General features: G+C 36.0%; 2 long non-coding RNA genes and 1 pseudogene across 2 annotated transcripts; all 3 read left to right on the forward strand.

Moving 5' to 3' along the window:
• The first annotated feature begins 67,839 nt into the window (after window positions 1-67,839).
• Window positions 67,840-70,293, forward strand: LOC145508963 (serine/threonine-protein kinase Nek4-like; annotated as a pseudogene).
• A 6,004-nt stretch (window positions 70,294-76,297) lies between these two features.
• Window positions 76,298-113,450, forward strand: LOC145538369 (uncharacterized). The gene is made up of 5 exons (XR_014076815.1): window positions 76,298-76,415; window positions 107,732-107,799; window positions 109,462-109,629; window positions 110,379-110,566; window positions 113,253-113,450. It is a non-coding gene; the product is annotated as an uncharacterized LOC145538369 (long non-coding RNA).
• Window positions 113,451-120,016: 6,566 nt separating this feature from the next.
• Window positions 120,017-122,611, forward strand: LOC145538377 (uncharacterized). Its single transcript, XR_014076816.1, has 2 exons — window positions 120,017-120,090; window positions 121,382-122,611. It is a non-coding gene; the product is annotated as an uncharacterized LOC145538377 (long non-coding RNA).
• The last annotated feature ends 21,568 nt before the right edge of the window (window positions 122,612-144,179 follow it).

The raw sequence follows: 144,179 nt of genomic DNA on the forward strand, positions 1-144,179 counted from the left end.
TGAACCGGGGAAGGAGCTGCTGCTTCTTCTTTCCCCGGTTCAATATGAGGAACTTATGTCAGCAGAGCAGGCTCTGGGGGTCTTGGGCTGGCTAGGCTGGGTTCCCTGGCCTCCCCTGGCCACACCGTGCAGGACAGTCCAGTTGACCGAGCCCCTCTTGCCTCGACTTCTGTGGAAAACCTTTCAAACCCTCCCCTTCAGCTGTCTCTGCCTGAGGGAGCAAGGGAGCACAGGCTCTTCCAGGGAAGACTGGGTGCCCCTCATCCATGGGTGCCCCCCACCCACCAAGTCGCACTAAGTGAGCACAGGTGTGCAGAGCAGGAAGGCTGCAGGCTGGGGAGCTGTGTGGCTACCACCCCTGCAGGGCGCCCTGGGACATGTTGGCCTGGCTTTAAGCACCCTCGCTGCTCTTCATATAGTTAGCATGACCATTTTTTTTCCATTTCAATAAGATTATTGACAATATTTAGCTCTTTAGTCAATGAATTTTTTATTTCTTTCCAAGAAATCCAATATTTGCTTATTATCTTTAGGCTCACATTTTAAGCTTCACCAGTGATTTTGTTGGTCATGGCATGCTCTCAGTTTTATCTGTTCTAATGATGATTCTCATTCACTTGAAAGATGAGGTAAAAATGTATAGTATGTCCTAAATTTATTCTGATGTATAGATAGATATAAGGACCTCAGATTTGTAACAGACCACTCAAAGAAATCAATATTTACCAGTAAAATATTTTAACATTTTAGGAATATTTGCATATTAAATTTATTTTCTGTAATTTTACTCAACTGGTCAGTAATTATAATTGATAGATCTTCCGAGTTTTGATAAAAACAAAATCTTTGCTTACATTTTACTCATGGATAAAATCAAACAACATGTTATTTTTATAGCTTATTTAAGCATAAACCTCATTAATTAAAAAAAGAGTCTCTTAAAAGGAAACAAAAAGAAATGGAAAGGTTTCTCAAAGCATAAAAGCAAAATAAGAAACTATAAGATGTAGATGTAATTAATTAAAAAAATTAATTCAAAACTAGTTCAAAAAAGCAAAACTTATATAGACTCCTATAAGATTAACAATGGAAAAATTGGAAAAATAATTTTCAACATGTACTTTTTCAGACAAAATATTAAATGTGTCATATATAAAGAGCTTTACAACTTGAGGTCAAACTCAAGCTACATTAGGTTTAATGTTCCATTTATAGAACTTAACAGGAGTACCTTTCCCCCTCTTAGGGACTTCTCATCTCCAAATATACCTAAGGAAATCTAGTATTTACTTGCACTGGCCCAATGATCAGTTTACTACTAGCTCATTTCTTGCCACCTATCAGGAGAGCAAAGACTCTGATATTCACTGGAATCAGATATAGGACCTCCTAATGTACTAATGATCCCTCTTTTAAACTCAATTGCCAGCAGACCTCCTTCTACCAGTCTAGTGAGAACAGAGATGAACCAAAGTAGCTGGAGGCCAGAGGCTTTACAATCACTTTATCACTGGAAAAGGAAGTTTTGGGAGTCTCATCCTTTCCTGGGTGAGCCAGGTAACCTGGCCACCTACCTTGAATATCATTTGTGCGTGAGTGCGTACTAAGTCATTTTAGTCATGTCTGACTCTTTGTGACCCTATGGACCATAACTCACCAGACTCCTCTGTCCATGGGATTCTCCAAGCAAGAATACTGGAGTGTATTGCCATGCCCTCCTCTGGGGGGGTCTTCTGAATCCAGGGATCAAATACCACCCTCCTCCAAATCCTACCTCTGCCAGAAGACTAGATTTGAGGAGAGGCTCAGGAATCTCTCCTCCTAGGAGTTAATATCACAGTATTCTTGTCTCAGTGTCAACTATTTCTCTGCAAATTTGGCAGTGAATGAACCTAGCCACCAGAATTCTAAGAGAAAATAGCAAAAATAAATGTGACTGAAATATGTCCCAGGCATGGGTTGTTCAGTTTTTATCAGTGAGCATCTTACAACATATGTGCTTTTCTGTGTGTGTGTGTGTGTGTGTGTGTGTGTGTGTGTGTGTGTGTGTGTGAAAAATAGTGTGAACAGTTTAATAAATACCATCAACTATTGTTGGGATGGTTACATACGGGATTCTCTTAATTTTATTCCTTGCAGTTTCTCTATCTGCTAAAGTTTGAACATAAGGTCATACTTAATTCAAGAAAAAAAGTATTAGTTTTTAAAGTAAATTTAGTATTGATACCAGTCCTATTTCATTTCCCTGTTAACATTAATGAACAGAAAACTCTTAAAATTCTCTTGATTGTATTCCATTAAAAATCTAATCCACCTTTCTCCTTAACACATGAATAAGTTTATTTGAAATTTTCAAAGACTATAGTAGCACTAATAGTCAATCAACCAAGTAATTAGCTTGGTGTAATTGGCTTATTGATATCCAGGAAGGTACTCTATAAGCAATCTTTGAAATTCACTCATTCAACAAACAGTTATTAGGCTTATTAAAGGCTAGACACTGGGATTCTAAAATAATTAAAACATAGATTTTGCCATGCATGAAAATCAAAATGTATGGCAGAAACAAATAGATAAAATGCTGAATGGAATACTACTCCAGAAGTGCTCTAATTATGAGTATCACAGCACAACAAAAGTACAATGCATGATACTCATAATTAGAGCATGGTTGGAGTAGTATTCTGTTCAGGGTTTTATCTACTTGTTTCTGCTATTTATTTTGATTTTCCTACATAGAAAAATCTATATTTTATTTTATAAGCCCAGTGTCTAGCCTTTAATAGGTCTACAACTGCTTGTTGAATGAATTCTTGTCTTCTTTTCAGTGATCAGATTTTATTTAGTACCTAGCAGAGTTTTAAGAAACTTAGGAATACAAACTGTTACTCTATAATTTATTAAATCAAACCATTTTTGACTTTTCAATATACTCAGTTTATATTCAGTTTTTTTAAAAACAAATATTCTGAAAATATACCCTATAGCAATTTGATCTCTGGTTCCTCTGCCTTTTCTTTCTTTTTTTTTTTTAAATAAATTTATTTATTTTAGTTGGGGGTTAATTACTTTACAATATTGTAGTGGTTTTTGCCATACATTGACATGAATCAGCCATGGGTTTACATGTGTTCCCCATCCTGAACCCCCCTCCCACCTCCCTCCCCATCCCATCCCTCTGGGTCATCCCATTGCCCCAGCCCTGAGCATTTGTCTCATGCATTGAACCTGGAATGATGTTCTGTTTCACATATGATAATACACGTTTCAATGCTATTCTCCCAGAATGTCCCACCCTCACCTTCTCCCTCAGAGTTCATAAGACTGTTCTATGCATCTGTGTCTCTTATTCTGTCTCACATATAGGGTTATCGTTACCATCTTTCAAATTCCATATATATGCATTAGTATACTGTATTGGTGTTTTTCTTTCTGGCTTACTTCACTCTGTGTAATGGGCTCCAGTTTCATCCATCTCAATAGAACTGATTCAAATGTATTTTTTTTAATGGCTGAGTAATATTCCATTGTGTATATGTACCACAGCTTCCTTATCCATTCGTCTGCTGATGGACATCTAGGTTGCTTCCATGTCCTGGCTATTGTAAACAGTGCTGCGATGAATATTTGGGTACACGTGTCTCTTTCAATTCTGGTTTCCTCGGTGTGTATGCCCAGCAGTCGGATTGCGGGGTAATATGGCAGTTCAATGAATATAGTAAAGTTGCAGGATATAAAATTAACACACAGAAATCCCTTGCATTCCTATACACCAATATTGAGAAAACAGAAAGAGAAATTAAGGAAACAATACCATTCACCATTGCAACAAAAAGAACAAAATAGTTAGGAATATATCTACCTAAAGAAACAAAAGACTTATATATAGAAAACTATAAAACAGTGATGAAAGAAATCAAAGAGGACACAAACATATGGAGAAATATACCGTGTTCATGGATTGGAAGAATTAATATAGTGAAAATGAGTATACTACCCAAAGCAATCTATAGATTCAATGCAATCCCTATCAAGCTACCAATGGTATTTTTCACAGAACTAGAACAAATCATTTCACAATTTGTATGGAAATATAAGAAACCTCGAATAGCCAAAGCAATCTTGAGAAAGAAGAATGGAACTGGAGGAATCAACCTGCCTGACTTCAGGCTCTACTACAAAGCCACAGTCATCAAGACAGTATGGTACTGGCACAAAGATAGAAATATAGATCAATGGAACAAAATAGAAAGCCCAGAGATAAATCGTCTGCCTTTTCTAAAACCAGCTTGAACATCTGGAAGTTCACGGTTCACGTATTGCTTGGAGAAAAAGCAAGAGAGTTCCAGAAAAACATCTATTTCTGCTTTATTGACTATGCCAAAGCCTTTGACTCTGTGGATCACAATAAACTGTGGAAAATTCTGAAAGAGATGGGAATACCAGACTATCTGACCTGTCTCTTGAGAAACCTGTATGCAGGTCAGGAAGCAACAGTTAGAACTGGACATGGAACAGACTGTTTCCAAATAGGAGAAGGAGTACATCAAGGCTGTATATCGTCACCCTGCTTATTTAACTTATATGCAGAGTACATCATGAGAAACACTGGGCTGGAAGAAACACAAGCTGGAATCAAGATTGCTGGGAGAAATATCAATAACCTCAGATATGCAGATGACACCACACTTATGGCAGAAAGTGAAGAAGAACTAAAGAGCCTCTTGATGAAAGTGAAAGAGGAGAGTGAAAAAGTTGGCTTAAAGCTCAACGTTCAGAAAACTAAGATCATAGCATCTGGTCCCATCACTTCATGGGAAATAGATGGGGAAACAGTGGAAACAATGTCAGACTTTATTTTTTTGGGCTCCAAAATCACTGCTGATGGTGATTGCAGCCATGAAATTAAAAGACGCTTACTCCTTGGAAGGAAGGTTATGGCCAACCTAGATAGCATATTTAAAAGTAGAGACATTACTTTGCCAACAAAAGTCCGTCTAGTCAAGGCTATGATTTTTCCAGTGGTCATGTATGGATGTGAGAGTTGGACGGTGAAGAAAGCTGAACGCCGCAGAATTGATGCTTTTGAACTGTGGTGTTGGAGAAGACTCTTGAAAGTCTCTTGGACTGCAAGGAGATCCAATCAATCCATCCTAAAGGAGATCAGTCCTGGGTGTTCATTGGAAGGACTGATGTTGAAGCTGATACTCCAATACTTTGGCCACCTCATGCGAAGAATTGACTCATTGGAAAAGACCCTAATGCTGGGTAGGATTGGGGGCAGGAGGAGAAGGGGATGACAGAGGATGAGATGGTTGGATGGCATCACCGACTCGATGGACATGGGTTTGGGTAGACTCCGGGAGTTGGTGATGGACAGGGAGGCCTGGCGTGCTGCAATTCATGGGGTTGCAGAGAGTCGGACACGACTGAGCGACTGAACTGAACTGAACCCTATAGCAACAAAACTTAGCCTTATCTAAGTTTTGACAAATGAGTAGAAATAGTCTCAGTAATTCAAAGATTTGTGCTATTAACTGCAGATTAAAAAGATAATTTCCTGGACTTTGTGCATTTTTATTTTCTCACAGTTTAAAAATTTGTCACAATTAAAAATTTTGTCACGATTGAAAGCTCCTAGAGCCAAAAGATCCCTTGCTTGTTAAGTATTGCACATTTCCAAGGGACAGTACTTTGTTATACTTCTTCAAGCAATCTGACTCTTCATAATATTGAACTAGGGCAATACTTGGGCTTCCCAAGTAGCAATAGTGGGAAAGAATCCACGTGTCAGTCCAGGAGACATAAGAGACATGATTTTGATCCCTGGGTCGGGAAGGTTCCCTGGAGTTGGGCATGACAACCCACTCCAGTATTCTTGCCTGGAGAGCCCCATGGACAGAGGAGCCTGGTGGGCTACAGTCCATAGTGTCACAAAGAGTCATATACAACTGAAGCAACTTAGCACAACTGGTGCTCCATAAGCAATCGATAAGTCACTGACTACTACTCCAGCAACACTCAACTTTCTTGAGTATCACTCAAGCAAGAAAGAAGTCCTACCTTAACTCCAGTATAGGATGGAAATTTGAGACTACATAAAACTTGATATTATATGTATGCTAGATGTTTACTTTGGAAGAAAAGCACATTCTACAAATCTAAGGATTTATATTTTAATTTCTGAAGAATGCACAAGTGCATACGTATATTGCTACAGATATTTCTGAGGAGCTTTGAATGTACAACTTGTCACTTTTATCTCTCCGGGAACCTTATGGATTACCTGGGTGTACGTGTTATCTATTTCATGAAAGCAAGAGAGAGAGAAACAGATTTCCTAGTTTATAAATAACTAGTGTATAAGAAAATTATGGGCAAACTGAGGTCTTCTTATCTCCCATCTGTTGCTTTTTCTCTATGTGATACAGAGCATTTGCCAAATATTATAATTTGAAAGATGAAATTCAAAATTAATAAATTTCCTTTGCTATAAAAATTAATTAAAATTAAATCAATGCTGTCTTTTTGCTTATAGAAAACATAAATTTAAATATAATGATCTTAGCATCTGAATTTTCTCTTTTACTTGAAAAAATAAGACATAATTTAGATAAAGAGGGCACTCAACTATATCTCTGTAGCATTTGAGGGGCTTTATATCAGTTAGGAGGCTAGGGTTTTGGTTGAAAAGTACAGAGTATATAACATACGATAGTTTGAACCTGAGACTCAGCTGAAGCCACTGTAATACTTTTTTTTTTTTCTTTCTTGTTAGGTGACACTTCTTTAGACTTGACTTGATTTAGTATAAACTGACTCTTCTTCAGAGCAAGAGTGTGCAAGTTGTTCTGAACTATGAACTTCCAGGTTCAAATTTCAAAGGAAAAGTGAAGTTCTCCCAGAAATTCCAGGAAAGTTGCCCTTCATTCCATTGACTCTCAGTGTACCATGTATCCATCTGTAAACCAGTCATATTCGCTGAAAATGGGGTGCCCTGGTTAATTTAGATCAAAAGCTAAGCCCTGGATCTAAAAGTGGAAGCCGTTTTATCTGACCCCACAGACTGTGGGTGAAATAAGTTCATTTCCTCAGAGAATATTGAATAACCTTATTCCCAAAGGGAAGGGGATGACAAGTGCCATACATCAGTTGGAGTATTTGGTTCGCAAGTAACAAAAACCAGTTTGGTGTAATTTAATTGAAATGGGCTAATTTTCACAAGAAAATAAAAATGCCCCACTGAATTCAAGAGTCAGAATGGAACAAGGACATTTGAACTGTGTGTGTTTCTCCATCTCTTGTTTCTTATTCTCAATTAAAACATTCATGTTTTGTTTCTGCAGGCCTGATTTCTCTCATACTCAATCCCTGGGCATTTGAATGCAGAGTCACAACTTCTGAGATTTTTTTTTTTTTTAATTACATAAAATTTTATTATTTTTCTTTTAAAAATTAGTTTATTTCATATTTTTTAACTTTACAATATTGTATTTGTTTTGCCATACATTGAGATTTTATATCACTATTCAATCTCAGTTAGAAACTCTTATTCTCAAGTGAAGCTTCTTTGTCGGAATAACTTTCTTGGACCAACCAGCATCAAATGGTCATCCAATTGGCTGTAGCTGGGGCAAAGTTGGATAGAAGGAATAAGGCTACCATAGCTCTACTAGCAACTACCAGAAAGATATTATGAACATGGTGGATGTTCCAAAAGTTGGCTACCTGACATGAAGCATCTCCAACCTAAGATAATCTTAAGGCTTCCCTTAAAGTAGCTGATACTTGTCAATGTTTAAACCTTAGGGTGGAAATAACATTTAAAAACTTGCAGTAGTTGCATGCAATTTATAGCAGCGTAAATTGATATTAAATTTTTTAAATCAAAGCAGCAGGTGCCTGAGGGAATGAAGTCATAGAAGGTGAAAGAAAGAACTCAAAGACATTGGGTTTTCTAAAAATATATATTTCACAAATTAGCCCAGGGCTAACCTTTCTTACGTTGTAATATCTATGAGCCAAATATCTTAAATTATAAATCAAGGAAGGTTAAAACTATATAATTATCTTCATACTATCCTGAAGAAAAATGTGTAAGAAAAAAGTACATAAAAGATTAATGAAAATATCTGCTTACAGTTCCCTAACATTTAAATCAAAGAATCGGGTTTATGAGTGGTACAACCAATCTCAGCTGTGGGATGATTTACAGGTACAGAGGTAATCTGTGAGGCAATGCAGGAGGCCACCAGAAGAGGATTTATAAAGTAAAATCAATATATGAATTTCACTCTGAAGCCTATAGTAGTTAGTGCTGATTGCTGAGCTCTGGTGAATGGCCTTTAAACCTGTTTCTACTCATAGATCACTGCATTTGCCACCAGCTGCAGTTTGAGATACTGTGTGCCTGGGGATTTCAGAGGGAAAAGTTATTTTGTGAAAGACTATATAACCCTGGAATATTTTGTAAAATGCACAAATACTCACACATTGACGTAGAGATGAGCATCTGAACGATGAGAATTATTCTTTGTTGTTTCATGTTTTTGTTTGTTTTGTTTTAAAGTGACTCTTCAATAAAATATAAGGTCCAGATGAATAAAATGCATTAGTTATCAAGTTGGCTTTTTAATATATGATATATGTCATATATTATCAGGCTTGTTTTTATTCTCATTAAAAGCAACATTATGAAATGATTAAATGCACCTACTCTGGAACTGGAATCCTTGACTCTGAATACAGAATTCAAACAGGAGAACTTTCATTAGTTCTGTAGTTTCTTTGAGCTGCAGGTTCTTCTGTATAATGGGCTTGGTTTGGCATACTGCCCCTTCTCACCTTTACTCTCATTTTCCTGACATAAGTAATTACATTTTTCTTGTATAAACTTTCAGAAATATTTATGGACTTAAATATTAAAAAATTACCAATTCACTTACAGACAGTTTTTCAGTTCTTCCATATTAGTATTACAGAACACAATCATTTTTCTTTTCAAATACTGCTACTGCTACTGCTAAGTCGCTTCAGTCGTGTCTGACTCTGTGCGACCCCATAGACGGCAGCCCACCAGGCTCCGCCGTCCCTGGGATTCTCCGGGAAAGAATACTGGAGTGGGTTGCCATTTCCTTCTCCAGTGCATGAAAGGGGAAAGTGAAAGTGAAGTCGCTCAGTGGTGTCCGACTCTTATCGACCCCATGGACTGTAGCCTACCAGGCTCCTCTGTCCATGGGATTTTCCAAGCAAGAGTACTGGAGTGGGGTGCCATTGCCTTCTCTGTCTTTTCAAATAGGCACACGCTATACTCCATGTGTTAATGAACCATCCTTTTTTAAACCTCAGAATGGGAATTGCTTTGTTTACAATTTTTTTTTTTTTTTACTACTTAAAAAAAGTACCGGAGTGGTGGATAAGTGGTAAACATCTTTATACTTACACAGTTGCAAAACAATATATCTGCATAATGAGTTTCTAGATACGGTATTGCTGGATCAAGGTCTAGGAACTTCCCAATGGGAATCCTACCTTCTAATTTAAATTTTGTTACCTCCTATTTTCTATAAATTGAGGAACTAGCCAAAATGTGTATTTGAATTGTATATAATGTAAAAGTGTTCAATATTCTGAAAAGCTCTCTTTAGAATGAAATACTTAGAAGGTGTTTGATCTGCTTTGGTTGCCTGTACAGTCCTTTTTCTCTTTATCTTGGTTTTTAGCTATGTTCTTATAATCAGTGCATTACAGACAAGTTAGGAGTTGTTGCCTACCACAGAATTAGATTACTATTTCATACTTTTCAAATATTTTTTAATTCATAGACTAATTCAGTTTGGCAATCTTTGAAGTGAAACATAGTAAGTGATTACAGGAAATATGGGAGAAATTTGACAACATAGCTAATATTTGTTTATATTTGAATTTTACATTTCTCATGTAAAATGTTTCCAATGACACATTACAAAAGAACCAATTTGTTAAGTGAGAAAGTTTACAATAGTGGCTGTGAAAACTTTCCTCTGAAAAGGAGATCTTATAGCTTTGTGTAAGTAAATCATCTGTAAGCCTCTTTTTTTATATCTTATTTTTTTCACTAAATTCATTGACACTCTTTACAAGACCATTCTGTCAAGGTGTCCTTTTGCCATTCCACACAGTTTTGACCATCTCTAAATCTTTATTTAAGTTTTTCTCCAGTGACATCCTTTATCTACTAAGATAACCAATTCCTTTTATCTCCAGGTTTCTCAGATGAAAGGCTTAAGAAAAACTGGAGTGTGGGGGCAGGAGGGACAGGACAGCCCCATTCTTTAGAAGATTTTAGTTTTTATTTTACTCAGCTTTTTATGCATGGGAGGAAAAAAATATCCTGAACCATCCTGCTGTGTTCCTCTTTTTCTTCCCTTCCCCCACTTATTAAGTAGTTCTCTATATATCCTGGAGTAAAGAAAGAAAAAATACACAAGAGAACAGTTTTTTTGTTTGTTTGTTTTATAACTAATTTCCAGTTAAAATGTTTCAGACTACCATGAAATAATTATCTGAATCATTTTGGAAATTATTTCCTGAGTGCACGTTTAGGCTTTAATGACACAACTGAATGATGAATTTGGTTTTGTCTTTAAAGTCTCAGCATTCCTTTTAGGCTTTCAAAACTGCATTATCTTGCCTAAGACTAATAATTGGAGAATTACCAACTTTTCGTTCATGAAGCTTAATGTATCATCTGCTTTATGATAGAGAAATTTGGGTTTTCTCTATTTAAATTTCATCTGCATATTATACTCTAGGGAAAGGATGGCTTTGCCAGTTGGTGCTAGTGGTAAAGAACCTGCCTGCAAATGCAAAACACATGAGAGGCTTCCCTGGGTGGGGAAGATCCCCTGGAGGAGGGCAGGGCAACCACTCCAGTATTCTTGCCTGGAGAATCCCATGGACAGAGGAACTTGGAAGGCTATGGTTCATAGGGTTGCAAGAGTCAGACACAACTGAAGATACTAAGCACCAGAAATTTAAAAATCTGAATTTAAGCCAGTCATTTTTTAACAACTTCCTGGAAGTCTGACATCTTGATAATTAATCTTTGAGTTTCACTGATTCCATCTACATTTACAAAGACATTTTCTATCTCCTCTAAATCTGCATTCCTATATAACCTAAGTGTTGTTCATTGTTAAGAAAAAAGTTTTAGGATTAAATTATTAGTTATGGAATTGGAAGAGCAAACATTTATCTAGAAAAATTAATGTGAGTAGTTCCTTTGTTTCTCCTCCAAATGCAGCACCATTCATTTTTTTCAACCAATTTAGTGAAAACATCAGCATAACAAAGTGATGGGCAAACCCAGTTTTTAATTCTTAGCATTTCATATTCTTTCTCTGTGTTTGATATGAAGTGCAGACTATACTGAGAGCAATGAGAAACTTTTTTTTTTTTTTTTACTAACCCCATCTGGAGACTTCCAGCTGAGATTATATTTTTCTAAAGCTGGAGGTATATATTATCAATTACCAGCAGTTTCTTAGCTAGATACTTTGAGTAGCTTTTAATGCCTTTAAATGCCAAATGATTGAAGATTAGTACAAATTATATGTAATATATTGAGCTACTGTAGATTGCTAATGCTAATGGTGACTAGCATCATTTTTTGAATTAGACCAGTATTTAGCACCTCATTAAATAAGCATTTCACATCTTACTAGGAAGTTAAAAGTTTGACTTTAGTGTCATGAAATGGTTTTATAGCCTCAGGGTGGAGGGAAACATACACAAAATCCTTTAAATCTCATTAAGAAATTGGCAAATGTATAAAACAAATATTTATTATTCTGATGAAAATATTTGATTTTCTGTGGTAAAATAAAACTAAAAATTAGAATAGTTGTTATTAACTAAATGTTGGTGTTTAAAATTTATAGGTTTCAGACTTCAAACATGGCTTTCCAATTTATTAGAAAGATAAAGATAAAGGATAGTTTGCAGATTTTTGATACTGCTGAGATTAATAACAAAACTTACTGGTAACACAACATGCTTTAGCGGGGTGGATGGGTCAAGGGAATGAGCTGGGCTAGGTTGGATCCTATAATCCTGGCTGAGTACTAACATGGATTGACATTATCTTATGTAGACAATCTCTTTTAATTTCAGAATATACATTCCTGTTATCTTTGTTTCAGAAGAGTGAGGATTGAAGCTCTGAAAGGATATAAAACAACTTGTTTGGGTAACTTAGTAAATAACCCATAAATTTCTGATTGTGATACTTATTTTCATCAGTATTATTTCCAGGACCTCAAAAAAATGAAGAGGAACTAATTTTTTTGAAAGTTAAGCCCAGTGTACCTAAAATCTAATCTAAGATATAATATTGATCTGTGGACTCAAAGTACTTTTATTTAGTGCTTACTATGCGTCAGGCACTGTGCTATGAACTGTTGGGAGTACAAGGGGATGCTAATAGTAAATCCTAGAACCAATTCATGAATTGAGGAAGTTATTCCCCAGAGTCCTCATTTTTAGCCCTTGTACTGTGTACTGCCTTGAAGCAGGCATTAATGACAGCAAAAGGACCCTCAGTTCAGTTCAGTCGCTCAGTCGTGTCCGACTCTTTACAACCCCATGAATCGCAGCACGCCAGGCCTCCCTGTCCATCACCAACTCCCGGAGTTTACCAAACCCATGTCCATTGAGTCGGTGATGCCATCCAACCATCTCAACCTCTGTCGTCCCCTTCTCCTCCTGCCCCCAATCCTTCCCAGCATTAGGGTCTTTTCCAATGAGTCAGCTCTTCACATCAGGTGGCCAAAGTATTGGAGTTTCAGCTTCAACATCAGTCCTTCCAATGAATACCCAGGACTGATCTCCTTTAGGATGGACTGGTTGGATCTCCTTGCAGTTCAAGGGACTCTCAAGAGTCTTCTCCAACACCACAGTTCAAAAGCATCAATTCTTCGGCACTCAGCTTTCTTTACATCCAACTCTCACATCCATACATGACCACTGAAAAAACCATAGCTTTGACTAGAAAGGACCCTAGCTGACTTTAAATCCCTTCCAGTTTGCCTCAAGAAAATTGATAAGACAAGCAAGAGCCAGATATTGGTGTCTAGACCACTACATTCAAGTTTTAAAGAGTATTCTATGCTTTCTTGAATGTAATGTACTAGCATATTTGCTTCTGTGAAGATTGGCTCAAAAATTTGCAAGAGCCAATACTAGTGTGTTCCACTAATGCCTCCTAGAAGAAAAACCAGAAGTGTACTAAGAATAGCCAAAAAAAAAAAATGATATTTAAAAATCCATTAGAATATTTCTTGATTAGTTTTCTGAGTCATTAGAAAACTAAATGTCTATCTATGTAAAAGTAAATTGGACCTTTAGAGGCCATCTCAATGAGAGTTATTTTTTTTCTTAGAATTGTATCAAGTAGTTTTGTTATTTAAATATAAATATATGCTGTCAACAAGAGATATTCCATTTTAAAATTTATATTTTGTATCACTTTGCAATTATGATTTTTAATGCTTATATTAAGCAATGAATATGAGTGAACTAAATTTTACCTCTTACTTTAATCATATAAAAATGTTTCATATAGAAATACTTATAGAGATCTTCCCTGTAGCTCAGATGGTAAAGAATCTGCCTGCAATGCAGGAGACCTGGGTTCGATCCCTGGGTCAGGAAGATCCTCTGGAGAAGGGAATAGCAATCCACTCCAGTATTCTTGCCTGGAGAATCCCATGGATGGAGGAGCCTGACAGGCTACAGTTCGTGGGGTGGCAAAGAGTCGGACATGACTGAGCGACTAACACACACACACATATAGAAATACTTCGGTTCAACAAATATACGTAATACTTAAAGCAGTTAATATTTAAAAGTCACAGATTTACACTAGATGGACAGTAGAGAAACTTCAGATCTAAAATTGTGTTTCCCTAAGAATTACAAAACATAAAGTTTAAATATTTACATAAAATTAATTTTTTCTTGGACTTACATAGAGATTATAGATAAGCAGGAAATCACATTGCAATTTAGAGGAATTATATTACTTATTCACATGAATATATTACTAAACCAAAGAGAAAAGCAACACCAATTTAGACTGGCTTCTGGAACACAAACCCTATCCTTTTCTGTAAACATTTTTATATATCAAATTCTTACTATTGGAAACATGGGTTCCACTTTTACCTATTTATTCATTTTATAGACCATCCAAAAAATAAGATCCAAATCATCACCTTACCTGTGACAAGTGAGCTGGAGCCAAAGACTCAGCCCCCTCCCTCCTCCATAGAGACTGCTCACAGACTGCTCATCTCTCCACAAGAAGTGCAATTCCCAAGGTTTCTAAGTTTGGGGAAGTTGGAGTTTTCTTCCCCAAGGTCTTCCTGAATTATCTGACATATGATTTCAGACAGCTTGGTGCCTGAGCCCAAAATACATGGTCCCTGCCATGAAAGACCTCTCTCATTTTACAGCGTACACAGAGAGAGCTGGGAGATGGGGGTCCCTCTGATCATGCACAGCCCACATTTTTTTTTTTTTTCCGTGGAACGACAAAGAAATAGACACTTGGACCCAGCAATCCTTCTGCCTGTGAACTGCAGTCTATATATCAAGTGATGCTCCTTATGGTTGCCAAAAACCTTTGCTCAACAGTGACAACAGTTAATAATCAGAGTTCAGGCTCTTTCAAGTCATTCATGAAAAATTCAGAAGTGTATATACACAATAAAAAACAAACCGCTCTCTCAAATACTAAACATGAAAGTACGACTGCTTTATGCTCTAGAAGAAGTTTGCTGAAGAAGATCATTATATTTTGATGATATATGTTCAAATATATCTATATTTGAAATGAAGATCATTTCAGTGTTTCATTTGCACACCAGGTGTCCAAGTGTGCAGTTGCTTCACTTTCAGTTCAGTTGCTCAGTCCTGTCTGACTCTTTGTGATCCCATGGACTGCGGCACGTCAGGCTTCCCTGTCCAGCACCAACTCCCTGTCTATCAACCAACTGTTTGGCTTGGGGCACGACTAAAAATATCGTATGTGTAAATATTTTAAATCTGGCTAAACATTTTAAATACGTTTTGTATTTCTATTTTGATAGGTTAGCTCATATAATGACGTGGAAGGCCAGGTTTGAATTTAGAATTTTCTCAAATTCCTTAGAGTCAAAGAAGCTAAATGGCAATGTAATGAGATTAGATTCCTAGTCCTACCCTGAGCTTTTCTCCCTTGCCTTGGCTTAGTCTCACATTGCAGGAGGCAAGTAGGGTGCAACCTAATTTGAGAAGGCTCTCTTCAGCTGAGGCAGACCCTAAAGGATCTGACAGCTAGAAGCTGTTTCTGGACCACATCCCCTATACCCGGGCTGTAAGTTCTTCCTTAAAGACAATCTGGGCTGTATATCTTCACATCTATTATACTACAGTGGCCAAGCCCTAAATATCCATCCCCCAGTAACAAGACCACACTAATTCTGGTTTTCATTGTTAAGGAAAACAACAAGGAGGGAATCTTTTCTGGAATCCTGCCATGTCACCTGTACAGCTCTACTTTGGCCCAAGTGCCTTCTGTGAAGCAAGCTAAGGGAAGAGAAGACTCATATAATCCTTCTTTATGTTAGTTCTGACTTGAAGCAAATAATACTGCTGGTGTTGATTTCAAGATTTTGCTTAATAGATAGACCCAACATGAAGCACACAGTGTTTCAGGGCATGGAGGGGGTTTGGTTGTAATATCCAGAGGTGGGACACATTTACCCACGGGATAAGAGTAGTTCTCTGCATATCCTATAAATAGGTGGGTGCACTGACTGCAAGCAAATCAAGGAAAAGAGGGGAAATGATCATAGAAAGGAAAACCAAGAATATAGAGTCTGGATGCCCTGGTACAATACAGCTTTAGGTACTGGCAGGCTGTCACAGAGGCTGGGCAGAATCTTCAGAAAGTTATATGATAAATTTTTAGTAGGAGGCACAGCCTCCTCTAGGTGACACTCATTAGTCTGCATGACACTCCTCAAGATGGTGTCTATGGGAAGTTAAATTAAAAAAATTATTTTTAAAATCTGAGTGAAAATAATAGGTAAAAAGCTAGAAATCATTATTAGAAAAGGAAAGAACTATCTAGAAGACTGTGCAAGGAGGACAAAAATCATCTAGATGGTTGGTTGAATAGGGAAAAAATGGGGAGCATCTAGAACAGGGGTTGCCAGCCCTGGGACCATGACCAGTACTGGTTTGTGACCTGTTCAGAACTGGGTTGCACAACAGAAGGTAAGTGGCAGGTGAGTGAGCAGAACTTCTTCTGAAGTTCCCCATCACTCACATTACCACCTGAACTGTCCCCCACTACCCTGTGTGTGTTTGCGCTCAGTCGTGTCCGACTCTTTGAAGCCCCATGGACTGTAGCCCACCAGGCTCCTCTGTATATAGAATTTTCCAGGCGTGAATATGGAGTGGGTTGCCATTTCCTACTCCAGGGGATCTTCCCAACCCAGGGATCGAACTCTCTTGCACTGACAAGTAGATACTTTACCACTGTGCCACCTGGGAAGCCCTCCCACCTCCCTAGTCTGTGGAAAAATCCTTTCACAAAATCAGTGCCATAAAGGCTGGGGGACTACTGATCTAGAGTAGTTAATGTGGAAGAACTCTTAGGTTGAATTTCCTTCCAGAAATGCTTTTCAGTTGCTTTCCATCCAAGAAGCCCAACAGTCTCTATAGGGCTTAGAGATTTAGGGGAAGAGAAAAAGGGACATAGTCACTTATAATATCTTGTCGTTACCTTCACCACTGAATAAAAAATGACATAGGAGACTGATTCCCAAATGTGAGACTTTTTCAAGCAAAAGAATACTTAAGGTTGAGACTGATTCTCCTGCCCTTCCTCTCCAGGATTCCCAATACCAAGATCAGGTCCTTTGTTCTCCAGCTCAGGAGATCTGTTACAGTGACAAGTGTACCCAAAGGAAGAGGAATGAGAGGCAGAGCCCAAGATACAGGAGCTGCAAACAGACATTATCATTTTGAGGTGGAGTGACCTGGGGGTGGATACGTTTGTTAACTATTCTCATGTCTTTCAGACTGCACCAAGTGCTGTTGCTATTGTTTGGCCCACACTATTTACTTAACAATTTTGTAATATAATTTTGAAGAATTTTAAATTCAAACACTTATACAAGAAAATTTATATCAGGCACACTGCATGCTAAGACATGAATTGTTTTTGTTGTTTAGTCACTGAGATGGGTCCGACTCTTTTGCAACTCCATGGACTGTAGACTTCCAGACTCTTTTGTCCATGGGATTTTTCAGGCATGAATCCTGGAGTGGGTAGCCATTCCTGTCTCCAGGGCATCTTCCTGACTCAGGGATCAAACCCAAGTCTTCTGCATTGCAGGCGGATTCTTTACCACTGAACCCCAGGGAAGTCCAAAACATGAATCCAGTTTACAGAAAGTATCCTAGTTCTGTCAAATCTCTGTAACCCTAAACAATGAATGCCTGTTCATATAACAATGACTTCCTACCAATAAATTTTGGAAGTCTATTGGTTTTATGCTTCCATTTTTGAGTCCAAGTGTGAAAGAGTGGCATAACTGCAATACTTGCCAGAATAAATCTGTTCAGCTGACAATCTTTATTTTGAATCAAAAGCATACAAGCAGAGCATAGACAAAGGCAGTGATTGAAAGTCCCATCATTTATCTTCTACTTCTCAGGGAGAAGTAAATAAAGTAACATCAACAAGAAGCATTAAGCTGTATCTTAGGCATCCCAAACTAGACTTCCTTAGTTTTTTATCTTTTCCTGCTCAGAGGGTCTTACAATGCCCAGAAATAACTTTGTTACTGTGTTAAACAATAAATCAAGATCTGGTGTCTGAACTCAGGGTCCTGAATTCTTGCTGCTCCATATTTAAGAAGCTTTTCTTATGTGTTCTTAGGGCTTCCCAGGTGGCACTAGTGGTAAAGTACCTGCCTCCAATTCAGGAGACATAAAAGACATGGGTTCAATCCCTGGTTTGGGATCACATGGAGGAGGGCATGGCAACTGACACCAGTATCCTTGCCTGGAGACTCCCATGGACAGAGGAGCCTGGTAGGCTACAGTCTATAGGATCACACAGAGTTGGACATGACTGAAATGACTTAGCACTTGGGTGAGAGACCCAAGAAGTTTCTAATTGTGTGCATTTACAAGCTTCCCGTGAATAAGTCCAATCTTGACCCATTGCATATCCTAGCATCAACTGGTCTTTCCTCTGTTGTGTGTTTTATACTTTTGACTAACGTATCAACTAAATGGAGAAACTCATGACTGATATAAAATGTTGAAGATTCTTCTTATAGTTCATAATTTTTTTCAATTCACAAATTCAATGGCCAAATTAGAGTTCCAAATATCCACATATTGTGAATGGCTAAATTGACCTTTGGGCCTTTTCTCCCATCTGTCCTAGTTCTGTTACTGCTTTGCAGGTGTGTCTCATTTTTTGTGCTGGCAAGAGAGTTGACTCACCAGTTGGAAAAATCTTCAGGCTTCTTAAATAGTGTGTCTATGAAATATTGGGGATTGCAAGTGTCCTTCTCTTGCATCATTTCCTCAAAGTTTTGCATTGTAACACTCTCTTATTATTATAACATGACAATAATACATTCATAGTTTGTTAATGAGGAACTAGTTAATATATTATTCTTGTAAAATGAAAAGAATTCTTTTAAAATTTTATCAAAGCGCAGTTGATTTACAATACTGTGTTAATTTCTGCTATACAGCAAAGTGATTCAGTTACACATATATATATTCTTTTTCACATCCTTTTCTATTATTGTTCATCACAAGATATTGAATATTGTTCCTTGTGCCATACAATAAGACCTTGTTGTCTATTTTATATATATACTAGTTTACGTATGGTAACTGCAAACTCCCAATCCTTCTTTCCCTCACCTTCTTCACCCTTGGCAACCACAAATCTGTGTTCCATATCCATGAATCTGTTTCTGTTTTGCATTTTTGTCATACTTTAGATTCCATATATAAGTGATATCATGTGGTATTTATCTTTCTCTTTCTGACTTATTTCACTTAGTATAATAATCTCTAGGTCCATCCATGTTGCTGAAAATAGCATTATTTCACTTTTATGACTGAGTAGTACTCCATTGTCTATATATACACCATCTTCTATACCTGTTCCTCTGGTGGTGGACATTTAGGTTATTTCCATATCTTCGCTATTGTGAATAGTGCTGCTTTGAACATAGCGGTGCATGTATCTTTTTGAATTATAGATTTGTCCAGATATATGCCCAGGAATGGTATTGCTGGATCATATGCCAACTCTATTTTTACTTTTTTGAAAAATTCTCATATTTTTTTTCATAGGGGCAGCACCAATTTACTTTCCCACAATAGTGTAGAAGGGTTCCCTTTTCTTTACACCTGGAATTTATTATTTGTAGACTTTTTTTTTTTTAATGACAGCCATTTTGACTGGTATGAGTTGGTACCTCATTTTACTTTTGATCTTAATTTCTCTAATAATTAATGATGTTGAACATCTTTTCATGAGCCTGTTGCCCATCTGTATGTCTTTGGAGAAATGTCTATTTAGAACTTCTGCACATTTTTCAATTGAGTTGTTTGTTCTTTTGTTATTGAGTTGTATGAGCTGTTTGTGGAAATTAATCACTTGTTAGTCATATTTACAATATTTTTTCTCAGAGTGTAGGTTGTCTTTTCATTATATTTATGATGTCCTTTGTTATACAAAAGCTTGTAAATTTGGTTAGGTCTCCTTTTTTTTATTTTTGCTTTTATTTCTATTGCCTTGGGAGACTGTCCAAAGAAAACATTGGTACAATATATGTCAGAGAATGTTTTGTCTATGTTCCTTTTTAGGACTTTGATGGTCTCATATATTGTATTTAAGTCTTTAAGTTATTTTGAGTTTATTTATATATTTGGTGTGAGAGAATGTTCTAAATTCAATGGTTTACATGTAGCTGTCAGCCTTCCCAACTACCACTTGCTGAAGAGACTGTCTTTTCTTTGTGTATGCTTGCCCCCTATGCCAAAAATTAATTGACTGTAAGTGTGTAAGCTTATTTCTGTGCTCTCTATTCTGCTCCATATGCCTGCTTTTGTGTCAGTGCCATGCTATTTTGATCACTGTAGCTTTGTGATATTGTTTAAAGTCTAGGAGGCTTTTGCCTCCTTTTTCTTCAGGTTTGCTTTGACAGTTCTGGGTCTTATAACATTTCATATAAATTTTAGGACTATTTGTTCTAGTTCTGTGAAAAATTTTAAAAAGGACTAACTCTTAAGGACTGGGGATGAAGACTGAGTCAGTCAATGAGGCCAGTGTGAAAAGCATTAAGAAGGGAAGAGTGAGGTTTTTTCTTAGTTGAAAATATATTCCCAAGACAGACATTTACATAGACTTATACTAGCACCAATATTGCATAAGTATGTATTTTAAAACACAGATTTCAAATCTTAAACAACATTGCACACACATTTTTAATTGACCTTTAGTCTTCTCTTTCTACCTGTTCTCTGTTGTACAATACATGTTCCCCTGAATATTGATAGGACACTCTTGAAATAAAAGAAACTGAGTTATTCTAGTCCATTAGAGCCTATTAAAATACATTAAATTTTTACAGAATTGTTTGCTTTGTAAGTTTCAAAAGCTCCAAGAGTTTATACCAAAATGACAAATGATGTGCCAGGGTTGTACTGAAGAAGACAAAGGCTGCCATTACTGTACCTACCACAGCAGTTGTGATCAGGTGCTGTCCAACAAAGAGTGGCAAATACATTCAGATAATTTTTGGAGTGAAAAGCAGAGCTCTTGAAAGGAAGATTGTTGTGCACTGAAAATATTCCTTCTACAGAAAGTTTCTCTCTTTTGCCTCTAGGAAGACAGGGAGAATCAACTAAACAAGAAGTGCAGTGTCTGTAGACAGCAGGTTATTTATGAATGCCAATTATGGCCCCAGAGCAGTTAATTTGATTCCTCTCGTGCTTCAAAAGATGAGTAGGTGAAGGAAGTGTTTTTTACTTCAAATTATTGAAAAGAAATCTTAGCTGATCATAGCTTATATAGTTTTTAACACTTCCAGGATTAAACCTAGGCATCGCTTTGATGTTGCTAAAGAAAATCGAGATTTACATATCACTTCATTAGATCAATGTTAATTAAATTATGATGGAATTTTTCAGGCTTTCTTCTAATTTTTTGACTTCACTGAAAAGAAAAAAAAAAAAAGAACATCATGAGTCAATTCATGCTTCTCCACTTAAACCCCAAAGAAGAAAAAAAATAAGGATTAGAAACTTCAATGTTTAGGCAAGATTCACTTTAGAAGCAGCTTTTGTCATTATTTGTTGCAACTTCAAATCTTAGAACCTTACTCTAAGATCGTATTTTAGAGATTCAAAGAACATTTCACTCACACTTCTAATTTTTATGATTTTTAATAATTTGGAAATCCTAATCCAAAGAAAGTAAGATGTATGAAAAGGAATGCATTTTGTGATGACATTGATTATTTTATCCACCTTTGTCCTTGAAAGTACATCTGGGCCGTTATTTGGTGATATTAATCAATATCCTGTTAGTCCCCAAACCGGTTAAAACATGCTTTTATGCTTTGTTATGGGAAGAGCAGAGAATGGTTCCATTTTTAATATGTGACCCTACAGCACTATACTTTATAAGAAAGAGTCTTTCACATTTTCAGCCTAAATAGCAATCTCTGCTTGCAGCTGTTCTGAGTAACCTGATTAAAACTGAATGATAACTTTTTTTCCAAGTCTTTACTGTATTTATGATTGCTACTATAAATGGCCACAGTCTTCTTTCTCTAGATAGGATATTTTTCCTAAAGAAGCTCAGCATCTTTTAACTCTTGATACTGAAGACTTTTCTTTTATAGGCTGTTAGTGAAGATTGTTTGATCAAAAAGCATCTTTTATAATCAGTGGCCCACCTCATCATTAAACTATCCAAATAAAAACTATCCAAAAATAAATATTGATATTTATTCATATCAATAGAAAAGGGAAATTGTTTCATGAATGGATTTAAGAGGAAAGACATAAATAAGTGAAACACTAGGACCAACATTGTTCCAGAAATATTTTTTAAAAACTTACTCTCAAACAACTATTTAAAAGATAATGCCCCTGAAAAGAAATGTCATCCATGGATGATGTTTTGTTGCTAATAGTAAGGTAAAGCCAAGATATTTATTTTCTAAGGTTAAAAACAAACAAACAAACAAAAACCTCTGCTACATCCTAAACTATTGGTGAAAGAGGATTTCATGTTCTGAAGTATAAAGGCGATTAAAGGCAAAAGCTACATTTAAACACACATCTCAGAGTTCACAGAAAGTTAAGGTCATCTAATCTATCCAGATATAGTAGAGTTTTTTGTAAGTACCTGACAGGAAAGCATCCAGATTTTCCTTGAAAATGTGCACAAATAGAAGTCTGTACAGTTCATAAAATATTATTATTTAATGTTAGTGGCTAGAACAATTCTTCATATGTTGAGCAAGAATACACTTCATCACTCTCTTCCTATTTAGTTCCATTTCTGGCCAATCACATGATACAAGGAAATAAACTCCTTAGGTAACTCATGCAACCTATATGTTAATCATCCCAAATTCATCTTTCCAAAGCCAAAAATTTCTTTTTAACTGATATACACCTTAATATTGGCACAACACAATGTCCCTGATGAAGTTCAGGGAAATTCTTGCTTTCCTTGTCTTGATTAAGAGAGATTATGGGTGCATTTATGGTTTTAGCTATCTTGATAAACTACTATTAGCTGTTCAGCTAAAAGCGTAACACTAAAGTGTTAGTAATTGTTTTAGCTCTTTGTATGTATAAGTATATATAATTATACACACACGCACACACACATATATATATACTTTCCTAACCTTTTTCAAATTAACTGCTATTGAACTATGCCATTTATCCAGTGCTTAATGTAATTAAAATGGAAGAAAAAATAAACATTGTGCTTTAACTTTTATTGTTAAGTTTAATAGGAAATAGAGAAGGAAACGGCAACCCACTCCAGTATTCTTGCCTGGAAAATGCTATGGACTGAGGAGCCTGGTGGGCTATAGTCCATGGGGTTGCAAAGAGTTGGACACAACTAAGCGACTTCACTTTCTTTACAGCAGGAAATATTAGTAGCATTTTCTATCATTCTATCATTTCACATGTGGCCAGTGTTTATCTATGCGTGTATACATACACATAAATAAACAAAGACTATATATACATGTATATATATATATATATATATATATATATATATAGTCTTTCAACTAAACTATTCTCTTCCAAGATCCAAATTCTTACTTTAATATACAAAAAACTTTACCATGATTAACTTACCTATGCTTTCTTCCTGTCTATGAGAAGATTTCTTCCTTAGTGACTGACACTGTACTTGTTGACAGTCTTCTGATTTCTTATATTACAGAACACCCATCACTGAGATGTTTGCAATATGTCCTCAAGTCTTTTCTTTGAACAAATTGTAAGTGCTCTTGAAAATCAAGGTATTACATTATGCAAGAAAAATAACTGAATGATGCTTCAGAAGAAAAGATTGTTACATAAGGAAATATAAACTCTTGATTACATTTTTATAGAAGGTATTAACAAGACTCCTTAGTCCAAAGGGTCAGATTTAATGGCGTGATTTTGGCATAAGACAATTGAAAGCAAACAGAAATGGGTTGTTTCCTGGCTTGCTCCTTATAAGTAAAGCAAATTTGAACAAGTAACAATGTTTTGAAGTTCATCTTCCTCATCTGTCAAATGTGGGACAGTTTTTTTTTCTTTCAACCTGCTTGTAAAGAGTAAAGTAATATTTTAATTTATTATTCACTTACTGTATTCCAAATACTTAAGTAGGTAATTTGTGCATTTTTCAATATTAATTTAGTGTTCCCAACATCTGTGTGACTTAAATAGCAAATGTCAGTGTTTTAGCACTGTCTGACACACAGCAGATATTTAATATATGTTTATGACTTCTCTCTTTTTTATACTAAAATTATAGACATATATATTCTCAGTATTCAGGCATTTTGTAAATCTGCATGCTGTATTGCCCACTGAATTTAAATCATCATCATCATCATCATAATGCACTTTCTGATTTCCATTACAATAGTAATCAGATACATGGCTTAACACTAATTCTGATACGAAAAGTTTGAACAATTCAAAATTCTCCTTCTATCTATTTATTTAGTATTTTAGCTAGGCATAGAATACCTCCAAATATAAAGACTTGGTAAATTTTATACTTAAAATCCCTTACAAAGAAATGTACATACTGTCTTTTATCAAATCCAATTTACAACATCCTGAAAAATTGCCTTAAAGTAAAATGTAACAAAAGGTATAAGGAATGCTTTGCAATAATTGCTGAAAACACAACTTGTTCTGAATGTAAATTTATGAGTGTCACAAACACATGTGCCTAGAACAGTTTTGGCTTTCCTTCATTGCTTATATTGACATTAGCATCTACAATGACAAAAATTAGTAAAATAATTAGGGCTGTATTTTTTTTTGGTGAAATAAAATCTTTAGGCACATATTAAACATATGTGTGAAACGTTTCTAACCAAGTTCAACAGTGTCTTTAATACATTAGAAAAAACTTTGGCTTAAATTAAAATGGTTTTTATTTTTTAAAAGAGTGAAAACATGACTCTAGTTAGTAAAGAGCTCACAGTCCTCTATTTTCTGAATTTTGGGCATTTTCTCCTTTAATGTTAGCATGTGCAAGATGTAGTGTAATGCAGAATACTGAAGACACTGGCCCTTGTTACTTCAGAGCTAGAAAGACACTGTGAAACATATTGTGTGACAGAGACCATGCTGCTGTGCTGCAGCAAAATGCACCTAGCTGCAGTCTTAAAAGTATTATTGCAAAGCTTTTAGTGCCTCTGCTCTTTCAGGAAACCCCTTCACATTATCTAGAAGCTTGATTGTCTTACCATTTCCTATTAGCCTTTAACTCCTTCCCCTCTTTACCATACTTGTCACTTTTAAATGATAAGTTTAGAGCTAGGAACTATTCCTCTGACACTGTAGAATTCACTAAGGTCATTATATACATGCTTTCATTCTCCCTAAAAATAATTTTGTGTGGAGGTACTATGTGCCAAGCACTGTGTTAGGTACTGAAATCTGATAACTAAAGAAATATGTATTACGTATTCTCAAGGGACTGTTCATGATCTGTTGAAGAGAGTAGCAAATGTAGCAACTACAATACAGTATGATGCTTGTTATAAATGTTATAGATAGACTTCTGAAAAAGTATAACTGGAGAATCTAGGAAAAGAAAAAACATCTAAGAAGAAAATATGTCTAACATGAGGCCTGAAATGCACAGATAGTTTAACCAGGTGAAGGATAGAGTAAGGTGGATAAGTAAGAGAGAACTTATTTCCTTAATGGAATTTTCAATTTCTGTATGGCTAGAGTGTAGCAAGTAAATAGGAATGACTCAAAATAAAATAGGAGAAATAAGCAATGTTCATGTCATGAAAGACTCAGCTGGTTGACATTTTTCCTGAGTATAATAGGAAGCCATTGCTAATTTAAAGTACCAGAGAGAGATAAAATTCACCAGCTTTGGATCTTAGTCAAATCAGCCTGGATGCACTGCAGAGAACAGATTGAAAAGGGGGTAAAATTGGAGTTAAGGAAAATAATTAGAAAATCCTTATAGAAATCCTGGTAGGAAATAATGGTGGTCTGACTTTAGACAGAAACAAGTGGATTTGATAGCTAATTTAATAAATTAGCCAGTAGAAGGGTATGCTTATTTACTAGGATAACCAAATAACCATTGTATATTTTCCTACAAAAGGAAAAGGGAAGATAATTACAGATTTTATGAAGCATTTACAGATGCTCTACTGTTGGTTAGATGCATATACAAAGATTTAATTTACCCTTCATAACTACCCTTCAGTGTAGTTGTTATTAGTTTTGTTGTTTGAAAAATTACTTCCTGAGGTTGCACAACTAGTAAGTGACAGAGTTGGAATTTCAATCCAGGCGTATCTGATTCCAAAGTTCACACACTTCTTCACATCCTGTTGTATCCCCTCAGTCTTAATTTCAGATTCAGCAGTTGAATAACATTAAGAATATTAAGTAATTTTAACTACTGATATCTGGCCAAGCGATATCTCAAGCTGTTTTTAATCCAAGTGTGGTCCATGCAACACTGACAACTGAGTCGTATGGGCTTTTTTAAAATAATGTAGCTTTCTAGGCCTCATGCTGCACTTAGGGCATAATTTAGAATATTTGGAAACAGAGAGGACAATCTCCATTCTAATAAGACTTCCAAATGATTTTATGCTCCACAAATTTTGAGAAACCCTGCCATAAGATCTAGAACTACATATTTAGCCAAATTTATCTTTTTGTAAAGAAAAAAGAGACTAAGCATAAAATTAACATGCTATTAAACAATAAAATTATGAAACCAAACTTATAGTCACATAATACAAGTCTGAGGAATCTTACTTTTCTGTGCAGAGATTAATAGGAAAAAAAATCGTTAAAATAAACTTTGAAATTAAATTTTGAAAGTTAAAACATTTTTCCACAGACCTTCTTCCAACGTTAACTTATGTTGTTTTTAGAATGTGTTTCTACATTGAGAAGAACCATAATGCTTTATATGTTGAAGCCAAGGAATATTTTTACTTCTTATTCCAGATAATCTATTTGATTTATTTTATTTTTTTCTAAAGACAACTATTCTGAAAATCACTAATAAATACTGAGCTTTAGTGCATGAATATTCATGGACTAAATGGATGAGAAAAATTGCAAAAACATAAAATAATATAATAAAGTGTAAATGTTGAGATATTCAAAATATTTCCTAATCGATTTACTTCTAATATCCCATGTAGATATGTAGGCGAGACCATTATGATACCTTCCTAAATAAAAACATTTTTAAAAATATTGATACTTATATCAGTGTTCATATGTTAGCCTCATACTAGTTTTATGTTTTCATGATACAAGCTTCTGAGAAGGAAGGGAAAGTCAACTTACAGAGGAAGTGTGCAGGCCTGTGTGATTCTTTTAGTTGTATCTGTATTTAACCTGCCCAAATATTGCCCTGTCTGAGCCAAAAGGAAAGAAATGTACAAGTTCCTATTGCAAATGGTGAATATCTGTTGTTTCTTTTTCATCATAGATTTTTTTTTTTTCTGATGTAGAGAACAGAGAAAGTAGGGGGGGAAACAACCTTTTTACTTTTTTTTTTTATAAATAAATTTATTTATTTTAGTTGGGGGCTAATTACTTTACAATATTGTAGTAGTTTTTGCCATACATTGACATGAATCAGCCATGGGTTTATATGTGGTCCCCTTCCTGGACCCCCCACCCACATCCCTCCCCATCCCATCCCTCTGGGTCATCCCATTGCCCCAGCCCTGAGCATTTGTCTCATGCATCGAACATGGTATGGTGTTCTGTTTCACATATGATAATATACATGTTTCAATGCTATTCTCCCAGAACGTCCCACCCTCACCTTCTCCCTCAGAGTCCATAAGACTGTTTTATGCATCTGTGTCTCTTATTCTGTCTCGCATATAGGGTCATCATAGATTTTTTTTAACTCATTATTTTATCTGTAAGGTTTTTTTTGGGGGGGTGAGAAACTACATTCAGAATCTTCTAAAACAGTTAATGAGTTTGCCAGAAATTCTAATAAGTTGTTCTTAAATATGTAGAAGTACATTTTTTGTCCCTCGATATGCTCCTCATAAAATGAGAAGGAAGCAGAACAGCAAAATGAATAAATTCAGAGTTTATTCATTCATTGGAGTTTCAGGAATTCTTTTTGAGCTAAGAGTATTTGAGGAGGTAAAACAGACACCGTATGTTCTATGAAACAATAACATTTCAATTCATAAAAAAGGGAAAGTTTGGAAGAACTCTAGCTATTAAGCTCAAGCTGAATCTTCCACTTTGTACCATTGATGTTCTAAGGGCACTGCAGTTTTGCAGTCAGAGCTACTACTTCTTTAAGAATGTACTTGACAGAAATTGTAGGAGGATGAGTTGAACACATGAAACTCAGTCAGTTATTTATTTTACATTTAGAAATCAACCTTCCAGGCAGACCAGCTTTGGAAAATATTTGTATCATAAATTATCTCAAGTGTTCTATAGTTCCTTCTTGTAGTGATGCTTTGCGAGGTCATTTGTTATTCAGAATTTCACTGGTGCATTCTATTAGCAATAATTTATGTTTTCCAATGAAACCTGAAGGGACAACTTGACACTTTGACATTTAATGCTGTGGTGAGGTAAAGTAAATTGGTGGTTTCATACTGCCTGTGCACTACAATAATTTATGCGGCTCTTGCCTATATTGAACAATAACATTTGAATCCATAAACAAAACTAAGAAACAACAGTTTAGAGGAACTCAGTCAACAACATATATCTCACTGAGTTATTACCTTGCAACTAAAAATACATATACACTGCCTTTTCTATTTCCATAGCTAACTTCGTTTTTTCAAGTCTCATTTAAACTGGGAGTAACTTCAAGGTAAATGTGGAAGAGCCAGCTTAGCTCTATTAACAAGTATTTCCAATGTATTTAAATGCAGAATTCTGTTTTACAAAGACTTTGTGTCTAATTTGCATACAGAATTTAATCTGAGAGTTTTTCTGAATGACTGGTTAAAATATCTTGATTGTTTCCATCACTGAAAGTTAATAATGAGAAAATAATTATATCTTCCATGTTCAAAAGATACTTCTCTTGTATAAGTATCACATGTCATAAAAATAATATGAGTTTAATAAGAATATATATGAATTTTATCTTTAACTTCATTAAAGAACATATTCTGAGGTAGGAATTATAATGAATTTATGTTAGAATTATGGATTCTCAACTTCTAGTAGCAAGTTTGTTTATTTTGACACACTGTTTTCATCTTAACAACTCATTTTACTTGAAGCTTAAAAAGGAGAAAAAAAATCTCCTTCAACTCACATTAATCTCTAAAGGATGCAAATAGATTTTTCTGCTTTGTTCCCTTGAAAAAGCTAGAACAACATCTAGTAAATCAAGGATAAGTGTAGGTTCAAACCATTTCTTTTTTTTTTTCAACCAGCATATTGGGAGTTGTCAGTCTTTTTAATGATCTCTTACTTTACCCAATCTCATCAATAGAAGGCTGCATCCAAAAAAGGTTAAGGGGTTTTCCAAGTCTATTTGAATATCTGAAAGCACACAGGCTTATTTAGTTGCTATCTAATTGATATAAAATAATTCATTGTTTCATAAAAGGGCAGAACATTACCAAAAATCATTTAAATACTTTAGCTTTGTTTTGTAGAAATTGAAGACAGCAATATTGTTTATTTTAAACTGGGCTCCAGTGGCTGCTAGGGCTCTAACTGTCACACTATCTTTTTGATAGAGACTCAAGGACAAGCTGAGGTCACTGAATATATATCACTTACAGTTCAGACAGTTTGAGATGCTGCGAAACAATGTGATACTGCCACATTCTCCCAGTATATTATTTTATGATTCCTGATGTTGGAACTTTGGGAAGCATATTAGTTGGAAGATTTCATTCTTCATGTTTTCTTTCAGTTCATGGTACATCTAAATACCTAACACCCATGAGGGAAGTTTCACCCAAAATTCAGAGGCTTCAAAACAAATTTCGAAGCTGACATCAGATAGTAGAGTAGAAGGCAGAAAACGGCTGCCATTACTTAATCATCACAACTGATTACTTAATCATCATAGTTTTTGGAATTAAGCATCATATTTTTAACCTAACTGTTTTGGGAGTTTTGTGTCAGGAGAGAAAGGAACACAGCAAAACAAAACAAAACAAAACACTTGGATTCCATAAATAGACTGACAATTCTTCCTTAATTCAAAAATAGAATGTGCATAGTTCAGAAGTACCACTCCTTAACATTAAGAAGGGACAGAATAAAGAGAGAAAAGTGAAAGCAGATCCTTTCATATGAGTAAGAGGACCTTCAGAAAAAATATCTGAACAGACCCTAAGGATTTAAACATATATACATTGATTTAAACTCGTCACACCACTATAGTAGCTTAGAAACTGGTTCCTAAGGAATATGTGTAATAAGTTACCCTCAGAATTTATCAGGAATTGACTGAAGACATTCTTCAACATATTTTATGTTAAAATTTTATACTTTTGATTATCTGAGACTATTATATGAGATTTTATATACACAAATTTCTAATAAGCCTAAAGTACTTGTTTTTCAAAAATTTTAGTCAGAGACATTGATATTCTTTCTGCTGAGCACAAAAAATTCCTAAAGAACTTTCAGAATATCTATAAATGCAAAACAGAAAATAAGAAAACAGATTTGGAGTAAATGGTGAGAATATATGTGTGTATAGATGGAAGTAAAAGTGAGAGGCAAAAAAAGTAAAAATGAGAAAGAGGAAGAAAAGGAGGGAAGGAGGAGAAAGAGAGAGAATAAGTTTTTACTAAAAGTGTCCAATCAAGTATTTCTATAGGAAGTATTTTATTCTAGTTTTCTTCTATTGCATTCAATTGCCTTAAAAAATGTAATAACTGCTTCTATCTTAAAATGCAGATAGGATCTCTAAAGGAGTCTGTGAAGTCACTCAGTCGTGTCCGACTCTTTGCGACCCCATGTACTGTAGCCCACCAGGCTCCTCCATCCGTGGGATTCTCCAGGCAAGAATACTGGAGTGGGGTGCCATTTCCTTCTCCAGTCTAAAGGGGTAGGTGTAAAAATAAGGTTTTTTCCAGTCTATTTCTTGGAAAATCTGAGGATCGTGATTAATAACAACTATTATAATTATAGCTACTCTTCCTTGAGTAGCTATTGGTTACTAGGAATTAGTATAGATAGTATATGCAGCAGTTGTAATCTTCTCAACAGCTTTGCAAGAAAAGTCTTGTTTTTCCCATATTAGGAATGAGGGAACTAACACACAAAAAGAAAAAGAAGCTTTTCCAGGGCACATGACAAATAAATGAGAGTCAGTCTCTAAATTAAGGTCTTACTACCTCTGCCTGTGGCTTCAATCTATATAGCAGAGATAGGAGGAAACTTTGAATATCCTGTGCTGTATTAGCATGGATTGTTTTTTTCCTACTACAACACACTGATCAATGACCCCACCATTCAGAAGACATGAGGATATTAGCCACCATTATGTAAATAAAATTATCATGTTCTCTTCAGACCCACTATAAAATGTCATCTCCTTATAGATGTTTTTCTGTTATCTTCCCAGCACATGTGGCACTTAGTTCTTTGCTTTTTTTTTTTCTAAAGACACTAAGATTTAGTCAGCAAGTCTAATATCTTAACAACTAATAGTAATTGATGAAGAAGGGGCCATGGCAAAAAATAAGACTTATGTTGGAACAAAGGAAATAATCAGAATAATGGTAATGGTGCAGAAAACCTACTTATTGCCAAGGAGGATAGGACAAAGTAGAGACAGATGATGAAATTTCTTTAGCAACAGTTTGTATTTACATGCCTTAAATACCAATTATTGGTGTGTATGTACACACACACACACACACACACACACACACACACACACTTGTGTAGGCTTCCCTGGTGGCTTAGTGGTAAAGGAACTACCTGCCAAGGCAGGAGACACAGGTTCAGTCCCTAAGTTGGAAGGATCCCCTGGAGTAGGAAACGGTAACCCACTCCAGTATTCTTGTCTGGCAAACCCCATGGACAGAGGAGCCTGGTGGACTACAGTCCATGGGGTTGCAAAGTTCAGTTTAGTTCAGTTCAGTCACTCAGCCATGTCCAACTCTTTACAACCCCATGGACTGCAGCACGCCAGGCCTCCCTGTCCATCACCAACTCCCACAGCTTACTCAAACCCATGTCCATTGAGTCAGTGATGCCATCCAATCATCTCATCCTCTGCCATCCCCTTCTCCTCTCACCTTCAGTCCTTCCCAGCATCAAAGTCTTTTTCAATGAGTCAGTTCTTCACATTAGGTGGCCAAAGTATTGGAGTTTCAGCCTCAACATCAGTCCTTCCAATGAATATTCAGGACTGATTTCCTTTAGGATGGACTGGTTAGATCTTCTTGCAGTCCAAGGGACTCTCAAGAGTCTTCTCCAACACCACAGTTCAAAAGCATCAATTCTTCGGTGCTCAGCTTTCTTTATAGTCCAACTCTCACATCTAAACACGACTACTGAAAAAACCATAGGTTTGACTAGATGGACCTTTGTTGACAAAGTAATGTCTCTGCTTTTTAATATGCTGTCTAGGTTGGTCATAACTTTTCTTCCAAGTAGCAAGTGTCTTTTGCAAAGAGTTGGATACAAATTAACAACTAAACAACCAATCACCCAACCATTGGCTTTTATATATTGATCCTCCTAGAGTTAAATTCTCAGACTGTGTTTATGATCGAAATACTAAAAAAAAACTATTAGAAGGTAATTTTTTATATTACTAAGATATAATAAACTATTTGCCATGCATCCTATGTATATAAAGACACTGTTAATTAAGCTTGGGTGACTGAATGCTAAAGTGTGGAGAATTTCATTGTTCCTCTTAACTTATTTATAAAGAAAATGCATGCTTCTAATATTATTGCTTACTGATTGTCTTCACATACCTAAATCAATGGACGGGGTCTTTATGAAAAATTATTATAAATTCAGAGCTGGTATAAAGGCCTGCTCAAGTCAACAGGTAATATTTAATTTTGTATAAGCCTGCCAATTGTAATGCACTGTTGGTCTGTGTTTTCTCATTACTAAAGCAAGATTATATATAGCTATATTGATGAAAATGGGAAGAAAAAAATTTGAGGGCAGTGGTTCATGGTCGTAAAAGTTAAGGAATTAATAGCAAGAGCTGCAGCCAAAAATATAACAACTTCACCTAGTGCATCAGGAAAAGAAAACAATGCCTTTTCCAGTTAAGGGTTTCTACTGTGTGAAGATAAATGGTTATAATAATATTTAGCACTTTCAATGAAAGATCACAAGGTTTTTTATAAACTAGGTTGTCATAGTCTCAAAATGGAATACAAATATGGGTTTAGGATAAGGTGAAAAGCTTAAATAGAACAAGATGTTCTATTCTATAAAATTCAGTTATAACCCAGCTTCCAGAAGCCTTTGGTCTCCAGAGCAGCTTCTTTATAACTGTATTTTAGAACAGCTACAATTTTGTTCAGTCACCATATTGAACAGAATACTGTAGAATATTTTATTTGAAAAGTTATTAAGAATATTAAGAAAATGGACATGTAGTTGAATAATAATGATAGAAAAGAATATTTTAGCATTATTATATGATTCTATTTTTTAAAAGAAATTATATCTGTATGTGTACTCATATATATAAATACATGTACATATGGTGTAGAAATTTGTTCACAATATGTTAGCAGTAATCTTTTTTTCTTTTAGCAGTAGTTATCTTTGAGAAGTAGAATAACAGGTGAGTTATGAAAATATACTTTTACTCATCACATTTTTTGTAATTATATATGTTGCTTGTATAATAGAGAAATAACAAAGAACAGATAATATTTATAAAAAAAGCTATGTTAAACTACGATTTTAAAAAATTGTTTTACTTAGTGATTCATAATATTTAGAGAGCCGTGGTCCTTTAGACCTGGTAGTGTAATTTGTGTTAAAATTTATAGCAGTGTTAATAGACTATATTTAAAGATTTTTTTTCTATTTTTTATGTGTCCCTCATATCTTTATATATAAAATTACATTTTCTATTAATTTGGCTTATAATTTTAGTTCTATGATTCTGTAATTCCCATCCCATTGTTCATTTGTAAATGTCATCTACCTTTTCTGGAAGTCATAAAAATTCATTTATAGAGCATCTCTTATGTGATAAGCACACATTAGATGCATTACGTGAATCACCTCACTAATTTTTATAGCAACTCTGTGACCATGGCATTAGTGCTTCTGCTTTGTAGATGAAGTAAATTCAGGAGGGACGAGGTTAGAATAACAAACCAAGATCAAACACCTAGAAAATATCAGTACAAGAATTTAAAGTCAGATCTGTCTAAAGCCAAAGTCAACACTTTCCACTGCAACACTAAGAATTACTCTAAGTTATCAGAGGGATAGTCAGTCCATAAGAATTTTGAATACATATTTACAAACATTGATATGTGAAAATATACCACACAGTTAATTTTGAGTCTTCTGGGATTTCTCTCTGACTCCATAGAACTTGAATCTTTAAACACTTCACTGGCCACATCATTAACAATGCAAACATTTGGCAGAGCTTCCTGACTGAAAGTGTTTCATGTTAATGCTTTTTAATATAGTTCAGATAGTAAAGTAATTCATGATATACACATAAAAGAAAAATATTTTGTGTGTAATTCCGTGAATATCTATTCATCCATTTATCATCTATTTAATCTACCTATCATCTGTCTTTGCTAGAGAAAGTGCACGCGTGATCAAACATTTTATAATCACATTTTTAAAGAAGGCTTGCAGATAGAGAAGTGCCTAACCAAGGTTTACCTAACTATGTGCTAGGCAGTCCAAGATATCTTTTCCCTTCAGAGTACTCAGAATCCTTCCCAGGATTCTAGCCATGGCTTTCCAGTGCATTTATCCATTGACCACCTGCCTTAACTCTGCAGTTTAGACTACATACTTGGGGCCTTATTTGGATTGATGTCCTCATTAGAACTGCCCCCTCCCTAGCACTTCTCCTTTCTCCACCCTAGCCGACTTCCTCTGTTGTTACCATTCTGTGTTTTTGAGCATTCTTACCTGATGCCCTGAAATAAAAGGACCAGCATAACTTACTTTGTACCAGTGTAGGGTTCCAGGATCACCATATGCTTCAGGCCCCAGCTTTCCTGAATTTGAGTTTGATACTGGGTAGGATAGGCTCTGTGGCAGGTTGAGGGATGGTAACGGTCCCTCACTACTAAGTATGACTAAGTAATATTAAGTATGACTCCCAACGATGTTTGGGAAACTGGTCCTTTCACTAATGATGTAGTTTTGATCTCAGAAAACTGTCCTGACCAGACTGTTCCAGTTTGTGAACGTTGAAAGTGTTAACAGAGGCCCATGCTCAGGCGTAACTGTACTGACTCTCACTTTAGTTGTGTTTTAAGTTATATAACCCTGAGATTGACAAAGTGCTTGTGTGATAGTTTCCAGCAAGTATTTATCAAACCTACTTGAATTGCACCTGTATGGTGACACTTGGAGGGGACAGTTGAGCTTCCTAAACATCTGAGATAATCCATAGTCATTCAGTTATTAGCATTTCCAACAGTAAATCTCAGGATGTGGCTTTTGGGCATCCATAAGTGTACATCTATGCTACTTTGAAAAATGCTGCTAGTCTCTCTCCCAGGTGTTGTGACTGGACTGAACACTTTTTTGTCCTTTTATTATGCAAATAATTTTGCCCTTTACCTGAGTGATACCTATGCTGTTCTCTCCACTAAGTTGAACTAGTTCTTAGTATTTATTCAAACAGTTCTACCAGTGGGTGGCATTTACATAAAGAATCAGACCCATGATAGAAAAATTCTGTGGGGAAAGTACTAAGAAAGTGAAGGGAAAGATAATAATTCTGTAATGCCAAAATTGTTCCCCTGGCCCCGGGGTTGTAGATGACCAAGACGTAGGATGTCTTAAAGAAAACAGTTTTTCACAGGAATATACAGCACATACCATGCATTCCTTGGAATCTAGCCCATTGATAGATTAAATATTTTTTGCAATGGCTAGCTTTTAGTAATGCTATGGTGAAAAAGATTTAAACCAAGACAGGGAGCTCATATGGTATAGTGAGATTACAGGGTGCTGCAGTTCATTAACAGTAATCCCTGAGTATCATGGAAAAATAGTTAAAAGGTTGAGAACGTAGAGACAAACCAAGACTCTAAAAAGGAAAATAATTGGCCCAGGGTCAACGACTGTGTAGTAGCATAGCCAGATTTAAAATCCTTGTCTACTGACTTCCAAAATAGCATTCTTTCGAAACTTGACTTGGGGTTGCTGACCAAGGCAAAGCATTCCTCAGGGCAGCACACTCCAATGTTATGATTCCTACCTCTCAATTTTTTTCTTCCATCTGCACTCAGTTTCTTCTGGTCCCCTTTTATTCCACTATATACAATTCAGCTTGTCTGGGTGCAGAGGTTTAAATCTTAGAACTTAACTATTTATCACCCTTCCCTGACATCTGTCCTCATGGTTTTCTAGGTCTTAGTCCGCCTTCCCTATCATTTGGCCTAAAATACTTGCAGAGCAGTTGTATTATTTATGACCAACTTGCTAGATTCATCAGTCAAATATAGTGTATGTGTATGCATGTACCTGTGTGTTTGTATGTATTGACTACACTGTCACAATTTTTTGTATTTGGAAATATACAGTCAATCATACTAGAAACAGGACTTCTGAAACAGCTGTGGGTCTTCTAATTTCAAGTATCAATTGATCGTGTTCAAACACAAAGGGTGTGTTTTTGTACAGTGTGCAATTGCATACATTACTGATAATTGAGGTATTAAAGTAAATTTTTGCTGTTGGCTTAGAAGGTTGCAACTTTGAATAATATAAATAAATATGAGTATCACAAGCCAGTCACTAGCAAATTCAAAGATGGTAACTTGGACTCCTTCTGAAGCTGGAAGCTGCTCCTCTTGCACATATTGCCAGCTTTCTACAGGCTTTTTTTTTCTTTTTTGGTTTGTTGGTTGACATACCCTAGAAAGTAAACTGCTGGCAGGTTGACAATAATAATAATCTAACAAAACTCACAGAAACAAGAGGTTTAGATTAATTATGACAATTTCCCTGGTATAGGGAAACCATGGTTAGGGCCTGGCAGATATTATAGTAAAATTATTGTAACGTGAGTTACTCATTAATATAAACTCCAAATTTATATACCCTTAGATTAGAGGATACATTTAATAAGACATAAAATGTAAGATCAAGCCAAAAGATACTACATGAATTTATCTTTCTGGTCTTATAAAACCCCCAAAGTAGTGTGACTAAAAATGAAATTTGTGCTCCATGCAGAAGCTACTGGCTAGAGGTTATCAATGAGGGCTGAAATCCAGTTAGTAAAACCATTTGTATGCTGTGTTGTATTCATATGAACCAGAAGAAGGAATGCTATTTTATCCTACATCCATAAGAATGATTTATCATTTTGCTATTCATTCCTATAGAGGGGGGCAGGGCTTCAATAATTCAGACAAAGGAGCCATTATCTTCTTGCATTGTCCTTGCTAGGTCAAGCATTTAAACATATTTAACATATTCATTCAACTATCACTTTAGTACTTCTTTCTAATGCATTTGCCAAAAGGTTTAAATGCTAGTTTCCTGTCACTCTAATAACATGATCACAGATTACTAATTATTTTACACTGTCTACTATATCAGATTTGAACTTGTCTTAATATATTTTCTCTTGAACCTATCTCATTTTCCAGATAAACCCAATCCAACCATATTCTCAAAATGATATTTTTATAAAACAGAAATTTGCAAGAAGTAAGGTAACATCCATCTACTCACCTCTTCAAATAAACAAATGAAAATGGCTATCTTTTTAATGTACTTTTAATTTATTTTTATAGAAATGAAAGTTGAAATCCCTGTGTTCATCTGCCACATTCCTTTTCTCTCCATCCCCAAACACTGTTGCCATAGCTTTGTTCTGTAGCTCGTCCTTGTTGATACTTTTACTACTTATATATAAGTTGCTTACATTTATAAAAATCATGTGCTTGGACATTACACACGTGCATCTGTAAATTGCTTCTTTATTCAGCATCTTTTAAGATTGGTAAATTCTAATCCATCCATTTTAAGTGGTGTATAGTAGTTCATGTATAATACATGAATATAAAATAGAACTTTTATTTGACTTCCCTGATGTCATCCACCTCCACTTCCAATGTATTAAAAGAATGATTCAAATAATGTCTCTTATGTATCTCTGATGGAGAAGGCAATGGCACCCCACTACAGTACTCTTGCCTGGAAACTCCCATGGACGGAGGAGCCTGGTAGGCTGCAGTCCATGGGGTCGCAAAGAGTTGGACACGACTGAGCGACTTCACTTTCACTTTTCCCTTTCATGCATTGGAGAAGGAAATGGCAACCCACTCCAGTATTCTTGCCTGGAGAATCCCAGGGACGGCAAAGCCTGGTGGGCTGCCGTCTATGGGATCGCACAGAGTTGGACACGACTGAAGCGACTTAGCAGCAGCAGCAGCAGCATGTATCTCTGATATTAGTTGTGCAAGAGATTTTCTTAGAAGTGAGATTTCTGAGTGGCATGTTTTGTATATAGTGGATTGTTGGCATATATTCAGTTGCTCTAATTTATACTTCCAACAAATTGATATGAAGAATCTATTCCCCTAATCCTTTGTCAGTTGATATGGTTAGACTTTGGAGCATTTTCTAATTGATGGATGTGCAAGGAAATCTGATTATAATTTTTAATTATGTTACGCTGATTATTGGGAGACTGAGGAGATTTATTTCTTGGTTATTTGTGTTCTTCTTTGTACTGTTCGTTTTCATTTATATATATTTTTTGGCCCTACCTTCTTTTCATATGAATGATTTATGCATGTGTTCTACTAACTAAAATTTTTATTGGCTGTATTTATCTTCTCCCTGCCAGATTTTTATGCCTTCTATAATAAAGTTTTTAATTGTGACATTGTTGTTGTTCATTCAGTAAATGGTGTCTGACTCTTTGTGACCCCATAAACTGTAGCATGCCAGGCTTCCTTGTTGTCCACTGTATCTGAGAGTTTGCTCAATTTCTTGTCCATTGAGTCAGTGATGTTACCCAATCTCCTTATCCTCTGTCACCCCTTTCTCTTGCCCTCAGTCTTTCCCAGTGTCAGGGTCTTTTCTTATGAGTCGGCTCTTCACATCAGGTGGCCAAACTACTGGAACTTCAGCTTCAGCATCAGTCCTTCCAATAAATATTCAGGGTTGATTTCCTGTGGGATTGACTAGTTTGATCTCCTTGCAGTCCAAGAGACTCTCAAGAGTCTTCTCCAGCACCACAGTTTGAAAGCATCAATTCTTTAATGCTCAGTCTTCTTTCTGGCCCAGTTCTCATATCTGTACTTGACTAGTGGAAAAACCATAGCTTTGACTATACGGACCTTTGTTGGCAAAGTGATGTCTCTGCTTTTTAATATACTGTCTAGGTTTGTGATTGCTTTTCTTCCAACGAGAAAGAGCCTTTTAATTTTGTGGCTGCAGTCACTGTCCACAGTGATTTTGGATCCCAAGAAAATAAAATCTGTCACTGTTTCCACTTTTTTCCCATGTATTTGCCATGAAGTGATGAGATGAGATGCCATGATTTTCATTTTATAAATGTTGAGTTTTAAGCCAGCATTTTTGCCCTCCTCTTTTATCTTCATCAGAGGTTCTTTAGTTCCTCTTTGCTTTCTGCCATTAAGGGGAGTGTCATCTGTATATCTGAGGTTGTTGATATTTCTCAGGCAATCTTGATTCCAGCTTCTGAGTCATCTAGCCTGGCATTTTGCATGATGTACTCTGCATAGAAGTTAGATAATCAAGGTGACAATATACAGCCTTGACATACTCTTCCCAATTTGGAACCAGTCCATTGTTTCATGTCCATGGGGATAGTTTTGGTTATCACCTCCTGCACAACGTCATGAACCTCTGTCCATAGTTATTCAGGCATTCTGTCTACCAGATCTAATCTCTTGAATCTGTTTGTCACCTCCTCTGTATAATCATGAGGGAATTGATTTCAGTCATACCTGTTTTGCAATAAGGAGTTGATGATCTGAGACACAGTCAGCTCCAGGTTCTTGTCTTGCTGACTGTATAGAGCTTCTTGATCTTTAGCTACAAATAATATAATCAGTCTGATTTTGGTATTGACCATCTGATCATGTCCATGTGTGGAGTCATCTCTTTTGTTGTTGGAAGAGGGTGTTTGATATAATCAGTGTGTTCCCTTGGCAAACTCTGTTCCCTTGCCCCTGCTTCATTTTGTACTCCAAGGTCAAGCTCGCCTGTTACTCCAGCTATCCCTTGACTTCCTAATTGTGATAGTCTATTTTTTAATTATTTCTATTTTATGTCTTTCATACTTTTCCCTACTTATGTAAGAAATACATTTGTCTATGTTTTATTCTATCATTTTTGTAAAGTTTTGATTTTTACATTTATATCTTTAGTATATTTATATTTTCCACTTCCATGTGGAAAGGTGATTGTCCTAGCTTTCCTCTTTCATCTATAAGGTCTCTCCATCATGTATCAAGAACCCATACATGAGTAAATTCCTATTATCCAACTTATGTGTATCTTATGTTAGCACTGCCTATTCTTCACAGTGAAGTAAAATATATAACTCCTTTAAAATCTTGTCTTCAAAGTTTTTTCACCCAGTAAATCTACACTTGAATTGTGTTTATGCTATACCATCACTGTGCATTTAAGACTATCAGTTTGACTATGTTTGATACTTACTAATGTATTTTTAATTTTGTCTTTGTGTGTATAAAACATACTTTAAGGCTAATGCATATGTAGTGAAAGATGACCAACATGTATCAGATAATTATTTTGAGAAAATCTTTTTTATATCTGTCTCTCTGAAAAAAAAATTATTATAGTATATGCATATGCTATATGTTAAATACTATACATCACTTAAAGTGGATGCATTAGATCTTATCAGTCTCAAAACTTTAGTATACCATAGGCCAGAGTATATTACCAAAGTTTCCAAAGAACTATCACATCTTACATGAATTGTGCCTCAAAATGATTTCTAATGTCATGGGCCATTTCCTCTTTTCCAATTTAATGTACATCAAAGGTTTTCATTATTTTAAAGATAAAATTTTAATTTGTTAACGCAACATCAAAGGCTTTTTCAGATCTAGACCTCTTTACTACCCACATGTAACCCTTAGAAATCCTAACTCCAATTTGCATCCAATAAATCAACTTTTCAAAAGAAAAAAATTTAAGCCGATTTTTCTTGTCTCTCGGCCTCTTTACATCCTGTTTTGTCTCAGTAACAGGCCTGTTTCTGAAAGCTTCTTCACCTGACTAAGTTCAAATTCTTCTTGACAATGGAGTTCTGATACTTGTTTCTCCAGAATACTTTGCATGACTTTCTGCCATAGTCCAGTTTACTCATGCCATATTAATTGATCCTACATCTATTATTTTATATTTGATGTGATTTTAAATGTAGGGACTATGAGTTCATGTTTTTAAGCTCCATATTTTCCACACTGAGAGAACACTTTTTAAATGATTGCAGTATAGTCAAAGTTTATTAATCGTTTAGGAAAATTACAGGCATATAGGGGAATATAAAGATGTATAAGACATTAAGACTCTTTACAATCTGATTAAGGTCACAGATATCTTTATAAAATTATCAGTCAAAGCAAGTAGAATTAACAAAAATGATATATGCAAAATAGTTAAATCATAGTTAGAATTATATTTGTATATGTTTATATAAAGTTTAAGAATAGCTCTTTTATGAAAAATCCATAGAGAAAAGAAAAGTAAGAAAATTCAAGTATAACAAAAAAGTAACAAATTTTAATAGATATTATTGCTAACAATTATTTATTTTTTGGTATATATTTTTTCAATTTGTGTGTTTGTGTATATGTTTGTCTGTATATGTGTGCTCAGTTGCTTCAGTCGTGTCTAACTCTTTGTGATCCCATGGACTGTAGCCAACCAGACTTCTCTGTCCATAGGATTTCCCCAGCAAGAACACTGTTGGTGCCATGCTCTTCTCCAGGGTATCTTCCTGACCCAAGGATCGAACCCACATTTCTTGTGTCTCATGCATTGGCAGGTGGATTCTTTACCACTGAGCCACTGGGGAAGCCAACATATGTAGTACATAAATATATATATATATATATACACACACACACACACACATATACTTTTTGAATATTCTCTGTACATAAATAAAATATCTTGTTTTAATGACCCCAGACCAATTACCTATTTAAATATTTCCCTAGCTTAATTTAACCAATCTCATATTAATGGATACATTCATTGTTTGCAAGTTTTGCTATTATCATATAATAATGAAGAACTTTCTAAATGATATCAAATACTTAAGAACATCTATTTTAGCCATGAAATTACTAAGTCACTTATTATGGATATTTTTGAGATATTTGACACATATTGCCAAGTCACTTTCCAAAAATTTTATAATAATTCACACTCAATTTGCAGTACATGAAAGTGCCCTCATTCACTAGCACTGGATATTAGAAAAATAAATTACTGAAGATTAAAGTTTAAGTGTAATGAAAATAACCATAAGTCTTTAATCCATCAGTAATTTATTTTGGTATAAAATATGGTATAGGCTATGTGTGTGTGTGTGTGTGTGTGTGTTGTTAACCAGTTATTCTGCCACCTTTTATTGATTAATCCATTTGGTTGTCTTACTGATTTAAAGTGCCTATTTAAGATTTTTTCACTAAGTTTTATGTATAATTATCTTTACTTCTGACGTTTCATCATTATTCCATTGATCTATCTATACATTCAGTTGCAGTTGCTAGTCTGTTTTATTAATATGTTTATAAACTTTTTAGTAATTGTGAAAAATTCTTTCCATGCTTTACTGTTTTTATTCTAAGTATGTGTATATCCAGATGATGTTAAGAATTAGTCAAATTTATGGTGTTTTCTCTGAGTTCAACTTGGTCGTATATGTGATTAATTTAAGAAATGTTGCTATCACTCTTCTTCTGGTCTTTCTATTGAAGAACAAAGTATGTTTCTTCATTTTCATCTTTCCTTTATAGTCTACAGAACATTTATGTAGTTTATTGTATAAAGTTCTGAGAAATTTATTTTAATTCATTGCTTAGATTTCATACTTTATCTGGCTATTATATATGGCTCCTTATTTTGTATTTTAGCTGCTTATCATTTGTATATTAGAAATTTTGATTTGTCTATACTTTTTCAATTCAGCTATGCTATTGTGTAGATTAGTTCTAATAGGTTTTTTAGTTATTTCTTTTGGATTTTCCAAGTTGAAAATCATGTCATCAACAATTAATATATACTTTTCCTCTTTTGAGTATAAACATATATTTTAAAACTTTGTTTTCCTGAATAATAATTTTAGAACATCTGAGAAGGATGTTAAAAAAAACTACAGGTTATTTTTCCCAACTTTATTTTCTCTTGAGATTAAAGGAAAGGTTTCTATTACCCAGCCATTTGATAGAAAGCTTACTTCTGTCTAAACAGCAACATATTATGTTAAAGAGTACACATGTAGTTCATCATCCCACTGCTTTTTCTTGTTTCCCTTGCATTATTTCATTCTTGTATCTGACTTTATTTGCTTGTAGTGATTGATTGTTAAGTGTAACAGCAACTTTTACTTTATAATATTGACATGTTTTTACCATTTGGTTTTCCAATTAAGATACTTTTTTAATTAGGAATACATGTGAATATTGTTTTGTGGGCATTTATCATTTGGACCATAACAGTTTTTCTCCCTTGATTCACTGATATGATTCATTATATTAGTAGATTTTCTAATATTAAACTATCTTTTAAATTTTAATTTATTAATAGATTTTGCTTCTTCTTTAAGTTTTTAATATAGTTTTATAAGTGAAACTAGTTTGTAAATTTCTTGTACTGTATAATTTCAGTTTCTAATATCAATTTCTATAGCTGATGTCAGAGAAATGAAATCGCAAAATAAGACCAGTCACTAAAATTAATTGTTTTAATATGTTGCTAGAAATTTACCAGCAGAAAAGAGACCACTGCTTTATGGGAAATATTTTTTGTGATATAAAAGTTTTATGAAATAGTCTCACCTGAAATGTGAGATGCCACAGTTCATTTGAAAACATATTTTCTGTGTTTACTTATGTTTATAAAAATGAAAAGGTAAAATCATTTTTTCAGCTATCATTTAAAAAAAGAAAAATGAGTCTATGAATAAAAAAATGGAACTTTGCCTGTAAAAACAAACAAAGGAAATTAAGCATATGTCTTTTTTATTCTTAATACCACTTTTAGGATAGAATTATGTGGCGATCTTAATTGGACACCTAGAGGGGCATTTTTTTCCAAGTATATGGGATTATAAAAGTATATTCATTTTTGTTCAAGACATTTATGCAAGACATTTTAGTTAAACATTTTCACAACCACATTTTTGTTAATTTCTTTCATGAAATCTATAAAATCTTTTTTTCAGGAAGATATAAATTAAGCATATGTTTTAGTACTCAATTATGTAAATAATTATTGGAGATAGTGGATTTCTTTGTTAAGTTTTACATTTTTCCTTAGAATATGCATTATCTTTCACTTTTCTGTCCACTGAAGAAAATCACACCATATGAAAGTTGCAAGCTAATTTTTATTTGGAGACCTTATTGAAGACTATAGCCCAGGAGACAGCCTCCCAGACAGTTCTGAGGAACTGATCCAAAGAGGTAAGGGAGGAGCCAACATATATAGGAGTTGTGTTGTTTTTTGTTTTTTTTTTTTGGGCTGGGGAAAAAATTAAAAGGCATGCAGTTGAACATCAAAAGATTACTGCTAATCACAAAAACAGACATATCAAGTTAATGATTTTTGCACTTTTCTACATATGGAAAAATGCAGGAATCTGAACTCGCTGAAATTATTCTTTAGATACTCATCGTTACTATGTAGGGCTAGTTGTAGGGCTAGTAACCAGAGTGCACTGTGACAGGTGGGGAGGGATGCAGAGGCTGATGGCTTGATGACAGGCAATCCCTTTCCACACCCCACTGCCAGCAAGACTGTACCTTAGGAGGTACAGTATGTACTATACTGTACCTCATACAGTATGTATGAGGAGAACACAGTACAATAAAAATACTGAAGAACTCCCAGGCCATGGCAAACATAGATATTTAAGTTTATAGTTCATGGAAATGCTAAGTCAGATAGAAAAGACCATTACTAAAATCTAAAAAAAAAAGAGTTTGTAACTGCAAAGACAATTATGCATCTGTAGAGATTTGACAGAAATTAGACAGTGGGAATTAATGTTCGGAATGATAAAAAGATTCAACAAAATTGCAAATAGATCAAAGAAGGGAAAGCAGGAACTATATCCATGACTATTGAATGTATATCCTCAAATTCATTCCATTAAAGGATTGTCAGGGCAGGTTTTCAAAGGGATCACCCAAACACTTACAATTATCAGCATTTCCCTGAAGACTCAGTGGGTAAAGAACCTGCCTGTGATGCAGGAGACACAGGAGACGTGGATTTGATCCCTGGGTCAAGAAGATTCCCTGGAGTAGGAAATGGCAACCCACTCCAGTATTCTTACCTGGAGAATCCCATTGACAGAGGAGCCTAACAGACTACAGTCCAAAAAGTCACAAAGATTGGACACGACTAAGCACACATTAGGCTTTACAGGTGGCGCTAATAGTAAAGAACCCACCTGCCAATGCAGGAGATGAAGGTTCAATCCCTGAGTTGGGAACATCCCCTGAAGGAGGGCAAAACAATCCATTCCAGTATTCCTGCCTGGAGAATCCCATGGACAGAGGAGTATGGTGGGCTACAGTTCATAGAGTTGGAAAGAGCTGAACATAACTGAAGCAACTTAGCATACACACACACAAGCACACATTAATAATTCATTTCATATATTTCAGCTCAGTTTAGTCGCTCAGTCGTGTCCAACTCTTTGCGACCTCATGAATCGCAGCACGCCAGGCCTCCCTGTCCATCACCAACTCCCGGAGTTTACCCAAACCCATGTCCATCGAGTCGGTGATACCATCCAACCATCTCATCCTCTGTAGTCCCCTTTTCTTCCTACCCCCAATCCTTCCCAGAATTAGGGTCTATTCCAATGAGTCAACTCTTCACATCAGGTGGCCAAAGTATTGGAGTTTCAGCTTCAACATCCGTCCTTCCAATACACAACCAGGACTGATCTCCTTTAGGATGGACTGGTTGGATCTCCTTGCAGTCCAAGGGACTCTCAAGAGTCTTCTCCAACACCACAGTTCAAAAGCATCAATTCTTCGGCGTTCAGCTTTCTTCACCATCCAACTCCAACATCCATGCATGACTACTGGAAAAACCATACCCTTGACTAGACAGACCTTTGGTGGCAAAGTAATGTCTCTGCTTTTAAATATGCTATCTAGGTTGGTCATAACTTTCCTTCAAAGGAGTAAGCGTCTTTTAATTTCATGGCTGCAATCACCATCAGCAGTGATTTTGGAGCCCAAAAAAATAAAGTCTGACACTGTTTCCACTGTTTCCCCATCTATTTCCCATGAAGTGATGGGACTGGATGCCATGATCTTAGTTTTCTGAATGTTGAGCTTTAAGCCAACTTTTTCGCTCTCCTCTTTCACTTTCATCAAGAGGCTCTTTGGTTCTTCTTCACTTTCTGCCATAAGAGTGGTGTCATCTGCATATCTGAGGTTATTGATATTTCTCCCGGCAATCTTGATTCCAGCTTGTGTTTCTTCCAGCCCAGCATTTCTCGTGATGTACTCTGCATATAAGTTAAGTAAGCAGGGTGACAATATATAGCCTTGACGTACTGCTTTTCCTATTTGGAACCAGTGTGTTGTTCCATGTCCAGTTCTAACTGTTGCTTCTTACCTACATACAGGTTTCTCAAGAGACAGGTCAGATGGTCTGGTATTCCCATCTCTTTCAGAATTTTCCACAGTTTATTGTGGTCCACACAGTCATTGGCTTTGGCATAGTCAATAAAGCAGAAATAGATGTTTTTCTGGAACTCTCATGCTTTTTCGATGATCCAGCGGATGTTGGCAATTTGATCTCTGGTTCCTCTGACTTTTCTAAAACCAGCTTGAACATCTGGAAATTCTCAGTTCATGTATTGCTGAAGCCTGGCTTGGAGAATTTTAAGCATTACTTTACTATCGTGTGAGATGAGTGCAACTGTGTGGTAGGTTGAGCATTCTTTGGCATTGCCTTTCTTCAGGATTGGAATGAAAACTGACTTTTCCAATCGTGTGGCCACTGCTGAGTTTTCCAGAAATGCTGGCATATCGAGTGCAGCACTTTCACAGCATCACCTTTGAGGATTTGAAATAGCTCAACTGGAATTCCATCACCTCCACTAGCTTTGTTCATAGTGATGCTTTCTAAGGCCCACTTGACTTCACATTCCAGGATGTCTAGCTCTAGGTGAGTGATCACACCATCGTGATTATCTGGGTCGTGAAGATCTTTTCTGTACAGTTCTTCTGTGTATTCTTGCCACCTCTTCTTAATACCTTCTGCTTCTGTTAGATCCATACCATTTTTGTCCTTTATCGAGCCCATCTTTGCATGAAATGTTCCCTTGGTATCTCTAATTTTCTTGAAGAGATCTCTAGTCTTTCCCATTCTGTTGTTTTCCTCTATTTCTTTGCACTGATCGCTGAGGAAGGCTTTCTTATCTCTCCTTGCTATTCTTTGGAACTCTGCATTCAGATGGGAATATCTTTCCTTTTCTCCTTTGCTTTTTGCTTCTCTTCTTTTCCCAGCTGTTTGTAAGGCCTCCTCAGACAGCCATTTTGCTTTTTTGCATTTATTTTCCATGGGAATGGTCTTGATCCCTGTCTCCTGTACAATGTCACGAACCTCTTTCCATAGTTCATCAGGCACACTGTCAGATCTAGTCCCTTAAATCTATTTAGCTCTTTTCTTTAAATCCAAGTTAAGAAGATCCATTTTTAAGCAAGCTGTTACAGATCACATGTAGCTGCTGGTCAGTTCAGAAGCTCAACTAATATTTTTTCCATTAATTCTCAACATAGAATGAAAATTTCAGCAAAGCCAAAGGACAAAATTACATTAGTTTTTTAAAAGTGGCGATATGTTTAGTGACAATCCATCATAAAATAGTAATGATAACTAAAGATGGAAAAATTTGAGGAAGAAAAGGGAGTTGAGGATTCATGGAGCAGAGAAGCAAGTAACGCGTGTTTAGTCAAAATAAAGTGTGACAAGAAGAAGAAAAAGCATAAAGGGGAATTAATTATAATTTATAATAGTTACTTCTTTCTATGAGTCTGAAAACATGCTGGGAATTTTCATCTGCTTTCCATCTTTTAATACTCAAAACAACCAGTGATATAGTATTATCTTGTTTTAAAAGTGAGAAAATTAGAGATTCAGATAACAAAAGTAACTTTTCATGGTCATTCCGTTAGCAAACTTCAGAAATTAAATCAGCCAATCTCATTATACTCTGTAGTCACAAAAGATAGGATGTGCACATATTTTGTTTGGCACAGATTTCTAATTTCAAATTAGTGACCAACATTTTAATCTAAACATTTCTTTTAAGAATCAGATATCTGTTAATACTGGACAGACCTGCAGAATCTAGGTAGCATTAAGGAGAATATCACTGGAGAAGGGAATGGCAAACCACTTCAGTATTCTTGCCTTGAGAACCCCATGGACAATACGAAAAGGCAAAATGATAGGATACCATCTAATTAAGGCTATGGTTTTTCCAGTGGTCATGTATGGATGTGAGAGTTGGATGGTGAAGAAAGCTAAGTGCCGAAGAATTGATGCTTTTGAACTGTGGTGTTGGAGAAGACTCTTGAGAGTCCCTTGGACTGCAAGGAGATCCAACCAGTCCATCCTAAGGGAGATCAGTCCTGGGTGTTCATTGGAAGGACTGATGTTGAAGCTGAAACTCCAATACTTTGGCCACCTCATGCGAAGAGTTGACTTATTGGAAAAGACCCTGATGCTGGGAAGGATTGGGGGCAGGAGGAGAAGGGGACAACAGACGATGAGATGGCTGGATGGCATCACCAATTTGAAGAACAAGAGTTTGGGTAAACTCCGGGAATTGGTGATGGACAGGGAGGCCTGGCATGCTGCAATTCATGGGGTCGCAAAGAGTCAGACTGAGCGACTCAACTGAATTGAACTGAACTAAGGAGAATGTTCTTCCTGTCAGTCAGCGCCCCCTTGCTAAAACATGCAAGAAAAAGAGGAAGGGTGAGATAATTCACATATCACACAAACACAAGCCTGATATATTGAGACATTAGAAATGAAATAAAGGAAAAATTGAAGTATAGACCTCAAGAGGTTAAAAATGATTTAAGAGTCCTGAATCTACTGGATTACTATTCAAAGTGAAAAATAACGTGTTTATATTTTATTTTCTGATTACTCTTTTTAATTGGAATGTCCCCCAACAGTTAAACATGAAAGTGAAAGTGAAAATCACTCAGTTGTGTCCGACTCTTTGCGACCCCGTGGACTATATGTCCATGGAATTCTCCAGGCTAGAATACTGGAGTGGGTTTGCCTATACTTTCACCGGTAGATCTTCCCGACCCAGGAATCAAACTGGGGTCTCCCACGTTGCAGGCAGATCTTTACCAACTGAGCTATCAGGGAAACCCTCTCAAAGTAAACATATGTGTGTGGGTGTGTTTATACATTTTTTTCTTTTTTTTAAGATCCCGGAGTAATTAGCACATAATTATCTAAGGGGGGCAGTGCATACATAACAATCTGAAGGCTGAAAATCTCCTTGTCCACAACAGCAAGTTCATTGTAAACATCCTTTTCGTTAAGGGTTCCCAAAAATCATGCATACAGAAAACATAGATGGTGATCTCTAAAGTTAGCTATCATTTTTAATGATATTTGGAAAATTATTATTTTATGTCTCTACAATACATAGAAAAACTCAGATGAAGGATTGATTAAGGTTCCCTGATTTCATAAAGGGAATTCTTTGAAAAAATGGAATTAAATTTTTTGTACTATGCTCTCTATTTATAAAATGATATTTACATCACCTATTTATATTCAATGTCTGTACATCATTCAGAATTACATAATCTATTATTTAATACTCTGAGTCTCTTGATTCTACATATTAAATAGATCTTCTGTTGTTAAAACACAGCATGGGTTGATGTGGTGTCTTTGTAATTATCTGTCTAGTTTGATTATTGGAGATTGAAAACACATAATTCAGATTTCCAAATAAGTATATTTGCTTCTTTGGTATCATTTGTTTTGTTTTGACAGAATAATGGTTAAGTATAAATTCAGAAATTAAGCCTCCTGCATTGAAATCCTATTTCTGCCTTTTACTAATTGTGTGACCAGAGGCAAATTGCTTTCATATTCTTGACCTCTGTTTAGTAATATTATAAATAGGGATAATCATAATACAATTCTCCCAGAAATACTTATCAAAATATCTGGTATATATTAAATACTCAATAAATATTGAATATTATTATAATTTTTATATTAATTAAACTACCCTCACAATTGGTAGATTTCTACCTTACCTCAGGGGTTGTCCCTAATAAAAGAAGGGAGAACTTTAGGGAATAATCTAATTTAATTAAACCTGAAAAAAGTAAAATTACTCAGAGCATGGATTCTTTCAATTCTAGGTCACCTAAACACATCAGGGCTAGAACTATAGTGAACAGATTCATTGTATTTTTCTCTGTAATAAGTCAGTGGGTTGACCTTTCACAATTTTTCAAGAATTGAAATAAATCCCACTACCACTAACAATTTAGTTCAAGAATCGATTTGCTCTTGAAAACTTCCGGCACAGTATTAGCACTTTATTTTTGATAAGGGTTACTAGGACTCTCACTGAAGCCATGCTCTAGTCCCTTACAGAGAATGGTGTAGTCTCTGCTTATAACCTATACACATCCTCCTGTGTACTTTAAATAATCTCGAGTTTACTTGTAATAGAATGCAAATGCTATGTAAATAGTTGTAAATACACTGTAAATGCTATAAACATAGTTGCCTGTGCCCAGCAAATTTAAGTTTTACTATGTGCTATGTAGAACTTGGAGAAGGCAATGGCACCCCACTCCAGTACTCTTGCCTGGAAAATCCCATGGACGGAGGAGCCTGGTAGGCTGCAGTCCATGGGGTTGCTAAGAGTTGGACATGACTGAGCGACTTTACTTTCACTAAGCTGAAAACCTATTTTAAGAAGATTGAATATAACCTTCATAAGACATTATTCAATAAAAAATCCTGATCCTAATTTTCAATTTCTGTGTGTATAAACAGCCAAGAAAACCAAGAGCTAGTAGTGTTCCATATTCCACCAGCAAGAGCATTTTCAGACTACTCTACACAGGCTACATACTCCTAAGCACTTTCTGTCATATCTTCCTTCTTTAACATATTATTTCCATTATTACAAAGTCTGAAAATGTAGGTTTATTATTTTGATGTTTATCTATTTAAATGTATCTGTATTTTTATAGCATCAGCTTCACAAAGTCAAAAACCCTTTTGCCTTCTTCATCAATATGTTTTCACAACATAAAACGTTTTCCGAGCCAAATGATGGGAATCCTGAAAATAATTGGTCATTGATAGCCTAAACCATCCATCAGTTTCCGCTTCTCTATAATATAAAAAGTAGGAATAAAGGCCTGTTTAATTGTGCTACTTAGAGTTGAATAAGTCCTTTATGAGTAATAGAGCTAATTTTAAAGATTATATTCTCATGCTGGATTCAATAACAAATAGAGATAAATTCCAAGAGGAAGATGCAATCAGTTTGTGCAGAAGGGATTTAGAGATGAGAGTAAACTGTGTGGACTTTGATTGTCTGTAAAACTGTATGATTGAAACGGAACGTTGGCTTTGGTACTTGTCTTTTGAAAGCTAGCAGAAGGATGTGGACAGGAGGACCTGAGCTGCTGAAAACCATTTTAGGCAGGAGAAATGAACAAAGATAAAGAAGTGAGCAAGTACTTTGTGTCTGGAGATTGAATTAAAGTATTTTTCAAAGAGGAACAGAATTTGTATTAGGCAATGACTGGACAAATTTCGGTAAGTAGGGCATAACAAATAATCTCAATCTTGAAAGCAAGGCCAAAGAGTCCAGGATTGATGTAATCATCACAGATCTCCCTCTCCATAAGGGAGGAGATTTACATGCCACTCCATGTACATCTCTACCTTAATTCCGTGTTCTGCCATGTCTGCAACTATGTGACACTCTTAACAGTAAGGACTATGGCTTTATTCATCATTGTACCCCAACACCTAAAACAGTGGTTAACATCTACATACCAAATCGCTTCAGTTGTATCCAACTCTTTGTGACCCTATGGACTATAACCCGCCAGACTCCCCTGTCCATGGGGTTCTCCAGGCAAGAATAGTGGAGTAGATTGCCATGCCCTCCTCCAGGGTATCTTCCCAACCCAGAGGTCGAGCCCACATTTCCTGCATTGGCAGACAGGTTCTGTACCACTAGCGCCACCTGGGAAGCCCTAAAATGTGACTAGTATTTGAAAAAATAATAAGCCATGAGAAAACTCTGAATGCTTCTGAATATTAAAATGAGGTAATAGTTGTGCTTTAAGAACATGAAATTCAAAGAAGAAATGGAGGAGACCAGTTCCAGAGATTTGGGATTGCTGGATTATGGATCTGGATATCAGTGATAGCAAGGAGGAATAGGGTTAAAGTTAATATTGGAGGGTCAGGAACAGCCCTCATTGCCCTGGACTATGCAAAAGTATTCATTTACAGTTTTCCCTAGGACTAATGTTAACTTCATCCTAATATAGAAAAAAAATCTAGATTATTTGAACATCCTGCCGAATATCACATTGATCCATTACATTGAAGAAATTCTTTTAATCAGGAAATAAGGAGTGGCTTCTACCCTGAAGGCCTTGGAAGGATACACACAATGTAGATGACTAGAAGATAAACTCTAAAATGATCCAAGGGCTTGCCACTGTAGTAAAATTTTTAAGAGCCCAATTTTATAGACATGACAGGACATCCCTTCCAAAGTGAAAGCTAAATTGCTGCATCTTGCATACCCATCAACAAAGAAGGAAAGTGAACTCCTGCTAGGTCTCCTAAGGTTCTGGTGAAAGCACGTGTCATACCTATGAACAGTGCTCAGGCCACATATCAGGAGATAAGGAGGCCACCGTTCTGTTGTTTTTTTTTTTTAATTTATTTTATTTTTTCTTCTAGTTTTATTGATATATAACTGACAAATTAGAAATGATAAATATTTAAGGTGTAGAATGTGATGAAGGCTGCCACGTTTGAGTGGGGCATAGTTTTGTATCCGTTCCAGTCTGCAGTGTGATCGGCTGCACTGAGACCCAGTTGACTCAATAGATTATGTGAAATTGAAGTTTGGATGTGGTAAAAAATGCAGTATGGCGTGTATGGCAAGCCCCAGTGGATCATGAGGTTCTTGGAGCAAGAGTATGCCATCTATGTGAACAAACTGGAAGTCGTTTTTAAAAAGTAGCTCTTGGAGTGCAGTTATGCTGTTAAACATCCTATAATGGGTAGGACAAACTCTAAAACAAAGAATTATTCAGTCCCAAATATCAACAGTGCCAAGATTGAGAAAACCTGTACTAAAGGTTCAAAGGTGATTCAAGGTCCTAGGACATAAGAATTTTGTTGCATAGGCTAACAGGTATTGGTAAAATCTAGTCAGGACAAAAATTTCAGGATCATGTTATTCTATTTCATGTTCCTTCCCTTGTGGTTGAACCACTTTGGCACTATTTATTTCAACTTAAACTTAAAATAGAGTAATTTGTGAGAAGCCTCCAATATTCCAGGAGGTAACATCAGAGTTTCTTCTACCATTTCAGAATGAATAAAATCTGTCATGCTAACTCACTAGTGCTAGTTCAAAAGAAAAAGAAAAGGAGGTTTTTCAAATGGGAAACTTACAAAAATGTGAGAAGTTTCCCATACAGAATAAACTTGGAAATCATTGCCTGACATTCATTTTCAACTCCAAACAATGAAACTCTCCTCTGACTTTTAAGATAAGTTAAATATAGAATTATGAAGGCAAGAATAGAGAGTAAAGAAAAATTTTCTTATAAGACATATGTTTTCTTCTGAATATTCTTGTGTTGTCAGTGCCATTTTGCACCTGTGTTTGCTAGGGAAAAACACCTAATAGGAAAATATAGGAACAAATAATAAAAAAATATCTTTACAAATGTCAAAATCCTACCATTAAATTTATATTATTTGCCTTGGTAATACTCTCCTAATTATTATTAAGTAATTAATAAGAACATAGTAGAACATAGATCTGATTAAAAAATTGATAAGTGATTTTGCAGATGTTTAGAATATATCAAAAATTTCCAACTGATATCTTACTCTATAGCATATATACTAAACCAAAATTGTGCTGTATATGTAGAGTACAGTCTCTCCTAATCTTTAACTGAAGTATATGAAACAATGCAGTTTAAACTATAGCACTATAAGGATTGTGTCTAAATGTATAGCCAGTACAGTTATTTTGCCTGAATTTTCTAGTAACTATAATTGAGCGGTAAATTCATTCCTCCTGCCAAGAGTTTTTATCATTTTTTGACTGAATTGTAAGAAGTTAGCGGTCACTTCAAGGACGTGGTCTTAAATCTAGCTTAGAGCAGAAGAGGAAATGAAATTTGTATTTTAAAAGATTTATTGCAAAATAAACAATGAGGCACACAAAACAGGAGGGTTACTGAAGGGACAACAGCATACTGATAATGATACTCAATGAGATTAAGTTATAAAAGACTTTTTTTTCCTGATGTCTAATTTAATGAAGAAAGTGCTAAAAATAAATATAAGTAATTAGGAGTCTTATTGACCTTGCTATTAAATAGTTTGTTTTTAAATATAAAAGCAAAACTAAAAACTATAAAAGATTAGTATGCCCTCATGCTGCACACTGAAGAGGGAAAACTAATTGCATAGTTACAGTGTATAAATCTCAGTAAATATTACTTCTTAAATGCCAAAGAGGACCTGAGAGGCATTAACAAAATTCATTAGAGTTGCATATTTTCCTAAGAGAAAATAAAATAGAATTCTTGAAAATGACCACTTTTTAATGTTTTTTTTTTTTTTTTAAATCTTGTCAGTTCTTAGAATTACAGAAACATTGCTTTTGAGTGAAGATTAGGAAGTTTAAAGTTTCTTTCTTATCTAAAAAAATAAATTACATAGACCAAAATAAAAACCAAGATATAAAAATATAATAGTTTAAAAGCTAAAGGTGCATTCCAAATTAAAAATTTATTAGAGGCTGAGTGGAAGAATTAGAGCTTAAGTTCAAAATAATTATTTTCCACTGTTAGTAGGTTGTTGTTGAGTCACTAAATTAAGTCTGACTCTTTTGCAACCCCGTGGACTGTAGCCCACCAGTCTCCTTTGTCCATGGGATTTCCCAGGCAAGAATATTGAAGTGGGTTGCCATTTCTTTCTCCAGGGGATCTTCCCGACCCAGGAATCGAACCCACATCTCCTGCACTGCAGGCGGATTCTTAGGGAGATTTTTTTTATCACTGAACCACCTGGGAAGTCCATGTAGTAGGTAGAGTATTGAATTTTATATCAGAAAGCGAAATTCAGTTTCCACCTATGAAATTTACTGTCATGTCAGTTTTTTGCCATGTAGAAAACAACCTCAGAATCTCTTTGTCCTGCAACAACATTAAAAAAACTAATAATAGTAACTCATAGATCTTTGAGTTTTTAAGATTTAACCCACCTTAGCAAGATTACAAAAATTCACTCCAGCTGGGCTCCAGACTGTCCATGCATTCATATCCTCCTACGTGTCTCCTTCTGAGACAAGCACTACCTGGCAGCACTATCTTCAAGGCCTAAAGGAAACCCAAGAGGCAAGTGGAAACCTGGATGTGTCTTAACTACTCAGTTGGAAAATAGCATACTGTGGCTTCCACAGGCATCCCATTGGCTAAATGTGATAAGTCCAGTGTCAAAGGGATAGGCAAATATACTCTGAACTCAAAGGGACACTGCACTAAAAATTAATAGACCAAAGGTTGTCCATGTGTGATCCTGCTGTACAGGGAAGTAAAGAATTGGGAGAAATAATTCAATTGGCCACATTTCTATGTGATCTCTGTTTACTCTGTAAAACAATGCATTATCTGCCCTAGGCCTTATTTCTTCATAGAATTGATGACTCATCATAAGCAAACACTCACTGAACACATACACTTATTGTTAAATGCCTAGAACTCTGCTAAATGCTCAACACACAGAAAAGTATGGAACACTGCCAAATCTGTTAGCTGAATGAGACATTTTATTAGGCAGGGCAAACTATGCTAAGCTTGGGTAATAAATAGACCACCTAAAGTGAGTAGATTCATGGGATAAAGTTTTGTTTCTAGGATACGCAGAGTATATTTTAGCTTGGAGTTTTTCTTAGTGACTTTCTCTCAGCCAGTTGAACCAGGCTACCAGCCTCTTATGCCACAACCTCTTAGGTGGCCTTCCTGGTTGTCACAAAAGCAAAAGATAAAGTGAAAGGGTGTGCAAAGGTGTTTCACATCCATGCCTGGGAATGGCTCACAGCACTTTTTCCCACACTGAAGAAGCTGCCACCTTGCCGTTATCTAGTCGGAAGGTCCTAACTAACTGTAAGGATTTGGAAAACATAGTACCCAGAAAGAAATGTTGGGAGTTATTGAACATCTAGGCATTCTGTAATGTAATCCTCTTTTTTATTAACCAAATGTGTCACTTTTCTTTCTATATTTAGAATACACTTTTCCCCTAAAAAGGACAAGGCAGAGGGCCACTTAGTTATTATATCTAGCTCAAAGTCCATGATTTTTGAATCATACACAACCATATCCATAGAGTCTTTGATGACTTACATTATCTCCTACAAATCTCAGTGGTCATGTGCCTTGACCACAAAGCTATCTGATTGTAGACCAAGCAGTCACACACAATGTCTAGAGTAGAGACTGGATAAACACAATAAATACTCCGATTTGGAAAAGTAAATAAGAGGAGACCTTGTAGTCATTAGTTTCTGGCAATTCTGAAACACTACTGAGCTAATAGCATGCAATCTCTCAACCCTAGAAGTTCCAGGTATTTGTTAATTTTTGTTGTTTCTGAAGCTACTCTATGAGGGAAACTGTGTTATCCATGTTTTTTCCTAGTCCCTGGTTCCACACTCTGGAGATTCTTCCTAGTTCATTATTTATATAAAATGATTTTGGGAGAAATTACTCTTGCAGACCTGAGGAGCTGTTGAAACATGTCTATTGTTCATGGAGGTTGAAGTCTTAGGAGTTGTTTTAAATCTTAAAAAGTCTTAACTTTTTTATGGTCCTAATTTTCTTGAAAACTTAGTAGGCTTCAAATCCCCTTGCTTTGCTTCTGGTCTGTTCCACACTTAAAGTTATTTAATATACATAGTTCTCAAAACCACTTATTTTTTCTACTGTCTCATTCTTACATCTGTCTCATTCACTTTAATGGTGGCTATCTGCAAGCTTTCAGACTTGAATGAGAAGGCTATAAATTAACCTGACATTTTCTTTGGGTCACTTTATTGAAATAAACATTTTTACTTGGGTTTTGCTGAAATTTTTGTTTACTATTAGGTTTTTAGAACTAGTTGGCTTTTCCACCAATGCAAAGTCCCCAAACTCTGTGTGTGTACGCAGTCAGTTGTGTCTTCTCCAGGGGATCTTCCCAATCCAGGGATTGAACCCAGATCTCCCGTATTGCAGGCAGATTCTTTACCAGCTGAGCCACAAGGGAAGCCCAAGAATACTGGATTGGATAGCCTATCCCTTCTCCAGGGGGTCTTCCTGACCCAGGAATCGAACAGGGGTCTCCTGCATTGCAAGCGGATTCTTTACCAACTCACCTATGAGGAAAGCATCAAAATTTAAGTGACCACAGTTGCCTATGGCTATTAAATGGCAACCCATTCCAGCATTCTTGCCTGGAGAATCCCATGCGCAGAGGAGCCTGGCAGGCTACAGTACATGGGGTCGCAAGAGTCAGACATGACTTAGCGACTAAACCACCACCACCATTATTTCTAAGATAGTAGAAGAAATTAAAATCAAGAAGAAAAGTAAAATGCTTTGGCATCAGTTTGTTGTAACTATATTATTTTGATTGATATTCATTATGCACCATTTATTATAAACAGTAATACCCAGAGATTGAACCCAGGTCTTCTGCATTAGAGGCAGATTCTTTACCATCTGAGCCACTAGAGAAGCGCTTCTTTCATCCATTATGCACTATTTATTATAAACAATAATATGCAAGTGATAATTAATACGCAGTACTATTGAAATGATAATTTATCTACTCATAGTTAACATGTGAACAAAACACTGTGACTAAGAGTGACAAGTGAAAATTAACTAGTTTCACAGTATTCATGGGAGCAACCAGGAATCAAAAATTCCTCAGGCACTATATTAAAAAGTGTAGATTTATTTCTTACTTTATTTTTCCATTTATTTAAAAACACTGAATGGGTTCTCATGAATGCTAAGCACTCTTCCAGGCACAAGTTTATATTAGGACTTTTCCCACAGAATTTCAAAGAAAAAAATGACAGAAGAGGACCAGGATAAATTTCCTGGCTCATGTATTATTTTATAATTTTTGTACTTATTTTAAACAGAAGATATCATTAGTAGAGTATAAGGTAAAATCACTGGATCAAGAATCAGAATACTGTTCCACATCTTGACCCTGTTATTTACTGGCTCTACAACCTTGGGCAAGTCACATAATGTCTCATGTTACTGGTCATTGAATGCTTTTGGATAATAGAGAAAATAATAACCACTCTTTCTATAACACCAAGTGTTATAGATTTCTAAAAATCAAATGAAACAATGTATGCAAGAGTAGTTTGAAACTAAATTGCTGTACAGATTTAAAATATTTTTTATTGTTTCTAAAATCATTTTAATAGATTAATAGATTATGCTTTAGGTTAGACATTTTATTCTTATTATTATCTTTTTTTTTTTTTCACAGCATCATCTTTTAGGATTTGAAATAGCTCAAGTGGAATTCCATCACCTCCACTAGCTTTGTTCATAGTGATGCTTCCTAAGACTCACTTGACTTTGCATTCCAGGATGTCTGGGCCCTAGGTGAGTGATCATGATCATCTGGGTCGTGAAGAACTTTTTTGTATAGCTTTTCTGTGTATTCTTGCCACCTCTTCTTAATATCTTCTCCTTCTGTTAGGTCCATACCATTTCTGTCTTTATTGAGCCCATCTTTGCATGAAATGTTCCCTTGGTATCTCTCATTTTCTTGAAGAGATCTCTAGTCTTTCCCGTTCTGTTGTTTTTCTCTATTTCTTCGCATTGATCACTGAGGAAGTCTTTCTTATCTCTCCTTGCTATTCTTTGGAACTCTGAATTCAGATGGGTATATCTTTATCTTTCCTTTCCTCTTTTGCCTTTAGCCTCTCTTCTTTTCTCAGCTATTTGTAAGGCCTCCTCAGATCACCATTTTGCCTTTTTGCATTTCTTTTTCTTGGGGACGGTCTTGATCACTGCCTTCTGTACGATGTCATGAACCTCTGTCCATAATTCTTTAGGAACTCTGTCTATCAGATCTAATCCCTTGAATCTATTTGTCACTTCCACTGTATAGTCATAAAGGATTTGATTTAGGTCATACTCGAATGGTCTAGAGGTTTTCCCTACTTTCTTCAACTTAAGTCTGAATTTTGCAATGAGGAGTTCATGATCTGAGCCACAGTCAGCTCCTGGTCTTGTTTTTGCTGACTGTTTAGAGCTTTTCCATCTTTGGCTGCAAAGAATATAATCAATCTGATTTTGGTATATTGACCATCTGGTGATGTCCATGTGTAGAGTCTTCTCTTGTGTTGGACTAAAAAGAAAGCTGAGCACCAAAGAATTGATGTTTTTTAACTGTGATGTTTAAGACTCTTAAGAGTACCTTGCGCTGCAAGGAGATCCAACATGTCCATCCTAAAGGAAATCAGTCCTGAATATTCATTGAAAGGACTGATGCTGAAGCTGAAACTCCAATACTTTGGCTGCCTGATGTGAAGCACTGACTCATTTGGAAAGACCCTGATGCTGGGAATGATTGAAGGTTGGAGGAAAAGGAGAAGGCATAGGATGAGATGGTTGGATGGCATCACCGACTCAATGGGCATGAGTTTTGTGTAAGCTCCAGGAGTTGGTGATGGACAGGGAAGCCTGGTGTGCTGCAGTCCATGGGATTGCAAAAAGTCAGACAAGACTGAGCTACTGAACTGAACTGATTATTATCTTTTTTTAAAAAATACTTGCTCTGTAAGACATAAGATAGCCATTATTCCTAACCTTTTCTCTTTGCATTCTTCCTATTTCTCCCAGCATAGTATTCTAATAAAGCTATCTTTTCCAACATGTAAAATGCATTCATAATCTTGAATAAAAGAAGACAGGCAGTATAATAAAAATGTATTAAAAATGTATATCTAAAGATCAGGATGAAGGATGAGTGATTTGTAGTACAACCTGCCATCAAAAGTACTAAACGCTGGGGAATGTATAAGATGTGTAAGAATCAATATTAAAACCATACTTAGCACAGTCTAAGAGGGCAATAGTGACATTCAGCATAGAATTTTACATTTTGCTAATGGATTAGAAAGGCAACTGTCATTTTGAACTCCTTAGCAACAAAATCCACTTTATTCTGTTAAGTTGTAAATACAAGAATGTCATAGTGTTAACATACTTCTCGAGTTAGACTGAAATTCATGGAATGTGACTGACAGAATGTTTTTCTTTGTGTTTCTTATATCTTTGTTTATTTGTTTTGATAGAAGAAATCTGAGTGTAATTTAATTTTCACTATAAAATCAATAATGATGATAATCATAGGGTCTCTTTGAGTTTTATAATTGACCAAGAGGTAATAGACAATTGTTGAATGCAACTTAAATTGGCATGATTGATTTCGAAGCCATCCAGCATTTGAACTTTTGCAAGTTAACATAAACAAGAGTGAGGTATGGAAGTGATAAAAATAAGAAAAGTACCTGGTAACAATGAATATTTCCTTATTGACACTAAATTCACCTATTCTCTTCTTAAGGTTTTTAAATTTTGTTTGTTTGTTTGTTTACATGGGTTTAGTGGAAAGCAAGTCTTAAAGAATATGCCTGAAAGTGATCATCCTGGCTATATCTTATAGAATGGTTATTGGTAGTTATTTCTATTTTTCCTCATCTTTCGAAATATATTTTTCTGTTATTACAAATGCTATATGTAACAAAGACATACTAAGTATCATTCAGTTTTATTCTATATCTATTGATTTTCATCTATCTGGCAAAGACTTTTGATTACTAATATTCTATTGATAAAATGAAAATTACTGTTAGTGTACTTGATAGATATTTATACATTTGTATTTCATCTTAAAAAATCATAATACTATTTTCTGGCTATCTTTAACGGTCATCTCTCTCTCCCAAACCTGTAAAATGCCATGAAAATTGATAAATTTAATAAAACTACCTTGAGTTGGAATCTGACACTCAAAGTACACTTCTTGCTCATCCTGGCCACTGTTGTCATACTTGGAAGACAGTTACTGTATGAAGAGAGGCAAAAGGCCCAACAGAAAAGTTGTGCAACTGCCCTTTTATTAACAGTTAAATGACAGATATAGCGGTAGCAGCCATATTTAAACAATCGTACTAAATCTAACCCAGTCTTCTGGATGTGGGAGAAGAGACTGCTGAAAATATGAGATGAAATGAAGAGAAAGTGTAGAATGCTTTGACGAAACACACACATACGCAGATACAGAATGAATTATCTACATATTGATGATGGTTTTTTTCCTTTCTTGCCTTATTCTGCCTTGTTCCTTTTGGATTCCACTGATACCAAATCCTAATTCTCTTTTTATTGCTCTGCACAAAGAAATATAAGTAGTTACAATACCGAGCATGCTCGATGTCCTTCAGCAGGCTAAGCCTTTTGTATGAACCTGATAATTGCCACATTTCTGCTTCTCTCATTTCCTTTTCACTGGTGTTCTTATGAAACCTGAAGGCAATCCAGTGAGTTAGCAAGCAAATACATCATTCCCATTTGTCCTGCACGTTGGAGCGACAGGATCATTTTCAGGACTGACAGCTGTTCAGTTATAAAGGCACAGAATCCCAGGTGAAAGCCTGCTCTGCAGCCTGAGGTCTGTGTTGACCTCAAACCAACTATTCAACATCCCAAAGCCTGAGGTGGAAACTGAAAACATGAATAAAAATCCTGTAGGATTACTAATAAGATTAGAGATAATGTTTGTAAAGTTCTTTCAGTTAGTGCTGGGCACACAGGGGGCAGCTGGTGAAAAATGGCTACTATTATTAAAAAGAAACACTGTAATTAGAGACCCAAGTTTGATGATGATATTTAAAATATTTTAGGCCTAGGACTAGTAAAGACTTTGTTTCATATTTGAGGGCCTCTAGAGTAAAAAACACTTTGCAGAGCAGAATTAAAGGCTGTCCTTGACTGTCTGCCTTCTGAAATACTTGCTTCCTGCTATTGATTTCACAAGCATGGCACAAGCCCGTGGAAAGAAGAGGTAACAATGGTTTAAAAATAAAATGTAATATTGCTTTTGAGATTTTTGTTTGTTTGGGTGCTAGCTTACAAAATATGTCAAGGATTGTATGACATTTGTAATATGTTCTCAAACATCTCCAGGAGAGATGTGATAATCACAGTATATGGTATATTTGTCCATCCCTAAATCAAAAGAGGAGAAGGCAATAGCACCCCACTCAACTACTCTTGCCTGGAGAATCCCAGGGACGGCGGAGCCTGGTGGGCTGCCATCTATGGGGTCGCACAGAGTCGGACACGACTGAAGCGACTTAGCAGCAGCAGCAGCAGCAAATCAAAAGAGTGAAGAGCTACCCAATTATCAAACTAATAAAGGTAGTGTTCACTGTGCCAGGCATTGCTCTAAGATCTTCATATAAATTATGTTATTTCATTTGATGATTCCCTGAATTTTATTCTTCTCATATTTTTAACATTGGGTGCTGAGGTTTGTAGAGATAATTACGGAAGGATATAGTACAGTTCTTTCTACTTCTTTCTGTATTTATCACCTTTGTCAACGGTCCCTCCAATATCATAACCTGGGATTCCTAAAGTTATTTTGGCTCCAACCCTCTCTTAATTCTTTTTACCTAATAAGTCTTTAATCCTACAGATGTCCCTCTAGATTATCTTAATAAAATGACCATTCTTTCATTTTTTTTTTTTTTGCAGTATCAGATCCTTCTACCTTCAGTCCTTTCTCCACGTGGTTGTTACAGTTATCTCCATAGAGAAGTATGTTCTTGTCACTTCTCTGATTTAAAGCTTCTGCTCACTGCGTAGCAAGGTTTCAGTGGCTCTTCACCACCAGCATTTTCCCACACCTTGATGCTCAGTGCCAGCCACTCCCCACGGTACCTCCCACTTTACCCCAAGCTTTAATTCACCCATTATACGCAAACACACTCTGTATCCTTGCTGTAATTATCCCCTAAACACAATACCAGGTCTTGTCATTTGTATTTGTTTAGACTACCCTCAAAACTACTTGTAGACTTTCCCTGATTCAACCACATTTTAAATTGGATTCTTTGTGACTCTGGGATGGATATCTTTCTGTACGAGGCTTATTGGGGCAGCCTTCAGTGGTGCTGCATGTCAGAGATGGAGGAAGCAGTATTGTTAAGAGGAGAGGCTGAAATGTGGTACCGATGGAAAGAACCCTTAGCCAATCTAACTGAGTGAGCAGATCACAGAACAGTAGTCAATAAGGGTTTTCCCTGAGGAAGAAGCATAATCTTGGGCAGAGCAGACCTCCTTGGCTGAAGATAATTCCTGGAGAAGGATAGATACAGAACTATAGCAGCCCAGGAGCAGGGATGATGGGGATCGCAGACCCGAAGGAGTTTCTGAGTGGCCCAGCATAGCACCCACTGCACCCCCATAGGGGTTATTCCTCCAGCACTTGTCATCTGTACACAGTAATAGTTGAATCTCTTTTCAGGCTGTGAACTCTCGCATGGCTGCATTTATCTCTTTAGGAGCCATCCCAGTTTGCAGTACAGTGCCTAGTGCCTTGGAGGCTTTTAAAAGGACACCTACTTGCCACAGAATGAAATGCCCTACACCTGGAGTCATAATATCCGATGCTGTATGCTTCCTTGTAAAACATATACAGATTGTCTATCTTAGAAGTTTTAATTAGCATTGCTATTTGGTTAAATTTGCTTCCAAGGAGATAACGGGAGAAATGCTGAGAAGAGGTTTAGTTAGTAAAGAGATTTCTACAATGGAAAAAGCTATTTCAGAGGCACAGTAGATTACCAACATCAATTAGAAATCAGAAAGAGGAAGACCTTTAAAAAATACATATTTGAGAGAAAGGGCAATTGGAGACTCTTAATTTGAACATTGGGGAGAACTGGAGTGAGATATGGACCACAGGGGTAAATTACTGGAAAATATTTAGAATCAGCTGAGCTCAGGGCTGTAAATCAAACACCTCAGACACTATTGCAAAACCACTGCCATGATGGAAATAAATAAATTCTCAAGTAGCTACTTGACTGGTTATTTCAGTAAAATATATTGACATTTCAGTTGGTATAGGGACAGTTACGTCTCCCTAAGGAAAAAAATATATATGTAAGTGGCCTGCCCTTCACTGACAAGGCACGTTGAAGCCTCACAATAAGTGTTTGTTCGCTACCTCGTTCCTATAAAGGTAAAGGTTTTAAGTCTGCCTTACCTTTCATTTCAAAGACGTGCTAAAGTACCTGGTGTTAGACATCCAGGGATCCTCTATTGCCCACATGGTGCCTCTCACAAGAGGCTATATAGTCACAGACTTGATTCAGCTTGAACTTCAGGAAATGAAAACAGATCGCTCCTCTTTTCCTATGTGAGTAAACTCCTTGTATATATGCTTTTGCTTTGCCCTTTCTCCTATTCACACAGGTAATGTGGTCTTTTTAAAAAACTTAATACAAAAAGATCTTGCTTACAGTGCATGTGTATACTGGGGGTTGAATTAGGATACACCTCTTTTCTCACATTAGGAATAAAATGAGTTATGATTTGAGTCAACAGTGTTTAGTATCAATATCTTGCAGAGTAGTGCACTAGAAAATATGCTGGAGAATGATGAATAAAACATAGGAATATTAAGAAGAAAGATAAATCACTAGCAGTAATGGCAGAAGAATGAAGCAAGTGTATGGTTTAGGTTAAATTAAGATGCTATGACAGCAAGGAGGTGGGGATGATAGCTTTTGACCTAAGGGAAATCGGAAGATGTGGCTGTTTTCAGACCTTGTGAGTGTCCTTAATCATTAGTTAATTGACCCCTGCATGTAAATCTGTGTTGTTGGCTTTGTATGTGTTTGCTAGTAATTGATACCCACTTTTCCAGTTAATTTTATGTATCTTCCATCTGTGCCTTTTTGGATGCAGGGAAACGATTTTAGAATGGTCACACACACACACATGAGTCTCAGGAATGCCAGTTTTATAAAGACCAAAAGTTGACTGAAAGGAGATCAAGCAGTGGGACACACATCACAGTATTGAATGTGGCTTAGAGTCCAGCAATGAGAAATGTGGCAGAAAATTGCTGGAAAAAAAAAGAAAAAGTCAAGTTATAAGAATAATTTTGAGAAAATTTTGTCAGAAAGCAAATTTCTAAAACTAAGATTCAGCTCAAGCATGATAGAACTAGTACGATATAGCAGCTATAGTGACAGAATCTAAGACAATGACTATTGGAGGCTGTTTCAAGTCATCTGCAACGTAACAACCATGAGGAAAATTTAGAACCACTGCAAAAATTCCATCAGAATTTGGAGTTTGAATCTAGAAATTGACTACAAAATGGGATGGAGAGAGGCTTAGAATAACTGAAGATAAAACAGTCTGAAACTGAGAAGTCAAAAAGCAACTGTTTTGCAGAGTTGCAGAAGGATGCACATCATACTCAGATGTGTGAAAGAAGTAAAGTTTCCATATATAGGTTTTTTTCTGTAACTTCCTCATCCTTCTTACTACCCTCCAATGGCTAGGTAGCAGGAAAAGAAAGTAAAGCTTACTTTTCTTTGCTAATCTCAGTACAATCCAATCATTAACTTTTTTTTTACATTGCAAAATGTGTCTTCTTGGATGATGCAAATTCATCATTGTTCTCTTATATTCTCTAAGATGTCATCTGGGTGCAGAACAGTAGAATCATAGTGTATGGCAAGATCTTGTAACAATGGGAAAAGGGTCTTCCTCTGCTAATTTATATATGCTCTGGTTGTTATGCTAATGTATTATTTATCTAAGCTGTTGTTTTGCCTGATTGAGTTGGCAATGGCTGCTGATTTCTGCCGCAGGTGATTTCTTATTCTGTCTTATTTCCTAGTGTCTTGGAACCCTCCCAGTTGAACTGACCTTTTGAATTTCTGCTGCTTCTCTCATCTTGCCCATAGGCTGATGGCAGCATCTACTTAAGTATCCCTTTACCCTCAACCACAGGAGGCCATATTGCCTTTTGATCATCTGTATGCTATCCTCAGGTGGTGCAGTTGGTAAAGAATCCACCTGAAATGCAAAAGACACAAGAGATACAGGTTCGATCCCTGGGTTGGAAAGATCACCTGGAGGAGGGCATGGAAACCCCCTCCAATATTCTTGCCTGGATAATCCCATGGACAGAGGAGCCTTGCAGGCTACAATCCAGGGGTCGCAAAGAGTCAGACACGACTGAGCCAAGAGCGCACACACACATGCCAGTGACATGCAGGAACAGAGAGGCATTTGGAAGTATAGGTTAGACCTTCTCTTGCCTGACAACCTCCCAGCTACACCAAGCCCTCCAAAGCTAGCTCAGAGATACTCTCTTCAGGAGGCTGCTCTCCACCTCCCACATGGGTGGCTGGGAAATTCCACATAGAGTTGACCTCACACCATATTGAATCTTGCTGCTCCAACCCTTATGTGCTTTGCAATTCCAGGACTGGAAAATCAGAGCAGGTGGCTATTCTTATATATATTTCTTCAGTCTCCATGCTTGTCTACCATTCTCTCCTAAATTTCAATGAAATTGGAAGTGGTGGTATTTTCATTTATTTCTCCCACTTGTCTTCCTCAGACATCTACTACATCAAACTCTGTCACCTAAGCACTCAAGTCCAGATAACAATATGTTCAATGGGAAATTGGAAAGACAGTGTTTTCTCTCACAGCAATGCCTGGTTTTTAAGCCTATCGCCTAACATTTTGTTTTGTTTTTATAAAAAAATAATTTATCAACTACTACTTAATGTTTTTAACAGTAAAAAGCAGTATCACTAGATATATGTCTTTTATTTCTCCTGTTGCTTTTATCACAATAGTATAATATAAAACTTTCCATCCAGTATGTTCTGTCCCTGTATTGAAGCTCATGAGTATCTTAAAAAAGAAATAGTTCTAGGTAGCATGTTGGTTTAAGACTCAGTAAACAGTAACCAAACAAATTTCTTACAACAGATTTTTCCTCATAAAGCGTGTAAGATAGCCAATAGCAGCAATGATGCAGTGGGTCAGGCCTCCGGCCTGGCACCCAGGCCAGGCCTCCTCAGCCACTGCTAACACCATATGGTCTCTGGCACCTCAGTGTCCTGACTGTGGGTGGGATCAGTATGGGGAGGTGACTGTGAGAGACCAACGGGAATGGCAGTATGTCATCAAAAAGCTGAAGCTCCAAAATGCCTCAACTGAGAGCATCAAGTTGCTGAACAGAAAGCTCAGCTCTTGTCTCAGCTGAAGGAACCAATGCTGTCACCTACGAAGAGCCGTGGGAGGGAGGGGACCATCTGTTGAACATCATCATGGGCTTCTGCAAAGGAGGTGCTCTGTACCGAAAGCTCCAAGAGCAGAAGGGGAAGCTTCTGCCTGAGAGTTTGTTGGTGAACTTCCCTGGTGGCTCAGATGGTAAAGAATCTGCCTGCAATGCAGTAGACCCAGGTTTGATCCCTGGATCAGAAAGATCCCCTGGAGAAGGGAATGACAACCCACTCCAGTATTCTTGCCTGGAGAATCCTGTGGACAGAGGAGCCTGGTGGGCTATAGTCCATGGGGTCACAAAGAGTTGGACATGATTGAGTGACAAACACTGTCACTTTCACTTTGGTGGTAGAGTGGTTTGTTCAGATTTTCATGGCCCTGCAGTATTTACATGAAAAATACTTCCTTCATCGAGCTCTGAAAGCTCAAAATGTCTTCCTAACAAGAGCAAAACATCATTAAAGAGGGTGAATTAGGGATTTCCTGAGTGCTTGAGAACCACTGTGGCATGGCTGGAACCCTTTTTGGCACATACATGAGCCCTGAATTGTTCTCAAATGAACCCTAAAACTAGAAGCCTGATATTTGGACTATGAGATGCTGTGTTTATGAAATGGCAATCCTGGAAGCATGCTTTCAATGCAAAAGACATGAATTCTTTGGTTTATTGTATTATTGAAGGAAAGCTGCCACCGATGCTGAAAGATTAGAGCCTAGAGTTGACAAAATTAAATAGCACCATGCTGAGCAAAAAGCCTGAAGAAAGACCTTCTGTGAGGAGCATCCCTGAGACAGCCTTACATAAAGCACCAAATATCCTTGTTTTGGGAGGCCACAAACGCAAAAGAACCCCAAAATAACTTAAAAAATGGTGACTCTAAAGTCAAGTCTGTAGCTACAGTGCTTTCTGGAAAGATTGAATTAAGTCATGAAGTAGTTCACTCTCAATCACACTCTTCTGAGAGCTCCAAGACATATGTAATGGGTGAAGACAAATGTTTCTCCCAAGAAAAACCCATGGTCATTGGCCCCTTGAAGACACCCATAAGTCTGAAAGACCATGACTACAAACCAGACATAAGCAGTACTGCAGAATCACTCACTATGATTTTAGGGTGAATATTAACATCTTACTTGAAGAAAGGTGAAACTCAATGGATGATAGCTAGTTCAAGAGAATCAACCAAGACACTCAGATGCCTCTAATGAGCGGTAAATGTAATATTTCTCAAGTGAAGGAGAGTCTGAATAATAACACTAAATCTAGCATTCAACCTGAATTCTCACATGGTCCTCTGAGTATGTCACTGGAGTAATGAATGAGCCAGTGAAGCCTCTGCAGCCCCTAAACAAAGACCAAGATTTACCAAAGGACTAGAATCAAGTTGCTGTTGAATGTGTTATAGGAAAACAGGATAGAATCCACCCAGGTTTACAGCCATATAGCTCTGTGTCTGAACCTTCCCTGTCTTGACAGTAGCTGCAGAAGGAAAGAGAACCTACTGAGCACAATGGGGAAGAGAGACAGTTCCAAGAGACCCTCCTCATCTTTTGTCTTCTCTTCCCACTGTTGGAAAATTGGATGTCACATCAACACAGAAGATGCTGAAAGCCAAAGTAGAGTGGCTACTGGATCTGTGAGTAGTTCCAGGAGCAGTGAGACAACATCATCAAAGGACCAACCATTATCAGCAAAAGAGGGAAGGCAACTAAAGCAGTCACAAGAGGAGATCTTGCCCTCAGGCCCTTCAGTGAGGAAAGCTCCTCAGAGAGACAATTTGTGAGTTTCCTTTCCTGAGCAATGCTGCAGTCAGAAGACAAACATGAAGCAGGACCGGGGTGACCTTCCTCTTGTGGTTCCTCTGACCCTGCTGGTCTCAGATGAGTGGTCATACAAAGGAAATGAGTGACTGGCACAAATGATGACTCAGATCTTAAATGTGGGCTCTAAAGAGAGCTGTGAAGATCTCCCAATACCAGATTCAATGTCAGAATTTAAACTTCATCGAAAATATTGAGATATGGTGATATTTCATGGGAAAGTTGCAGAAGAGGCAAAGGAACTCCATTTTAAAGAACTATTTTTAGCCATCATGCCAGGTTCTGAAAAAAATCAGAAGAACAATTGAAGCCTTGAGAGCTGATGTAATTCAGGGCCTGTGGATTCAGCTTTTAGAGCATGTGTATGATATTTTTGAAGAGGATGATGAATTGGAAAGAGAGGTACATTTGCACGAGCACATGAATGGAAAGTGTGTCTTACACTGTGAAAGCTCACCAGTTAATGATTTTTTAAGAAAATGTGAATTTTTGAGAATTTATCTAGTCTGCCAGAATCAAACTATTTTCAAAGGTTTTTGGCTTAAACAAAAACAAACAAACCTATAACAGTGACTGGAAGCCATTCAACATTCTTTTATATTGTGGGTCTTTCTTTACTAGGAAAAAAAAAAGGACAAAACAGTAATAATGAAGCAAGCTTACAAAAGAAAATAACATTTTATTTAGAATATCACTTTACTATCTTTACTATCTATACAGTAGGACTTTGTTATCTATTAGTAGTTTGTATCTGCTAATTCCAAACTCCTAATTTATTCTCCCCTGCTCTGCACTTTACGCTTTGGTAATCATAAGTTTGTTTTTTATGTCCGTGGGTCTGTTTCTGTTTTATATATAATTTCATTTGTCCTTTTTTTAAAGATTATACATATAAGTGATATCATATGATATTTGTCTTTGTCTGACTTACTTTACTTAATATAATAATCTCTAGCTTCTTCTATGTTGCTGCAAATGACATATTTCATTATTGTTATAGCTCAGTAGTATTCCATTGTATAAATACACCACATCTTCGTTATCCATTCATCTGCTGATGGATGTTTAGATTGCTTCTCTATCTTGGCTACTATAAATAGTTCTGCAGTGAATACTGGGATGCATGTATGTTTTTGAATTATGATTTTCTCCAGATTTATGTTTGTATATCTTGATTGAAACAAGATTGATAGAGAAAATAAAAATGAGGAACCTACTTCTAGTTTTAGTATCTTATAGTGCAAATAGAACAGACATTAGAATGACTAGAAAAGCAGGGTATAATGTTGACCACTGTTTTCCAGTCATAAATCCGAATGGTTGATGGAAAAGCTATCTTTTTCATCCTCTTCATTGAAAAGTTTTAGCTCAAAACTGACCATATGGACTTCTGTTCTAAAGATTTTCTATCTATATATTCAGGGAGCAGAAGTTTCCCTAGTGTGAATATTAGAGATGTTATGTCCTTGAGCTTCTTAGGCACAGATTTATTAGCAAGAGGATTTATTTACCTCGTGCAGTGTGGCACAGAGAAGCAGATTTTTATTACGTATGATGTTAGTTTTAGGTTTATAGAAAAGTTTCAAAGATAGTACAAAGAGTTCTATATACCCCACATTCAATGCCCCCTACTATAATATCTTCTTTAACTATAGTACATTTATTAAAACTAATGAAGCAAAATATACAAAAAATGAACTGATATACATCTGATTGTAACAGAAGACTAAATCAGAGTAGTATCAATGGTATTAATAGTATTAATAGTGATATCCAGATGATCGAAGAATAATAAAAGCTTTAAGTATGGTTGGAACCCAAGCCTCCAAAACTGTCATCAAAATTCAACACCTGCCCCTAGTTGTTTTTTTTTCCCCCTTTGGACCAAAATAGGACCCTGCATTCCCTTTGTTAGCATAATTCAGACAGAAATTCTCAACATAGAGGAAAGGTATGCACCATATCTTCAGGCTCATATCTGTATTCTTAATAAGCCTGATAAATAATGTTTCTAACAGATTTTTAGATTGATACTTATTGGACTGACTCAGGTCATGTGACCCTTTCTGAATCAATCACTGTAAGAAACTGAATACATGGATTGGCCAGACTAGCATCAACATCCCAACCTTGGTCCAAGAATATGGTTATGACTTAATCCAGTTATAGGACAGTGTTTCTTACAAATAAATTGTGTTGCTGATAGCAGAAATAAGACATACTACACACCAAAAAGACAAAACCATCTTATCTGCACTATAATGTGCATATGAATAGGTGTCTTAATCTTTAAGGAGTCTCTAAGGATACTAGTTTACAACCAGTTCTAGTCTAAATTGCATCTATAAAAAGCTGTGGCTGTGTCTTTCTCTGGTAAGAGAAGAAATCTTCTTTCATATTGGTTATATTGTAAGTTAGTTATCTCTTTTTAAATTAAAATAGGAAACCATATTCAGGATCAATATTTTACTGATATTTTTCTCACATCTTCATGACATAAAAAAACTCAGATACCTCTAAAATCATTTTTTTTATACTCTATATATTTGGTGCTTTATAAGGAGGTTGAATAATGCCTAGAATATTTCAAGTTTTTATTTAGATTGCAAAAAGTTTCCTACATGAAAATAGAAATAACAATTAATACACTACTGTTTTGTCCAAGAACTGTGAAAAATGTTTACAAATAAGATATCTTATAATTCATACATCAGTTAATGTTGTACAATTAATTAACCAGTTAATGTTATACAATTATTAGTTCCATGCTAGAGGGGAAGCAACTGAGTCAAAGGGACAAAGTAAATTTTAAAAGGTCACAAAGCTAGTAAGTAGTTTTATCAGATGCCATTTAAGTTCCTTTCATAGCTTCTTTGCTTCACCTATTCCAGAGGCCTTTGACATCCTCGGCCATAGCCACAGAGATCTCCTTTGTGTGAATTCTGACCAAATTCAGATGACTACAGCAACATCATTCCTTTCTTCATGGAACATATGCAGAACTTTTGTCCTTTGCCCAAAGTCCCCGTTGATAGAGGCAAAAGATACCATGGGATCATTTGGTGCCTACACCTAAGCAGCCTGGAAATGGGAAGAGATTATAACCTTGAAGATAAATCTTTGACCAACAGGAAATAGCTGAAAGAAGAGAATAAGTTCTTCTCCAGTCCTCTGCCATGCATAGCCTGTCCTGAGAAGCAGTCATTAATAAGTCTTCTTGGGAGATACTTCCATAAGAGCAAGCATTCAATCACACAATATCATGTCGTGATCAGCGCACCGCTTATCAGCTTTCCCTGTTTCTCTGTCTTACTTCCCTTTGCCCTCACCCTTGCTCCCTAGGATCGTGCTCTTGAATACAATCTTAACACGTGAGCCTTTGTTTCAGGCTCTGTTTCTAAGAAACTTAGTCTAAAACAGTTGGTATCAGAAATGGCCCCAGAAAGTGGACCCTTAGGGAAATAAATTGAAAACTGCATTACTGACCATTCTCACAGCAATAAGAATCCTATTGCTAGTGCGGAGAGGGACTGGTGATCAGCTCAGGGATGCCATGACATCACGATTACTAAGGCTTTCCCTTGTGGTTAATTGGGATAAGGTGCAGGTGGAAGATAAGACTTTAGGATGTGCAGTGGCTGTATTGCTTATATGATATGGGGACAATGATAATTATAGGGACTGTGGATTGGGCTGGCTTTTGTTAATGATATTGGAAGCTTTGAAAGAGAAACTGATAGGCTTAGAACAGCCAGTTGCCAACTTGAGGCACTCTGTGAAAGCCAGAGGGCCTCCATGGCTTCATTTATGCAGAGTCTTAATATCTCTGAGTACAGGGCACTCTGCAGAAAGTCAGTCCCCAGATTTAATTTTAAGTGTGACAGAGCTACAAAGGAGACTGAATATGTTGCCTTGAGAGATCTCATCCATTTAGTTCAGGACTTTGGTTGAAAAGAGAAAAATTTTGAGAATTGGATTGGAGCCATTTGTGTGGACTGAACTGAGCATCTTAAACTCTGTATTCCCCTGAATAAGGCAGAAACAGTTCCTTTCCTGTGACAGAAGAAAGTGTTTTTTTTCCAGCTTGAAGCCCATGTACCTCATGGAGGCAAATGCCTCCCCCAGTATTGCTTGTGCTCCTCAGGAGTGGTCCCACCAACATTTATTCTTTCTAGGCTTATTACAACGCATAAAATTTCAGTATTTCCCCCTGAAGTAAGTTATTTAATTAAAAATTGGAATTGTAGGACCTCATTTATGGTATAGAGTAGGAACTGGGGAATAATTATGTAGTGGGTGTTTAAAGTGTTAGAGCAGGGTAAAAGAATATAAGGCTTGACAGGCATCTTAGATTGACTTCCCTGGAAAACAGACTCTGAGGTGGAGATTTGCATGTGAGAGATTTTTTGAGGAGTAGTCTTGGAAGCATCACTTATAAAGGGTGAGGAGAGCAGGGTTGGGTAAAGGGAGAAGCTAACTGCTGCGTTGCACTTAAAAAAGTGCCACATGTTGCTCTGGAGTTGAGTGACCATCAAAGTTGTCTGGAGTTTAATCAAGGGAAAAGACCTTTGAATTTCTTCACAGAGCACTCATTTGATGTGGGCTGACCCCTGAGGGAGAGGAATTTGTTTGAGGTAACTCCCTGTGGCCGTGGGCAGTTCTCAGAAACAGATGCAGCTGCGAGGCATCAACCAAGGCTGCCAAAGCTGGAAAAATCATACCTCAATCCTGAGTGGAGAACTGGGCAGTGTACCAAAGCAAACAATATAATAAATGAGAATTTATTGAATTTGAAGCACTCACTCGTAAATTGAAAGTCAATATTCTGTCAAGAAGTAGAGTCAGTCCTCATAATCTGCGGAGATAATTCTTCAAAGCTTGGACTCAATGATAACCTACAGAAAATGAAGTGAGGACTTCAGTACTTCCCTGCCAAAATATGCAGGAGGAAAAAATATTCAAGGAAGTGGCAAAGTTTAGAATACACTTTGATGTGCAACTTAAGAATGCACTATCAAACTGCTTTCTTAAAGTATTCCCAGAGACCATTTCCTTCACTGAAGCTACATGGAATCATGCACTGGCAGGGTGTGAAAAAGGAACCAACATCCTTAAGAAATGTAATGTTCCCTATCCATGTAGGGTTTGAAGGACAGTGGGAAATGCTGCTATGAAACTGTGCTTTCCAGAACATGTAGTAATAATAGGATGCTAGAGTGGAAGAATATAAGTGATAGTGTTTAATAATCAGAGAAAGATAGATTTAATTGCTCTAATAGGTAATATTGCTAGAGTTGAAATCAGGGTGTCTTGATACACAGGTATCTGTGATGATGGCAAATAAATCTTGGTATCCTCGAGGAGAGCTAGATAATAAGCAGAATAGTGTGTTATGTGAACCATATAATAAAGGAAATAAATAAAATGAGATCTTGTAAACTGGTGTCTTACATCAACCATCAAAATGGAGTACTGGGATTCCTCACAAAAATTCTAGACTTAAGTCGTTCACAGACCTAGAGGCCATTGATTGAAGGGAAGTCTACATCTCTTTGAGAATGGACTTTGTAAAATCTCTGCAACTAAGTTAGGTAAATATTCCCCATATCTGTTCCAGAAGGGACTTGCTTAATATTAGGAAAATTGTATTTTGGGCAAGAAGAATGACAGATATTTTAAGGACAATTAGATAAGGATATAAACTAAGATTGATGATAGAGGAACTGAAATAGCATGAGTGGAGGATTGGGAGCTCAGGTTTGTCTGACTGTCTCACAGTTCAACGATTCCAACATGTCCGCATAACTACCCTGCAGTTATTGCTATGGTCCCCAAGAGGATAATTAATTGTGGCATACTAACCTGGCAGAATCCTCATATGGATTTATGCTCTGTGGAGTACAAGCCGTTGTAGTTTAAAAAAAGCCAAGAAAAAGCCCTCCTGTATCTTAGAGGATATATAAGAAACGATGCTATATTGCAGGAGGAATTACAATGATAAGCACCATCATCAAATACTGAAACAATGCAGGGATACTGGTTCATGTGACACCCCCATTCAATTCACCTACTGAGCTGCTAAAAAAAAAAAAAGAGTCAATGGAAAAATGATCCTGATTTGTAGATGACTATGGACTGACTGTTAGATTTACCCAGGATGTAGCCCCAACTGCAACTACTATGTGATGTGATATTTTTATTGATGCAATACCATACACTTGTCACACAGAAATTTGTTTGGAAATTGCATTCTTCTTGATTTCTGACAATAAGAAGAAGCAAAAGCAGTTTGTCATCACATAGTAGGGGCAGTGGTATACATTCACTGATTGCCCCAGGGTAGTGTTAATGCTCATGCGCATGTTCATGATACACTCTGCAGAAAACTGATCCTCTTGTTATTCTGCAAAACATCATGCTGGTCTACTATAATGAAGTATCAAGCTAATTGAACTTAATGATATGGAACTAACAAGTGTTCTATATGCCCTAGGAAGACTCCAGAATGCCAGAGGTTGAAAGAAAACCCGATGAAGATTATAACAGGAGCCTGCCATATAAGGGAATATATTAGGGGTTCAAGGCAACTGGAGAATATCTGAACATTTTTCAAAGGTGAGTAAACATTTATTACACCTCACATTACCTAATCACAGTGCTTGGTGGGCCTCTGGGCTTTTGAGAGAGCATTTAGCATCCTTTAGAATATTGTTGTTGTTGTTATTCAGTCGCTCAGTTATGTCCAACATTTTGCAACCCCATGGACTGCAGGATGCCAGGCTTCCCCATCCTTCACTCTCTCCCGAAGTTTGTCCAAACCTCATGTCCATTGAGTCGATGATTCTTTCCAACCATCTCATCCTCTGTTGCCCCCTTCTCTTCCTGTCCTCAGTCTTTCCCAGTATCAGGGTCTTTTCCTGCTTTTTGTATCAGTTGGCCAAATTATTGGAGCTTCAGTTTCAACATCAGTCCTTCCAATGAATGATTGGTTGATTTATTTTAGGATTGACTGGTTTGATGTCCAAGGGACTCCCAAGAGTCTTCTCTAGCACCACGATTCGAAAGCATCAATTCTTCAGCACTTAATATTTTTTATTTTCCAACTCTCACATCCATACATGACTACTGGAAAAACCATAGCTTTGACTAGACAGACCTTTGTTGGCAAAGTGATGTCTCTCTGCTTTTTAATATGCTGTCTAGGTTTGTCATAGTTTTCTTCCAAGGAGCAAGCGTATTTTAATTCCATGGCTCCAGTTACCATTTGCAGTGATTTTGGAGCCCAAGAAAATAAAGTCTGTCACTGTTTCTATTGTTTCCCCATCTATTTGCCATGAAAGATAAGACCAGATGTCATGATCTTCTTTCTATGAATGTTGAGCTTTGAGCCAGCTTTTTCACTCTCCTTTTTCACCTTCATCAAGAGGCTCTTTAGTTCCTCTTTGCTTTCTGCCATTAGAGTGGTGCCATCTGCATATCTGAAGTTGCTTATATTTCTTCCGGCAATCCTAATTCCAGCTTGACCTTCATCCAGCCTGGCATTTCACATTATGTACTCTGCAGATAAGTTAAATAAGCAGGGTAACAATATACAGTCTTGACATACTCCTTTCCCAATTTGAAACAAGTTTGTTCCATGTCTGGTTCTAATTGTTGCTTCTTGACCTGAATACAGGTTTCTCAGGAAGCAGATAAGGAGGTCTGGTATTCCCATCTCTAAGTTTTCCACAGGTTGTTGTGATCCACATAGTCAAAAGGTTTAGCAGAGTCAATAAAGCAGAAGTAGGTTTTTTTTTTCTGGAATTCTCTTGCTTTTTCTATGATCCAATGATTGTTGTCAGTTTGATCTCTGGTTCCTCTGCCTTTTCTAAATCTAGCTTGTTCATCTGGAAGTTCTCAGTTCATGTACTGTTGAAGCCTAGGTGGAAGAATTTTGAGCATTACCTTGCTAGCATGTGAAAGGAAAGCAATTCTCTGATAGTTTGAACATTCTTTGGAATTGCCCTTCTTTGGGATTGAAATGAAAACTGACATTTTCCAGTCCTGTAGAAACTGCTGAGTTTTCTAAATTTGCTAACATATAGAATGCAGCACTTTTACAGCATCATCTTTTAGGATTTGAAATAGCTCAGCTGGAATTCCATCACCTCCACTAGTTTTGTTCGTAGTCATGCTTCCTGAGGCTAACTTGACTTCACACTCCAGGACTTCTGTCTCTAGGTTAATGTCCACACCGTTGGGTCTTCCAGGTCATTAAGATCTTTTCTGTACAGTTCTTCTGTGTATTCTCACCACCTCTTCATAATACCTTCTGCTTCTATTAGGTCCATACTGTTTCTGTCATTTATTGTGCCCATCTTTGTATGAAATGTTCCCTTCGTATAATTTTCTTGAAGAGATCTCTAGTCTTTCCCATTCTATTGTTTGGAATAGAATATTGTTATGACTCTTAAAAAATGCTGTTTTTGATAGGGCTACAAGTGAGAAAGTATTCTGTAGTGAATGAAGACTCTAGTGCATCCTGCTTTGACCCAGAGATGTCAGAGTGTTAAATGTATCTGATATTTAAGATGTTACATTGAATCTCTGACATACCCCAGCAGGAAAATTAACATGTAGATTCCTATGCTATAGAACAAGGTCAAGGTTTCCACAACTGATAAATTAACTATCATTTACATTAATTCCTGACATATTACTAGGCCATAGCAGCAAGGTGTCCTGACTATTGCACACCAAATGCTTATGTAACAACATCTATTAATCCTAACTTGGGTATTATTAGACAGGCTCAGTTGTAACTTTGAGTGTGTAAAGTTGTAACCCATTGTATGATGGACCTGGTATATGGGATCTGAGCTGAGCGGATGTAGAAAACATGAGAATATTAGAAGAATTGATGGCCAGAAATCCTTTGCCTTTACTATCATCTTACCTCTATTTCATTCACATTTCTCCCTCAAGGTTAGCATTGGCCTTTGGTAGTATTTCCTGTGAACAACTGATGTAGAATAAATATAAAATCAGGCATGCTTCACAGATAAATTGACTTAAAGGAAATTTTGTCCTTAAATGAGATTCTGTGACTAATTGGACTTACATGTCACAACTATGGAGGTACCATGTTATATTAAGTACCTAGATATTGGGGTGAGAATTAGTAGATCTGAGAACTGGTCAGTCGGATAGATACTTCTTACATGTTATTGCAGATCATCTCAACCTCATTATCTCTGGAACCATTGACTGTTTGTTCCAGACTAAGCTGTTATTGTTATAACCTATTCTGTGTAGATTCTGAAAAGAGTCATGAGGTACAATCCAACAATGGCTCATCATATGGATGTTCTGAAAACCATTGATCTCCTGTTTTGGAGCTCTTCTATTCCCTGATGAGTGAGATATTGTTGGTCTGTTCAGGGCCTCCATGCAGGCAACCCAGAAATGAAAGCTAAATCACAGTCCAGGAGGTGAAACTTAATCATTAAGAGATTACAGCCAAAGTTAAAATTTCAAATTCCAGAAATAAGTGTCTTGAGAAAAGTTTGCTTATCTTTTGGAAGTTTATCTCATGAGTTTGAAGACCAGCTTAATAATGCATTCTTATATTTACTCTCCTTCTTTTTTTGATTCATTCTGTTTTCCTCTTACTTCTGTTTTTTAGTAAAATAGACATGCTGAAATCTTTGCTTCAGGATGTGCTCTCTGGGTAACCTAGACTAACATAGAAAAGATGGGGGTTGAGCACAGGAAATGAAACCTTTAACCTGATCTTAGCCACAACTATCCATGAATACTTCAAGTGCCAATAACCTCCCCTTCATTTGTCCCTGTGTTTAAATAATCTAAATAAATATTCTACTGTTTTTCCTATTATGTTATATATATTTTTTTCTCAAGAATCTTTATGTCTTTGAGACTTAGATACTGCAGTCTTTAAGATCAGCCTGTCATCTGCTAATTAAATGCTACTCATCAATTCTCTGTGGTAATTTTGTTGTGTACAATATAGCCCTTTAAGAAGTAAAATGAAACCACCATATATATTCTACTTAAGATTAATTGCAACTATGGTACCTCAGCAAAACATGTAAACTTAGTTCATTGTCAGATAGTAGCAGTAATAACATAAAAATATCCTTTAGGATGTTAAAATGTCTGTAAAATATTTTTGTAATAAACATAGTTTCTAAACCTTTAGAGGAGGAAGAAGAGCAAAGTTAATATAAGAAAAACTTACTGGGTACATAACCTTGAGTTAATCATATCAATGGCCAAGAGGGAAAAAAGTGAGCTGTCTTAAAACATCTTTTAATAAAATACATTAATGACAAATGTTTAAAAATGAGCATCTGTTGTAACACCAAACATTTCTCACATGTTTATTTTGCATGTTTGTACCAAACCAAGTGCTAAAATTATTTTTGGTACATTAGAATAAAAATACATGCACCCACATAAACACACAAACAAAGATAATAAAAGACAAAAGCCCAACAGTTAGTTCTAAGCTTCCTAGTGATTATGACAAAATAGAAAAATGTATTTCTTGTCTACTGTCAAAAAAGCTAACAGAAAAGAGAAAATCTATTATTTTTCTTCTGTGTACAATATGCTTATTATAGAATTTGTGTGTGTGTGTGTATTAGTCACTCAGTCATGTCCAACTCTTTGTGATCCCATGGACTGTAGCCTGCCAGGTTCCTCTGTCCATGGGATTTCCAGGCAAGGATACTGGAGTAGGTAGCCATTTCCTTCTCCTGACCCAGGGATCCAACCAGTGTCTCCTGTAATGCAGGTAGATTCTTTACCACTAAGCCACCAGGGAATCCCACAGTCAAAATTATCAAGAGGTTTTCTTTACTCTATCTTATGTCATTATTACTTAACATGTATATCCTGTATCCTGTTGCTGGCAGTGACCTCTGGTGTCAAGTTTTACAGAATACATAGAAGATCAAGAGAGGACTGCAAAAGAGGAAAGTGATCAGTCATCTGTTTCTATATTCTTTGATTCCTAAGATTTGTTATTTGCTTATTTAATTTTATTAGAGAGAATGAGAATGTTTTCTTCTTTGAATGGACTCACCAGTGTAGTAAGTGTAGCTTGTTCTCTTTGGCTAGGTGGATATTGACTTAAACCTTCAGATGTTTAATAGTTAGGAGACCTTTGTCATGTCATTTTCTTTCTCTCTATGCCTCAACTTTTTTGAGTATAGAAATAAAATAAGACTGTATTTAAGTATAAACACATACCAAGGATACTGTTCTACCTCACTCTCCTTGTAATTCCAAGATCTATGACAGCTCACACAAAGTCACCCACTCAGACATCAAGGTCATTGCCACCTCATTAGAATGTTAGAACTTGTGTTAGAATGTACAGGAGATTAACAAGTAGGTAAAGGAGAAATAAAATATTTTTGGATCCAATGAGTACACTTTCAAAAGTACTACCAGTTATTCTTTTTAAGATTTTCTTTTTTTTTTTTTTTTTTATGTCTGATAGGAATTTTATTTTATTTTATTTTATTTTTTTATAAATTTATTTATTTTAGTTGGGGGCTAATTACTTTACAATATTGTAATAGTTTTTGCCATACATTGACATGAATCAGCCATGGGTTTACATGTGTTCCCCTTCAATGTTTTAATAGTGCTAAAAACAACCGGAAATTATTATTCTAGATTACTCTTCTTGCAGTGATTTACTGCAAGACCAGTTCGTGTACAGGGTGATCCATTGTTTTTTAACCTCTTCTGTATCCATATGTCTATTAATTTGAACTAGAATTTTGACCACATTTTGCATTATGATGAAGTTTTGTGTGACATGAGAATCATTTCTAATATTGCATTTGCATGATTTATAGGCCAGATTTCAGAAGTATTTGCTTCTTTTCTATACCAACACTATTTTTCTTTCTTAAATTTTTGTGCTTTCCTTCCTAAGAATTTGAGAAAAATTTGCTGATCACTAATACCTACCACAGTACAGTAGAAAAGAGTACAGAATCAAAATCAGACAAACCTGTGTCCAAATCCCAGTTGCAGTACACACTGACTCTGAGAGCTGGACAGATTACATAACACCTATAAACCTAAAGTATTTTACTACTCCAATGAGACTGACAGTAGCTGCCATGCTTGGTCATTATAATCCTGAGATATAAAGCATCTGACACACAGTAAGTACTCAACAACCAATAGTGCAATTATTAAATGATTCTAAATGATAATGAATAAATCAATAAATGATGCAAGCATTGTGCATCTTATTTGGGTCATTATTCTTTTTTTTCTCCACCGTTCACCATAAATGACCTATTTCTAAAGAAAATATTGTTAGTAACAAGGATACAATTTTACACCACTGATTTCTTCCTTGTTTATTCTTTTGTATTAACCTACAAGACATTGATTTGACCTTGTACTAACCTACAGTGCTCTCTTTCTCTCTCTCTCCACACATGCATTTTAAACCTTAGGAAGCTAAATGAAATTTTTAAAAAGTTAAAAAGGAAGCCATGAAATGGAGATAACTGAGTAAAGACCTAATACAAGGGGTTTAGCTCATTTGAAAGTGTAGGTATCTAATAACCAAGACATGCATATTCTATTTCATACTTTAAATTTTATTAGTTTCTGTCTACTTTCTTTACAGTAATTTCTACAAGAAAAAATTTTGTAATTCAATTAATATATAAGAAGAACAATGAGCAAAGCCGATTAAAGACATAAAGCAGTTGTTATTTTATCAGATTTCTCTATTTGATTGTAATCTGAGTTTCATTAAACTGAGTTGTGTGACGGATTTGGAAAATATTTTTTTAAATCTAATACATTATTATAGGATGTTTGGTTTAATTGCTTCCAGATTATACCAAACCTAACAAAGCTTGCTTTTTATTTTTTTAACTGATTTTACTACAAGCAATTGTGCTCTTAAAAACATGACCAAGATAATAGCCATTATAAAACATTTAAAAAGGCACCAAGGCATTCCTTTCAACAGTTAGAAGATGCTTCTCTCCCTATTTCCATTAACCTTGTTTCCATTACTTTTCTGTACATTAATAAACATTTTCTGAACATGAATATATTATCATCCTGCTTTACCACATTTTGCTAATTTTCTAAAACTGAGGTTTTGTTTTTTAGGTACAAGGAGATGAAAGTCATATCACTTTTTTTTTAAATTGCTACTTTTCTTTGTCATTATATAATATTTCAAGTATGATTGATAGTGAGTTATTTTATTATTTAACATTTTAATTATGCTAGTATATGGCCACCTTCTAGAATTTCAAAGTACAAAAGTAACTTTTACATGACCACTGACATTAGACCAACAGAAGAATTTAAAATCTTATTAAATTTTATATATATAATCCTTAAATTCTTATATTTTATATTAACTTTTACTAGTTATACTGCAAAGCAGTAATTCTAGCAACTATCTTGAACTGTCATAGAAAGAAGCTAGAATTTATGAGAGCATTACTATTTCTCATTGAAGATCCCTTTAGATGGCAATCGGTATTGGTATACAGAATCCTGGCTTGTTTGGGAGACAGTTTGCAGAGAGAATTCCAATAGCTGAATTGTCCTTTTAGCTTCTTCCAGGAGTTGGATTCTGAGAATTGTAGAAAAGATTTAAGTAAATATATAGTATAAATCTTTTGACCTGGAACTAATGCTTACTCTCAATGGTTCAATTGAAGATTCACTTAATTTACTGTATTAGGAAACATAATATGAAAAATAGAGAATTCCTTGAATTATAAAAGTTATTTTCATTTTCTATTGTTTTATGACACATATTTATTGAGTGTGTGTTGACTAAGAGTATGGCCTGAGTTGATCACAAATTAATCATTTAGAGATTGAAGTCTCATTACCAGTGTCAATTTTAAGTTAAGGAACTATAATATCTGGGTAACTTGGATTGGATTTTTGGTTGAATAGTCACTAATTAAATTGTTTGCCAGAGAATGAGACAACTTTATGAAAAAGTGAAATACATGTTTTATATTTTTATGGGTTTATTTTCAACATATAGCTGTAACATCAGTCCTTAATATCATTCTATGTTAATAAATGTGAATTCATCTCATAAGGCCTCCTATATTGTTTAAATGGTTTATGTTCCTTTGATAATATACTATCTGAAGTCTAAAACAGACATCAAACTTGGCTTTTAAATGTAAACTTTTGAACATAAAGAAAGTGGAGGAATATGTCATGAGTTTTTAAGAACTTTTAAAATTGCACATGTTCAAGATTATAATTATTTGGTTTAATGTAATAAAATGGTGAGATGTTGATTTTTTTTTTCCTAAACACTACAGAAAATAATGAAGTCATGACATCCAGGTTTAGCAACTCTTCTCCGAAATATTCATCTGTACATATCATCCATGTAAAGTTATGGTTATTTTTAGAAATTTTTAATCTTTCTAGCAAGAAATATTCAGAATTTGAGATGCTGAACTTCTACTAATGCTCTGGGCACTGTCATGTATTCTAGCAAGATCACACAAGACTCCATGGACAGACACTTCTGAACTCCACAATTGTGTTTGGACTAGTGTGCCATGAAGGAAGCCAACATTTTAGGTTGTAAAGGATAAAATATCACTTCAACATTTCCAGCACTCTTCCTTAACATTATATATTAATTTTCTTTATTTTTGTCTGTGCTGAGTCTTCATTGCTGCTTGTGCTTTTCTCTAGTTGTGGCAAGCAGGGGCTACTCTGTAGCTGCAATGTGCAGGATTCTCATTCACAGGGGCTTCTCATATTGTGGAGCATGGATTCTAGAGCACACAGACTTTAGTAGTTGCAGCTTGAAGACAGTAGTTGCAGCATGCAGGCTCAGTAGTTGCAGTTCCCAGACTCTAGAGCATGGGCTCAGTAGTTATGGCACACGGTTTAGTTGTGCTGTGGCATGTGGGATTTTCCTGGACCTAGGATTGAACCCATATCTCCTTCATTGGCAGACAGATTCTTTACCAGTGAGCCACGAGGGAAGCCCTCCTTAACATTAATGAGCCTCAGTTTCCTCATCTGTAACAATGAAGGCATAGATACCCACCTTTTACATTGTAAGCAGATGCTCTCTTACATATATGTTAATCAGGATAGGCTAGGTTATGTGACAATAACAGTTAATCCCAGAATTCCAGTAGCTAGTATCAAAGAGATATATTTTTCCTTCATGCTATATGTCTATTGTCAACTGGCTGACGGCTCCGTTTTTATAAAGCAAACAGAATAACAAGAGAGTTCCCACCACTGCAGAGCAGCTAGAGATTTCATTGCATGTTGTCCTCAATCAGAGAAACAAGTCTGTGGAGACTTCATCAACTCAAATATTGCTAGTAGCTGTGTTAGAAGTAAAGAGAAGGCAATAAATCACACTTTGACTTCTAAAGACTTTTTCTCACATTATTTTGACAACAGTAAGTCAGAATATTGTTGTTGTTCGGTTGCTAATTTTTGTCCGATTCTTTGAGACCCCATGAACTACAGAATACCAGGTTTGCCTGTCCTTCACTATCTCCTGGAGTTTGCTCAAACTCGTGTTCATCAAGTCATATAATATGTCTAAATACAAAGGGGGAGATGCATTTCTAACATCTGATGAGATGCAAATTTATACTTAGTGAAAAGCTAATGGTCTAATGATTATACATAAAATTTATAGTTTAATGATAACCCATAGTAAGCGCTAATATCTTAGCTACCGTGAAAAGCTTTCACTCATTTATTCAACTAAATATCATTGAAAATGTACTTATCCTAAGCACTGAATAAGATAGTAGGAATATTTGGTTGCATAAAATAAAATTTCAGAAATTGAGAAAAGTATTTTCCAGTGTATGTGTGTGGGGGGGTTGCTACCTTATTTTACCTCTCTTTCCAAATCATCGCACCACAACTTTTTATTCCCCATGATCCATTTACAACTTCACCAGCAAAGATGGTACCTCAGTTAGCCTCTTTTCTCCAACACTGGTCATTTTTCCCATATAACTTGAATTAAAGCCTCATCTGAGATACTATTGTTTCTGTCTCACCCTCCTTTATTTCATTTATCTTTAATTCTCCTCTACCTTAGCTGTTCACCCCCCTAGAGTCACCTTAGGGACTTGTCAACAAACAGCCCCTCCAACAAGTGTGATGCCATTTCTACCCCCACCAAAATCTCATCACACATATAACAGTTGCCCAAAGAGCAATATAACATTAATATGATATTAGCCTGCTGTCTCCCCACTCTCTGGGTCCACTTATCTCAATTTCAAGCTTACTTTACGTCTTCAATCACTTTAGTGTTTTCTTTTTATTAATAGTCTGATGTATTTAAATGTTTTACTGAATTGTCACCCACTGTTCAATTTTGAATCACCCTCACATAATAGTTTCCCACTCTAATTCCTGGACCAATGAGCACTTTTAGAGAACATTACAAAATGAGCAAATAAGACCTAATGTAAATACATGCTTACTGGTCAGTCTGGTTTAGAGCCTAGTGATCTTATCTAATCTGTTCTATTTTACAAAGAAAATTAATGCATTGCCATGAATTTACATTTTTTCCTTTTGCATGTCATTGTATGTCATTTCTCTTCTCCCTTATTTTTTATATTATTCTATAAATCTTAAAGATATACCCATTTGAACGCAGAGTTCCAAAGAATAGCAAGGAGAGATAAGAAAGTCTTCCTCCGTGATCAGTGCAAAGAAAGAAGAGGAAAAAAATAGAGTGGGAAAGATGAGAGATCTCTTCAAGAAAATTAGAGATACCAAGGAAACATTTCATGCAAAGACAGGCTCAATAAAGGACAGAAGTGATATGGAAATAACAGAAGCAGAAGATATAGAAGAGGTGGCAAGAATACACAGAAGAACTATACAAAAAAGATCTTCATGACCCAGATAATCATGAAGGTGTGATCACTCATCTAGAGCCAGACATCCTGGAATGTGAAGTTAAATGGGCCTTAGGAAGCATCCCTATGAACAAGGCTAGTGGAGGTGATGGAATTCCAGTTGAACTATTTCAAATCCTAAAAGATGATGCTGTGAAAGGGCTGCACTCAATATGCCAGCAAATCTGGAAAACTCAGCAGTGGCCACAGGACTAGAAAAGGTCAGTTTTCATCCCAATCCCTAAGAAAGGCAATGCCAAAGAATGCTCAAACTACTGCATAACTGCACTCATCTCACATGCTAGTAAGGTAATGCTCAAAATTCTCCAAGCCAGGCTTCAACAATACGTGAACCGTGAACTTCCAGATGTTCAAACTGGTTTTAGAAAAGGCAGAGGAACCAGAGATCAAATTGTCAACATCTGCTGGATCATCAAAAAAGCAAGAGAGTTCCATAAAAACATCTATTTCTACTTTATTGACTATGCCAAAGCCTTTGACTGTGTGGATCACTATAAACTGTGGAAAATTCTGAAAGAGATGGGAATACCAGAACACCTTACTTGCTTCCTGAGGAATCTGTATGAAGGTCAGAAAGCAACAGTTAGAACTGGACATGGAACAACAGACTGGTTCCAAATAGGAAAAGGAGTACGTCAAGGCTGTATATTGTCACGCTGCTTATTTAACTTATATGCAGAGTACATCATGAGAAACGTTGAGCTGGATGAAGCACAAGCTGGAATCAAGATTGCCGGGAGAAATATCAATAACCTCAGATATGCAGATAACAGCCCCCTTATGGCAGAAAGTGAAGAGAAACTAAAAAACCTCTTGATGAAAGTGAAAGAGGAGAGTGAAAAAGTTGGCTTAAAACTCAACATTCAGAGAACTAAGATCATGGCATTCGGTCCCATCACTGCATGGCAAATAGATAGGGAAATAATGGAAACAGTGGCAGACTATTTTTTTGGGCTTCAAAATCACTGCAGATGGTGACTGAAGCCATGAACTTAAAGGATGCTTACTCCTTGGAAGGAAAGTTATGACCAACCTAGACAGAATATTAAAAAGTAGAGACATTACTTTGCCAACAAAGGTCCGTCTAGTCAAGGCTATAGTTTTTCCAGAAGCCATGTATGGATGTAAGAGTTGGACTGTAAAGAAAGCTGAGTGCTGAGGAATTGATGCTTTTGAACTGTGGTGTTGGAGAAGACTCTTGAGAGTCCCTTGGACTGTAAGGAGATCCAACCAGTCCATCCTAAAGGAAATCTGTCCTGACTATTCATTGCAAGGACTGATGTTGAAGCTGAAATTCCAATACTTTGGCCACCTGATCCGAAGAGCTGGCTCATTGGAAAAGACTCTGATGCTGGGAAAGATTGAAGGTGGGAGGAGAAGGGGAGAGGATGAGATGGTTGGATGGCATCTTCGACTCAATGGGCATGAGTCTGAGTAAACTCTGGGAGTTGGTGATGGACAGGAAGGCCTGGTAAGATGCAGCCTATAGGGTTGCAAAGAGTCGGACATGACTGAGTGACTGAACTGAGCTGAACTGGTAAACCTTTTCTAATCCATTGAAAATGTTCAATTTTTTATCTTTAAATGTATCACTATTGCTTCCCACTCCCTATCATGTCTATTAATATTCCTTTTATATTTAAAGTCATCCATTCTTAGAGTCATATAATTTTTAAATCTAAATCTAGTTTAAAGATTATGTTTAAAATCTGGCTCAAATTTGCATTTTGCATGTATCTATCAATACAACCTCCCCCAACATCTCACTAAAATACTCATGAAATCTCAGAAGGAAATGAAAATTCACATAATTGACAAACACTATGTTTGGCACATAATCTATTACCACAATTGGAAAAAAAGATGGAAGTGAAATGGGAAAAACTGGCAATAAGAAAAACAATATCAAGAACAGGAAATTGCCACCAAAATAACAGTCCTATGAGATTTGAGCTTACAGTACAATAAGATTACATCTTATTAAAAAGTCATAATTTATGACAAAGGTCCTAAATTACATCAATATGAACACCTATGCCAACCTGGGATTTTGTTATTTTTTTTGTTAAGTATTAAATGAAAAAATGAAAATGTTTCATAATAGGTGCACATTATTTTTTGCTATTTTTAGGTATACTAATAATATATAAAATAACTTTAATAATATTATGCAGTGAATATGAAGTGCAACTATATTTTCCAAGCCCATATTTTTTTTTTTTTTTTTTTTTTATAAATTTATTTATTTTAGTTGGGGGCTAATTACTTTACAATATTGTAATAGTTTTTGCCATACATTGACATGAATCAGCCATGGGTTTACATGTGTTCCCCTTCCCGGACCCCCCACCCACCTCCCTCCCCATCCCATCCTTCTGGATCATCCCATTGCCCCGGCCCTGAGCCCTTGTCACATGCATCGAACATGGAATGGTGCTCTGTTTCACATATGACAATACACATGTCTCAATGCCATTCTCCCAGAACGTCCCACCCTCACCTTCTCCCTCAAAGTCCATAAAATTGTTCCATGCATCTGTGTCTCTTATTCTGTCTCGCATATAGGGTTATCGTTACCATCTTTCAAATTCCATATATATGCATTAGTATACTGTATTGTTGTTTTTCTTTCTGGCTTACTTCACTCTGTATAATGGGCTCCAGTTTCATCCATCTCAGTAGAACCGATTCAAATGTATTTTTTTTAATGGCTGAGTAATATTCCATTGTGTATATGTACCACAGCTTCCTTATCCATTCGTCTGCTGATGGACATCTAGGTTGCTTCCATGTCCTGGCTATTGTAAACAGTGCTGCGATGAACATTGGGGTACACGCGTCTCTTTCAATTCTGGTTTCCTCGGTGTATATGCCCAGCAGTGGGATTGCTGGGTCATATGGCAGTTCTATTCCCAGTTTTTTAAGGCATCTCCACACTGTTCTCCATAGTGGCTGTACTAGTTTGCATTCCCACCAACAGTGTAAGAGGGTTCCCTTTTCTCCCAAGCCCATATTTTAAATAACCATGAAGCTGAAAGTAAAATAAAATTAACTTTCCTTTTCTAGTGTCACAACTTAGTTGATGTACAAATTTCTTGGGACTAATAAGAGATCTTTGGAAGTGGCTTTTGTTTGTTCTATTACTATTATTTCTCTCCTTTTTTATAAGTGTAAAGTCATCTACTTCTAAAAAAAAAGTAAGTTATTTCAAGTGGAATGTATTTTCAGAGGATAAAGTTTTATTTCATAGTGAACAGTTTCCATTATTTCTTTTCCAAATGGCATATTTGTTTTGCCTTTTTTTCTGATATGTGACACAAGTGATAAGCCATTTTTTTCTGGAGGGGGTAATTTTTTCTCCTAAACAATAATTTTCAATAACTATGAAAAAATGGGGCCCAGAGCACCTCTTATTTTACAGTTCTAAGAAGTTAGTGAACAAAAAACACTTCAACTTTGTTTACCCAACAGATCTTGTAAGTCCTTAGAGTTTAATGTAGATGATGAAGCATTTTCTTCCTTCTTGCTGATGACAGTTTTATGTCTTTTCCAAGTAGAGCCAACAAGCCAGTGTGACATATTTTCATCTTCAAGTCACAACACTTACCTGAAACAGGCAACAAGCCTCTCAAATTACATTTACACCGAAGTAGCAAGACAAGTGTAATCTAACTATCAAAGGATGGTTCACTAAAGTGCTCCAACTATTGCCAACAGAACCCAGGCATAATTTGTCTTGACTTGATTTAGATAGCAAAGCAGTGTGAAAAGCAGCAATAGTCAGTTACCCATGGCTTTAAATACAGACATCATCACACAAGTTACTCTGAGGGGCAAGATCTAATGATGATTAATCTCAGTTTCCCAGAAGCTTAAAAGTGTGAGTTTATAAACACTCAGTTCAAAAGAGGAGGCATGTTTTTAAAAAATATTTTTTGTCTGCTGTTGATCTGTTTTAATTTATGTTGTGTGTTAAGTCGCTCAGTTGTGTCTGACTCTTTGTGACCCCATGGACTGTAGCCCGCCAGGCTTCTCTGTCCATGGGAATTCTCCAGGCAAGAATACTGGAGTGGGTTGCCATGCCCTCCTCCAGGGGATCTTCCCAACCCAGGGACTGAACCCATGTCTCCCACATTGTAGGAAGATTCTTTACCATGTGAGCCACCAGGGAAGCCTGGTTTAATTTCTAGAAACCGAATAACTTTCCCTGAGTATAAAATCAGTAGCACCTTTTAAAATTACAGTAGACTAAACTATGTAGATGCATAAACATTGGGTTATTTTTTATCTATAGCAAGGGTAATTTATGCGGTTCAATATAGAAATTATTTGATTATAAATTATAGGGAGACTCTCAAGTTTCTCAAAAAAGAAAACTTCATTCTGAAAGCTTCAGTGACTAGATAAGGGTCACATGCTAGTAAGCATGAATAATTAGAATGATTACTCACCATCTTCTATCAAATCATACCAGAAATTTTATTTTTTCACATGTCCCATTAATCTCATCAGCACTAGCTATTCCTTCTACATGTGATACTCTACTCCTCCCCATTTATTAATTCATGTTCATCCTTCAGTTCTTGGACTAAGCCCACAACACAGAAGCCTATTCTGACACCATCACAAACTATATCATATTCCCATTGTTTATCTTCCCTTCAACAACCTCCTTCACATAACTTTCACACTTGCAGTTACATAATGAATATAATAATTGGTTTGTTGCCTGCTTTTCATGCTAAACATAAGAGAACTCCATAACAGGAATTGTGGCCGCTGGATTCCATGATTCATGACTCAGTAAGGTTCAGGTGTTCACTGTACTTATTTATCACAGAATCATTCTTAGCATCCCGCAGAATGAGAGTTTTAACCCCAAAGCAGTAGACTAGAGTAGGACTAATCTATTAAATCATTCAGTGAATTTTAGTAATTAAAAGAATGCAGAGTTTTTAATCCCTAGTATTAATACACACATTTAGATAAATAGTGTAAATTTGCCTTCATGTTTAAAACACTAAAGGTTATTAAACTAATTTTTCTCATTGGTAACTGCTATTTAAAATTGATTTTATAATATAAAATACTCAAAAAGCTACAACATATACATCTTGGAATGATCTACATGTAAATCCCATGTGAATTCATCATTGCAACTTTGGTAGAAAGGTAAATGTAAATATGCTTAGTTGGTAAGATCACATAATATGAATTTGCACCATATTTGCTTCCTTCTTTAATTTTATAGCAGCATTGCCTTCACTAACTTTTAAATAAACTTGTATTTCAATAAATTAATAGCATATAGTAAACCATCCAGTAGAGAAGCTAATTACTTGATTGTAAAGTGAAATAGCAACAATTTCCCTACAGTGAAAGCTCCACCACTGTTATTAGGTAATGTCATACTTTACCTTGAAGGGAATATTAAAAACACAAGATAAGCCAATGCTATCCACTATAGTTTTCTATTTATAGTTTGATGCTAAATTGCTACCTTCATGTTAGAGCTAAGACATCAATAGCAGAACACCAAGGGCCTTTCTGATGCTCACTTCAATTTGCTTTGTGGATATTAATGTAAATATAGATCTCAAAAGAGAATGGTTTGCTGACTGATCATTTATCGTAAAAGAGATTGATGAAATTTTTTGGATACTTGATGGATAACAAATATTTAGAAAACAAAGCAGATGAGGAATTTTAACAATCGTTTAGGCAATTTTTCATAAATATCCTCCTTTCTAGTGTTCTGCATATGTGAACATCAAATAAAATAGCCAAAAATGGTGACTGATAAACTCTAAATAAAAATAAAATTACACAAAATCATACCTCCTGATAAATTAATTAAATTTGTAATCTGCTAGTTATACTTCCAAATTGCTTATTTAAAAGCTGAACAATCTTATCAAAAATTATAATGTAATATATCCTTATATATATGAATATGATTAGAAAAGGAAAAAAAATCCCTTGTCCTTCAAATCATCCAAGTAAAATTTAAGTGGTGGGTAAAGGAACAACATGGGTAAAGTAACTTCTCTTGGATGATGGCCTTCTTGATTCTAAAATAGGTCGCCTGTCAAGAAGAAGATGGATGGTTTCCTAGTCACTATTATACCATGTGTACCACAAGAATCAGATGCTCGATGCAACTCCTCACTAATGGCATTCTGGTTTGTAACAAAATTTTTAAAGGAGATTTAAACATATGAAGGAGAGCTATCCCTTCCTTGTTTCACGTTACTATAAATTGGATGATTCTTTGTTGATGAAGTTTAGTTTGCTTATTAAGGAGAAAAAGACAAACAAAACCCTAAGCACTTTCTGAATGCTGTATAGAAAACTTGCCGCATATTCTTGTTGTTCAGTCACTCATTTTTGACTCTTTGCAAACCCAAGGACTGCAGCATGCCAGGCTTCCCTGTCCATCATCATCTCCCCGAGTTTGCTCAAACTCATCTCCATTCAGTTGGTGATGTCATCCAACCATCTCATCCTCTGTTTTCCCTTTCTCCTCCTGCCTTCAATCTTGCCCAGCATCAGGATCTTTTCCAATGAGTCAGCTCTTCATATCAGATGGCCACAGTATTGGAACTTCAGCTTCAACATCAGTCCTTCCAGTGAATATTCAGGACTGATTTTCTTCAGGATTGACTCGTTTGATCCCTTTGCAGTCCAAGGGACTCTCAAGAGTCTTCTCCAACACCACAGTTCGAAAGCATCAATTCTTTGGTGCTGAGCAATTTTTATTGTCCAACTCTCACATCCATACATGACTACCGGAAAAACCATAGCTTTGACTATATGGACCTTTGTAGGCAAAGTAATGCCTCTGCTTTTTAATACACTGTCTAGGTTTCTCATAGATTTTCTTCCGAGGAGCAAGTGTCTTTCAATTTCATGGCTGCAGTCACTGACCACAGTGATTTTGGAACCGAAGAAAATAAAGTCTGTCACTGTTCCCTTGTTTCCCCATCTATTTGCCATTAAATGATGGGACTGGATGCCATATCTTAGCTTTTTGAATGTTGAGTTTTAAGCCAGATTTTCACTCTTTCTTCTCTTTCACCTTCATCAAGAGGCTCTTTAATTCCTCTTCACTTTCTGCCATTAGAGTGGTGTCATCCGCATATCTCAGGCTGTTAATATTTCCCCTGTCAATCTTGATTCCAGCTTGTGCTTCATCCAGCCTGGCATTTCGCATGATGTACTCTGCATATAAGTTAAATAAACAGGGTGGTGATATACAGCCTTGACGTACTCCTTTCCCGATTTTGAACCAGTCAGTTGTTCATGTCTTGTTCTAACTGTTTTTTCTTGACCTGCTTACAGGTTTCTCAGGAAGTAGGTAGGGTGGTCTGGTATTCCCATCTCTTAAAGAATTTTCCACAGTTTGTTGTGATCTACACAGTCAAAGGCTTTAGCAGAAAACCCTTGCTTTTTCTATGATCCAACAGATGTTGGCAATTTGATCTCTGGTTCCTCTGCCTTTTCTAACCCAGCTTGTACATCTGGAAGTTCTCAGCTTACATACTGTTGAAGTCTAGTTTGAAGGATTTTGAGTATCACTTTGCTAGCATGTGAAATGAGTTAAATTGTATGCTAGTTTGAACATTCTTTGTCATTGCCTTTCTTTGGGATTGGAATGAAAACTGAGCTTTTCCAGTCCTGTGGCCACTGCTGAGTTTTCCAAATTTGCTGGCATATTGAGTGCAGTCCTTTCACAGCATCATCTTTTAGGATTTGAAATAGCTCAACTGGAATTCTATCACCTCCACTATCTTTGTAGTGATGCTTCCTCAAGCCCACTTGACTTCACATTCCATGATGTCTGACTCTAGGTGAGTGATCACACCATCATGGTTATCTGGGTCATTAAGACCTTTTTTTTCTTTATAGTTCTCTTTGTATTCTTGCCACCTCTTCTTAGTATCTTCTGCTTCTGTTAGATCCATACCATTTCAGTCCATTATTGCACCTATCTTTGCTTGAAATGTTCCCTTGGTATCTCTTAATATTTTTGAGAGCTCTGGTCTTTCTCATTCTATTATTTTCCTATATTTTCTTGCATTGTTCACTTAAAAAGGCTTTATCTCTCCTTACCATTCTCTGAGCTCTACATTCAGAAGTGTATACGTTTCCTTTGCTCCTTTGCCTTTTGCTTCTCCTCTTATTTTCAGCTTTGTAAGGCCTCCTCAAGAATCTGCCTGCAATGCAGGAGACCCTTGATCAATTCCTGGGGTGGGAAGATCCACTTGAGAAAGGATAGTCTACCCACTCCAGTATTCTTGGGCTTCCCTTGTGGCTCAGCTGGTAAGGAGTCAGCCTGCAATGTGGAAGACCTGTGTTCAATCCCTGGGTTGGAAAGATCCCCTGGAGAAGGGAAAGGCTATCCACCCCAGTATTCTGGCCTAGAGAATACCATGGACCTTATAGTCCATGGGGTCGCAAAGAGTCAGACACAGACACAACTAAGTGGCTTTCACTTTCACAAGGCCTCTTCAGACAACCGTTTTACCTTTTTGCATTTCTTTTTCTTGGAGATGGTTTTGATCACTGCCTCCTATACATTTGTACAAATGTCTGTCCATAGTTCTTTAGGCACTCTGTCTATCAGATCTAATCCCTTGAATTTATTTGTCACTTCCACTGTATAATCATAAGGGATTTGATTTAGGTCATACCTGAATGGCCTAGTGGTTTTCCCTACTTTTCTTCAACTTAAGTCTGAATTTTGCAACAAGGAGTTCATGATCTGAGCCAGTCAGCTCCTGGTCTTGTATTTGCTGACTGTATAGAACTTCATCTTTGGCTGCATAGAAAATACATAAAAAGTATTATATATTTGTTTATACAGAAAGCATACAAAAGTACACATATACCTGTGTGGTTTCATATATAAATTTGTGTGTGGAGATTGTCAGGAAGGCATTTTCCTTTAACCTTCTAGATTCTTTTGGCTGACCTAAAATTAAGTTGACATGAGACAGATTAACAGGAAAAAAAAAATTAAATAAAAATTTAAAAATGTATACATGAGAGAGAATCGGGAGAACTGACATGCCAAAACGGCAGAAACCTTCATCTTATACACCATCTTTAGCTAAAAACACGGAGAAGGCAATGGCAGCCCACTCCAGTACTCTTGCCTGGAAAATCCCATGGACGGAGGAACCTGGTAGGCTGCTGTCCATGGGGTCGCTAAGAGTCGGACAAGACTGAGCGACTTCACTTTCACTTTTCACTTTCATGCATTGGAGAAGGAAATGGCAACCCACTCCAGTGTTCTTGCCTGGAGAATCCCAGGGACAGGGGAGCCTGTTGGGCTGCCGTCTATGGGGTTGCACAGAGTCGGACACGACTGAAGCGACTTAGCAGCAGCAGCAGCAGCAGCAGCTAAAGACAAGAGAGAATGTTGGCGGGGGTGGGGTGGGGTGGGGTGTTGGTTTGGGACTTCAGAAGAGAGGAAAACAATTCACATGGAGATGGGAAAGCAAATGTTTGGTGAACAAATGTTAGCTGGGCGTTTCGGAGACAATGGGATTTAGAATGGACTCGGATATGTAGGCCCTGCCAAGTTTCCACATACCACATATAGTTCATATTCCTTATAAATTTCTGGCTATAACTATATTCCAGGAGTAAGCCCTCTATCTAATATTTTTTAGACAGTTGGGGGAAGGTTAAAGATTCCTTCTTGGTTTTTATGGCTTTCATTATTTTCATCTTGAAATAATCCTTAAAATAATCCATATGCCAGAGAGACACATTTACAGTGGCAGGTTATGCTTCCTGGCCTTCTCTTGTGGCTCAGCTGGTAAAGAAGCCACCTGCAATGCGGGAAACCTGGGTTCAATCCCTGGGTTGAGAAGATCCCCTGGAGAAGGGAAGGGCTACCCACTCCAGTTCTGGCCTGGAGAATTCCATGGACTGTTCCATGGACTTGGGGTCGCAAAGAGCCAGACGTGACTGAGGGACTTTCACTTCGCTCACTTTGATTTCACTTATGCTTCCTTACATATCTCTCTATGTATCTATATATACCTTTTGATTGAAGAGATCTGACTGAGGTTTTATCTAATTACTTTAACTACTTTGTTGTTGTTTAGTCACTAAGTCGTGGTTGACTCTTTTGAGACCTGAAGAACTGTAGCCCACCAGGGTCCTCTGTCCGTGGGATTTCCCAGGCAAGAATACTGGAGTGGGTTGCAGCTTCCTTCTCCAGGGTATCTTCCCCACTCAGGGACTGAATCCATGTCTCCTACATTGGCAGGGAAATTTTTTACCTTCTGAGCCACCTGGGAAGCCTTTAATTTCCTTTTTTATCTGCATAATGGTCACTTATGAATTATGCTTTCTACACAACATCAGAATATTTTTAGATTTCACTTAAAATATTTTGTTAATGAAATTTAAACTCCTTTATGTGGGAGATAGCATACTTTACTATTGCTCTGCTTAGTGCAGTGAGCTGTGAATGTGTTTGCACATAAATAATCATTCTATATACATTCTTTTAAAGATTCCTTGAACTGAAATGGCTGAAACACAATTAACAATTTTTCTGCTATCTATATGGATTTCCAAATCATTTTTACCTTATGTATGATTGAGAAGTATATAATATAGAATGTTATTACAGATTGAGTAGCATAAAATAATCTGCCAAAACGAAATGAAAAAAATAATATATCTTTATTATCATTTAATATAATTTGGTAATAGTGAATTTGACAGTTATTTCACATGTTTTGGATTTTTCTTTCTTAATTTTCTAAATTATGTGTCCATTTAATTTAAAAAATTATTTACAAGTATAAGCTTCAGTAGAAGCTGAAAAAAATGTTACATGCATTTGCATTTCTTGTTTTTTCATTTTCTCATGGATTTCCCCAATTCTTTAGACATTTTCTTACCATTTGATACATGAAACAGTATAAACACATGTTCAATGTGGGCTTGAGTAACAGATTTTATTAAATACATAAATCTAGGGCCATATATTGAAAGCAAATCTGTGTTCTTAGAAGATGAGCTATTTTTGTTTGCCATTCCTGATCCACTTTCCACTATTTTCACCCCCTATTTGCCCCTAGAGACTGAAATAGATGGGCTCCACGAATAGAATTATTTGCCCTTCAGTTTCAAGTGAGGAAGCTGGTATCAGGGTATTTATTTCCCATGCTCCCCACTATTAAAGACTAGCTCAGTCCCTGTACCAAAAGTAACAGCTCTGGTCAGGAGACTCTCCACAGAGTCACTGTGTCTTCAGGTTCAGACAGTCACTCTCTCCCTGTGACCTTGAATAGAAAGGTGGCATCCTTGTAGTCTTACAAGTGCTGGGACTATAACTCAGTTTTGTGTTTTCTGGCATGATGTACTTTCCATTGTGGTTTTAGTAACATTTTTACTGAACAGAATACATAAAGTATTTCTATCAATGAAAGATGTGGATAGCAAACTTTATTTTGCCTTCACTTTTAAGTGATATCTTATATGCTATACAAATTTAGATTGGTGATTATTTTTCATAAAATCTTAAGAATATTTTACTTCATTTTCTTCTGTAATCTGTTGAATCTGATGAGAATTCTGTTGTTAAAATAGTTGCTGTCACACTTGCCTTTTCTATTCTTTGCTTTAACTTTACTTTCCTCTTTTTAAAAAAGTAATGCCCTTTTTAAAAATTGAAGTATGTTAATTTATAATGTCTCAGGTGCTCAGTTAAGTAGTGATTCAGTTATACGTTATACATGGATGTGTGTGTGTGTGTGTATATATTCTTTTTCAGATTGTTTTTCATTATAGTTTATTACAAGATATTGAATATAGTTTCCTGTACTATATAATAGGTCCTTGTTTCTATCTATTTTTAGCTATTTTGTATATACTAGTATGTATCTGTTAATCCCAAATTCCTAATTTATCCCTCTCCCTTTCCCCTTTGGTAACTATAAGTTTGTTCTCTATTTTTGTGAACATATTTCTATTTTGAAAGTTCATTTGTACCATTTTTTTTTTAGATCCACATATGTTATACTATATGATATTTGTCTTTCTGTCTGAGTGACTTTACTTAGTATAGTAATCTCTAGATCTATTCATATTGCTGCAAATAGCATTAATTCATTTTTATATGATTAAGTAATATCCATTATTTGTATGTATATAATATATATCTCTATATGTATACACCATATCTTCTTTATACATTCATCCATCAATTGACATTTAGATTGCTTCTGTGTCTTGACTGTTGTAGATAGTGCCACTACTATCATTGGGGTGCGTGTATCTTTTGAATTAGTTTCTGTATTTTCTGAATATGTGCCCGGAAGTGGGACTGCAAGATCATACAATTTTATTTTTAGGTTTTTGGTTTTGTAGGAAACTGTATACTGTTCTACGCAGTGGCTGCACCAGGTTACATTCCCACTAAAAGTGTAGGCAGGTTTCCTTTTCTTCACACTCTCTCCAGTACTTATTATTCATAAACTTTTTGATGATGGCCTTCCTGACTAGTGTGAGGTGATACCTCATTGTAGTTTTGATTTGCATTTCTCTAATAATTAGCAATGTTGAGCATCTTTTCATGTGCTTATTGACCATCTGTATGTTTTCTTTGGAATAATGTCTATTTTGTTCTTCTGCCCATTTGGGGGGTTGTTTGTTATTTTGACATTAAGCAATATGAACTGTTAATATATTTTGGAAGTTAATCCCTTGTCTTTTGCATTGTTTGCAAACATTTTCTCCCATTCTATAGGTGATCTTTTCATTTTGCTTAAGGTTCCCTTTGCTGTGCAAAAGCTTTTAAGCTTAATTAGATCTCATTTGTTTATTTTTGCTTTTGTTTCAATTAGTCTAGGAGATGACTCAAAGAAATATTGCTATCATTTGTGTCAAATTATGTTCTGCCTATGTCTGCTTATAGGAGTTTTATAGCACTCTGTATTATTTATGCATTTAGGTTTTTAATCTGAGGGGCTTTTTTGTATATGTTATTAAAGAATGTTCTAACATCATTCTGTTACATGTAACTGACCAGTTTTCCCTGCACCATTTGTCAAAGAGACCTCTCCATTGTATATTCTTACCTCTTTTGTCATAGATTAATTTACCATAATTGTGTGGTGTTTTTTTTTGAGATACCAAACTCTCTGACTTCAGACTATACTACAAAGCTACAGTCAACAAAACAGAATAGTACTGGCACAATTCAGACACATAGCTCAATGAATCAGGAAAAAAAAAACCCGGATTGCAGGGAGAAATATCTATAACCTCAGATATACAGATGACACCACCCTTATGGCAGAAAATGAAGAGGAGCTAAAGGCCCTCTTGATGAAAGTGAAAGAGGAGAGTGAAAAACCTGGCTTAAAACTCAACATTCAAAAAATGAAGATCATGGCATCCATTCCCATCACTTCATGGCAAATAGATGGGGAAACAATGGAAATAGTGACAGACCTCATTTTCTTGGGCTCCAAAATCACTACAGATGGTGACCGCAACCATGAAATTAAAAGACACTTGCTCCTTGGAAGAAATGTTATGACCAACCTAGACAGCATATCAAAAAGCAGAGACATTACTTTGCTGACAAAGGTCCATATAGTCAAAGCTATGGTTTTCCCAGTAGTCATGTATGGATGGGAGAATTGGGCTATAAAGAAAGTTGAACACCAAAGGATTGATGCTTTTGAACTGTGGTGTTGGAGAAGACTCCTGAGAGTCCCTTGGACTGCAAGGACATCCAACCAGTCAATCTTAAAGGAAATCAGGCCTGAATATTCATTGGAAGGACTGATGCTGAAGCTGAAACTCCAATACTTTGGCCACCTGATGTAAAGAACTGACTCATTGAAAAAGACCCTGATTCTGGGAAAGGTTGAAGGTGGGAGAAAAAGTGGATGGCAGAGGATGAGATGGTTGGATGGCATCACCGACTCGATGGACATGAGTTTGAGCAAGTTCCAGGAATTGGTGCTGGGCAGGGAAGCCTGGTGTGCTGCAGTCCATGGGTTCACAAAGAGTCAGACACAACTAAGTGACAACTGCCTGAGCTCTGTGAAAAATGCCATTGGTAATTTGAGAGAGATTGCATTGAATCTGTAGATTACCTTGGATAATATGGTCATTTTAACAATCATGATTCTTTCAGTCTAAGAACACATTTATCTTCCTATCTCTTTGTGTTGTCTTCAGTTTCTTTCATCAACATATTATAGTTTACAGAGTACAAGTCCTTTACCTCCTTAAGTAGGTTTATCCCTACATATTTTATTCTTTTTGATTCTATGATAAATATTTTTTTCCTTAATTTCTCTTTCTGATATTTCACTGTTAGTGTACCTTTTTCCAGACTTTTTTTCTTAATATTGAATGATCTAGAGTTTCATTAAGATGTACAGAAGTATACCTTTATTTTTGTAAGTCTTGCTTGACCCCTTCCTTATGTGTTGTTTCAATCTGGAAATAAATATTTTTAATTCTGGATTAATCATTGGGCATAATGTATATATGCATGATTGTACAGTTTCATAGCCCAGATTACTTGCTGGATACTAGAAGAAAAGTGCAATTTTACAATAGGAAAGTATGACAATGACCCTCTAACTCAACAATCTATAATAGCATCACTAATGGGAAGACAACCAAATGTCTTTCTGTACCCAATATTGTTTATCTGCATACAGAATCCTAATTTTATACTAATACTTTCAATAAGAGAGATGCTTTCAATAAAAACTCAAACAGTACAAGCTTCTATAATTACAGAAGAACATTTGAAATTAAATGAAAGTAATTTAGTATCTAACTAGTTATCCTCCAAAAAATGATACATCAACTTGTGAGCCCTTACAAGTTTGTTCATAAACTGCTCACTACTCTCCCCTCATTTTTTTTTTCTACTACTTCGGAGCAATGACACAAAAGATGACTTGGGGAAACTTTACCCCCAGGGATACTGAAACCTTATAGTATAGTTAAAAATAGCATGCTTCTTAGCTAATAAAGTATCAAGAAACATCCCTTTGCTGCAAGACACCCTTAAGCCAGATTGCTACCCCTGAAGATCTGCAATATGGAAAAACAAAGTAGTGTGGCCCACATTGACATCTATTCAGTTCCTCTGAATGGTCATTGAAAAGCTTTTGACATTTTTTTCTGTCTTATTCTTCACACACACTCTCAATCTTGGTTGGTGAACCATGGAACTTCTGAAGTCTTCAATGACCCCTCACATTTCAGTGACAACTCATGGTAACACATCCCTTTAACAGTTTGCACTTTTTTTCTTTGCATGCATGTGAAGTCACTTCCATTGTGTCCGACTCTTTATGACCCTATGGACCATAGCCCACCAGGCTCCTCTATCCATGAGATCCTTCAGGCAAGAATACTGGAGTGGTTTGCCATTGCCTTCTCTGGGGGATCTTCCTGACCCAGGCATAGATCCCACGTTTCTTAAGTCTCCTGCATTGGCAGGCTGGTTCTTTACCACTAGTGCCACCTGAGAATCTCCCCCCATTTTTTTTTTTTCACAAAACATATCAAATGTTAAATATTTAAATTCTCATGAAAGTTTAGTTTCTAGAAGAAAGAAAGAGTATATATTTTATTTACCACTACTAAGTACTACTGCTTGGCCAAATTCCTGGCACATAATAAATACTAACAACATATTTGATAAATGACTGAATGAATAAATGAATGTCTAGTAGTGCATATCTGGTTTGTTATTTTATATACATAGCTAGGGGACTTACATTTCTCAGTGTTTAGAATCTGAGACATTAGATTATACCTAACTGATACATGTTTTTTAGAAGTTATTTCAAATATAGCTTTTAAAAAATAGTGATATTTTAAATGACCGATGACATTTACCTGTTATTGAATTACATTTCTATTGTTCAGTGAGATAAAGCAAACATGTTTAATAACATGATGACACAGTTGACCACTTTATTACATATCTGTATTGTAAGGTGGGGAAGGAAATGTCAACCCACTCCAGTATTCTTGCCTGGAGAACCCCATGGACAGAGGAGCCTGATGGATTACAGTCCATGAGGTCGCAAAGAGTCGGACACAACTGAAGCGACTTAGTACATTGTAAGGTATTGCTAAATGTTATTTCAAAAATTTCTTCCAAATTTTATATATATTGTCCAAATATGTTAAAAAAAATAAGGGAAAAACACATTCTGTGTCACCACCAAATGTGCAATATATTTACGCTTTTACACAGTCCCAATCCTCCACTGACAATAAGGATGATATGAATCATAGTTTAGGAATAGTTTATAGTTCACATAAATTTTCTCATTTGATGTTTATTTGAATATGCTTAATGTCATATTTCCATGAAGTTCACTGAAAACTTTGGATTTGAAGCTGGTAAAATATTTATCATTTTCATATATTGGATATCGTTGTACTCCAACTGGGAACAGCAGTTGCATGGTATTTATGAGATGAATGTCACAAAGGATTGTTCTAGTTATAGATGTGTGGAATGCTCTTACTTAATTTACGAATCCCCTAAGGGCACAATTCTGAAAATTTAAATTGTCAAGAGAGCTCTATCTATCATGGAGAAGCATGAATTCCCATGATGCTGAACCCAAAAATCTTCTCTTGGAAAATATAATCAGAAACCAGTGTTGTTGCACATAGTTTGGCCTCAGCTTTTTGTCTTACTATGCGTCCTTGAGCAATATTTATTTGAACATTTTTATAGTAGTTTACTCACCTGAGAAGTGAAATACTTACTTACATCTTACAATTATTGGGAGACTATTTTTATCATTTCTTTAAAGAAGTTTTTAATGTTACTTCATATTTCAAAAAAGTACGTTCATTTATTGCAAGCAATGAAAAACTACAATAAAAATTTATCCAGTTTTCTCTCCACCAGCAGCTCTGATTCTACCCAACTATAGTAAGTAATTTTCATGATGTTGTGCCTATCCTAAACCATTTTCTCCTTGTACATGCAAATATTTACTATATGTGCAGGTGACCTTTTGCCCTGGTTTGCCCATGACAATCTTAGTTTACTCTTGTTTTTATAATATAATGATCAATAATGCTTCTTTCTTTCTTGGAAGTATATAGATTTGGATGATAAATTACACAGTCACCCTTTTCAGGCATTTGCTGATTTATTTTTAATTTACCTGTAGCTGTTAGCATAATTATGTAATAACATAATTAGCATTTGGATAATCACGATGGTGTGATCACTTACCCAGAGCCAGACATCCTGGAACGTGAAGTCAAGTGGGCCTTAGGAAGCATCACTACAAACAAAGTTAGTGGAGGTAATGGAATTCCAGTTGAGCTATTTCAAATCCTGAAAGATGACACTGTGAAAGTGCTGCACTCAATATGCCAGCAAATATGGAAAACTCAGTAGTGGCCACAGAACTGGAAAAGGTCAGTTTTCATTCCAATCCCTAAGAAAGGCAATGCCAAAGAATGCTCAAACTACTACACAATTGCACTCATCTCACACACTAGTAAAGTAATGCTCAAAATTCTCCAAGACAGGCTTCAGCAATACATGAGCCTGAACTTCCAGATGTTCAAGCTGGTTTTAAAAAAGCAGAGGAACCAGAGATTAAATTGCCAACATCCGCTGGATCATCGAAAAAGCAACAGAGTTCCAGAAAAACATCTATTTCTGCTTTATTGACTATGCCAAAGCCTTTGACTGTGTGGATCACAATAAACTGTGGAAAATTCTGAAAGAAATGGGCATACCAGACCACCTGACCTGCCTCTTGAGAAACCCGTATGCAGGTCAGGAAGCAACACTTAGAACTGAACATGGGACAACAGACTGGTTCCAAATAGGGAAAGGAATATGTCAAGGCTGTATATTGTCACCCTGCTTATTTAACCTATATGCAGAGTACATCATGAGAAACACTGGGCTGGAGGAAGCACAAGCTGGAATCAAGATTGCTGGGATATGCAGATATAACCTCAGATATGCAGATGACACCACCCTTATGGCAGAAATTGAAGAAGAACTAAAGAGTCTCTTGATGAAAGTGAAAGAGGAGAGTGAAAAAGTTGGCTTAAAGCTCAAGATTCAGAAAACTAAGACCATGGCATCTGGTCCCATCACTTCATGGTAGATAGATCGGCAAACAGTGGAAACAGTGGCTGACTTTATTTTTCTGGCTCCAAAATCACTGCAGTTGGTGATTGCAGAAATGAAATTAAAAGACGCTTACTCCTTGGAAGGAAAGTTATGAGCAACCTTGACAGCATATTAAAAAGCAGAGACATTACTTTGCCAACAAAGTTCCATCTAGTCAAGGCTACGGTTTTTCCAGTGGTCATGTATGGATGTGAGAGTTGGACTATAAAGAAAGCTGAGCACGGAAGAATTGATGCTTTTGAACTGTGGTGTTGGAGAAGCCTCTTGAGAGTCCTTTGCACTGCAAGGAGATCCAACAAGTCCATCCTAAAGGAGATCAGTCCTGGGTGTTCACTGGAAGGACTGATGTTGAAGCTGAAACTCCGATACTTTGGCCACCTAATGCAAAGAGCTGACTCATTTGAAAAGACCCTGATGCTGGGAAAGATTGAGGCCAGGAGGAGAAGGGGATGACAGAAGATGAGATGATTGGATGGTATCATCGACTCAATGGACATGGGTTTGGGTGGACTCCGGGAGTTGTTGATGGACAGGGAGGCCTGGCGCACTGCGATTCTTGGGGTTGCAAAGAGTCGGACACGACTGAGCAGCTGAACTGAACTGAACTGAACTGATTAGTAATGCTGGGCATTTTGTATGCTTTCAATAATCTCAGGTGGTATTATTAGGATCCTCATTTGTGCGGCACTTATCAAATATGTGGTGGGCTTCCCCAGTGGCTCATATGGTAAAGAATCTGCCTGCAGTGCAGGAGACCTGGGTTCGATCCCTGGGTTGGGAAGATCTCCTGCAGAAGGGAATGGCTACCCATTCCAGTATTCTTGCCTGGAGAATTCCATGGATAGAGGAGCCTGGTGAATTATACAGTCTATGGGGTCTCAAAGAGTTGGCCATAACTGAACGACTAACATTTTAACTTTTCACTTTATCAAATATTTAATAATACAGTCATAGGGAGAGTAGTGTGGTAATATCAGAGCTAACAGTGGAATGAGTGAAATGCTTATTAATTAAAATATTTTAAATCTTTTTAATGATTTTGCAAAATTTATACTTTTTTTCAAATATAAAAATTAAACTCTACCATTTTCATTTATATTAAATACGCCAGGCATTTATTTTTCAATTTTAAATTGGGAATAGAGATCCAGCTTTCAGAAAAGTTAAATGCTTTATTTAAGGTCACACAGATATTTAGTGTCATTGACTGGCTCAGCTTTCTCATTAAAAATGCATACATGCATCCTTTAGCCATATAGGTAAACACTGGTCAATTTATTAGGTTATTTTAAAATGTGACATATCTAATTAGTTGTATCTGGTAGTATAAACAGCTGATGCTTTTGTGTGTTTGTGTGTGTGTATGTATGTTTGTGTGTGTTTTATCAAAGGAAATAGGTGTTTTCAATTGAGCAGGCAAATCTAGAAACATGAAGAAAGTCCACTTGTCCAGCCAGGCATACAGAAGCCTCTTCATTTAGCAAGCTTTTCGGCTTGATTCAAATATCCAGCAGGCTATTGTTTAGTATCTATTGAAAGGGCTGTTAATTTCCTCTATCAACCTTTGTTCTCCATCTTCCCAATCATCACTGAATCATTTTAAGTAAAGTTGAAGAGACAGAACTTTTATGAAGCAAATTGATACAGTAACTTAGGAAACATAATTATTTCTCCACCTGCTTGTGTTTTAAGGCTTTTTAAAGTCAATTTAAACTCCAACTACCATATTTTATATGTACTAAAGGTAATGTAAAAAGGTAGAAAAGGTGTTCCGAGGGCAAATGCGATTCATTAAAGTGAATAAGTGCAGAATTTTTGTCAAATTAGAAGGAGAGATATAATCAAGGGCTTATTGGTGAAGAGCTCATTTCGTTTTGAGATAGGCATATTCCTTCAGTAATTCAACAGGCTTACTGTCACTGTAGTTAAACAGAATAGCCATGCTATTGAAGAATAAATAGCAGGTATATTTGAAGCTCTTGTAAGAGGAAAATGAAGTATGCAATCCTTGATGAAATAAAATGAAAGTAAACGGGGAAAGCAAGTATCAATATTTCAAAAATAGAGAAGTAATGAGAGAAACAAAGATCCTCATGAGGGATTTTTCAACAGGTTCGAAAGTTCAGGTAAGATAAGCCTCTCCAAATTTATATATGCTTTGGAACCATATTCTAATTTTTGAAGGAGCTATTTTTCTTCCTTTTTTTGGCAGGCAAAAAGCTAAACTCTTTTTATGAAAACCCTTGATGTTTTTTGAATGAGTCTTCTTGAAAATTAGCTGCATTATTCAATAGCTCTTTTAAAAGCTTATCCACAATATTAAATAAACATATATTTATTAAATAAATAGATCTGTGCTTATCAGTATGTTTTGGGTTTGGATTCAGAGGATGAGACGGTTAGATAGCATCACTAATTCAATGACATGAATTTAAGCAAACTCCAGGAGATACTGAAGGACAGAGAAGCCTAGTATGCTTCAATACATGGGGCTGCAAAGAGTCAGACAGACTTAGCGACTGAACACCAAAAACAGCTTGTATTCTAGGCAGCCTGTAAATGCTAAAAATCTTTGTCAGGATGGTATTAACCCCTTTTTACAATTTTCTCTTTGATTAAAATTGGCAAATATACCTATGTATATTTTCTTTGTGTATGTGTTTGTTTTGGAAGTGACAACCACAGAAAGTATAATAATATTTGTTATTACTTATTGAATACTTATGAAGGCCAGCCATGTGTTGAGCATATAATATATATTGTCTCATTTAATCCTATAGATACTCCTGTGGAAGATGAACAATAATTACTTCTGTTTTAGAGACGAGGAATTGAAACTGCACCCAAGGTGATAGAGCTGAACTGCTGGGTTTAGATCCTTATAGTGTGAGTCGATCTCAATTGGTAGAGATCCTGTGATATAATATATATGATATAATCATCGGCATTCTCCAGAAAAAGAACCAAAGTTCACATATGTTAAGCAATCAGGCAACTCCATTCTTACCACATTGTGTGTTCTTACCAAAACTACAGTCTGATGAGATTTTGTTTTTGTTACTTTCAGCAGCACAGTGAAATGTTTCTGAACATTTACCAAAATTAGTAAATAACTACAAGACTTACAGTATTTTAATAATAACTTATTATACTACCTTTCTTTTCAGCATATATTTATATATATGTATACACACATATGTAAAAATCAGTGTTGGATTCTCTTTGCTCTGATTTTTTGGCACAGAAAGAGGGAACTGGTTGAAATTGAATCGGTGTAATTCCCAGTTGCTGTGGTCTTTCCTCAATCCCTAGGGTCACCAGATTGTGTAATGTGTCACTCTCAATCATATTGGAGTGTGTTGTGAATATGTTTTGTGTGTGTATATATATATATATATATATATATATATGTATAGAGTGACTTTTCATAAATATCCATTCCATATGTCACTATCCTAGCTTACTTCATGTTGTTCCTAGATCATTCCTAAATGTATATATCACATTAATTTTTAGACGAGTCCTAATTATTTATCAGTTTAATAATTTTAAATAACTTAATCAGTCATTATTATCTATATTTATTAATATAATATATATTATGGTAGAAAAGAGATAACTACACATTTTTTACAACCCTGGGTTGGGAAGAGCTCCTGAAGAAGGAAATGGCAACCCACTCCAGTATTCTTGCCTGGAAAATCCCATGGACGGAGGAGCCTGTTAGGCTACAGTCCAAGGGGTCGCAAAGAGTCGGACACGACTGTGCAACTTCACTTCACTTTCACATTTTCTTTAATACCAGTCAAGAGTGTGTGTGTGTTTGGTTCCTCAGTCGTGTCCGACTCTTTGCAATTCCATGGACTGTAGCCACCCAGGCTCCTCTGTCCATGGAATTTTCCAGGCAAGAATACTGCAGAGGGTTGCCATTTCCTTCTCCAGACCAATCAAGACAGAAGAGTATCAAGTTAGATCAGTCAAATTTATGAAAAATACATGCAATGTAGTTTTTTTTTATACGCAGGAGTAAAAATTAGTATTCCAGACTATAATTCTGCTCAGGTGTTGTTAAATAGGCAAACAAGTTTTAGAGTGTCATCTCAAAGAATATAGCAGTAAGGACATTCACACTGGTGTTAAGTGCCCCTCTGTTTGAATTCTAACTCTAGTTCCTATTTGGTCAAGCTTTGATCCTGATGAGCTCCAGTTCACTAATCAACAAAATGGAAATATAAAAACCAATGGCTCCTTTTCAGGGTTTATTGTGTGTCCAATAATAAGGTCTCATATATTGCAACAAAATTTTATTAAAGTAAAGAAATTGTTTATCTTTTGAGTAAATGCAACTCTAACATGTAGCCTGTAAAGTTTCTTCATTTGAATGCATATTTGCTTCATTTTAAGAAGCACAGATTTATAAGTATCCAATAATTTTTCAAGTTATTGTTCATTATCTTGTTCAAGATGGAAGCCTTCCTATCCCTTTCATTGTGGGTTTCTTTTTTTTCAGAAAGAAAACATTTTCTCTTTTTCAATGCCCGGAAGATTCTTTTGCTACAATCTGATTATAATATTCATCATTACCTGGATCTTCATAAGTGAATAGCTGGAATCAAAGATACTTGATTGTCAAAATGACTTTAAGTGCAATCAGAAAGAACATTTTCAATGATGGAAGGTACTGTCCATACTGCAGAGGAGTGAGACACTCTTTTGTAGACTAAAATGTCAAAGATTTCAAGTATAGTTAATAAGATTACTATAAAAGAAGGTCATATGCCAACTTTCCAGTTATGAGAATATATGATCTGTATTAACCAAATAATTTAAATTTTGGTACCTTATAAATGTCTCATGCTATATGGGGATCAATGAATAGTGATGGGATTTTTTTTTAAGAATGATTAAAATTTAAATTATATAAAGAGAGATTAATATATTCAGAATTATGTAAAATAAACATATAGATGAGTGAAAGATTCTTAGTTCACTCAGAGTGGCTTAGGTTAACTTAAATATCTAAATTGTCAGAAAGTTTCGGAAATAAATAAAACCCTTGAACAGGAAAAAAAAAAAAAAAATTAGGGCATGTGGGAGAGCCGTCTTGCAAATGACTCTTCCAGCCCCAGTCATGTCTTCAGATGATGCAGCCTCAGCAGAGATCCTGACTGAAACCACACAAGAGACCTTGAGCCAGAACCACATAGTTAGGCCACACCTAGATTTCAGACTTTAAGAAACTGTATGAGATAATAATAGCTTACTGTTTTAAGCTGCTAAGTTTGAGGGTAATTTGATCTACCTCAAGAGATGACTAATATACCCTTCTAAACTACCTTAGTGGCTTTTATTGAAGACTTTTATTCCAGTAATTGTAATGATTTAACTTTGGCATAAATGAGTGTTCTTTTCCCTACCTTATTTCAGGCTACCAGAATCCTGACAGATAAATAGTACATTTGGATACTGGACTTTTTGTTTTAATACTTCTTAGTAGGTTCTAAGGAAGAAGATAAATGGCTAACTTGGTGATGATGATTGGTGTTTCACTAGAATTATAGTGATCCTCTTCAGAAGAATATTTGAAAAGGTCTTCAGGATAAATGATTACTAAGGTAAGATACCTAAAGTTGAAATTGAATGCCAAAAATTGTTGAACATTTGAGCTTTATAAGCCACATAAGAATAAATTATAAAATTTACATTATTCTATCAAAATAATAATTATATATTGACTAAAAATAAAGATACTGTGTTTTTATATTATGTTTTATCTTTCTTGATATTTGGGTATACAACACAAATTATAAAGCTTTAAAGAGTTTAATTAAATTAACAGTTTATTGGTGCTATATATAAGAAGCAAAATGCAGCATTTTCACTTTGGCTCTGAAATGGATTTAATTGGCTTTGTGCATTTTGGTGGTGATTATAGTGTGTGTTTTATTTCTGTAGAAGAGAAATACACTGACCTCGGAATTCTAATTCTTGTACCAACTTTCATAACTGCTCTTCCCATATTAGCAAGGCGACCTTGGACATGTCACTTAAACTTTATGAGTCCTGGTTTCCTTCTCTATAAAACAGGAATAATAACTTGCCCTTCTTAACTACCAGATTATTGGGAAGGTCAAAACATATAGTGGATATTAAATCACTGTCAAAATTAAAGCAATTATACTATTATTATCATTATAGCTCCTTTGTTTTTACACCTTTAATTAAAAAAAAAAAAAACTTGCTTTAAAGTAGCTACTGACATTATGCCACTACAAATGACGATAAAATTATTAATGAGAAAAATTAAAATAATCACTTATATGGTTGATGTCAATTCTCAATTGATGTTATTGGGCATGTGAAAAGCTTAAAAGAACATTTAAGGTTACCTGAAAAAACAGGCATTTGATTATTACATAATATAAGATGTTTTATTCATGTTAGTTGAGCAATGTTGAACAAGTTAAAAAGTGACATTTAAACCAGAGTGGAGGAGTTAAGTGTGAATCAAATTTATATTTGCCAAAATAGGTACCTGGGATTCCTACAGATTTCATGGATAAAAATAATTTTTAAAGTTTATTCACACTAAACATATTTTTCTTCATGTAAGCCCTGTGTTTTAAAGGCTATTACTATAACAGTTTTTGTACTGTGTTAGTTTGGCATTAATAGTATATTGAGATGAAATTTTGAAAATTTCACTTAGCACTCCATTGCTAAGAAACTACAGTTATTAGGAAAAATAGTGTGAAAGTAAGAGATTCAACTAAAATTGGTGGTATTTAGAAAAATAGCCAGTATTAGGGAGAAAAGGAGGAACTGCGTTTAACCAAAATTAATGTGACACTTCTTTAAGTTTAGACTGTGGCTCAAAACCCTGAATCTCTTAACTGGCTGTAAATCTAAAGCTATAAAAGGGGAGCAAATTTCAGATTTTAGCAAACACTACTGCAAAAGGATTTGTTTGAAAAATACTTCTTGTTCAAAGAATTAGTTAAAGTCTAACCTGTTTTCGCAATTTTGAATCACATAGACTTTCCCCCTAGTGCTTTTGCTTCAGGTTAGTAAAGCTTAAAGGTTTACTTTACTAAATTTTAAAGCAAAAACATTCTCTAAGGAAATTTAGATGTTTGGGTTAGGTAGACTGATATAAGAGTCAATAATTCTATGTCTCAAAATGAATACTATCTTGACATCCTTACAGTTTTGGTTCCTTTGTAGAAAAAAGAAACAAAAGAACCAAATTCAAAGAGTCTGTGTTGATTAAAAATTGGTACTCTATATGTACTTTCAAAGTTTGGCTTATTTGCAGTTTTCTTTGTTCAAAATAGTTTTTATTATTATTATTTTTTTAGTTAACAAACTGAGTCTTTTCTCACCCTCAGTAAAAGTTTATTGGCATTGACAAGTATATTGACCGGGTAAATAAAAATGATATTATTATAAACAATTAGTCCTTTTTCCCTGGTTATAATTGGCTAGAAAATTGATTTTAATATGCATATTATCAAGATATACCTCTGTTTGGCTAGAAATCTCTTACTCTATAATGTGGAAACAGTGAATACAGCACAACTTGATTGTCAGTAAAGTTTTTTCTTCTGCTGTACAGACATTTAACACATCAGGAAGACCTATCCCCTTAATTTAGTTCCACTGATTTTGAAACATATAATGCATGTTTAAATGTTTTCTTTGCCAGTTGTAACTTGGGAAATTACTTATTTTCAACATCTGTAAAATAAAGAAAGTGAATACCTACCTCATAAGTCATTGCAAAGACTAAGTGAAATAAATTTTTAAAAAGCTACTTTGCAAATTATAAAAATCTACATAAATATTGGTTATTGTCATCATATTACTGTTGGGTGGGTATGTAAATAATTTGACATGATACATATAAAGAAACAAAACCAACCTAACATAGAATTCCTCCATTCTGATAATTTGATGTTATTTGGATTTCATCAGACTAACTCTAGCAAAAAGTAAGAGTAGGGACATAACTAGGGAGAGCTGTATTGAGCTACTTTAAAAAAAAACTGATATAAGAATGCCAATTTGATGCTACTCAACATAAAATACTCCTGAGCTAAGAGCACTATTCACCACGATGCAACAACAGAACAGCTTCCACTCATCTCCCTTGTCTACAGGATCTCTTCACTACATTCAATTGTTAATTCAAGATTTTGACTCCTCAAAGCAGCACATTCATCTCCCTATAGCCTGTGGAATCCTGGTTTCCCACGTTCAGTCTGTGGAGGGAAATAGAATGAATATTTCCTTTCTTTTTAGATCTGAAGAGAAGCTTCATGTATTTCCTCTGTGTGGCGTTGGCACAAACATACTCTTCATTTGGAACAAATGGAAAACTGGTTTCTATGCATTGTGATAAAGACAGTCTTCTGTATTCCTGTGGGTTCTACATCTGCAGATTCAGAACCTGCAGATAAGAAGGGTCAACTGTACTATGCCATTAAATATAAGGAACTTGAGAATGCACTGATTTTGGTGTTGTCTGGGGTCCTGTAGCTGATCTCCATTAGCTACCAAGAGACAACAGTATCGTTACAGGTAATAGTGTTGACAGAGTGAGCCGCTAGTGTATTGTAGGGAGTACCTGGACTCTCACGGAACAGAATTCTGACAAGATGAATTCCTGCATGACTTAATGAAACTTGAACAGTATGATCTTGACTCTTACAAATCAAAAAGGTACGTTTTATTCCAATTAACAACCTTACTATCTCATCTCTAAAGGGGCTTGGAGTTTTATGAAGATACCAGTAGAATTTGTTGAGGATTATTTATTCAGTCCTCAAGAATGAATACTACAGTTTTCAGCCTTGTATGAAGTAAACTATAATAGTTGCATAGTGCATTCTTATGTTACTATCTTTTTGTCCTCTCAGCAAGCTCATGTAATATGTAAGTTAGGAGCTAAAGAAATAGCCCCCCCCCTTTTTTTTTCTGGTTCATTGCTGTGTTGCCTTGGTTCTCTTGCCCCTTGTAATCTGTGCCATGTTGTTTGGTTCATATTTCAGTATCACTATTTCTTCAAGAAACAATATTAACATTCAGGATTTATTTTTATAGGCGTTTTGGCTGCCTTTCAACTGGCTGTGGCTGAGTAGAGCTGCAGATTTCAGACTATAATGTAAGCTTTGTCAGTCTTTGTTTTCTTCAATAAACCCCAGTGCCGCTTGGACTGATCTTTTGATTTGTTGTAGCAATGTATGGGGCATTAAAAAAAAAAAAAAAGGTTTTTGTTGAGATAGCATGATTCATTCAATTAATATTTGTTGAACACTTATTATGTGCCAAGCATAGCAGAGAAGGAAATAGACCAAAAAAATCCTCTCAGAATTTATTCAGTTCAGTTTAGTTCACTTGCTGAGTCATGTCTGACTCTTTGCAGTCCCATGGACTACAGCATGCCAGGCCACCCTGTCCATCACCAACTCCCGGAGTTTACACAAATTCATGTTCACTGAGTCGGTGATGTCATCCAACCATCTCATCCTCTATCATCCCCTTCTCCTCCTGCCTTCAATCTTTCCCAGCATCAGGGTCTTTTCAAACAAGTCAGCTCTTTTCATCAGGTGGCCAAAGTATTGGATTTCAGCTTCAACATCAGACCTTCCAATGAACACCCAGGACTGATCTCCTTTAGGATGGACTGGTTGGATCTCCTTGCAGTCCAAGGGACTCTCAAGAGTCTTCTCCAACACCACAGTTCAAAAGCATCAATTCTTCAGAACTCAGCTGTCTTTAGTGTCCAACTCTCACATCCATACATGACTACTGGAAAAACCACAGCTTTGACTAGATGGACCTTTGTCAGAAAAACAGTGTCTCTGCTTCTTAATATGTTGTCTAGGATGGTCATAACTTTTCTTCCAAGGAACAAGCGTCTTTTAATTTCATGGCTGCAGTCACCATCTGCAGTGATTTTGGAGCCCCCAAAAATAAAGTCTGTCACTGTTTCTGCTGTTTCCCCATCTATTTGTCATGAAGTGATGGGACTGGATGCCGTGATCTTAGTTTTTTCAGTGTTGAGTTTTAAGCCAACTTTTTCACTCTCCTCTTTCACTTTCATTAAGAGGCTCTTTAGTTCTTCTTCACTTTCTGCCATAAGGGTGGTGTTATCAGCATATCTCATGTTATTGATGTTTCTCCCGGCAATCTTGATTCTAGCTTGTGCTTCATCCAGGCCAGCACTTCTCATGATGTACTCTGCATGCTTATACTCCTCTACCTTGAGTGCTCATCCTCAGATATCCACTTTTCTCCATCACTTTCCTTCAGGTCTTTGCACAAGCATTCTTTCAGCAGTGAGGTCATCCCTGACCACACAGTTTGAGTCCTCACATTTAGGCACATCCTTTCCCTTGCTTTATTGTTCTCAAATCTGCCCATGGGATTTTCCTGGCAAGAATATTGAAGTGGGTTACCATTTCTTTCTCCAAGGGATATTCCTGACTTATTTATAAGTTAAATAACCAGGGTGACAATATACAGCCTTAACGTACTCCATTCCCGATTTGGAACCAGTCTGTTGTTCCATGTCCAGTTCTAACTGTTGCTTCTTGACCTGCATATAGCTTTCTCCAGAGGCAGGTCAGGTGGTCTGGTATTCCAATCTTTTTCAGAATTTTCCACAGTTTATTGTGATCCACACAGGCAAAGGCTTTGGCATAGTCAATAAAGCAGAAATAGGTGTTTTTTCTGGAACTCTCTTGCTCTTTCCATGATCCAGTGAATTATGGCAATATGATTATTAATATGCTCTAAAGGTGAATAGGCAACAAGTAAATAAAATAAAAATATGTGCAGGTGGTACTGACATAAGATTCCCCAGTGGCTCAGTGATAAAGAATCTACTTGCCAATGCAGGAGCCACAGGAGACTTGAGTTCGATCCCTGAGTCAGAAAGAATGCTTGTGCAAAGACCTGAAGGAAAGTGACAGAGAACGGTGGATATCTGAGGATGAGCACTCAAGTTAGAGGAATATAAGCATATCTTATAAAACGTATATGTATAAGCACATCTCAGAAAAATCTGAGAGGAACTGCAGGGAGGTAAGTATTGCTAAGGTATAGTGTTCAAGAGAAACTTATTGATAAAGGGAGGTAAATTTAATAAAGTCATAAAGAGGGAAGCATGGATTTTGTAGAAGTGAATGACGTTTACTTTTAATCTTAATGAGATAAGAAGCCACTGACTGATTTTGAGCAGAATGTTTTCATAATTCATTGTCACCAATTCCTTCATCTGTTAAATCTTTATTGGAAGCCTATGTGTTCCTTAAAGGGAACCTATGTGACAACAGTTTAGATAAATGGAATGCATCAGTAATCCAAGAGACAAAATTCAAACCTTGTTAGTGATTACATTCTAATGAATGGGTGGGTTTTTGCTCCTGCGACAAATTATCACAAGTTTAATGGATTCTACAAGAGAGATTTACTATCTTCTAGTTTGTAGAGCAGTGTGTCACTGGGCTAAATTCAATGGGTGGGAAGGGCTGTGTTCCTCTCTGGAGCTCTAGGTAAATTTATTTTCCTTCCCTTGCTGGGTTTCTAGAGGCTGCCCTCTTTCCTTTCCTCAGTCTCCTTCCTCCATCTTCAAAGCCAGCAAGCAATGCTGGGTCTGAAATTTCCCACTTTACATCTGGATGGTTCTCTTTTCTGATTTATTTTTTGTTCTTCATTTTAAAGAAACTTGTTGTAACATTGGGTCTACTGGATAATCCAAAATCATATTACTATCTCAGGGTCAGTTGATTAACAATCTTATCATCTCATCTGTGATTTTTATCTCCCTTTGCCACAGAACTTAATATATTTAAAGGTTCTGAGTATTAGTACATAGACAACTGGGAGGGTCATTATTCTGGCTACCACAGGGAGGAAATGAATGTAGTGCATATGCTAACGAAAACCTGCTGACTGTTGTGTTAAAAATAGATTATAAGCAAGAAGGCTACAAGCCAAGAGCCTAGTGACTATGTAACTCATGTTGGTATGCTTACCAGCCAGACTGTAGTCAGCCACATAGCAGTGCTGCATATTTACTTTTAAACTTGCAGTTAAGAGCAGAGTTATCTAGTTTGAAACTGTAGCCCTTCCTTCACCGTTCCAAGGAAAGTTTTATTAAAATAAACTGAAATATTTTAAAGATGTTAACATTTTAAATTAGCATATTTTACTTTTACTTTGTTCTGCAATTGATGAAGTATATTTTCTATCATACTTGGAGTAAAATCTAAGCACCTTATTCTTATCTCTGGCCCTAGAAGTTCTCACTCCTATCTACCCCCTTTAACCCCTACTTTCCAGTCAGAGTAACCTTCTTTCCTTTCCTTAAAGATGCTGACATTGTTCCCCTCATTTGGTATGCTCTTCTCCAGTAACTGTTTAGTTTTGGTTCCTTCCTGATGGTTGAGTCTCAACTCAAATTATTCACTAATCACTCACTTATTTCCAGAGGGCTTTTTTTAAATTTAAAACTTCTCCACCCATCATTGGTCAGTAGCTCTTTTTCAAATGACTTTCAGTCCGTTCAGTCCCTCAGTACTGTCTGACTCTTTGTGCCCCCATGGACTGTAGCATGTCAGGCTTCCCTGTCCATTACCAACTCTCGAAGCTTTCTCAAACTCATATCCATTGAGTTGGTGATGCCATCCAACCATTTCATCCTCTGTCATCCCCTTCTCCTCCTGCCTTCAATCTTTCCCAGCAGTAGGGTCTTTCTCAAAGAGTCAGTTCTTTACATCAGGTGGCCAAAGAATAAGAGTTTCAGCTTCAGCATCAGTCGTTCCAATGAATATTCAGGACTGATTTCCTTTAGGATGGACTGGTTGGATCTTCTTGCAGTCCAAGGGACTCTTAGGAGTCTTCTCCAACACCACAGTTCAAAAGTATCAATTCTTCAGTGCTCAGCTTTCTTTGTGGTCCAAGTCTTGCATCCATACGTGACTACTGGAAAAACCACAGCTTTGACTAGATGAACCTTTGTTGGCAAAGTAATGTCTCTGCTTTTTAATATGCTGTCTAGGTTGGTCATAACTTTTCTTCCAAGGAGCAAGCGTCTTTTAATTTCATGGCTGCAGTCTCCATTTGCAGTAATTTTGGAGCCCCCCAAATAAAGTCTGTCACTGTTTCCCCATCTATTTGCCATGAAGTTATGGGACCAGACACCATGATCTTAGTTTTTTGAATGTTGAGTTTCAAGTCAGCTTTTTCACACTCCTCTTTCACTTTCATCAAAGGTTCTTTCGTTCTTCTTCACCTTCTGCCATAAAGGTGGTGTCATCTGCATATCTGAGGTTATTTATATTTCTCCCATCAGTCTTGATTTCAGCTTGTGCTTTTACTTCCTTACTATTTTCCTTATTGAGTTTTTTCTAAGCACTTAATGCTTATGTTTTCTTATCTGTGGTGGTGGTTAGTCTCTAAGTCGTGTTCTACTCTTGCAACTCCATGTACTGTCAACCACAAGGCTCCTCTGTCCCTAGAATTTTCCAGGCAAGATTACTGGAGTGGGTTGCCATTTCCTTCTCCAGGGGATCTTCCCAACCCAGGGATCGAACCCAATCCGGTTCTCCTGAACTGCCAGCAGATTCTTTACTGACTGAGCACCAGGGAAGCCCCTGTTTTCTTATTTGTATATATGTATTTTTAAATAGTCTCCTTACCCATAAAGCTTGTTCAGTTGCTAAGTCAGGCATGTCTGACTCTTTGTGACCCCAGGCACTCATGCCAGGCTTCCCTGTCCTTCACTGTCTCCCAGATTTTGCTTAAATTCGTGTCCATTGAGTCTGTGATGCTATCTAACCATCTTATTCTCTGTCACTCTCTTTTCCTTTTGCCTTTAATCTTTCCCAGCAGTTGGGTCTTATCCATTGCATCACATGGCTAAAATACTGACACTTTAGCTTCAGCATCAATCCTTCTAATGAATGTTCAAGGTTCATTTTCTTTAGGATTGACTGGTTTGATCTCCTTGCAGTCCAAGGGGACCACTCAAGAGTCTTTACCAGCACCACAACTCAAAAGCATCAATTCTTCGACACTCATTCCTCTTTGTGGTACAATTCTCACATCTGTGCATGACTATTGGAAAAGCCATAACTTTACTATAACAGACCTTTGTTGGCAAAGTGATGGCTGCTTTTTAATATGCCATCTATGTTTGACATGACTTTCCTTCCAAGGAGCAAGCATCTTTTCATTTCATGGCTGCATTTTCCATCCATAGTGATTTTGCAGCCAAAGAAAAGAAAATTTGTCACTGTTTCCACTTTTTTCCCATCTTTCTTCCATGAAGTGATGGAATCAGATGCCATGATCTTAGTTTTTAGAATGTTGAATTTTAAGCCAGCTTTTTTACTGTCCTCTTTCACTCTCATCGATAGGCTCTTTAGTTCCTCTTCACTTTCTGCCATTAGAGTAGTATCATCTAATGAGGTTGTTGATATTTCTCCTTGAAATCTTGATTTTAACTTATGATTCTTCCAGCCTGGTATATCGCATGATGTAGTCTGCACATAAGAGAAATAAACAGGGTGACAAAATACAGCCTTGTCATACACCTTTCCCAATTTTGAACCAGTCAGTTATTCCTTGTAAGCTTCTAACTGTTGCTTCTTGATCTGCATACAGGCTTCTCAGGAGACAGGTAAGGTGGTCTGGTATTCCCATTTCTTTAAGAATTTTCCACAGTTTGTTGTGATCTACACAGCCAAAGGCTTTGACGTAATCAATGAAGTTAAGTTATATATAATCACTACTCAATCCTTAGTGCTTAAAACAATGCCTGGCATATATTAAGTGTACATAATAAATATGCTAATGAGTGAATGAGTAAAGTAACATGATTGTTCATAAATACCTGACTATCATAACTGGTTCAGGAATAGTTTGGAATTTTTGATAATTTTTATCTTTTACATATATAATTATAGATAAAGATATATGCATGCTTTTGAAGAGTGCATAGATGAGTAAGTATTTAAAAGTTTTAATTGACTTATTTTCTTCCATCCCAAGATTAGGAAGTATGAAAGAAGTAAGGCTTTCCTATAACCATGGAGATACGAAGAGGAAATCAAGGAAAAAATGGAATCGGGTAAGTGAAAAAAAGTCAAACTAGAATGGTTTCAGGCCTGAGTTAAAGCATGCATTTCTCTATAACTGGGAAACACAACATAAATAAAATCTAGTTGGATAGAGACAAGGGCAGACCAAATATTTATTAGAAAAATTATTTTTCCTTACCTGATATAGCAACTAAACTACATTCCTCTGTTTTTATCTAATTTTATAAATATAGGTTTGTGACGGCTGAAAAATAAGCACAGCTGTTTTCACTTGATGTTTAAATTAATTTAAAATAAGTTGTTTGAATTATGATTTTTGTCAACTGTTCATCACTGATATTTGAATAATATCTTATAAAAATAATATTCACATGCATATTGCTATTTAATCTTTAAAAAAATCCCTGTGAGAGAGGCATGAAAATCCACTTTTCATGAGAAAATAAGAAAATCCATTCTTATTTAACAGAAAGTTAATTTACTGGTTCACTGTCACCAAGTTGTAAGACTTAGCAAAATCAGATTCAGATAGTAAACTGCTGAATATTAAACTCTTCACATACATGATTCACAAACTGTGGTACACTAACAAATATTAACTTTTGTCTTTTAAACGTGTACTTGAAAAAACTTATTTCAGCATCTTCATATTGTATGCCATTCTGGTAAGTAAAATGTTCAAGATAAGGTGTTCATTAGCTGTTTGCCTTATTTCACAACGTTGATTTCCAAAAAGTCACACAATAAAAATTTAAAATTGACAATCTTATTACACTTTATTAACCACCTCACAACAATTATTTCCCACAAGTGAATTTTTGCTTTCTTTTGTTTTTATAAACAGACAGAAATAAAAGACTTTATTAAAAAGAACTTGTCACAGTTATCATGATACTTACACACCTAGGTTTCAAAGCCCCATATCTAAATGATTGAATGTTGTTGGTATATTTCACTTGATAATAAACCAAGCAGTGCATTAGGGCTAGAATTTGGAAAGCCCCCTTAAAATGAGCTAAGATATGGGAAAATGTTGTATTAGTCTTAATACTAGAAAAAATTTTTTTGATAATTCCTTGAGGATAATCAATATAAGAGGCAAATGGATAGGATTTGCTGATTTCAATAGCTCAAGTTGTGAGGTTGGAAAAAAATCCATGTAGCCAAGCAGCCAAAGACAAGTTTAAATAAGTTCATTTAATTTGTTTTTAATATTTAAATATAATGATTATTATGTTTGCTTATCAATTGTTAATATTATGCCAAACATGCATTTTCTTTATTTGATTATTTCATTAATATATTTATTTTGCCTTATAGTTCAAACTATATGTGCCTAACATGCTACTGGAGATCAGTGGCGAAATAGATCCACAAAGAATGAAAAGATAGAGCCAAAACAAAAACAACACCCAGCTGTGGATGTGATTGGTAATAGAAGCAAAGTCCAATGTTGTAAAGAGCAATACTGCATAGGACCCTGGAATGTTACATCCATGAATCAAGGCAAATTGGAAGTGGTTGAACAGGAGATGGCAAGAGTAAACATTGACATTTTAGAAATCAGCAAACAAAAATGGACTGGAATGGGTGAATTTAAATCAGATGAACATTATATCTACTATTGTGGGCAAGAATCCCTTAGAAGCAATGGAGTAGCCATCATAGTCAACAAAAGAGTCTTGAAATGCAGTACTTGGATGTAACCTCAAAAACGACAGAATGATCTCTGCTAGTTACCAAGGCAAATCATTCAATAATCCGAGTCTATGCCCTGGCACATAATGCTGAAGAAGCTGAAGTTGAAGGATTCTATGAAGATCTACAAGACATTCTAGAACTAACATTCAAAAGAGATGTCCTTTTTTCATTATAGGGGACTGAAATACAAAAGTAGGAAGTCAAGAGATACCTGGAGTAAAAGGCAAATTTGGCCTTGGAGTACAAAACGAAGCAGGTGAAAAGCTAACAGAGGGTTGCCAAGAAAAGGCACTAGTCATAGCAAACACCCTCTTCCAACAAAATAAGAGAAGACTCTACACATGGACATCACCAGAAGAACAATATGGAAATCAGATTGATTATATTCTTTCTGGCTAAAGATGGAGAATCTCTATATAGTCAGCGAAAGCAAGACTGGGAGCTGACTGTGGCTCAGATCATGAACTCCTTATTGCCAAGTTCAGATTTAAACTGAAGAAAGTAGGGAAAACCACTAGACCATTCAGGTATGACCTAAATTAAGTCCCTTATGATTATACAGTGGAAGTGACAAATAGATTTAAAGGATTAGATGTGATAGACAGAGTGCCTGAAGAACTATGGACAGAGGTTCATGACATTGTACTGGAGGCAGTGATCAAGACCGTCCCCAAGAAAAAGAAATGCAAAAAGGCAAAATGGTTGTCTGAAAAGACCTTACAAATAGCTGAGAAAAGCAGAGAAGCTAAAGGCAGAGAAAAGGAAAGATATACCCATCTGAATGCAGAGTTCCAAAGAATAAGATAAGAAAGCCTTCCTCAGTGATCAGTGAAAAGAAATAGAGAAAAACAATAGAATGGGAAAGACTAGAGATCTCTTCGAGAAAATTGGAAATACCAAAGGAACATTTCATGCAAAGATGGGCACAATAAAGAACAGAAATGGTATGGACCTAACAGAAGCAGAGGATATTAAGAAGAGGTGACAAAAATACACAGAAGAAATATACAAAAAAGATCTTCATGACTCAGATAATCACAATGGTGTGATTACTCACCTAGAGCCAGACATCCTCGAATGTGAAGTCAAGTGGGCCTTCCCCTTGATGGGGAAACAATGGAAACAGTGACAGACTTTATTTTGGGGGGCTCCAAAATCACCACAGATGGTGACTGCAACCATGAAATTAAAAGACACTTGCTCCTTGGTAGAAAAGCTATGACTAACCTAGACAGCATATTAAAAAGCAGAGACTACTTTGCCAACAAAGGTCCATCTAGTCAAAACTATGGTTTTTCCAGTAGTTATGTACGGATATGAGAGTTGGACTATAAAGAAAGCTGAGTGCCAAAGAATTGATGCTTTTGAACTGTGGTGTTGGAGAAGACTCTTGAGAGTCCCTTGGCCTGCAAGGAGATCTAACCAGTCCATTCTATAGGAAATCAGTCCTGAATATTCTTTGAAGGACTGATGCTGAAGCTGAAGCTCCAATACTTTGGCCACCTGATGCGAAGAGTTGACTCCTTGGAAAAGACCCTGATGCTGCGAACGATTGAAAGCACGAGAAGGGGCTGACAGAGGATGAGATAGTTGGATGGCAACACCGACTCTATGGACATGAGTTTGAGTAAGCTCCAGAAGTTGGTGAAGGACAGGGAAGCCTTGCATGATGTAGTCCATGGGGTCACAAAGAGTCAGATAGGACTGAGTGACTGATCTGAAGTGAACTGAACTGATAGTTCAGACAGTGCTTGGTTAGAAGTCTTTCTTTTTTCCACATAATCTGGCAACATTAAGACATATAAAACATTACCGTTCAATAGGTTATAACAAAAACCTTTAAAAGTAAGTTAAACAATGGTATAAATGTATAAAATACTTAGTAATCAACTAAACAAGAAACCAACAAAAGCTATGTGTTAAAAATTATAAAACTTTACAGAAGGACCTACAGAATATCTGAATATTTGAAAAGTCAGTCATGTTGCTGATGGGAAGACTTACTTTTTCAAATGTATAAGTCTTTTATACTTTCAATTAATTGATACATTATTGATATAATATTAATAATATGTCCAAATCATTTGTTAAGTTGATTTGCATGTTCAGCTGGAAAATAAATATAAGAGAATATGGGAATAGGGAAAAAATGTTTGAAAAAGCAAAGTGAAGGGTATATGCTATACCGGTTAACCAAACGGATATGAGTTTGAGCTAACTCTGGGAGATAGTGAAGGACAAGTTAGCGTGGCATGAGATGACAAAGAATTGGACACAGCAATTTAATAACTTCAACAAATTTCAAAGTTACATCAAATATTTGCAAATAAATCAGTAGAATATATTAAAATATAAAGAAATAGATATATATTTATGTACAGGTGGATTATCCTACAGCTGATATTGTGATAAATAACAATATATCTAGAAACTAATTTAAAATTAGATCCTTATCTCACACCATTGAAATATTTAAATTGAATATGGGGACTCTTGAAAACTTCAAAAACATAGAAGTATGGAAGGAAACATAAAAAATGTTATTTTCTGATGTTGCAGTTAGAAAATCATCTTAAGACATGCATGAAACTTGTCTGAATGAATGAAACAGAGTGGTAAAGATATATTTGACCAAAAAAATGAAACAATAAAAAAGGAAAATCAACTATGAATGTCTATAAAGTCAAAAATATTCAGAGAAAAGTGGAAAGTACATACGTTCAGATTCATCTAAAAGTAAACCTCAAGTCACAGTTGGGGGTGATTCAGATCAGGATGCAGGAGACAACCTGAAGAGAGCAAACAACAGGAGGCTTGAGTAAGAAGTTTTGAACTTCCAACTGCAGAGTTATGGGATAATATTCACAGAGTCCTCAGTCTAAAATTGCACATAGAAGACTGCTGATTCTCACTGAGATGGACCTGTTTAGTTCTCTGCCTGCTCAATGGACCTGTTTTAGCTTTCTGCCTGCTCAGTCACTGGTTAAGAGGTATTTGTTGGGAAGCACCTTACCTGAGTGAACCTGGCAGTTAATCCAGAGGGACAGTAGGGGGGCTGTGAGTCAGTATTGCTTCCCACAAAGGGAGATCTGAGTAGTATTTTTATTTCCACTCCAAAAGACATAATATTTTAAAAAGACATGTAAATAGGGCTTTCCGGGTGGAGCTAGTAGTAAAGAACCTGCTTGCCAATGCAGGAGACCTAAGAGAGGCAGGTTCAGTCCTTGGGTAGGAAAGATGCCCTGGAGTAGGGCATGGGAATCCACTCCAGTATTCTTGCCTGGAGGATCCCATGGACAGAAGAACATGGTGGGCTACAGTCCATAGGGTTGCAAAGAGTTGGACACGACTGAAGCAAGCCACTAATCACACACACATGTGCGAGTCATTAGAAGTAAAATAACCCAACAGAGATGAGTAAGAATATGAGCAAACCTCAATGTAAAAAATGAATTCATATCATAAAAAATCTATGAAAATCAGTTCCATCAAAGAAAGATTAAGTGAAGTGACAGTTAAATACACATTTTTACTTATCAGATTGCAAAAGCATTCAGTTCAGTTCAGTCGCTCAATTGTATCCAACTCTTAGCGACCCCATGAACCACAGCACACCAGGCTTCCCTGTCCATCACCAACTCCCGGAGTTTACCCAAACTCATGTCCATTGGGTTGGTGATGCCATCCAACCATCTCATCCTGTGTCGTCCCCTTCTCCTCCTGCCTTCAATCTTTCCCATCAACAGAATCTTTTCAAATGAGTCAACACTTTGAATGAGGTAGCTCAAGTATTGGAGTTCCAGCTTCAAAATCAGTCCTTCCAATGAACACCCAGGACTGATCTCCTTTAGCATTGGCTGGTTGGATGTCCTTGCAGTCCAAGGGACTCTCAAGAGTCTTCTCCAACACCGCAGTTCAAAAGCATCAATTCTTCGGTGCTCAGCTTTCTTTAGAGTCCAACTCTCATATCCATACATGACCACTGGAAAAACCATAGCCTTAACTAGACAGACCTTTGTTAACAAGGTAATGTCTCTGCTTTTAAATATGCTGTCTAGGTTGGTCATAACTTTCCTTCCAAGGAGTAAGCGTCTTTTAATTTCATGGCTGCAATCACCATCAGCAGTGATTTTGGAGCCCCCCCCCCAAGTCTGCCAGTGTCTCCACTGTTTCCCCATCTATTTGTCATGAAGTGATGGGACTGGATGCCATGATCTTCATTTTCTGAATGTTGAGCTTTAAGCCAACTTTTTCACTCTCCAGTTTCACTTTCATCAAGAGGCCCTTTAGTTCTTCTTCACTTTCTGCCATAAGGGTGGTGTCATCTGCATATCTGAGGTTATTGATATTTCTCCCGGCAATCTTGATTCCAGCTTGTGCTTCCTCCAGCCCAGCATTTCTCATGATGTACTCTGCATATAAGTTAAATAAGCAGGGTGACAATATACAGCCTTGACGTACTCCTTTCCTGATTTGGAACCAGTCTGTTGTTCCATGTCCAGTTCTAACTGTTGCTTCCTGACCTAAATACAGGTTTCTTAAGAGCAGGTCAGGTGGTCTGGTATTCCCATCTTTTTCAGAATGTTCCACAGTTTATTGTGATCCACACAGTCAAAGGCTTTGGCATAGTCAATGAAGCAGAAATAGATGTTTTTCTGGAACTCTCTTGCTTTTTCGATGATCCAGCAAATTTTGACAATTTGATCTCTGGTTCCTCTGCCTTTTCTAAAACCAGCTTGAACATCTGGAAGTTCATGGTTCACGTATTGCTGAAGCCTGGCTTGGAGAATTTTGAGCATTACTTTACTAGCCTGTAAGATGAGTACAACTGTGTGGTAGTTTGAGCATTCTTTGGCATTGCCTTTCTTAGGGATTGGAATGAAAACTGAGCTTTTCCAGTCCTGTGGCCACTGCTGAGTTTTCTAAGTTTTCTGGCATATCGAGTGCAGCACTTTCACAGCATCATCTTTGAGGATTTGAAATAGCTCAACTGGAATTCCATCACCTCCACTAGCTTTGTACATAGTGATGCTTCCTAAGGCCCACTTGACTTCACATTCCAGGATGGCTAGCTCTAGGTGAGTGATCACAACATCGTGATTATCTGGGTCATGACGATCTTTTTTGCACAGTTTTTCTGGGTATTCTTGCCACCTTTTCTTAATATCTTCTGTTTCTGTTATTTCCATACCATTTCTGTCCTTTATTGAGCCCATCTTTGCATGAAATGTTCCCTTGGTGTCTCTAATTTTCTTGAAGAGATCTGTAGTCTTTCCCATTCTATTGTTTTCCTCTATTTCTTTGCATTGATGGCTGAGGAGGTCTTTCTTATCTCTCCTTGCTATTTGCACGAGCATTAAACAGTTTCAATTTGCTGGTGTTATACATGGCACTGAGCAATTTTGAAGGGCAACTGTGTCATAATTCTAAAAATTAAACTTACAGTTCTTTTTATTGAACAAGTTCACTTTGAGTTTTCTAGTCAGACATATTTATAATGGTGAAAATATGTGTGATATTCTATATATCCACCACTAAAAGAATGGTAGGTTAATTATTGGGAAGTTTAATTATTTTACCTGTTTACTTGTCAATAAATAAATCAGAAAGTGAAGAACTAAAGAGTCTCTTGATGAAAGTGAAATAAGAGAGTGAAAAATTTGGATTAAATCTCAACATTCAGAAAACTAAGATCATGGCATCCAGTCCCATCACTTCATGGCAAATGATGAGGAAATAATGGAAACAGTGAGAGAATTTATTTTTGGGGGGCTCCAAAATCACTGCAGATAAGGATTGCAGCCATGAAAGTAAAAGACACTTGCTCCATGGAAGAAAAGCTATGACCAACCTAGACAACATATTAAAAAGCAGAGACATTACTTTGCCAACAAAGGCCCATCTAGTCAAAGCTATGCTTTTTCCAGTAGTCACATATGGACGTGAGAGTTGGACACTAAAGACAGCTGAGTTCTGAAGAACTGATGCTTTTGAACTGTGGTGTTGGAGAAGATTCTTGAGAGTCCGTTGGACTGTAAGGAGATCCAACCAGTCAATACTAAAGGTAATCTGTCCTGAATATCCATTAGAAGGACTGATGCTGAAGCTGAAACTCCAACAGTTTAGCCATCTGATGTGAAGAGCTGACTCATTTGAAAAGACTCTGATGCTGGGAAAGATTGAAGGCCATTGGAGAAGAGGACGACAGAAGATGAGCTGGTTGGATGGCATCACTGATTCAATGGACATAAGTTTGAGTAAGTTCCGTGAGTTTTTGATGAACAGGGAAGCCTGGCATGGTGCAGTCCATGTGGTCACAAAGAGTCAGACATGACTGAGCGACTGAACTGAACTGAACTTTTCAATAAAATAGCTATAATTCCCTACTCACAGATTTGTTTGGTGAGTAAGGATTTATACATGACATTTAAAGTGCTCAGAATATCAACCAACATATGGTATGTACTCAATATTTGATAGCATTCATTAACATTATGCAATATTATGTAATTAAAATACTAGACAAATAAACACATATTACTGAAATGGAAAGAATTCTTCATTTTTGTTGAATGAAAAAATTAAGTTGAAGAAAAATGTTAATATGCTATTCTACTAAAAATAAAACTTATAAGTGTGTTAGTATATATGCATGTGTACAGAAAAATATCTGAACAGATAGTTTATAAACTGTTAGCAGTGATCACTGTGGGGAATGAGAAAGGGTTATACATAGGAATTCACTATTACTCAAAAAAGTTCTGAATTTTGGCTAGTAGCTCTATGATAGCACAAATTATTTTTTTAATTCTATTTATGAAATTAAGTAAAAAAGGAATAAATTAGTAATATTCCAAATAATATAGTACTGCATTAAATTTAGCACACATGCAGTTAAAGAACAAGCCAAGATTAAAAATGTGCACTGGTACTAAAAATTTCTTTGAACTTATGTTATATATAGCCCAAATACCATTTACTAATATGTATTCATTCCTTATGGAGAAGAAAATGGCAACCCACTCGTGTTCTTGCCTGGAGAATCCCAGGGATGGCGGAGCTTGGTGGGCTGCCGTCTATGGGGTCGCACAGAGTCAGACACGACTGAAGCGACTTAGCAGCAGCATACATTCTTTAAAAGGAACACATATTTGGTTCTTATTTGTTTGGTATATTCCGCTCAAGGCTTACAATTTGTAGAAATTCTATATCTGTGAATCACTGTAAGAATAAAAAATAAATAAAAATAAGAATTAAAAAATCACTCCTAATCAGGAGTTAATGATATAGTTGAAAATTTGAAAATGATATAAATTTTGAAACCAAAATTCTTGCAATATTCCAAACACTTTCTTATTGTACATCTTATATGTGTCAGCTTGTGCTGGACTGACCAATTAAAAAAAAAAAAAAAGATTGCTTTAAAACCCCCAAAGCCCCTGCCCACTTACTATGGGAAATGCTTTTTCAAACCATTTGCTTCAGCTATATTAACTCAGTCATAGCTCCTGCCACTGTGATTAGATTGTGCACATGATTTGAACTAAGACAACAATAGTATTATCTTTATTTAAATAGAGCAATTGAAATATGGAGGATTTATGGCCCAAAATTTACCAACAAGAGCACTTCCACAGCTAGAGCAAGTCTAGAGGAACTAGTCTCTCCTCTAGTTGCTAAGCTTATAATATGTGAATGAAACTTGAATCTGGCCATGGCCCAGTGTTTCACAGCTTGCCTGATTTCTTTGGGATATAATGAAACCAGTTAGAAAATGAAAAGGTTGAGGGAGCTACAAGGACAGATATTTCAATGACATCTAAGATCCTGGTCTAGTTGTTTCAATGGGGATTTCTCCTCTGTCCCTTCATGTGCTTTGGTAATAGGGCAATGCATCTAACTTTTTTCATGAACAATTTTGAGTTGTATTTCTCTTGCTTTTAGTAAATGGTCTTATACTATATATATATGTGCAAATACACAAACTTACATATAATTTCTAGGCATTTTTAGAACCCTTGAAATTCATCATGGAATCCAGATTATGAGCCACAGTCATAGAAGACTGATTAGTTTGATTATCCAGGTTTTTCTTTTTGTTTTTTGTTTTTTAAATCTCTGCTGGGTATTAATGAAAGCTGCTCAGCTGTTTCTGACTCTTTGTGACCCCATGGAATAATCCATGGAATTCTTCAGGCCAGAATACTAGAGTGGGTAGCCATTCCTTTCTCCAGGGGATCTTCCCAACCCAGGGATCAAATCCAGGTCTTCTGCATTGTAGGTGGATTCTTTACCAGCTGAACTACCAGGGAACGCCAGGTATTAATATATGTCCCTAAAACAGAGGAAAAACTAGTATTCTTCATGTTTCCTAACCTCTCTCCAGTCATAGCTTTTATATACTGTTGACTTTGATGCTTACCTTGAGCAGATTCTTTTTTTTTTTCCAGCTATATAATGTTCATTTCCTTAGCTATACTTTATATTGGAAATTATACCCATGTCCCTCAGTGGACAGAGAAGGACAGAGTGAGTCATGAGCAGTGGGATAAGGAGAAATTATTGAGAGTAACACAACTCTTACTCTCAAAATATAGATGAGAGCTATATAATGAATTTATAAATTATGCTTGCTCTTTTGGTCAATGTTCAGTCTACAGTAAAAAAAGAAACACATAGGCAAGTTGATGACGTTATGCATGCTGTTCCCATAAAAAGTTATCAGATTATTTGCCAACCATACAGTGTGCAGTCTTCACTTATCTTTAGTTTTCATTGTGTTACTGAAAAGAAACTTTGCCCACCAGTTGCAGTGTCCCAGGACACTATAGAAAATACAGAGACAAAATCTTACTGACAAGAATTTTGTTAATTTAAGTTATCTCAATGATCCAAGGGATGCTAAGGGAATAAGTGACATAAAGTACCTCTTTCCTCATAACTTGATACAGATTTACATTTAGCATTAAAATAATCTCCTTCAATATACAACAAAAATTGCATTTAACATCTATTATTATTTTAATAATTATGTTAGGAGAGGAAACAGGAAATAATTGATTAACTGTAAGGTAATTCAAGATAATTTGCCCCTTCCTACAATCTAGTGAATAAGAATTTCCAACGTTTGGGCCAAAATGTCTTATTTTCTTTGTTTTCAATATTAATCCTCTATAACTATAATGCTCAGCTACAATTTTCGCATACAAGTTTTCATAGTTACACATTTTTATTTGTTAATTGGGAGAAGGCAATTAAGTCCTGTTAGTAACTGAAAATGTTAACCCTGACACCAGCTTTTTATAAAATGATTAAATGGATTTAGTTAGTTACATTAAATCATTGGATAATTCCATCATTTTTCCAGGACTCAGTTTTCTCATAATGGAAAAAAAAATAATTTAAACAACATACTCTTCAAATTCTTATTTAGCGTCAAAATATTATGAAGAGATGATTCAATAATATAATTCAGTAGGACCAAATAATTGTTTCCATGTTATGCAGAAAGAATCACACACATCAGTTAATCTTCTTTAAACAACATCATTGTCCTAAGTGCTTTTATCTTCCTATTATTTCCTTAATGTAGATTCATGAAGTTGCTCCAACATAAATTAGGCAAGTGACCTTAAATTAATGGGATAAGCAGAACATTTGTGGACTCATGTTTACAACTGAGATAGTTCCTCCTTTTCAAATGTTGTGTCTGTTTCTCTTTTCATTCTTACATTTTAACATAATTAATAGATTCATAAATATATACATATATGTGTATGTATGTATATGGGTATATGCCTGTCAGTAATAAAAATGTGAATATTACCTTAACTAGAGAAAGGTATTTTGCTTCTACTGCTATTTGCTATAGGAGAATGCTTAAAAGGAGAATTACCCAAACTGAAATGGGGTCAACTATATTCAGTTAAACCTGACTCACTGGTTCTGCTTGGTTTTTCAGATTCTTCTTGTGCATTTTTACATTTGGTGTAGCCCCAAAATAACATCTTGAATTCCATCTATTTTAGAATATTTTGTATTTTCCTTTTCTTCTCCCTCGTATTTATATCATGAAGATACATTTAATTATGAAGCGCCTATGTCTTGATATTAAAATACTAAAGATAACTTCACTATTAGTGATGAAGACTTTTGTCCCCTAAACAAAATCTGATCAACAGTGCTTTAAATTGATGAAGATTTACTTTTTAATGAAGCAAGACATTTAGGGATCTGGTAGTCCAGGGTTGCAGAAATGTCTCAGTGATGACAGCAGATATCTAGGATTTATTCTTTTTTCTCTGTTATTCCCAACTGTGACTTTCAAACTTATAGGCACCACATATGGGTTACAAGCAAGAAGATGAAAGTTGAAAAGGTGAAATTGAGCATTGCAACTGAATGTTTCTGTCTTAGTCAGTTTGGGCTGCTATGAGAAATTACCATATATTGGGTGACTTATAAAAAAACAAAAATTTGTTTCTCATAATTCTGAAGCCTAGAGGTCTGAGAGCAGGGTGCTAGGGTGGTTGGGTTCTGGCTAGAGCCCTCTTCCAGGTTGCAAACTGCCAGATTCTTGTATCCCCAAATAGAAAAGCAAGAATGAGCTAGCTATCTGACCCGTAATTAGAAGAGCTCTAATTCCATTCAGAAAAGCTCCACTTGTATGATTAAATTACCTTCAAATAACAACACAATGGGGAGTAGATTTCAACTAGTACGAATTTTAGGGGGACACAGTCATTTATTCTATATCGATATTCTTTCTGCAATTATTTCCAGGGACCCTCACCTGTGATTCTTGCACCTAATTGGCCAACATTGTTTTGTCATCCCACCACTAGCTGTAAGAGTGTTAGTAAAATGATTTTATCTGAGTACATTCACCTACCCCCTATAAGCTCAGGTTAAAGAAAGACAGTGAGACTGGATATTGAGTAAGCAATTAGCAGCACATAGCACAACACATGTTACCAGTGCCAAAGGGATTTCAGTATGTTATTCTCAAAGGATTCCAAGTGCAAATTGGCTGGTCATAAATCACTGAAAGGGCACGTTTGCTCAACTGATGATTAAGTTGTCATTCATGATTTAACTTTATTTAATGTACACAAGGAGGCTCTTTTCCACTACTTCTTTATAGGCTTTATGGTGAATGTGTGTGTGTGTGTGGATGCTAAGTTGCTTCAGTCATGTCCCACTCTTTGATACTCTATGGACTGTAGCCAGCCAGGCTCCTCTGTCCATGAGATTCTCCAGGCAAGAATACTGGAGTGGGTTACCATGCCCTCCTCCAGAGGATCTTCCCGACCCAGGGATCAAACCTGCGTCTCTTAAGTCTCCTGCACTGGCAGGCGGGTTCTTTACCACTAGCGCCACCTGGGAAGCCCATTTATTATTGAGCATATAGAAGTTGTAAAATTGCTTATGAATTAATTGCAGAATTCCTTAAGGATTTAAGATTATACTTGTAAAACTAAGAGTCCCTATTGTAACTGAATAGAGAAGAAATGACAACTGTTCAGACAGATGAACAAAGATAGGAGCTGTGCTCTAAATGACATGGAAGATTGAGATCAATGTCATTACAAAACATGAATAAATAACCATTACTGACGTCTGTTGTTCCTCAATAACTCATGTGCTATTAAGAACAGCAAGTTGCTATGTGGGTAAACAAGAAACAATTTAATAATGAATTCCAATAAAAGATTAGGGTAAAGTCGTTGTTTCAAGCTTAATGGTTCAAGCTAGATATCCATTTCTATTTATGAATAACTCTTATGATTGGGAAGCAATGCTAAAAATCATTTAAGAAGCAAAAACAAACAAAATCCTTTTTTTTTAGCTTTTATTATAAATCAAAATGGGAATCTAGATCTGATTGATGACCAAGTTCTTATTCTTAATCTTCAAGACAACCCTACATGGTAAACATTGCTATTCTAAGTTTAGAACAGCGAGGCTGAGGGTGAAGGTGTGAAGTCATTTGTCCAAGGCAGATTTAGTATTCTTCTGCAAAACTATCAAAGGTAACCCTCTGAGTTTATTATATTACACTTTGCAGCCTTCTTATAATGTTACTCCTTTTCTCTAATATTCAGCTATCATTATCATTGGTGTCATTAGCATTATTTCTTCTACCTTTTCTTCCAAACTTCTGAATAAACTGATACTAACTTGTGAACTTCTCTCTTAAGCATGTTCTTATAGCAGATTACTTGGTTTAGGCTGTCCCTTCTTAACACTTCTCTCTGTTTAGCAAAAATGTATCCCTTTTGGTTTCACAGTGTCTTATGATAGACTTCTTTCCAAATTTACATTGCTGTTATGAGAGGAATTAATTCTTCTAGGTTCATTTTCAGCACAGAAGTGCTTGGCATTGCCTGCAATCAGCTCATTCCTCCCCTCCCCCACAATTTATCACAATGCATTTTGTTTTTCAGAACTTTCCTATTGCATGTCATGGTGCAATAGGAAAACATCTGGTTGAGGCAGAAATCATTTAGTTGAAAGAAATAGAAATCACTTATCTTAGTTCAAGTTAATTTGTTCATGAGATGTCTTAGAATTCCAGTAGTAAGACATTTTAGCCCGTCTTATTACAAACTTAATTACAAAGTCATGAGCTGAGACACACTTCTTGGTAGTTGCATAGCCTCTTTTCTCTTCCCATCTTCCAGGCTTTCTCTTTTTCTTCCCCTTTGTGGCCAAGTCTCTTTGCTAACACACAGATGAGTAGGTTTGTCTGCCCCAAGTCTACATGACTTCAGTTTCCCAACAAATCCCCTTCAGGCTGTGTTTTCTGAATCTTGTCACTGAAATCCTTGGAAGGTGGAATGTAGGAAATAAGAGAATGTTCTCTTTTCCCACGGATCAGCTTTCCCCTCCTGCTGTAATCAGCTCTGGTCACTGGGAAGGTTGTGCAAATAGAATCTCATTAGAGGGAGCTATTGGTGAGGAGTATTTTCAAAGCAGGGGTGTGGTTTTGGCAGGCACTCCAAAATGTGACTACTCTGAACACTTAAACCAGAGTAGTAATAAGAGGTGAAATATCTGGCAAAGAAAGCTGAATGGTACAGTTCATCCCTATTGTTTATTATGTCAGGAGTTCATTATCATATACTGTTTACCATTTACTAGTGCTTTACATATGATAGTCCTCACAACTATCCAGTGAGGAAGATATTATGATTATTAACATTTTACAGGGAAGGAGAGTGTAAGTAGAAGTAAGTACTATACAGAGAGGCCAAATTATTTACTCATATTGGCAAAGATGTGAACCGAGGCAGTCTGGCTCCTTACTCCACACACATAACCTTCACAACACATTGTCTTTCACCCTGTTTTTTAAGGAAAAGGAGTCCCTCTAGTTGCTACTTAATCTTTTCAGAAAAGTAAATTTTACCTTCTTTTACCTTCTCCTGACTCTCTTGTAGAATGGGAACAGAAAAGTCAGACTTTCCAGGTGATAGAGCTTGTTGACATTATTTAATTTTAAAATATTTGGTACTTTGCTGTAGCATTTTAGTGTTTGCTCTTTGTATGTAAACATTAAAAAATGGGAAAGTAAAATCAGGCAGAAAGACAGAAAGTCTTGTTAATAGCAAGCAAAATTTGTGATAATGTATTTTCAGACAACAGAGGTTAATGGTGACTGAAAGCCACTTGAGTCTGATGGCTCTTTGGTGGTCTATGTGATACACATTGGTGGTTTCTCTTTGTTACTCTTGGACAAATTTTCAAACCACTAAAACCACTTACAAAATTGACACTTGTAATAGAAAAAGCCAGTTCCTTATCTTGGGAATCCTCTACCATGGAAAAGAATGATCTCAGAAGAAGGACTTGAGAAGTCCACTGAAAAGTCCAAACAGGAAAAAAACCCACAAGCATTCTCTTGTAGCTTAAGAGATTCCCTCTCCTTAAGAGATTTCCATTTTGAATGTAAAACAGTATGAAGTAGTGCAGTAGAGATTAACTATAAGAATAAACAAGCCTCTCTCTTTCTCCTTTCCCTCTTCTCTTCCCATTCTCTCTGTATTAGAAAACCATGATTTTCAAGTTTACTATGATGTCTTTACAACACTGATTCAGAATACGACTTATACAACTCAGAATTAAAATCAATTAAATTACTGTCATTTCTTTAGGAAATATATGTTAGGAGCATATTTTTGTAGTTTGAACACTATTGATTTTGGTTTATCAGAATTAAATTTGAAATCACATAGACATCAGGTTGACTTAAGGCAATAATTTAACCATCATGCACTCAGTATTTTGCTATTTTGCTCAATCTGTGCTTCAAAATCCTAGGTTTTAGTTCAGAAAATTAGAATGATTCACATAAGTTATATCAGGGTATTTCATAATGAAACCTCTGAATGCATAATCAATAGGGTGCAGATATTTACCTTTAAAAGAGATTTGAGTACTATTAAAATGTCAAAAGAAAAACAAATATATGTTTAAATGTTCAACCACTTATGCTCTCAATTTATGAGATATTTCTTTTCAACTTTAAAACTTTTCCAGTTAGAATTGTTAGCATTTTAGATGGCCACTCAATATATTGCAAATGTACTTTTTAATTTTGTAAAGGTTATTCCTGTAACAATTCTGAATCATTTAACTGAACTTAGAAAAACAATAAGCCTATGAAAAACATTCAGAGACCACATATTTGAACTTTCTTGAACTATTTTATTTCTGGCACTATTCAATTACCAGTTTGTTCCTTTTATGCATGGAAGCAGTTTTTGTCAAGAGGGATATAATGCGCCAAGTGAATCTTTACAAATTTAATTACAGAAAGAAAATCTGGAGATACTTAGAAAATATGCAAAAGATTTTCTTTAAAATTTGATTTTGCAAAAGCTTTTCAAACAAGGTGAAATATTAGTTTTGCCATCTTTAACTATTTAATATATACAGCAGAAAATAACGTAAGGTGAAAATAGAAGACGTATTATGAAACTCCACTTAAGAGTGTTGTAAAAATTTGCATATAGTAATTACTATGATTTAACATGTTTTGCAAATTCTATATATGTTCTATGGAAGTAATAGGAACATTTGAAAAAAGAAAAAGCACTTACTTTCAGAATATATTTCAAAGATTTTAAAATTATATATATTTAAAACATACTTCTGGTAATGAAAATACATCATTTTATTTTAGAAAATATAAATGTACAACAAATTAAAGTGGTACCGCACAATTGCACTCATCTCACATGCTAGTAAAGTAATGCTCAAAATTCTCCAAGCCAGGCTTCAGCAATACGTGAACCGTGAACTTCCAGGTGTTCAAGCTGGTTTTAGAAAAGGCAGAGGAACCAGAGATCAAATTGCCAATATCCGCTGGATCATTGAAAAAGCAAGAGAGTTCCAGAAAAACATCTATTTCTGCTTTATTGACTATGCCAAAGCCTTTGACTGTGTGGATCACAATAAACTGTGGAAAATTCTGAAAGAGATGGGAATACCACACCATCTGATCTGTCTCTTGAGAAACCTGTATGCAGGTCAGGAAGCAACAGTTAGAGCTGGACATGGAACAACAGACTGGTTCCAAATAGGAAAAGGAGTATGCCAAGGCTGTATATTGTCACCCTGCTTATTTAACTCATATGCAGAGTACATCATGAGAAATGTTGAGCTGGATGAAGCACAAGCTGGAATTAAGATTGCCGGGAGAAATATCAATACCCTCAGATATGCAGATGACACCACCCTTATGGCAGAAAGCAAAGAAGAACTAAAGAGCCTCTTGATGAAAGTGAAAGAGGAGAGTGAAAAAGTTGGCTTAAAGCTCAACGTTCAGAAAACTAAGATCACGGCATCTGGTCCTATCACTTCATGGGAAATAGATGGGGAAACAGTGGAAACAGTGACAGACTTTATTTTTTTGGGCTCCAAAATCACTTCTGATGGTGATTGCAGTCATGAAATTAAAAGACGCTTACTCCTTGGAAGGAATGTTATGACCAACCTAGATAGCATATTGAAAAGCAGAGACATTACTTTGCCAACAAAGTCCGTCTAGTCAAGGCTATGGTTTTTCCAGTGGTCATGTATGGATATGAGAGTTGGACTATAAAGAAAGCTGAGGGCCGAAGAATTGATGCTTTTGAACTGTGGTGTTGGAGAAGACTCTTGAGAGTCCCTTGGGCTGCAAGATCCAAGCAGTCCATCCTAAAGAGATCGGTCCTGGGTGTTCATTGGAAGGACTGATGTTGAAGCTGAAACTCCAATACTTTGGCCATCTCATGCGAAGAGTTGACTCATTGGAAAAGACCCTGATGCTGGGAAGGATTGTGGGCAGGAGGAAAAGGGGATGACAGAGGATGAGATGTCTGGATGGCATCACTGACTCAATGGACATGGGTTTGGGCAGACTCCGGGAGTTGGTGATGGACAGGGAGGCCTGGCGTGCTGCAATTCATGGGGTCGCAAAGTGTCGGACATGACTGAGCGACTGGACTGAACTGAGGTATTACAATGCAATTATCTTTTTTTGCAAGTGTAATACACTATTAGGATAGACTGATACATATATACATACCTATCAGGATATATAGATACATATTGATAGATACATACCTATCAAGATATATATATATACATATAGATATATAGATACTTATATGGATATATAGATAATATATACCTATATATACATATATACACACACTTATGTATATCTTTGTATTTTAATAAACATTATAAAGTGAAAATGTGTTTAAATATTTTTTTAGAAAAAATATATTCACTACTAAATAGAAACCTTAGTTTTCAACTGTAATTTTTCCACAGTATAAATTCTGCTGTTTCTGTTTCATTTTGCTTTCTAATTCTGATGTTATTGACTAATTTGTAGCTTTATACAATTTAATTTGTAACTATTTATCTTTCTATTGTATCCATCCTTCTCAGAAATCTAACTTTAAAATTTTACATTATAGTCTATTATCTGCTTTCAATTTTCTGTTTTTTTATTGTGGCTTCAAAAGTACTTTATATTCTTAATTTTACAAAGCTTATATTGCAGATGTTTCTGAAATTTCTATTTGCTGTTTACTTTAAACATTCAAGCCATAACTTTCTCCACATTCTTCCCATTATTTTGCAAAATCTTCTTTGCTCTTCCTTAAAAGAGCACATTGGTAACTAGGCAAAAATATTTCTTAGCTTTTATTGCTCATTAGCCCTTGCTGCCACCTGCTGCAAATAGGAGGAACCCACTTCTTTGTTTTAACATCCAGCATTGCTGCGGGTTGGGAAGATTGCCTGCAGAAGGGAATGGCCATCTACTCCAGTATTCTTGCCTGGAGAATTCCATGGACAGAGGAGCCTGGTGGGCTACAGTCCATGGGGTCACAAAGAGTCGGACCACTTTCTACCACTTTCATTTCATTTTTTTTTTTAGTGCTGCTTATTCCTGGTACTTACTGTTTCCTGCCATTTTTTAGTTTCCTTTATTGCCTCATGGCCCATCCTTCTCCCTAGAAATGTAAGGGTTTTAGTGAGTTTCTTCCAGAAATATTCTTGCTTATTTTCCTCAACACTGTTACATTTTGAAGGATCAAAGTTGAAATTAGCCATGCATATCTTACTGGTCTACAATTCTATCAAACTGTTTATGAACTGTGAATTTCTTTTAATTTCAATAGTTGAGAGCATCCTTACTAATTTTTCAGAGACTTTGAAGAATATATTTTTAATTCAGTATTTCATCAGTAATTTTAGTTTGGAGTTTTGGCAGGCTAGTATTTAGACATCTTGCTGACATGTAGGTTTCTTCCCATATTCTGCATTACAATGTAGGTTGCAAAGTTGCTTGGTGAATTTGATTAAATTTTGCATGGTAAATCCTTGAAATCTAGTAATGTGCTCTCAGATTTCTGAATTATGTTTGTTTACGGGCTTTCGTTGTTTACTTTCACTGCCCCTGCCCCTTATCCATATCACCAGCCCCTTCCTTTAAAACATACACAGTCCAATTTGCATACAATAAGTTCTCAAAAATGTGTTTGGCTACGTCTATTGAAATTGAAATTCAGTAGCCTCTTCTTTACTACACCAAAAGACATACAGAATGTAATTAAAGAAACTGTATGATGGCTCTGTATTACTTTTGGTCCTAACTGCCACCTGTTATTGGCATTGTGGGAATACAACAAAGGATGGAGAATGCAACTATGTATCTCCTTTGTCTGGATGAGTATATTCTAGTATATTCAAGATTTTTGTGTATCATGGGTTTGCATAGGACTTATTAAGTAGAGACTGAGGGGAGAGGCTTTGGATTTAAAAACATCTGAGAAGTACTGATTGGATTCCTAAAAATTAATGTGACTTTTGATAATAATTTTTACATTTCTCCTAAATAATAAAAGTGGGAAAAATTGTTTATGAATGTTTTTACCAAATACATCAATGTTAAAACAAACATTTTATTATTTATTAGTTAATATTTTATTAGTATCCATAATGTATAAACATTTTCTTTTGAGAACAGATATAGTTGTCACTAAAGATTTGAAAATTTACTTAATAAAAACTTCAATCTAAGTAATATGTTTATCTTGGGAGATTTAGGAAAAATGTATTTACCGCATTTGTACTAAAACCATACTGGTACCTTTTAAAATTAACTTAAGATTTTAAAATTAATTTTTTAAATGTGTGACCTATATTTGTCTAGGTGAAAATGTGTGTGTGTGTGTGTGTGTGTGTGTGTGTGTGTGTGAAACAAAAAAAATTCCATTCTCCTTATGGTATGGTAAAAGCTTTTGCCTGTCCAAGGAAATACAAAATCTAAAAACCAAAAAGTAGTAAAAATTCAATCCAGCCTTTAATAATAGGGCTTTCAAAAGCATTATTGGAAGGCCCTGATTCACATCCCTCAATGACACTTCCATGAAACATATTGTCTTTCTCTTCTTTCTAACTTTCCCACATCTCATAGTTGCTTGGGAGATTCTTATTTTACAACTGCTTTAACTCTTGTATTTCCACTCTTGCTTTCCCCAAATCCCCAATTTGAGTTTTCACTCCCAGATTGCTTCCACTTCTCCAGTTTCTGCATAACAGAAGCTTGAGAACCTGCGGGGCAAAACATATCTTAGAGGGCAAGATAGGAACAAGAGTTTAGCAAGGAAAATAAAACCTCTTATGTTCTGAGTGCCTCTGTAGGGGTGTGTGTCTGAGAAAAAGAGGTCTGGTGGCAGGAAGAGATTTGGGTGGGGAACACACTAGTACTAATAAATCCTTTCCTCGTCAGATTCATATTCATGACCTATATCCCTATTATGTTCATATTTTTATAGCTTAGATGAAACTCTGATGAGAATTTTGATTATTACTAGTAGTGAGAACTTATAAAGATGATGCCTCACCAGCTACATTATCTTATTACCCTTTCTTGAAGACTCCCTGCTAGAAGTGTTTCTTAATACTTTCTCCTTTTCAGTAAAGCAATGATTGTTCAATGACTCATTTAAATTTTTTGTTTAAAGATTTAATGTGATAACGCTTTTTTCATAAAATGTAATGATATGGGGTTTGTGAAAACACACATTGTAATTTAACAAAAAAGCCTACATTTAAGTAATACATGCACACACACACACATGTATGTGTATATGTGAAGTGTCCTCACATTAAAATTACTTCTTAAATTATGATGAGGAGGAAAGTTGCCAGGGAATAGTGGGACTTCACTTATTAGTCATGTAAAAATGAACATCCCACACACACTGGATTTAGTAGTGTGAAATGATGAAAAAGGTGAAGGTACTGGGTCAAGTCATCTGGTATTGTGATATTGATAATTACATGGAAAAATTAATTTTAAAGCCTATATAGAATTGTTGTTTTGATTTACTTTAAATATCCTTCCATAAAGAAGAGATAAGCTTCTAATTTTCATGTCACCTATAATATACAGATTACAATAAAGCAGTCCTATTTGATATGGCTTTAAAATTAATTTTTATACATTTGTTTCTTTTGCTTCTATTTAAAAAAACTATACATTTTAATTTTTGAAAATATAAATAAAACCTGTGACAAAAATAAATGCTAATACTACTTTTGATATAGTGTCAGCTAATGAAACTGAGCTTTCTGCACTCCATATTTCTTAGATCTAAAATTTAGACAGTATACTGCTAATGCACTTTAAAAACTTGGAAAAGTAATATGTGCACTCACATGGTGTACACATGTATGGATGTGATCATTCTTACACCTAATTTATAAAAGAAAATACAAAATTACTCAGGATAAAGAGGAAATGAAATTTATAATAATTTTTATTAGGAAGAAATGTAAAGGTAAAATCTTGCATTTGATATTTTTTTTTAAATTAATTTTAAGGTCAAAAATAGACCAAAAATCCATAAGAACTATTGCATATACTCTCTCAAATTATACCTTATTTTTATTAAGGAACTCACTCTGAACCTTGTTAATTTATTATATAGTTTTCTAATGTTAGCTTAAAAGGATTTAGTGGGTTGTATACTTTGTATTCATATGCAGTTGTTATCTTCCCAAGAATATATGCATGGGGCATTTATTTAGGTTATCACTGTTAAGTAGAGTCACCTTTGCATTCTCATTATTGGCTTTTCCTTTAAAAACTGGAAGAATGAATTCATATAGACTTCCTTACTCATTTAGTTCCATAAAATTGATGAAAATTACAGTGCCTTTGAACTACAGTGTACTCCATCAAATATTAAATACTAGACTTTAAAGCAGGTATTACTATTATATATTATTGTGTATTATTATTATTTTGCAGTCACATGCCATAAAATATTGAGACATATGCTTAAGATAAACAGCTTTTCACATTGGACAATTTTGGTTCATTTAATACACAGAGATTGATACCACTGTGGAAAATATTAATGTATGTATTATTATTTAGCTATATATATCAGCAATACCATCAAATATTTTCTTGTAGTATGTTAAAATTACTAAATATTTTTAGTTTGAGTAATGGGAAGGTTTGGACACTTCTTTTTTTAAAATTTATTTATGTATGTATTGGCTGCATCAGGTTTTATTTGCATCATGTGGGATCTTTTATTGTACCATATGGACTCTCTGGTTGTGACGCTAAGTCTTAGGTGCTCTGTGGCATGTGGGATTTTAACTCCCCAACCAGCGATCTAACCCATGTCTCCTGGATTGCAAGGTGAATTCTCAGCCACTGGACCATTAGAGAAGTCCCAGTTCCAGACACTTCTATACACACTAGACAATATACAGAATTTAGAAATAATTGAATAAAATGTGTCTTGGTATCTTTGAATACTTCAAGTTACAAAAATGTACCAGTCAAAGAACCTACAGAAAACAAAAGGCACAATCAGGAGTGATTTTTGAGAGGGAGAATTTAAATAACGGATACTTTGCAGAGAAGTGGCTGAATTGGAGCAACTAAAAGTGATACTGAGTATCCTAGGTTTTAGCCATAGTGGAAAGCTATAGAGGCAAGGAATAATATGGTATTATGGTGAGCCAGAACTACTATGGAAGGGTGGTGGCAAGAAAGGTCTGTCTTTGTACAGCAAAGCCGACACTGCCAGAAAGAACCGCAGTTCAAGTTTTAGAGCAAATGGGGCAAGAATAGTTCTGCTGTTCTTTACTACTTCCCTCTTCCAGTGCCTCTCATTGACAATACTCAACAAAAGCCAGGAGTCAAGAGAAGCCATATACATGGCAGCTCCTAGAGGTTAACCTCTAGAGCACAAAGAAGGGTAAATGATGGATCTAGTGTTAGGGGGTAGATGAGGAATGGAGATGATTTGCACAAATGTCAAATAAGTATATACATGATATCAAAACCCATACTTCCCAAGCATTGAGATTTTTTGTAACACCATTAGCCACATGTTGATTTCAGTGGAATAACATCTAAATCATAAGCATACAATTATCATGAATATGACTCCACTCATTAAGGCTCCTTAAATTGGGTACAGCCAAGACTTTTTTTCAGTGTGTTTTAAAGTTTCCTAAGCAGATTTCTTGGCAGCAAACATCTTTAACAAATCAGCTAAATTAGACCTATTTACTCAAAGAACTCCATCCTTATTGACTAAAAAAAGTTGTAGAGGATCATCCTTGTCTCATGTGAGATAAGTCTGATTCATTAAGTGCCTGATTTCACACTATTTTCAATATAAAACTGTTTCAACTTATAGTCTGCCAGTCAGCATAACTTCAGAAGCAAAAGTTGAGAAAAGGGAGAAGAAATTAAGTTTACACAATTTATGCAGACCGAAGAAGAAAGAAGAAAGATGGTAAAATGTGAGAGACTATACTGACAAATAAAATCCACCCATCAGGTGGTCACAGGATTACTTTCTTTCAATCATTGTTGATT

This window comes from Giraffa tippelskirchi, chromosome 1 (assembly GCF_054371585.1).
Source record: "Giraffa tippelskirchi isolate mGirTip1 chromosome 1, T2T-mGirTip1v1.2.pri, whole genome shotgun sequence".
NCBI lineage: Eukaryota > Metazoa > Chordata > Mammalia > Artiodactyla > Giraffidae > Giraffa > Giraffa tippelskirchi.